The following is a 124,159-nucleotide window of genomic DNA, read 5'->3' as shown; positions in this document are numbered from 1 at the left end:
ATTTATGATGTGATAGTGATATTATTATAATGGCGATGGAAGCACGCTCAGAGTAACAATCTAGCTCTATATGATAAATATTATCCTTGATAGATTATCTCTAACTGGTCAACACTATTATAGCATTACAAGGAGGATGTGTCTAAAATCCACGTCTGTCAGTTAGCAACAGCGCGGAAAAGCCCAACCTCGCCCTGTCTCCATTTAATCCTGCCTTGAATCTACAGCAGGATCCGTGTTTACACTTTAACATAGCTCCATATCCATAAACGCAATCACACAGCGACAGATGTACTAAAAAGGGTAATTTCTCAAACTACTCACTCGGTTTATTATCGCTGAAGTGGTTCGGTTCAGCCCATCTCCTGCTCGTGTCCCCGTTCACAAACTTCACGAATGTTTTTCCTGCAGGAGCGGAAGTGTCCGTATACGTCACTGCGTCAGGTTATGTGTCGGCTTTTTTCTTTCTCTTTTCTCTCGTTTTAATTTTTTTCGTACAGGCACTTGTAAAATATTATTATTATCGTTGTTGTTGTCGTGTTCCTACCGTTGAATAATAAGCAGATAATCATACATTTGCATCGAGATAAAGTACCTTACCAAAAAGTTTTCGCCAAAAGTAGCAGAGTTGGACATTTTTTTTATAGTGAACTTGCCAATAATGAAATACTAGCCCCTGCAGTATACTAAAAAATTCAATAAATAAAACAAAACACATAATATATAATGTTTGTTGTTTACTACTGTAATTTTATGTGTAGGCTATTCCTCAAATGACATCTCAATATTTATTAACCAATCAGCAAGATAAATAAGAAGAGAAAACCATTATTTATTTATTTTGATGTTTAACTCTGGCATTAAATGTTCTCAAAACTGCCATTATATTTGGAAATTGCTAACTACAAATCTAGTTAACCTATTTGAGTGATGATATTAATCCACTGATTCTTAAACATGAATAAACAGGCAGCAAACATAGAAAAAAAAATGTATGTATTAAATGACTAGTTTTGATCATTTGTTTTTTTAAGGTAGGCTATATGTATTGAATGCAAAAGGCCATTTTGTATATGGAGACAATATTTTATCAAACATTTAACCAAGACATGTAATCTGTGCTGACACACTGTGTTTTAGATCTAATAACAGGAACATCACCATTATACACAATAAACTCAAAAATATTTTTAAAGGTCATTGACCAATTGTTCTGGGCACACAGGGAAGTGCAGCTGTAGTCATTTGGCCATATTATCTATGCAAATTTGTATTGGATTTCATCAGTCAATTGACAACAGAATCTATTTTACAGCATAGTCAGCTATGTGTTTTCCATTCATTTACATTTTTTGTTATTGCCAAATGGATTTTTTAAAATGTGTCCATGGTTGTATGAACTTCTATGTCTCCTTTAGTTATAAAACTGCTGACTTCTGTGGTCTGTGGAGGGTAAGATGGGGAAAGAAGCCCCCTTAAGAACAATGTCATAATAAACTATCTATCTATCTATCTATCTATCTATCTATCTATCTATCTATCTATCTATCTATCTATCTATCTATCTATCTATCTATCTATCTATCTATATTAGTTGAAATATTGTTAACACACATACAAATCTTTCCTGTAGTGCACTCATTGTATTTCCCATGATGAAATGCATTTTTCTGAATCAAAGCAGAAAAGTTGCATTACTTTTTAGTTTTATCTCTTCTCATTACACAGACTACTGCTCATCAACAACAGAAACTCCAATAACCTCGGGCAGAAACACCAGGTGCTGTTGTCATTCATTTAAATTTAAGTGACACTAATGGGACTAATGGCATAAAATGGATCAGTTAAATGTACAACAATTTCTGTAAAGGCAGTGATGAGCCCAATTTGGCTTTTGGTCACTGATCAATATTTAACACAATATATCATACACCTTGATGACATCATGAGTAAAATCTGTTCCTCTCTCTACTATAACAGGTCCGTCCTGCATGTTTAACTGAGGATACAATTTCAGCAGCTGCTCATGCAACTACGACTGTCAGTACTATGGCAACTGTTGCTATGACTATCACTTTAAGTTCTTCAAAAACAGGTAAAACAGTCCTTTACCAGTCTAACATAAACTGTACAATATTATATAGATGTCAGGCATAAATGTGGAAACTATTATTTTGAAGAAATCTCACATTGCCATTTTCCATACAGTGAAATCATACTGTGACCAGGGGCTTTATTTATTTGTAACTTAATAATATAAGACTCAAACATGATCTTTTGTTTCATATTCATCCAGTTTTGTTCTCTAAATTCAGGGTATTGCCCATCGTATCCAACAACAGGTGCTGTGTCAGATTAGTTAGACATCCTAAATGTATACATCATTGAGAAACATGTTTATAACAAAACATCTCTCTCTCTCTCTCTCTCTTTCTCTCTCTCTCTCTCTCTCTCTCTCTCTCTTTTCCTCTTGATGATGAATGGTTATGTGTACTACACCAACAATGTGCGGGCCTCTCAGTCTCAGTCGAGTGAAATCACTCGTCAGTCACAGTTCTGCTACACGTGGGCTGCCGAATGGAGCCAGACACCATGGTGCAGATATTCTACATGGCCAGAGAGAACATCAATGCCAACATCACAGGATCGGGCCGCTTCAATGCCAGCATAGCCTTCTACACCTCCAGCAGTATCAACCAACAAATTTATGACTCTCCATATGAAGTGAACCTGAATCAGCTTCTGTATGTTCAGGTCACGTTAAATAGGCATGACAACAGTCTGGATCTCTTCCTGGACATCTGTGTAGCATCTCCAAATCCCAGTGACTTCAAAGATCGCGCCTATGACCTGCTGTGTAATGGGTGAGACCTTTTCATTCTTAAATGCAACTTTCTTAGACATCATATCATACAGTATGTGACAGTAGAATAATCTGGAATCGTAGACAGCATTAGTATGAATTCTGTTGTTCCTAGTCTAAATATGTTCTTGTATCATTAGCATTAAAAGTTTGACTGTAGATCAAACTGTATCCAAATTGTATTTCTCTTCTTTTGTCTTTGTCCCAGAGACAACACATATTATTCCTACACCAGCGGTGAACACTACTATGCTCAGTTCAGTTTCCGAGCTTTCAAGTCTTTTCAAGTCTATGTGTACCTGTGGTGTAAGGTGATCATCTGCCCCGGTAACGATTACAACTCTTGCTGCCGGCAAGGTTGCCACTTCCGTCGGATGAGATCCCTTGACAGCACCTACCACACCAACACTGTGACGCTGGGGCCAATCAAACTCAAAGGTCAGAGGCCACTGACAGGTATCATGTCTAATAAATTTACCTGTCAGTGTTTGAACTGTTAATACTGAGATTTTCCTAATGGTTTTATGGTTTATTTGAATTTAGGTGTTTGAAGTGTTAATGATGGGATTTTGTTATTGTTTTTTTATTCATTAATTTGTTCATTACTATTAATCAATCTTAATAACCACCGAGCAAATGAATCTTATAACAAATTGTATTTTTGTAATTCAATAAAGCATTTCTAAACAGCAGTTCTTATCACTAGTGTCTGCATTTGTTTATATTTTCTTGCATTTCATTTATTGTGTTTATATGGCTTCACTGAAATGAATCAAGATAATGCAAGGTACAAAAGACAATGACAAACCTGACATTTCTCATTGAAAACTAATTCTCTATTAAAGGGCACATGTTATGCCCCTTTTTACAAGATGTAATATAAGTCTCAGATGTCCCCCCAAAATATGTATGTAAATTTTCAGCTAAAAATACCCCACAGATCATTTATTATATAATTTTGAAAATGCCAATTTTGAGTGGAAGCAGAAACACTCTGTTTTTGTGCTTGTCTCTTTAAATGCAAATGAGCTGCTGCTCCCCACCCCCTTTTCCAGAATAGGGCTGTGCCTTTACAGCTCATATCTCTCAAATACTTTGCCAAAGAACATCTGTTTGATTTTGATTATCATGTCTATTGTGCTGAAAACATGCGTTTTAAAGCTATAGTTTAAACTTCTGATATACGGTTTTCCGAAGTACGTGCACAAAAAGCAGCTGTCACACAGCATTTGAGTATTAAACTAAGTTCTCTTTCATATCTTATTGTGCTTAAACTGTCGAATACACACACGTTTATGTTAAAAACACACAGAAGTTACAAAAACACAGTCGGTTATATTTGTGCAATTACCTGGGAAGGAAATTGCATATTTATATTAGATCTGTATTAAGTGACAACAGTGTAGTATGCAGTACTTATACTGCTGTCTACACTGTTAATATGACCCAAACAATAAAATAAAAACACCCAATCACCCATTGCTCTGGACTGAATATATAAATATATGAATCTATAGTTTTAATAAAAAGACATTTCTTACTTAAATTCTGCTTTTAAATGCTCTTGCGTAAAGATAAACATGATGGATTGTGTGCGACTCACTCAGAGCAGGGTCTCTGCTAATAAGGCAGTTTTCGTCAACAGTCGTGGGCGGAGCCTGTAAAATGTGATGTCACATTTTATGGATACTGTGATTGGCTTGCTCTGAGACACTGCTTATGATTTATGGGGATTAAAAAAAGGAGCGGGTGGATTTTTATTATTATAGGGTGGTTGTGTACACACACTGCCAACACAAATTTGCATTCAAACAACACGTAAAAGTGAATTTTACATAATAGTTGTCCTTTAAATTTAATGTTGATGATTTGGGAGGAAATAAAGGTAACACTTTAGTTTAGGGACTGATTCTCACTACACCATTCTCACTAACTAGTTGCTTATAAGCATGCATATTACTAGCATTGTCTGTTATTGTTACTTATTAGTAATTTTTTAGTGCATTATTCTTTATTATCATTTTTTAGTTTGTTTATTAGTAACCCCTAAACTATTACTGCCTTACTAACACACATCAAATTAGGAGTTTATTGAGGCAAAAGTCATAGCTAATAGTTAGTTAATTGTGAGAACTGATCCCCAAATTAAAGTGTGACCAAAACAAAGTAAAAAATAAAATAAAAATATTGTCAGGGTGAAATCTTCAAGTGGGTGGATCTAGGTGAAAGGTAGACTTCTATTCTTTGCATCTATGCAATGATATTATAATTAGCCAATATGGATTTTTGAATTAACAATAACAATTATAGTTACTATTTCAAACTTATAGTTACATTTATACTAAATATAAATAATAAAAATCACATACTCTCGTAAATACTTATTTTGACTTTGCGACTGTTAAAAAAGTATGTTCTACATAGTATGTGTGTAGTATGACATCCACCATGTTGTCATTATCATGTGACCTACCAGTGTCAGTTGCATCCCTTCACTGCCATTCAGAAATCGTTTTCCCCAAACCTTGCATATTTTGGCTGCTTTTATTGGTTGTACTAGAGCCACCCTGGCCTTTATAGTGTCTCACTACTAATTACTAACTAAGATAAGGATATCCTTATGACAGATCAATATCCTGGATCCTGAAACTACATAGGCTAATTGTGGAAAAGACACAGCTGGATGTTGCAGTTATGTACAGTATGGATTTATCTGTTGACACAAAGCTTATGATAGTGGTGTCTTCACAGACAGATATTTAATTCAGCTCAATGTGGCAGTGCTTTTCTGTTCAAAGCACATTTTTGTTCCTTATAACTTTATAAATTTTGAAATTTAGCCATTATCTCCTCTACTTATTTTGAAACGCTCTCCTTATTTTGGAGGTACTTTCATGTCTCTTGTGTCACATCACAGTATTGCTCTCTTTTGTTTCCTGAATTAATTTATATTCTTGTAAAAATATTTTAAGTATGTTCTGTTTTAGTGTAGTTCTAGTCAGGACCAGATTAAGGCAAGGTCATACCGGGCACGTGAACACAGACAGACCTCGTATATCAATCATGGTCCTAGTGTTCCTTGTTCCTGTGTTTATTTTGACCTAGTTTAATTTGTTCCTATTTTCCCCCCACTCAATTATTTCTATAGTTACAGATTATGTTCACCTGCATCCCTTCATTGTTCCCTGTTTATTTAAGCCCTGGGTTTGGATCTGTTCATTTTCTAGTATTAAGTTAATCCAAGCTGTTGTGTTGCCCTTTATTGTACCTGTGCTTTCTGGAGTGTTGTGTTTATTTTGATTAAAAAATTGCAAAGATCTTCTCTTCCCTGCCTGAATGTGACAGCATTGTGTGTAGGCTAGAATATATTGTAGGTAGTATGTGTACAATATATTTAACATAATAACTCCATAATCTCAAACTTTGTGTCAACAGAATAAATAACTTTGAGTCAAGAGTAATAAAAGTTGCATAAAATTCAGCTGTGTCTTTTCCACGATTATGTTGCTCCATAGCTTTTTCCCAGCACAGGCTCAAAGGATATTCATGTGTCATAAGGAAGTCCTTCTTAGGCTGGGTTTGACTATTTAAGTGATGATTGAAAGTTTCAAGGCAAACTTGATCAGAAGAGGAAGATGGAAGCTCGGAATATTCTTCTCTGTCTGCTTCTTACTGCCTTACAGGGTAAGATTATTATTTATTGTCAATAGAAAACTGCACAACTTATGCAACAACTGCTATCTTGAACATCTTGTGTTTCACTCAAATATATCTTTTTTTTCAGTTCAAAGAGCTGACTTTGTAATCATAGACTTAAAAAAAACATTTAACACATTGCACATAAAGAAAGACATTAGTTTAATACATTAAATTAAATCTCATGTCTGTTTATCATATTACAGCAAAAACCATTTGGTCATGGTCGTGGACAACATGTAAATATTTTTCAACATTTAATACTGTGGTATATGGATTTTATGCATGTTTTCATATGATGTTGAAACTTAAATTCACGATATATTTATTTTGTTTTATATAGATGACTGGCTGGATTCCACAGAAGATCCTTCATGTATCTATCTATCTATCTATCTATCTATCTATCTATCTATCTATCTATCTATCTATCTATCTATCTATCTATCTATCTATCTATCTATCTATCTATCTATCTATCTATCTATCTATCTATCTCTCTGTCATCTTTTCTTTCTATCTGTTGGATGCAATAGGATTACAGTTCCAAATTTTATACATATAAATCAAGTCATCTTGTAAGAAACATTTAGTCAGAACACTGCACCAGAGTTCTAACAGCATACAGTATAGTTATTATGTCATTACATTCCTTTAAGATTATTATACTGGCAACACAGTAAATTATCAGTTGCTTGCTGGAGCATTGTGTTCCACTCAAATTATATATACTTTCTCAGTTCATAAAGCTAACATGAATTAAAAAATATGAAAACATGTTGGACATACAGACAGAGAGGTATCATGTATGTCACATTACAGCAATGAATGTTAATGCATGATTTGGCAGTATAATTGCATTTCTTTAAAAAATATATTGCAACAGTATTGTAACAATTATTAATACAACCCTTAGGAGCAATTGGAGCCAGAGAAGTAATTGTTAAATTCTTACTCATAATAATGGCATCTCTTTCTCTGTTCTCTAGATGCCTATTCATGCAGGTATAACTGTGGATATGACTTTGGCACTTGTTCATGTAGTCACTCTTGTCAGTACTATGGAAGCTGTTGCTATGACTACAACAGTAAGTTTCTCTAGAACCAACACTTCAAGATCAAATACTATACTCAAATCTCTCTTGTACTGAGCATATGGGTCATTACCAAAATTGAAATTGATTTCTCATCCCTATATACAGGATACTGCTCAACAACAACCGAAGGGCCAGATACAACAGGTGCATCTACATCTTTCTTATCTGTTTGTCAGATTCAGACCTTTTTATAGTTTCCTGATTGTAGAAGGAGGATTATATCTTTGTTTCTCTGTCTGCTAGCTTTACCCTCCTGCAGGTATAACTGTGGATACAACCTTGGCAGCTGCTCATGCAACTACAACTGTCACTACTATGGCAATTGTTGCCCTGATTACGACAGTGAGTTGATCAGAAACTTCAAGATAAAGATAGATGCAAATATATTTTGTATTGCACATATGACCCTCTGTGATTCCAGAAATTAAACGGAGTTCCAGAATTTTTAATGCATTTTTATCTCTTCACTTTATACAGGTTACTGCTCTACGACTGACTGGCCAACTACAATAGGTGCACCTACAATTCTTTTATTTTGTATGTCAAATTCAAACCTTTCACTGGTTTCCTGGATGTTGATGGAGGCTGATGTTCCCTTTGGTCATACATCACACACATACGGATGGACTTTGTAGTCATACATATATTAATACCTTCATTGCTAATATGTTTTTTTTTTCTTGTATTTTTCTTTTTGTGGGTGTATATGTGTGTATAAACTTGGCAGCTGCTCATGCACTTACAACTGTCATAACTATGGCAATTGTTGCCCCGATTACAACAGTGAGTTCCTCTTGATCAGACACTTCAGAATTACATCTTGTAAAAACAGATACAAATCTTTCGAGCATATGGTTCATTGCATTTCCTGTGATGAAATTAATTTTGCTCAATCAAAAACTTGGTTTTACTTTTTTTCCTACTTCCTAGTTTTATCTCCTCTCTTTACACAGGCCATTGCTCAATAGCTACAACTGAAGAGACAGCTACAACAGGTGCTGCTGCTGCCATTCAACAAAATGTATACACTAATCAGTAAAGAACTCTATAATGTGTACATCACAAATGTACTGATGACATCTCTCTCCACTAGCTCCCTCCTGCAGGTATAACTGTGGATACCACCCTGGCAGCTGCTCATGCACCTACTACTGTCATTATTATGGCAACTGTTGCCCTGACTATGACAGTAAGTACCTCTTGATCAGACAGATGTGATGAAATACATTTTGGTGAATCAATGCAGAATTGTGGTATTATTTTTTTTCTACTTCAGTTTTATCTCTTCTCTTTTCACAGACTACTGCTCATCCACAGTTGAACCTACAGTAACCTTGGAGGAAACAACAGAAGCAAAAACAACAGGTGCTGCTGCCATTTATTTGAATTTATGTGACACTGATGAGATTAATGGCATGATTAATGACATTTAAATGTACAACAATCACCAAAGCAGTTTTGAGTACTGTGTGGCTTTTCTAAATGAATATACACACCAATATATATTTAACACAATAACATATATTTCACAAGCCTATTGATGACATTATGAATAAAATCAGTTCCACTCTCTACTATAGCAGGTCCCTCCTGCATGTATAACTGTGGATACCATTTAGGCAGCTGCTCATGCAACTACGACTGTCAGTACTATGGCAACTGTTGCTCTGACTTTCACTGTAAGTTCCTCAAAAACATGTGAAACAGTCCTTTACCAGTCTAACATAAACTGAACTAGATTATGTCTGTACAGTATAATATATAATATGTAATGCAGAAATTTACTGTGTATTATGTTTTGAAGAATGTTCACACTGCCATTTTTCATACAGTGAAATCATACTGTGGCCAGGGGCTTCATTTGTTTTTTGTAAATTATTATTAATATTATCCTTCTGGTTTATACTCATCCAGTTTTATCTCTTTCTCTTTATTCAGGGTATTGCCCATCATACACAACAACAGGTGCTTCTGTCACTAGTTTTTTGTAATCCCTGAGGCTAAATTCATATAACATTTGTATCTGATGACACTTGTCTGTAACTGTAAGATTTAACACAATTCTCTTTTTTAGATCCTCACCCACAGTGTGGAGGCCACCTGTATGGTTCTGGACTGTTTTCCAGTCCAAATTACCCCAACTATTACCATGACAATGCCTACTGTGTGTGGTATCTCTCTGCTCAGCAAGGACAGAGGATCTTCCTGACATTTGCTGATGTGCAGTAAGTGAGAGATCAGTGGTGACTTGTGCAAAGCTGGTGAAATAAAATATATGCTATTCGCTAAGTTGATGAAAACATAATTAATAAATAATTAATAAAATTATTACTAAAAAGTTATTTGTACTTAATGAGTAGTCTATATATATATTATAGTTTATTTATGCAGTGCCACTAAAAACCTGCAGGTGGAACCAATTCCAGATGGCTCCTTTAATTCTGCTGTGGTTTAAAATGTTTATCTTTTCTAGATCAGGTACCATTCTGCCTGTTTCTTTCAGATTGGAGCGCTGCTGTAACTGTGACTACATCACAGTATATGACGGCTCTTCCACTGGTCATTCACAGCTGGGAAAGGTCTGCTTCAATGACACCACACACCAGGTGTTTCACTCTTCTTCACGATACTTGACTGTTGTCTTCAGGAGCGACTACTCTGGTGTCAGCCATGGTTTTAAGGCCCTTTTCACAAGCTCTCTGACTGAAGATCAAGGTAATGCCCTGTGAAAACCTTTATAAGTTCTATGCTGAATAGATGTCACATGTATTTCATCCCTCCTCTGACCATATTGGAGTTTTCTCATTACAAAATTTTAAAAACAAATGCACACAAACATTTTAAATGAACAATTTCTGTCTTGTTTTCTGAATTTAAATAAATAATTTAAATGCAAAAAATTACATGAAATGATGAAACTCTTGTATTGCAGGTCGAGTGGATTGTTCCTCTGACAACATGGTCATTGTCATTCAGAGGTCTTACCTGAACTCACTCGGACTGAGTGAAAATGACCTTTATGTGGACGACCATCATTGCAGACCCACTGTTAGCAGTACTGAAGTTATGTTCAGATTCCCTCTCGACATATGTGGGACCTCCAAAGAGGTATGATCTACACATGTGCAAGAATTGAAAATTAGTATCTGCTTATCAGCTTTTAATGCTTGAATTTTCTGTGTCTGAATTAGTTAATAACATTCTGATTCGTTAGACATCCTAAATGTATACAACATTGAGAAACATGTTAACCATACAACATCACTTACTCGTTGCCTCTCTTTTCCTCTAGATGATGAATGGTTATGTGTCCTACACCAACAATGTGCGGGCTTCTCAGTCTCAGTCAGGTGAAATCACTCGTCAGTCACAGTTCCTGTTACACGTGGGCTGCCGAATGGAGCCAGACACCTTGGTGCAGATATTCTACATGGCCAAGGAGATCGTCAATGCCAACATCACAGGAACCGGACGCTTCAATGCCAGCATAGCCTTCTACACTTCCAGCAGTTTCTACCAGAAAATTTATGACTCTCCATATGAAGTGAACTTGAATCAGCTTCTGTATGTTCAGGTCGAGCTAAATAGGCCTGACAACAGTCTGGATCTCTTCCTGGACACCTGTGTAGCGTCTCCAAATCCTAATGACTTCAAAGATCGCTCCTATGACCTGCTGCGTAACGGGTGAGACCTTTTCATTCTTAAATGTGACTCCCTTCAACATCATATCATATGTGACAGTAGAATCATTTTGGCTCGTTGACTGGATTAGTAAAAATTCTGTTGTTCCTAGTCTAAATATGTTCTTGTACTCATTAGCATTTATAGTTTGGCTGTAGATTAAACTGTATCCAAATAGTTTTTATCTTCTTTTGTCATTTGTAGATGTAGCAGAGACAACACATATTATTCCTACACCAGCGGTGAACACTACTATGCTCAGTTCAGTTTCCGAGCTTTCAAGTTCCTCCGGACTCACGCCTATGTGTACCTGCAGTGTAAGGTGATCATCTGCCCCGGTAACGATTACAACTCACGTTGCCGGCAAGGTTGCCACTTCCGTCGCAAGAGATCCCTTGACAGCACCTACCACACCAATACTGTGACGCTGGGGCCAATCAAACTCAAAGGTCAGAGGCCAATAGAAGATATTATTTCTTATGAATTTACCCGTCAGTGTTTGAATCGTTAATACTGAAATTTCCTAATGACTGTCCATTCATTTCTCTATCTGTCAGGACAAAGGCATGGTATGAAGGATTCAGAGACGTCAAAGGAATGAACTGGAATGGATGGCATGAAGTGATCATCTACTTGATCATCACCTAAATCATTACTATTAATCAATGTTCATTAACCACCCGGCAAATTATTTGAAAAACAAATTGTATTTCTGCAATTCAATAAAGCATTTCTAAACAGCAGTTCTCATCATTAGTGTCTGAAGTTGTTTATATCCTTTTGTATTCCATTCATTATGTTTATATCGCTTTTTTGAAATGAATTAACAAAATGCAAGGTACAAAATAAACTGACAAACATGATATTTCTCATTCAAAACATGTTTTGTTCCCACCCTGTTACATTTAAATGTTTTAGGAAGTTTGGATGTTACTGAATTCTATATTAAAATTAATAATTAAATAAAAATAACACTTTAATTTAGGGACCAATACACATGATCAACTTGTTAGCATGCATATTGGCAGTTAATTAGTACTTATAAACAGTGTTGTGCAAGTTACTCTGGAAATGTAATTAAATTACTGATTACTCCTTTTAAAGGTAATCAGGTTGCTGTTCTGATTAATTGATTTTAAAAGTAATTAATTATATTACTAGTTAAGTTAATTTTTTCTGTACATCAGTGAAATTTACATGAAATAGTAAGTTTTGTGTCACCTGGTCACAACATGCCAGCATAAGCGCTTCTGATAAAATATTTGCTATTAAAGCATCAGCATTCCCAAACCACTGTTATTTTAACCAAAAGCAAGCATAGGCTGCTGTGTGCATGATTTGGCATGGCAGAATGCCAGAAAAAAGCGCTCCCTTTATAATCTCTAAAAACTTGTGAAAGTGCATGTAGCATCCGATGAAACCCTTTAAAGGGTTAGTCCACCCAAAAATGAAAATTCTGTCATTAATTACTCACCCTCATGTCGTTTCAAACCCGTAAGAGCTTTGTTCATCTTCGGAACACAAATTCATATAATTTTGATGGAATCTGAGAGCTGTCTGACCCCACATAGACAGCAACGCAACTGAAATGTTCCCAAGTCCAGAAACGTAGCAAGGAGATTGGTAATATAATCCAGATATCAGTAGTTCATCCGCAATTATACAAAGTTACGAGAATACTTTTAGTGCGCAAAAGAAAAAAAGACAAATTGTTGAATAAAGTCGTTATTTCTTTTACTTATGCGCACAAAAAGTATTCTCGTAGCTTCGTATAATTGCGGATGAACTACTGATGTCACATGGATTATTTTACAGATCTCCTTGCTACGTTTTTCGACTTGGGAACATTTCAGTTGTGTTGCTTTTTATGGGAGGATCAGACAGCTCTCAGATTCCATCAAAAATATCTTAATTTCTGTTCTTGCCCTAATAAAACATATTGCGTTTTTATATGACTTTATGTTTGGTTTTTGTTGAAGAAGATTTTTTATTTTTTTGTGGGCTTGAAACGACATGAGGGTTTGTAGGGTTTCATCGGATGCTACATGCACTTTTACAACTTGAAAGTGTATGTCGCTGCTATCGCAGCACATCACGATGAGGTGGATGGCCAGTCCCTGGGAAAGCATGAACTGATCATTTGGCCCTGAGGGGTGCCAGTAGGTTAAATCCTCCAAGGTCACCCCTGATACCCTCCTGGGATCTCTCTGTTGTCCTGGTTGGACTCCAGATGGGCCCCTTTGAGCCACTTGATTCAGTCAAGCTGAAGTTCCTGTCTCTTTAAACTTCCATCAAGAGGGTCGGGACCTCCAAGCATTTTCGGTAAGTGAAGAGGGCCTTGTATTTGGGCCGGCCTACTCTCACGTTGTCCTGAGACCCCGGCCTGGATACATGCCCAAGGTTCCCACCACTCCCTTCTGAGACCAGGTGGTGAACCTGCAAGCGCTGCCCCCGAAGGAGGCAGATCCAGCCTTGGCATTGCTGTGTCATGGAAGAGCACTAAAGATATATGTGGACCACACCCAGAGCTTCAGAAGCTCTGAGCAGCTCCTTGTCTGCTTTGGAGGTCAGCAGAAAGGGAAGGCTGTCTCCAAGCAGAGGTTGGTCCACTGGATAGTGGATGCCATCACCTTGGTGTACCAATCCCAAGGCGAGCCATGCTCCATGGGAGTGAGAGCCCACTCCACTCTGAGTGTTGCCTCCCCCTGGGCGCTGGCGCACGGTGCCTCTCTAGCAGATATCTGTCAAGCTGTGGGTTGGGCGACACCTACACCTTCACAAGGTTTTACAACCTTTGTGTAGAGCCAGTTTCTTCCTGTGTGTTAGGTAACAGGTAATTGGCGGGAAGATCTGGCTCGGTGTCACGCTTGCTGCACCATTCCCCCTCACATGGGGATGCAAGTGCCTTTCTTCTCCCACTAGAGTTCCCTGGTTGGTGAACCCTGGTGTGAACCCTGGTTGAGCATCCTCCAGCACCCTCTGCAGTCAGACTTGGTGGAGCAGTCTGACACCAGGCCCAGTTCTGGTGTTAGCATGCCCGGAGTCCTGGTATGCCCCAATACTAAGCAAGGTGTCCATATGGCTTTGAAGCAATCTTTTGCTGAAGGTTAAAAATCCCTACCAAAAACTTTGTGGGGACAGAACAGCAGCATGACCTTCTCCAGCAGCGATGTACTCAACCGTTTGGCCCCCTTCAGTAACAAGGTCAGTGAATTTGTGCTGGGGCTTTGGGAAGGTTACGACCCTGGCATAGCTTTTGTGGCACGCCACGGCTTGTCAACAACTGCAGCGCCACAGGGTTGTTTTACATTTTATTATTTACATTTAGCTGCCGTATCAACACTATATAGAGAAAAAAAAGTGCGCTAAAATTCAAAAATCTAAATAATTTTTTTTCAGTTTTTTTATGCTTTACTAACTACCAGAAGATACCACACAGATTTTCATTCCAGTTACACTGATGTAGGAACAATGTAACTGTTACAATGTGCCCCGCTATTATTAAATGATACTATGACATTAGCGATATAATTTACACTATTTACTTTTAATTAGAAACCATAAGAAACAGGTGAATAAAGACTTTAGTCGCAGCAAAAAAAAAAAAAAAAAAAAAAAAAAAAAAATTGTTTATGTGATATATGTGTGTGTGCACGGTGTATATTTATTATGTATATATAAATACACACACATACAGTATATATTTTGAAAATATTTACATGTATTTATATTTATATTTATATAATTTATATTATATATAAATATATTTAATATACAAATATAACATATTTTTCTTAAATGTATACATGCATGTTTGTGTATTTATATATACCTAATAAATATATACAGCACACACACATATATTATGCAAACAAAAACTTTTATTTTGAATGCGATTAATCGTTTGACAGCACTAGTTTTAAACCATATTAGTTTAACTTTTGCTATACAGTTTTCTGAGCACACACATCTGAAGCACGCGCATAGAAAGAGGCTGTCACATGCATGTGAGCACTAAGCTAAGTTATCTTTCATGTCTTAAACTGTCAAAAACAAACAAGTTTATGATAAAAACACACTTGAGTTACAAAAACAGTCAGTAATGTCTGTGAAGGTAAACAGCTGGGAAAGAAATTGCATGTTTGTATTAGATCTGTGTGGCAGCAGCATAATATACAGTAAATACTGTAAATCAATAAATCAATAAATCCACTGCTCTCTTGTCTCCTCTGAAGCTGGGACTCTAAATAGTGTTCTGTGCTCGTCAGTGCAGCCAAAGACAGTTAGCATGCTTTGCTCAAACTTTCATCATGGCATTAGAACTGGTACACCTTAGTTGCTTGCAAAAAAACAATGGTGGCGCTATGGGTGGAAACCGAGCGGCAACCTCGCGCTCTCTCTCGTGAAGCCAATAAGGAAGTGACTAAAACTGTAATTCATCGACTGGCCGGTTGAGGCTGGCTACAAAAGGGAGTCAGTCCCATAGACTCCCCATGTAAAATGCCCAACTTTACAGCAGAAAAAAAAACATGTTTACAGCCTGGTTCAAAAAATGATTTTGGTCTATATTGCTAATTTTGCCCTTTATGACAACTGTGAGGGGGGTGAATTTTTTTAAAACTCATCCGTTTAAATTATATTAAGCCTTAAAGTTCTGCATAATTAAGGGCGTGGCCACTTGAGTGACAGGTGGATTGCCGCTGCTGACAATGACGTCGTGCTGGGTGGGCGTGGCTTCAGCAACCAGCTCCCGCCTTTTTGCCCCATTTTCGATTTTACGGGGAGAGTCGCGCCGTGACGCGCTGCCAAGATGGCGACGGCCCGCTCTGTACACTTTGAGCTTCAAAACCGCTATTGAGGAGTCTATGGGTGACGTCACGGACACTACGTCCATATTTTTTTACAGTCTATGGTGGAAACATGCAAATAAAGGGGCAGTAATATGGTAACACTTTACAATACGGGTGCACAAATATGCATTAATTCATGCTTAACTACTGCACAGATAATCACTAGTTAACAGTGTTGAGGAGTAACTAGTTACATGTAACGGCTTTACATAATTTAATTACAAAATAAATGTAACTGTAATCAGTTACAGTAACTAAGAAAAAATGTGTAATTAAATTACAGTTACTTATAAAAAATGTTAACGATTACAAAGCTGATTACATTTGAATAGTTACACACATCCATATACAGATTTAATTGATTTCTTTCCCAAACTGCACTGACTACTCTGAGACTTACGGCTCTATAATTTCCGCGATGCGGAAAACACAGTCTGGTTCGTAGAATCCAGTCATAAAAACGGAATTCCTATAGCCTAACGCGGATGGAATATGCCACATTTTGGACGAATAAATCAAAAGTAGGTCCGTACACTTAAATCAAAACGCGATATGGACTAGTGCCTGTGGAAATCAGGTGCGGACTGGCCATCGGGAGAACCGGGACAATTCCCGGTGGCCTGGCAGCCGATTTGAGCCGATATATTAATACTATTATTGTATAATTGCCTGCCGAATGTACTAAAGCAATTATTTCCAAATCCGCCATTCGTTAATTAAAATCTCTAATAAATCATGAATTGGTTAGTCGTGACTGTCAATGCTTCGGCTTGCGTGCTCTCCGCGCCTCCGCCAAACGGTTTGGATCTGAGTAATCAATGCGAGAGAGAGAATGGAGTGGGTTTCAAGTGCAGGTCAGTTTCATCTGTAAAGATGCTATTGTAGTTTTGTCTTTGTTTACTTAGTTAAGCAGCAGCATCCAATTGCTCATTAGTTATCACACAAAATACTGTATAAAGGACATCATTATAATGTTACAGTAGTAATTTAGCAGAAAAATAATCATATTTTATGATAGGTTTAGGGGGAGCTAGGCTAAACAACAACATAACCCTTACGAAAATGAACATGATTTTACTATAAATCCAAAGACAATGGTTACTATTGTTAAACCATGGTAACCACAAATTAAAATTAGTTTACAAATTAATTAATTAAAAAATAAATACAAATGGTAATTCATTTGCCAAAAAAAAAAAAAAAAAAAAAAAACATGGTTACTGTACTTTTACTATAATAAAATCAAGGTTAATTTTTTACTTGTTTTGAGAAAACCACATCATACAAAGAGACACCAATGTTTCAAAAAGACACCAATGTTTCGGGAGTTTAGTACAATAGAATAGGACACATGCTTATTATCAGATAACTGTATTTGACTTGATGTATATGCTTTTATTTATTATTATTTTTAATTAACTTTTTTTTCCCCAAACCATTGTTAGATGCAGTGTTTCCTGTAGTTGTGCAAAGATTTGGTTGCCAAAACAGTATCAGTAAACAATTTCTTATGATTTTAAATCTGCAGTGAACTTCAGATAAATCTCAAAGTAAAAGGTGGTACTAAAGTCTGATTTTGTGGTGGATGTGTTCAAATTTAATAATCTTAATTGTGATGGAGGAGTGATGAAGGATTTGGAAAGTCTGACAGTGTTGAGCACTACTGTAAGGTTAACCCTGCAAGGTGTAAATGTTTGAAAATGATTAACAGTTGAAAATAAACATTCATTAGAAATTTAGAGAAGTAATCAAAGAGTAATCAAAAGTAATCAGTTACATTACTTTAATAAAGTAATTGAAAAAGTTACACTACTATTACTTTTTAAATAGGGTAACTTGTAATCTGAAACCTATTACAATTCCAAAGTAACCTTCCCAACACTGCGAGTTAATGTATAACTCATGAAGAACTAAATCATTTATTAATCATTTCTGCATCAGTATCTAATGGACATTCTATGGTTCGTGCATTAAGTAATCAATAATTTGTTATTAGTTAAATGTGTCATAATGTATTAGTTCCCTAATAACATATTATATTAACTATGTAAATTCATATGTTAATTACCACAGTGGTCAAAGCTATGTACCTCAACTCTCAGTTGTCTGCTTTAATTAATCATTAGCTAATTATAGGTATCATTATGTTATAACTTTACATAACTTATGTTATGACTTTACTACATAGGCTAATTGTGGAAACGTCACAGCTGGATGCAGTATGTATTTTATCTCTGTTGACTCAAAGTTCATGATAGTGAGGTAACCAGTGACTGTAGGACAGATAATGTTAATGAAGGTATTTCATATATTCAGCTCAAATAGTCCTGTAGCAGTGCTTCACTTTTCAAAACACATTTTTGTTTTTTTTATAATTAGAAATATATTTAAAAATTTATCCCTTATGTCCTTTACTTATACTAAAACACTCTCCTAATTTTGTTGCTATACAGTACTTTCATGTCGCTTGTCACATCTCTCTCTTTTGTTTCATAAATGAATTTCATATTTTTGTAAAACTGTAAATGGATTTTGTAAGCTAATGGTAAAAACTGAAAGTATGTGTAAATTTGTCACATGTATGTTCCGCTTTGGTTTAGTTTTAGTCAGTATCGGATTAATGCATGGGCCTACCAGGCACAAGCACAAGGGACTAGACCCAAGAAAATGATTTTAACTGAGGGGGAACAGACCCCATAATCCAGTCATGGTTCTTCTGAGTTCATTTCTGTTTATTGTCCAGTATTGTCTTGTAATGTAAGCCGTTAGGTTGCTCTTTGTTGCTCTTGTGCTGTCTGGATTGTTGTGTTTATTTTGATGAAAAGTTTGGCACAACTTAATCTTTTCTTCCTTGCCTGAACGTGACAATGTTACATGAAGGCTAAAATATATTGTAGGTAGTATGTTAAGTCAAGTCACCTTTATTTATATAGTGCTTTATACAAGATTGATACAAGATACAGAATGTTAAACAGAAAAAATAGTGTGTCAATAATGCAAACAAAATTCAATTTTGCTATAATGCAGCTTTTAAAAAGAGGACAATAGTAATAGTAAATTTTTCAGTTAAAAACAGTTCATCATTGATTCAGTGATGTCATTGTCCAGCTCAGTTTAGTTCTCTTTCAATAGTGTATGATATCTTTAACATTATCACTCCATAATCTCAAACTTTGTGTCAACAGAAATAAATCAATACAGAATCAAGAGTAATAAAAGTTGCTTAATATTCAGCTGTGTCTTTTCCACGATTATGGTGCTCTATTGATATTTTTCAATTATAGGCTCCAGGATATTAATGTGTCATATAGAAATCCTCCTTGTGGTTTCGAGTATATAAATGATGCTTGAAAGACAAACTTGATCAGAAGAGAAAGATGGAAGCTCTGACTCTCCTTCTCTGTCTGCTTCTAACTACCTTTCAAGGTAAGATTATTATTCACTGAACATTGTAGCCTATAATGTACTGCTTGTACAATATATGAAAAACAGCTGCTAGCTTGAACATCATATTTGTTGCTCAAATGAAATATAATTTCTTATAGTTCATAGCGCTGATTCTATAATCATAGATTAAAAAAAAACATTTAATACATTGCACATACTGTACAGAAAGACAAGGATTACATCATATGAAGTTTTATGTCTTTATGTCATGTTACAGCAAATACCATTGGGTCATGGACAACAGGTAAATATCAGTTAACATCATATAGTGTAAAACATGGTTTTATGCATACTTATATATAATGTTAAAACATTGGTTTGCATGATGTATTTATTTTGTTTTTATAGATAACTGGCTGGATTTCACTGAAAGTTTTTCAGGTACTGTATATCTGTCAGTCTATCTATCTATCCGCACATCTGTTTGTCTGGGAGGAGCATTACACCAGAGTACTAAAAACATGTACTTTAGTTATTCAGTTTTCAGATTTATCAGAGAATATTATTAGCTAGCAATGGAGGAAAGAAAAAATTGTGTTATTGAACTCCTGTCCCCTAATAGCCAGTATTAACTTATTTTATAACGGGAACAAATCCTACAAAAAGAGTATTAAGCAAAACTTAGGGGTTTTTTAATATATACTTTTGACTGGACATTTCAAAATAATCTTCAAAATAAGATTATTTTATTATGCTAGAGAGATTGGAATACCTTAATTCATTAATTATCTGATGTTTTAAGTCTTTTTATTCTCATTTTCCATGTTTATGTGAAGAACCATGCGGTGGCAATATGACAGATTGGAGGGGTGTGTTATTAAGTCCCTGGTACCCTAATAACTACCCTAATAACGCACAATGCACCTGGACCATTCATAGCACAGGGAACTCAACTGTGTCATTGATCTTCACTGACGTTGAGTAGGACACTTTCATTATGCTTTTTTGTCTCTAGATCATTTACACAGTCAAAGGAAGTTATTTTGATTTACTGAATATAACAAAATACTGAAAATTGTAAAATTCAAGCAAGTAAAAAGTGCAAAAAAAAATTGTGAAGTATTTTGTAAATAATTTATGTATTTAAATATTCTTGGATGAAAAATATGATTGTTTCTTTCTTCTTTCTAGTTTGGAAACATGCTGTGATTACATCAAAGTATATGACGGTCCTTCTACCCTCCATCCCTTACTGGGAGAAATACGGGAGTACAGGAACCAGTCGTTCAAATCCAGCAACAATGATCTGACAGTGTTTTTCTACAGTGACAGCAGTGTAACACGTAGAGGATTTTATGCAACCTGGCTCTTTGTAGGTATGTGTTTAAAAGAGATATACAGAACTGTGAAATGATTTTCAAACTCTCCCACTGTGCTATGCCAAATTATCTAGTCGTTCTCTCATAATTACAGTTGTGACTGGCTTTTTATTCTGTTTTCCTAGGCGAGATTTTAGATTTCCACCCCTCACTATTTTTTTTTGGAAATGCATACATAACATAACATAACATAACATAACATAACATAACATAACATAACATAACATAACATAACATAACATAACATAACATAACATAACATAACATAAATACTTTTAAGTATTAAAATAAGTAGTAAATAAATTGTGATAATAAATAAATTGAGATGTTGAAGTGCCTTGTAGGTATTTAATGAGTGAATCTGTTAAAGTAGCTTATGGACTTTTTTCCACAGTTCTCAGCAGTGGAAGTCGTCATAGTTGGATTAACTTGAAGAGAAGTGAATGGGAGAATACCACAAATATATTTTTTTGCATTCCCATTTGCTCAAATAGCAAAAGAAAAACTTAACCTTCCCTCCCATAGATGCTGCATTAGAAACACACTCGCATTAGTGATAACTATATATATATATATTTTTTTTTTTGTAATTTGATGCAAAGGTAATATAATACAAAGAACAGTGTTCTAAATGTTCACACATCTTTTAAAAAATACAAATATGAAAAAAAGTATTTACAATGCAGATGACCGTTAAATGCTTCATCACAATCTTGCGAAAAAGGTCCATTGAAGAGACCAGACATGAGCTACTCCCACAACTATGCCTATGTGACAAGTATTTATTACAGCAACGAGAAATATGAGCAGAATGAAATGCCTAAAATAGTCTAACAGACAACAAAGGCAACAAAATAAAGGTTACATTTTGTAATTTATTTGTAGATGTTAGCCAGCTAGTTAGCTAGTTAGTCTAATTAGCATACCCATAACTTTCATTTCAATTTTGTGCATACATTGGAAAATGACATAGGCCTACTTAAACTTAATTATTACATTTAATGAATGCTAGATTATAGCCCTAGTCATGGTCTTTTTCAAAAGACATTTAGACACTTTTTTGGTGAATTAAAAGCAAGCAATAATGTAACTAAAATTAAAACAACATTACATAAGCTTAAATTTATTTTAAAGAAAATAAAATTAAATTAAATAAGCATTTAACTCAAGCAAAAACGTTCATCGGTGTCAGTGTTGCCAGTTAAGATGTTCTAAAAAGGCTATTTCATAATACTAGCTACATAAACATCAAGGGCTAATACACAGTCGTTAACTTGTGATTTTTACCACTAACGTTATATTGATATTTATTTCTGCTCCTCTTCTTTGCATCGTTTCCTGCCATGTGCCCCTTATAATTTTCTTTTTTCACATTTTTTTTTAGAAATGATACTTTGAGATCACATAAATTGCGAAACTATTTTTACGGCGTGCGCCATGCATAATTAATGCATAAATATGATGAATTATAATTAGGCTACGCGATGATGCAGCAAGTGTTAAAATTAGTCCAACAAGACATGTTGTTAAATCTTATGATTTTTCGTTGATGTCAATTTTATTTTATTCTAACATTATTTTAATCAGTTCGATGTTCGATCAGTACTAAAATTATTTTAACTGTCAGAAATTAGTTTGCTTAATATAAGGGTGTAGAGCGCATGATGGTCACAAGAGGGCGCATTTCTGACAAAAAAAAAAAAAACTTTCCTGTGGTGTCCCCCAGTCATTTTGCGCACTAACTGCCCGTGTCGCTTATGCAACGGGCCGGTCCTGCATAACTACCCTGATAACTCATATTGCACATGAACCATTCATAGCACAGGGAACATGACAGTGTCACTGACCTTCACCGATGTTGTGTAGGGCTCTATTTGAATTTTCAAATTTTGTAACTGAGACTCTCAAGTGAAACTTTAAGATTTTTTTTCTTTGTTTTTTTTCAAGAAAACATTGCTACATAATATTAATGTGGACAATATGGATTCTCTCTGCTGTCTGCTCTGTGACCTTCATACATCTACATTTGGATGTCTGTTGATTAATAATTATTCATTATATTTTTTATTTCAGATGCTGGGGACATCAACACCACCTATACAACTATCACACCAGAGACCAATTCATCTGGTAATGTAATGTGCTGCTCAGAGTCTGAAATAAGTACTTAATTAGACAGAAAATACTGATGTGAGCTGAAATATTTTATTAACTATTTAAATGAAAAGTTCTTCAAAGAAAAAACTGTTTCTAACAAATGGCTTTGAGCCTAGACGAAGTTCAAACAAGATTGACATTAAAGGCATAATCTACAGTCATATCACTCATTACACAGCTTTTCACCACATGAAGACAAGGACATAAAATGTTATTTGAGAAGAAACCATTTTAAAATATTTTGATAACTGTTTATTATCTTAAATCTATTACAGTGTACAAAACCATTGCTCTCGCAACTGACTCTGAAATTATGGATTTAAAAAATAAACATTTCATTGATCTAAACTGAACCAGAGTACTAAAAAAATATACTGTAGTTATTCTGTCTTCACATTCCTCTGACAATATTATTAACTCTGCTAATAACCAGTATTATATTATTTTAAAACATGAACAAATCCTGTACAAATAGAATTATGCAAATTCTGCATTTTGTTATTTTTAATTTGACAATTATTTTTTTTAAATAAGTTTATTTTATTATGCTAGAGAGATTGGAATATCTTAATTCACTGATTATCTGATGTTTTAAAATCATTTTATTCTCATTTTCCATGTTTATGTGAAGAACCATGCGGTGGCAATATGACAGATTGGAGGGGTGTGTTATTAAGTCCCCGGTACCCTAATAACTACCCTAATAACGCACAATGCACCTGGACCATTCATAGCACAGGGAACACAACTGTGTCATTGATCTTCACTGACGTTGAGTAGGACACTTTCATTATGCTTTTTTGTCTCCAGATCATTCTCTAGATCAAGTAAAATTCGCTAACACTTTTTGTGAAGTATTTTGTAAATAATGTATGTATTTAAATATTCTTGGATGAAATATAGGCATACATTTGCACATCTTTCTTCTTTCTAGTTTGGAAACATGCTGTGATTACATCAAAGTATATGACGGTCCTTCTACCCTCCACCCATTTCTGGGAGAAATACGGGAGTACAGGAACCAGTCGTTCAAATCCAGCAACAATGATCTGACTGTGTTTTTCAACAGTGACAGCAGTGTAACACGTAGAGGATTTTATGCAACCTGGCTCTTTGTAGGTATGTGTTTAAAAGAGATATACAGAACTGTGATATTATGAATTTCAAACTCTCCCACTGTGCTATGCCAAATTATCTAGTCGTTCTCTCATAATTACATTTTGACTGGCTTTTTATTCTGTTTTCCATCTTCTATCTCTATGTGTAGAATCATGTGGTGGCTATATGACAGACTGGATGGGTGACTTCTCCAGTCCTCGGTACCCTAATAACTACCCTGATAACTCATATTGCACATGGACCATTCATAGCACAGGGAACATGACGGTGTCACTGACCTTCACCGATGTTGTGTAGGGCACTATTTGAATTTTCTAATTTTGTAACTGAGACTCTCTAGTGAAACTATCAGATTTTTTTTTTTTTTCAAGAAAATATTGCTACATAATATTAATGTGGACAATATGGATTATCTTTGCTCTGTGCTTAATAGTTTGGAAACATGCTGTGATTACATTAAAGTGTATGATGGTCCTTCTACCCTCCACCCCTTACTGGGAGAAATACGGGAGTACAGGAACCAGTCTTTCAAATCCAGCAGCAATGATCTGACAGTGTTTTTCTACAGTGACAGCAGTGTAACACGTAGAGGATTTCACGCAAACTGGGTCTTTGTAGGTATGTGATTAAAAACATGAACAGAACTTGATCTATGATACTATGAATTTCAACCTCTCCTATGGCAATTTGCTATTCATTCTTTGTAAATTATGGTTGGGAAACAAGATATTCAGAGTTCCTTTTCTAAAAATGCTGTATTCTTCCACCAATAAGGATGGAACTAAAATACTGTACATTGTCAGTTTCCTGGACTGTTATTCAGTGATGATGTAATATCAGCTGAATCTGCAGCAGGAAATGTACAGTGACCAGTGTAGTCTGATTCCCAAGCAGATGTACTTTTAGTGAATCAGAAACATACAGTGAGACCAGTGCAATCTTATTTCAAAGAAATGATTCTTATGAGACTCATTTAAAAAAAAAATAAAAAATCAAAATCAAAATCACACAGCATGATCAATTCAGTATAAACGATTCTGACATGAATCACTTTTATGAGATGGTTATTTTTAGTGAATACTACATACACAGCATAGAGTATAATATACGTACAATTTACTGTTATTTATTACTTAAGACTTAAATTAGTGTAGTAACTAATCGGATATTCATATGACAACATGTAAAGAAACAAATTTTGTCAGTAGTATTTTATAAAAATAATTCAATGTGTATCTGTATTTTTGTTTGTTTTTGTTTGTATGGTATGTTAATTGGTTTGGATGGTGTAGTCTATTAGTTGATGGTGGGGTTGTAAATCGAGGTGTCTGTGGTCACTGGGAAAATAACTGCTGCTATTTCAATACTACTCCCATTAGAGTGAAAGCCTGTCCAGGCAATTATTATGTCTATGAATTTGTTAGGCCAAGTATCTGCGCTTTGGCATACTGTGCAGGTAATCATATTTACATGTGCCCTTCATACATCTACATTTGGATGTCTGTTGATTAATAATTATTCATTATATTTTTTATTTCAGATGTTGGGAACATCAACACCACCTATACAACTATCACACCAGAGACCAATTCATCTGGTAATGTAATGTGCTGCTCAGAGTCTGAAATAAGTAATTAATTAGACAGAAAATACTGATGTGAGCTGAAATATTTTATTAACTATTTAAATGAAAAGTTCTTCAAAGAAAAAACTGTTTCTAACAAATGGCTTTGAGCCTAGACGAAGTTCAAACAAGATTGATATTAAAGGCACTAATCTACAGTCATATCACTCATTACACAGCTTTTCACCACATGAAGACAAGGACATAAAATGTTATTTGAGAAGAAACCATTTTAAAATATTTTGATAACTGTTTATTATCTTAAATCTATTACAATGTACACAACCATTTTTCTCGCAACTGACTCTGTAATCATGGATTTAAAAAAAATAAACATTTCATCGATCTAAACTGAACCAGAGTACTAAAAACATATACTATAGTTATTCTGTCTTCACATTCCTCTGACAATATTTTTAACTCTGCTAATAGCCAGTATTAAATTATTTTAAAACATGAACAAATCCTGTACAAACAGAATTATGCAAATTCAGCTTTTTGTTATTTTTAATTTGACAATATTTTTTAAAAATAAGTTTATTTTATTATGCTAGAGAGATTGGAATATCTTAATTCACTGATTATCTGATGTTTTTATGTCTTTTTATTCCCATTTTCCATGTTTATGTGAAGAACCATGCGGTGGCAATATGACAGATTGGAGGGGTGTGTTATTAAGTCCCCGGTACCCTAATAACTACCCTAATAACGCACAATGCACCTGGACCATTCATAGCACAGGGAACGCAACTGTGTCATTGATCTTCACTGACGTTGAGTAGGACACTTTCATTATGCTTTTTTGTCTCTAGATCATTTACACAGAGAAAGGAAAGTATTTTGATTTACTGAATAAAATAAAATACTGAAATTGTTACATTGAAGCAAGTAAAATTCGCTAACACTTTTTGTGAAGTATTTTGTAAATAATGTATGTATTTAAATATTCTTGGATGAAATATAGGCATACATTTGCACATCTTTCTTCTTTCTAGTTTGGAAACATGCTGTGATTACATCAAAGTATATGACGGTCCTTCTACCCTCCACCCATTTCTGGGGAGAAATACGGGAGTACAGGAACCAGTCGTTCAAATCCAGCAACAGATGATCTGACTGTGTTTTTCTACAGTGATCACAGTGTAACACGTAGAGGATTTTATGCAACCTGGCTCTTTGTAGGTATGTGTTTAAAAGAGATATACAGAACTGTGATATTATGAATTTCAAACTCTCCCACTGTGCTATGCCAAATTATCTAGTCGTTCTCTCATAATTACATTTTGACTGGCTTTTTATTCTGTTTTCCATCTTCTATCTCTATGTGTAGAATCATGTGGTGGCTATATGACAGACTGGATGGGTGACTTCTCCAGTCCTCGGTACCCTAATAACTACCCTGATAACTCATATTGCACATGGACCATTCATAGCACAGGGAACATGACGGTGTCACTGACCTTCATCGATGTTGTGTAGGGCACTATTTGAATTTTCTAATTTTGTAACTGAGACTCTCATGTGAAACTTTCAGATTTTTTTTTATTTATTTTTTCAAGAAAGTATTGCTACATAATATTAATGTGGACAATATGGATTCTCTTTGCTCTGTGCTTAATAGTTTGGAAACATGCTGTGATTACATCAAAGTGTATGATGGTCCTTCTACCCTCCACCCCTTACTGGGAGAAATACGGGAGTACAGGAACCAGTCTTTCAAATCCAGCAGCAATGATCTGACAGTGTTTTTCTACAGTGACAGCAGTGTAACACGTAGAGGATTTCACGCAAACTGGGTCTTTGTAGGTATGTGATTAAAAACATGAACAGAACTTGATCTATGATACTATGAATTTCAACCTCTCCTATGGCAATTTGCTATTCATTCTTTGTAAATTATGGTTGGGAAACAAGATATTCAGAGTTCCTTTTCTAAAAATGCTGTATTCTTCCACCAATAAGGATGGAACTAAAATACTGTACATTGTCAGTTTCCTGCACTGTTATTCAGTGATGATGTAATATCAGCTGAATCTGCAGCAGGAAATGTACAGTGACCAGTGTAGTCTGATTCCCAAGCAGATGTACTTTTAGTGAATCAGAAACATACATTGAGACCAGTGCAATCTTATTTCAATGTAATGATTCTTATGAGACTCATTTAAATTTAAAAAAAATCAAAATCAAAATCACACAGCATGATCAATTCAGTATAAACGATTCTGACATGAATCACTTTTATGAGATGGTTATTTTTAGTGAATACAACATACACAGCATAGAGTATAATATACAATTTACTGTTATTTATTACTTAAGACTTAAATTAGTGTAGTAACTAATCGGATATTCATATGACAACATGTAAAGAAACATACATTTTGTCAGTAGTATTTTATAAAAATAATGCCAAACACATGTATTGATAAGTACAAATGTGGCACTCATGCCCCACTGTGGTTAAACGGAGGACACCCAAAAGTTGAGGATGGAGTGGTCACTCGAGGTGTCTGTGGTCACTGGGAAAATAACTGCTGCTATTTCAATACTACTCCCATTAGAGTGAAAGCCTGTCCAGGCAATTATTATGTCTATGAATTTGTTAGGCCAAGTATCTGTGCTTTGGCATTCTGTGCAGGTAATCATATTTACATGTGCCCTTCATACATCTACATTTGGGTGTCTGTTGATTAATAATTATTCATTATATTTTTTATTTCAGATGTTGGGAACATCAACACCACCTATACAACTATCACACCAGAGACCAATTCATCTGGTAATGTAATGTGCTGCTCATAGTCTGAAATAAGTACTTAATTAGACAGAAAATACTGATGTGAGCTGAAATATTTTATTAACTATTTAAATGAAAAGTTCTTCAAAGAAAAACGGTTTCTAACAAATGACTTTGAGCCTAGACGAAGTTCAAACAAGATTGACATTAAAGGCATAATCTACAGTCATATCACTCATTACACAGCTTTTCACCACATGAAGACAAGGACATAAAATGTTATTTGAGAAGAAACCATTTTAAAATATTTTGATAACTGTTTATTATCTTAAATCTATTACAATGTACACAACCATTGTTCTCGCAACTGACTCTGTAATCATGGATTTAAAAAATAAACATTTCATCGATCTAAACTGAACCAGAGTACTAAAAAAATATACTGTAGTTATTCTGTCTTCACATTCCTCTGACAATATTATTAACTCTGCTAATAGCCAGTATTAAATTATTTTAAAACATGAACAAATCCTGTACAAACAGAATTATGCAAATTCAGCATTTTGTTATTTTTAATTTGACAATTATTTTTTTAAATAAGTTTATTTTATTATGCTAGAGAGATTGGAATATCTTAATTCACTGATTATCTGATGTTTTTATGTCTTTTTATTCCCATTTTCCATGTTTATGTAGAACCATGCGGTGGCAATATGACAGATTGGAGGGGTGTGTTATTAAGTCCCCGGTACCCTAATAACTACCCTAATGACACACAATGCACCTGGACCATTCATAGCACAGGGAATGCAACTGTGTCATTGATCTTCACTGACGTTGAGTAGGACACTTTCATTATGCTTTTTTGTCTCTAGATCATTTACACGGTCAAAGGAAAGTATTTTGATTTACTGAATAAAACAAAATATTGAAATTGTTACATTCAAGCAAGTAAAATTCACTAACACTATTTGTGAAGTATTTTGTAAATAATATATGTATTTAAATATTCTTGGATGAAATATAGGCATACATGTGCACATCTTTCTTCTTTCTAGTTTGGAAACATGCTGTGATTACATCAAAGTATATGACGGTCCTTCTACCCTCCACCCATTTCTGGGAGAAATACGGGAGTACAGGAACCAGTCGTTCAAATCCAGCAACAATGATCTGACTGTGTTTTTCTACAGTGATCACAGTGTAACACGTAGAGGATTTTATGCAACCTGGCTCTTTGTAGGTATGTGTTTAAAAGAGATATACAGAACTGTGATATTATGAATTTCAAACTCTCCCACTGTGCTATGCCAAATTATCTAGTCGTTCTCTCATAATTACATTTTGACTGGCTTTTTATTCTGTTTTCCATCTTCTATCTCTATGTGTAGAATCATGTGGTGGCTATATGACAGACTGGATTGGTGACTTCTCCAGTCCTCGGTACCCTAATAACTACCCTGATAACTCATATTGCACATGGACCATTCATAGCACAGGGAACATGACGGTGTCACTGACCTTCACCGATGTTGTGTAGGGCACTATTTGAATTTTCTAATTTTGTAACTGAGACTCTCTAGTGAAACTTTCAGATTTTTTTTTTTTTTTCAAGAAAATATTGCTACATAATATTAATGGGACAATATGGATTATCTTTGCTCTGTGCTTAATAGTTTGGAAACATGCTGTGATTACATCAAAGTGTATGATGGTCCTTCTACCCTCCACCCCTTACTGGGAGAAATACGGGAGTACAGGAACCAGTCTTTTAAATCCAGCAGCAATGATCTGACAGTGTTTTTCTACAGTGACAGCAGTGTAACACGTAGAGGATTTCACGCTAACTGGGTCTTTGTAGGTATGTGATTGAAAGCATGCACAGAATTTGATCTATGATACTATGAATTTCAACCTCTCCTAGTTTGCTATGGCAACTTGCTATTCTTTCTTAATTATGGCTGGGAAGTGAGATATTCATAGTAATTTTTTTTTAAAATACTGTATTCTTCCACTGATGAGCATGAAAGTAAAATACTGTACATTGTCAGTTTCCTGCACTAATTTGTTGTACTATCACAGATGATTCTGCAGCAGGAAACGTATGTGACCAGTGTAAACTGTTGCCACATAAATCATTTTATGAGCTGGGTTGGTGAATCAAAAGCATAAAACATACAATTTAATCGGATATCAATTCACTAATTGGATACTCTTATGTAAACGTGTAAAAAGACATTAATTTTGTCAGTATGTTTTATGAAAAATAATTCAAAGTATGTTTAAAACTGTTTACACCTTTTACTATATATTCTATAAACGGTTCATCAAATATCATAAAATATCAATTGGACAAATTAACAAATATGGTTATCCAAACACATGTGCAAGCATCTTTTTATGAGCACAAGTAAGTGCTAGAATATTACGTTTTCACCACTGCTCAATAGCATCCATTGTGTAAAACTGGAAAATCGTGGCCTTTTTCTCCACTTTTCCCACATGTCTGGAAACTGTTCTTGTAATCTCATGCATTTTGGGGCATTGTGATCTCCAGTTCCTCACCCTGAATGTGGAGGACACCTGTATGGTTCTGGGCTGTTTTCCAGTCCAAACTACCCCAACTATTACCATGACAATGCCTACTGTGTGTGGTATCTCTCTGCTCTGCAAGGACAGAGGCTCTTCCTGACATTTGCTGATGTGCAGTAAGTGAGAGATCAGTGGTGATTAAATTATGGTGGAACTAGTGGTACAATGTTTGCTATCCATAAAATTACAAAATATATTTAATTGCTAAAAACATTGTATATATCTCATTTTATTCTAGTCTTTAATATATTAATATGAAACAAATTGTATACTGTTAAGAGCGATGTTGTAATTTTTGTGCAGTACCACTAATGACCTAGGAACCACTAGGAACCAGTTAGGTTTAAATATCTTAAAATGTCTACTTTTGGTTCTTTTAGATTGGAGCGCTGCTGTAACTGTGACTACATCACAATATATGACGGCTCTTCCACTGGTCATTCACAGCTGGGAAAGGTCTGCTTCAATGACACCACACACCAGGTGTTTCACTCTTCTTCACGATACTTGACTGTTGTCTTCAGGAGCGACTACTCTGGTGTCAGCCATGGCTTTAAGGCCCTTTTTACAAGCTCTCTGTCTGCAGATGAAGGTAATTCCTTGTGAAATCATTTTAAAATATAATTACTTTCAGACGGCTGTAATTATTAAAACCTTCAACACCTTTGTTTTCTAAATTTAAATAAATACTTTACATGCACAAAATTACATTGAGGGAATGAAATTCTTTGCTCTGCAGGTCATGTGAATTGTTCCTCAGACAACATGGTCATTGTCATTCAGAGGTCTTACCTGAATTCACTCGGGTTGAGTGGAAATGACCTTTATGTGGATGAACATCTATGCAGACCCAACATTAGCAGTACTGAGGTTGTGTTCAGCTTCCCACTTGACGCATGTGGAACCGTCAAAGAGGTATGACCTACACATGTGCCAGATCCAGCATGGCTCCAGTGCTGATTTCAGGAGCAGCATCTCTTCTTTTGCCAAAATTTCAAATTACCATGTTTTGACACAACATCACTCACTTTCTCTCTCTCTCTTTTCCTCTAGATGATGAATGGTTATGTGTCCTACACCAACAATGTGTGGGCCTCTCAGTCTCAGTCGGGTGAAATCACTCGTCAGTCACAGTTCCTGTTACACGTGGGCTGCCGAATGGAGCCGAACACCATGGTGCAGATATTCTACAAGACCATGGAGAACATCAATACCAACATCACAGGAACCGGACGCTTCAATGCCAGCATAGCCTTCTACACCTCTAGCAGTTTCAACCAACAAATTTATGACTCTCCATATGAAGTGAACTTGAATCAGCTTCTGTATGTTCAGGTCGAGCTAAATAGGCATGACAACAGTCTGGATCTCTTCCTGGACACCTGTGTAGCGTCTCCAAATCCCAGTGACTTCAAAGATCGCTCCTATGACCTGCTGCATAACGGGTGAGACCTTTTCATTCCTAAATGTGACTCAACAACATCATATCATATGTGACAGTAGAATCATTTGGGATGAGTAGATAGCATTAGTGTTGCTCCCTGTCTAAATATGTTCCTGTACTCATTTGAACTAATAGTGAAACAAACACAGTGTCTGAGTTTGACTGTAGTTCAAACTGTATCCAATTTGTATTTAAATTTAAATTTATTTTTTTTAAATTTTTAAGTTTATTATTTTTGCTTGTGTTTTTGTCCAAAGCCACTTACAGTGCATTCAGGCTATCAATTTGTACCTATTTTTACCTATTTCTCTTCTTTTGTCTTTCATAGATGTCCCAGAGACAACACATATTATTCCTACACCAGCGGTGAACACTACTATGCTCAGTTCAGTTTTCGAGCTTTCAAGTTCCTCCGGACTCATGCCTATGTGTACCTGCAGTGTAAGGTGATCATCTGCCCCGGTAACGATTACAACTCTCGCTGCCGGCAAGGTTGTCGCTTCCGTCGCAAGAGATCCCTTGACAGCACCTACCACACGAACACTGTGACGCTGGGACCAATCAAACTCAAAGGTCAGAGGCCATTATCAGGAATAATTTCTAAAGAATTGTATTAATATTAAGGCTTTTCTAATAAATGTTCACTCGCTGTCATTCCAGGCATTGTGTGACGGAGTCTGAAACGTCAAAGGAATGAAGTGATCATCTCAATCATAACCTTAATCATTACTATTGATCAATCTTTATTAACCACCCAGCAAATTAATCTTAATACAAATTATATTTTTGCAATTCAATAAAGCATATCTAAAAAGCTGTTCTGGTCACTAGTATCTTCAATGGTTTATATTCACTTGTATTCCATTCAGTGTTTTTTCATGGCCTCTCTGAAATGAATTCAAGATAATGCGAGGTAGAAAAAAAAAAATCTCGTTCAAAACTTGTTCCAACCCTGTTAAATTTAAACGTTTTAGAAAGTTTTGATGTTATTAATTTCTGTATTTAATTTAATTTTTGGAGGACACAGAGTCATAAATGTCGGGATTATACAACTATTCTATATCATAATGAAGAAGAAAGGCTTTTTAAAGGATACCATTCTTGAAAATTATTATGGTATAAACTTTTATTATTTCTTTCTCATTTTTAACTAAACCATTTCAATTGTTAATCAGTATTTGAAAAAAAACTGTTGTCTGCCATGTCATCAGTCATTAGGTATCACCAACATGCAGAAAATGCATAGAAAACAAACAACTCAAGTAGACCCAAGTCATTATATTTATATTGTTTTTACTTGTGTTTAATGTAGATAGAAAGTTTTACACTCATATATATTCAGGGTGTCTTTTGGTTTCTCTATGTGGGTGGATCCTTGTGAAATAGTGTGAGCTTCTATCTATTCTGTGCTTCTTTCCAATTAATGGAATCAGTGGAAAGCTGTTTTGTCAGCTAAACAACATTTTGCTTAACTACAGTGTAATCCACTGAACACACTGTGCTTCCTCACAGTCTCATTTTCATTCCTGCCAAATATTAAATACTGCACTACCCAAATGGTAGCTAATATTATCACTACTAGGCCTATTATTATTTAAAGGTGCCATAGAATGCATTGATACAATATTTTTAATTGTTCTCTGATGTCCTCACAGTGTATATGTAAAGTTTTATCTCAAAATATCCCACAGATAATTTTTTTATAGCTTGTTGAAATTGCCACTTTTAGGGTATGAGCCAAAACGCGCTGTTATTTGTGTTTGTCCCCTTTAAATGAAAATGAGCTGCTGCTCCCGCCTCCCTGTTCAGACGAGTGCAGAGCAGACTATAGCTTCAAGAGCTCATGCTCGCCAACATACAGGTGTTATGGTTTAACTGGTAGTGACCGTGTTACTGATCTTCACCTTTCTTCCAAATGCAATTTTTAACTACCACATTCCTATTCACGATCATTCTGGTAGCATATGAAGGCAGCATTAGTGAAAACAGGCAGAGACAATGGTAGCTTTAGCAACATTAGCCTTACAGAGAGCCAAGAAGCTCTTTTGGAAAACAAAATATGATGCTTGATGCTTACTTTGTCTGGAGTCTGGACCTTTGTGCACGAAGGATTGGTATCGATCCCTCTTTCAGAAGCAATCTTTACACATCTCCAGCGCTGAACTGAACCTCATTTGTGAGGCAGTCTTGTGTAAAATATTAGCATAAAAAAATAGGACTTTTCTGTTTTTTTTTGTTTTTTTTTCTGGGACATTTCCTTCGAAAGTGAAATGTAACCACAGTGTCCTCAGCGGTTTATGGAGACTCCTATGTTCGTTGGTGCATCCCAACACATGACACTTTTAAGTGAAAGTGAAAAAAGTGAAAGTGACGTGACATACAGCCAAGTATGGTAACCCATACTCGGAATTCGTGCTCTGCTTTTAACCCATCCAAAGTGCACACACACAGCAGTGAACACACACACACCGTGAACACACACCTGGAGCAGTGGGCAGCCATTTATGCTGCGGCGCCCGGGGAGCAGTTGGGGGTTCGGTGCCTTGCCTCAAGGGCACCTAAGTCGTGGTATTGAGGGTGGAGAGAGCGCTGTACATTCACTCCCCCCACCTACAATTCCTGCCGGCCCGAGACTCGAACTCACAACCCTTGGATTGCAAGTCCGACTCTCTAACCATTAGGCCACGACTTCCCACGACTAACCACCCAGCAAATTAATCTTAATACAAATTATATTTTTGCAATTCAATAAAGCATATCTAAAAAGCTGTTCTGGTCACTGGTATCTTCAATGTTTATATTCACTTGTATTCCATTCAGTGTTTTTTTCATGGCCTCTCTGAAATGAATTCAAGATAATGCGAGGTAGAAAAAAAAAAGAAATGAATTCAAGCTTGTTCCAACCCTGTTAAATTTAAACGTTTTAGAAAGTTTTGATGTTATTAATTTCTGTATTTAATTTAATTTTTGGATGACACAGAGTCATAAATGTCGGGATTATACAACTTAATACAAATTCCCCTTCCCCTTCCCCTTTTAATGGCTCTTTGGTGCTGACATTGTACCTCCAGCAGCTACAGCAAGAAAATATAAATGGCGGACCGCAGCTTCTCACTCAGGGCTGTGTATAAGCTAATACGGCAGAGAGCGTCACAAATGGGTGGGACTTTCACAGAGTATGACGTCATAGTCTGGAACTGCTGTTGTTGAGAGACTGTTTATGATTTTTTGGTTGTTTTCTCACACTGTGGCCACACAACTGTGTTCAATCACCTGTGTTCAATACTATTTATTATAAATTTTTTTAATTACTTTTATTTTATAAATTTTTATTTTTACATTTTGAATTATACTTTCCAAAGCTACATACAACAGATGGGTCTATTTAGGATGAACTGATGCACTATATAGAAAGAGTAAAACTTTCCAAAAATATGAGACAACGATGATTGAACTGATTCACTAAAATAAATTGGATTTGCTAGAGCTACAAGAGAGGCAAAAGTGAGCGTGCAGGTGCCTCTGCTTGCTCGGCAGTGAAGTAACACAAATGTGATGTTAAAAGCAGCGATTGTTGTCTTACACTGCTAATCATTGCAAGTAGTAGTTTGTTAATAAAAAAGCTGTTTTGAAAGCAACTGAACTACACTGTAAAAAAAAAAGAAAGAAAGAAAACAGTCAAATGACTGGCAACTATGGCTGACGTACAAAAAATTTAAAATTTAATTAAAATATATTAATTTAAACAAGGAAAAATATGTAAAATAACATTGTTTTTCACTAAAACTTTTAATGAAAATTTCTGTAAAATTATTGTTTTTGCACTTTATTTGAATTAAAATATTTTGCTTTAATTTTATGGTTTTTGCTTGGCAGCCATAGCTACAAGTCATTTACAAATTTTTTTTTTTTTTTACAGTGTACCCTCAAAGCTAAATGTTGGTAGAGTGTCACCGTCGCTTGTTTGCTTTGTTTTTCTTGTATGCCACATGTTGAATCTTGCAGAAACTGTCTACCCACAAATCTGAAGACTGTTGTTGTTAACGTGGAAGATGTGAACAAATTATCAGTGTGGATAAGCGACAGTGACGCATGCTGTCAAATCAAGTACAATTTGTTCTGCGCTATTGCATTTTGTTTTGTGTTTCCTCCTCAACATTTCTGTTGTGTCTGTCTTAGGAAACATTTATACAGTTCATTCACTTTGCATTAAAAAAAAATATAAAATGCTTAAACAAGAAACTTCTCTCCTGTTTTTATTTTTCCTATGTTCTACTTTTTTAACACTTGCAATTTAAATACTTTGACTTTTAATAGAGCAAAACTTTTAGTCAGTATCCATACTTTCATTGAAGAATGCTTTTTGAGTACTTTTTCAACCCAGTGAATGACTTCAGGTCTATCAGACCTCATGTGTGCGCAGTGAAAAGTTAAACTGGCTGTGGTTGTTAGGGTAAGAACGATGGAAGACCAGGGCGGGATGCAGTCAACGGTCTTTAATGAATAAAGTAAATAGTCTTCACTGAGTAATAACACAAATCACAGGCATTAATCAGAGCCAGAACAGAAACTGCCAGACGACTGGATCAAAGAAAATCTGCATTAACTTCCACGAGGACAGAGGCAGGGACCCCGAGATGCATTCAGCCAGTCAGAAATAGTGAAGGCAGCAGACAGGGTGAACAGCCAAGGGCGAGCGCTGAACAGGTACTCTGCAAACAGGCACAGCTGGATAATACACAGTCCAATGGCAGTATAACTCACAACAGAAATAATGATTCCACTTTCCACAGATAAGACAGGACAGGTCGAGAGAACAGACGTTTCTCACGAGAGGTCATTGAATAATCCGACAACAAGACAGGGCTAGGAAGAGGGAATAAGAAGCAGAGACAATCAAGAGGAAAAAGGGGACAGGTGAGAAGGGAACGAAAGGGGAACCAGCTGAAAGAGATAATGAGCGGAGAAGTGGATGTGTGTGCGTGATTGTGTGAGTGTGATTGTGTGAGTAAGTGTGCGAGTGAGTGTGTGACCACAAGAGGGAGACAGAAAAAGAGGAGAAGAAGCCAGGATCATGACAGTACCCCTCTCTCAACGAGCGCCCCCTGGCGCTCCTGAGGCCAACTGGCGAGACCGGAGGAAATCGTCGATGAGTGAAGGATCCAGGACGTCCCGGGAGGGAACCCAGCTTCTCTCTCAGCTCCTCAGGACCATACCCCTCCCAGTCGACAAGATACTGATGGCCGCGTCCCCCGACGGCGCATGTCGAGAATCCGGCGAAGAGCGGACGCGGACCGGGCGAGAAGGGGGACGGATGACTGGTTTGATGCAAGAGACATGAAACATGGGATGAACCCGGCGTAAATTAGGCGGAAGGTGAAGCTTTACTGCGACAGGATTTATGACCTTTACAATGCGGAATGGTCCAACAAAGCGGGGAGACAATTTACGTGATTCGGACCAGAGAGGTAAATTTGAAGTGGATAACCACACTCTTTGACCGCAAACGTAGCGAGGACTTCTAATTCTGCGCCTATTGGCCGTAACTGTCATGCATCTTCTAGCTCGACAGAGAGCAGATCGCACTCTCATCCAGGTGTGTTTGCAACGGCTAATAAAAGCCTGCACTGACGGAACATTAGATTCAGAGTCTTGGGACTCAAATAACGGAGGTTGATAGCCGAGACAGCAATGGAAGGGCGAAAGCCTGGTAGCAGAGGAGGGAATCGAATTATGGGCGTATTCGGCCCAGGATAATTGCTGTGACCAGGACGCGGGATTCTGATGGGTGAGACTGCGAAGCATACGGGCGACAATTTGATTTGTCCGTTCTGCTTGACCGTTCGTTTGGGGATGAAACCCGGACGAAAGGCTAACGGATGCCCCAATCAGGCGACAAAACTCCTTCCAGAATTGAGAAGAAAATTGAGGGCCTCTATCAGACACAATATCAGTTGGTAAACCATGTAGCTTAAATCTGGGCGGTCTCCTTGGCAGAGGGGAGTTTAGCGAGTGGGATAAAATGGGCCGACTTAGAAAAACGATCTACCACGGTCAGAATAACGGTGTTACCCTCTGAGAGAGGAAGTCCGGTGATAAAGTTGAGAGCTAAGTGAGACCACGGTCGTGTAGGAACCGGTAACGGACGGAGTAGACCGGCCGGAGGGGAATTGCCAGCCTTATGCTGTGTTCACACCAAACGCGAATAGAGCGTCTGGTGCGAATGATTTCAATGTTAAGTCAATGTAAAGACGCGTTTACGCGGGTTTGACGCGCGTCTGGAGGTCTCGCGGTGCGAATGAGGTGTTTAGCGCGGCGCGGTAGACGCGAATTCGCCTCATTCGCGCGAATGACGCGAATTGAGCGTCTGGTGCGAAACGCGCGTTACACGCGAATGGTGTTTTTGTGCATTTATGTGTTTGACGCGAATTCGCGTCTGCCGCCCGAGTTGAAAAATTTTAACTTTGCTGTCAATTCGCACCGCGTTAACCAATCAGGAGCCTGCTCAGGAGTCACTCATTCAACATGGAGGAACGACTGATGTTGTCAGTGAGCAGTCAACCGGAGCTATATGACAAAAAGTTCATATTTATATAGAGACAGGAATAAAAAGGACCTATATATATATATATATATATAAAACATTAAAACATATTAATAGATTGAGTAAATGCCAAAGATAAGATTTACCCCAAACGAATTATATTTTATCTTGAACCACTGAAGAGACATCAGAGCCAGCGGCACATGTCAGAAGGTCTAGCCGAGGTGAGGCTGCTCTAGGCGGATACATGATCACTGAGTTCCCGCTGATCGCATGGAGCTCATCTCCGAAATCGGCATTTTATAGTCTTTATAAATAAACCACATATTTGAGTTTAAAACAACTACATTCTCACCTGAAATACTTTTAAAACTACATTTCATGACACGATAACAGTAATATTTTGAAAATTATCTGAATAAAAATGGTGGTTGAAAATGCTGCGTCAACTCAGCTGGCAGAAGCCCCCCCAAGACGCGAATTCGCGTCTGTTGTGAAGTTAATTTCACGCGCGAATGAAGCGAATGATCTCAAAATGTTGACGCGAATTTGACGCTCTATTCGCGTTTGGTGTGAACACAGCATTAGTCTGCGCGCACGTATCGCAGGAGGCAATAAACCGTCGCACGTCTCGTTCCAAAGAAGACCACCAAAAGCGCTGACGGATAAAAGCGAGGGTGCCCCGGACGCCGGGATGGGCAGTCAATTTAGAGGTGTGTCCCCATTGAAGGACAGCTCGACGCGAGGATACAGGAACAAAAAGGACCCCCTTAGGACAGTTGCGCGGGACTATGACTCGAGAAAGAGAACGCTTAACCAGCTTCTCTATTCCCCAGACGATCGTGCCAACAACATGACCCGGGGAAATAATCTCCTCGGGCTCAGAAGATGAAGAGGAGTCAAAAAGTTGAGATAGCGCGTCAGGCTTGACGTTCTTGGTACCCGGGCGATACGAGATGGAAAAATCGAAACGGGAAAAGAATAGAGCCCATCGGGCTTGACGAGCGTTAAGTCTTTTGGCCTTGCGGATATATTCTAGGTTTCGGTGATCTGTCCAGACAATAAAAGGAACGGGAGCTCCCTCAAGCCACTGTCGCCATTCGCCTAACGCTAGACGGATGGCGAGCAGTTCGCGGTTGGCCACATCGTAATTGCGCTCAGCAGGAGAAAGACGGTGAGAGAAAAAAGCGCAGGGGTGTATCTTTCCGTCAGCGGCTGATCGCTGGGAAAGCACAGCCCCGACCCCCACTTCAGAGGCATCGACCTCGACTATAAATTGTTTAGTGAAGTCAGGAGTAAGAAGGATAGGCGCGGTAGTAAAAAGATTTTAGAACGTCAAACGCAGTCTGCGCAGATTCTGACCACCAAAACTGGGACTTGACTGAGGTCAGAGCTGTAAGAGGAGCGGCTACTTGACTGAAATCTTGTATAAAACGACGATAAAAATTTGCAAACCCGAGAAAACATTGTAGCGCGAGGCGAGAGTCGGGCACGGGCCAATCAGTGACCACCTGGACCTTGGCCGGGTCCATACCGATCCCCTCTGCCGAGATGAATGAACCTAGAAACGTAACTGAGGGGGCGTGGAAAGAACATTTCTCGGCCTTTACATAAAGTCGATTCTCCAGTAGATGCTGGAGGACACGACGAACATGTTGGACGTGCACCTGGAGTGATGGCGAAAAGATCAAAATGTCGTTGAGGTAGACGAACACAAAGACGTTGAGCATGTCCCGTAGGACGTCATTGACTAAGGCTTGAAAGACCGTGGGGGCGTTTACCAATCCGAAAGGAAGAAACCCGGTATTCAAAGTGCCCTAGGGGCATGTTAACCCGCGGTCTTCCATTCATCCCCCTCCTTTATGCGCACTAGGTGATAGGCGTTGCGTAAATCAAGCTTTTGTGAAAATCTTAGCTCCCTGCAAGACTTCGAAGGCAGATGACATCAGTGGTAATGGATAACGATTCTTGACAGTGATATCATTTAAAAACCCCGATAGTCTATGCAGGGACGCAGGGAGCCGTCTTTCTTTTAACAAAGAAAAAAACCGGCTCCCGCTGGAGACGAGGAAGGAACGATGGTACCGGCGTTGAGCGAATCAGAAAGGTATTTCTCGAGCGCCTCCCGTTCGGGAGCGGATAACGAGTATATTCTTCCCCGGGGGGGGCGTTGTACCTGCAGTCATACGGGCGATGAGGGGGGAGAGAAGTGGACCGGGAACGGCTGAAGACCTCCCGCAAATCGTGATACTCCTCCGGAACTCCAGACAAATCCCCTGGCTCTTCCTGAAAAACTGTTACGGACGAGACAGGGGGCACAGCAGAAGACAGACAATCAACATGACAAGACAATTTCCAAGATAGAATAGAGCCCTCCGCCCAGTTAATCTGGGGGTTGTGGAGAACTAACCACTGGTGGCCTAAAACCACTGGAGTAAAAGGGGAATGAAAAATAAAAAAAAGAAATAGTCTCTCTATGATTTCCTGAAACAGTGAGAGTCAATGGAGAAGTCCTTTTCTGTACCCTGGGAAGGGAACTGCCATCTAGGGTGAACAGGGGGGTGGAGTCTTGTAAATCTAAGAGGGGAATACCTTGTTCCAAAGCCCAAGTCTCGTCAACGAAGTTCCCCTCCGCCCCCGAATCAAGCAATGCAGAGCAGGAAACTGACGATCCCGGCCAGCGGCGGTGTACAGGAAAGGAAGTGCAGGACTTAGATGGAGAGACCCATGATGTAGCGCTCGCCAGCAACCCTCCGCCTACTGACGAGCGCTGGCTTTTACTGGGCACCTAGAGACAAAATGATCAGCGACAGCACAGTACATGCAAAGGCGATTCATAATCCTGCGTTGGCGTTCCTGTGTGGATATATGAAGCCCCCCTAGCTGCATCGGCTCGGGATCAGCAGCAGATGACAGTGGTGGCTGGGTCGCTGTGGAAGCGGGAAGTAACGAAGCCTCCATTCTGCGAGCCCTTCGTCGCATGTCAAAGCGTCTTTCGATGTGGAGAGCCAGCTCGACAAGGGAATCGAAACTGTCAGGAACCTCTCGGACAAAGACCTCATCCTTAATCTCAGAGTTCAGGCCCTCGAGAAAGCGGGCGATGAGTGCCGGACCATTCCATCCACTCGTTGTGGCCAGGGTTCGGAACTCAATTGAAAAATCAGTGACTGACCTCTTTCCCTGGCGCAAGGTGGATAGGAGGCGGGATGCTTCGTGACCGTGTGCAGACCGGTCAAAGATTCGGATCATCTCCTCCTTAAAAAGAGAAAACTTGAAGATGCAGTCTACCTCTGCCTCCCAGTTCGCTGCCGCCCACTCTCGAGCTCGTCCATTGAGAAGAGAAATCACATAAGCCACCTTAGATCGATCCTTGGGATAGGTGAACGGCTGGAGGGAAAAAACAACCTCGCATTGGGTGAGGAAGGCTCGGCACTGCAAAGGCTCACCAGAGTAGTACGGCGGGTTGTTCATATGTGGCTCAGAAGAGTCGCGCTGTCCAGCTGAAGCAGTGGTTTCATGACGGTAGTGATGGAACTGCTGGGTTAGATCCGAGAGCTGGGCGGTCAGGGAATCAACGGCACGTCTCGCGGTGGATAAATCCCCCTCATGTTTACCCAGCAGAGCACCCTGGCGCTCTACAGCATTGTGAAGGGGGTTACCACTTGCCTGGTCCATCTCTGGTCGGATTATTCTGTTAGGGTAAGAACGATGGAAGACCAGGGCGGGATGCAGTTAACGGTCTTTAATGAATAAAGTAAATAGTCTTCACTGAGTAATAAGAACACAAATCACAGGCATTAATCAGAGCCAGAACAGAAACTGCCAGACGACTGGATCAAAGAAAATCTGCATTAACTTCCACAAGGACAGAGGCAGGGACCCCGAGATGCATTCAGCCAGTCAGAAATAGTGAAGGCAGCAGACAGGGTGAACAGCCGAGGGCGAGCGCTGAACATGTACTCTGCAAACAAGCACAGCTGGATAAAACACAGTCCAATGGCAGTATAACTCACAACAGAAATAATGATTTCACTTTCCACAGATAAGACAGGACAGGACTGGACAGGTCGAGAGAACAAATGTTTCTCACGAGAGGTCATTGACTAATCCGACAACAAGACAGGGCTAGGAAGAGGGAATAAGAAGCAGAGACAATCAAGAGGAAAAAGGGGACAGGTGAGAAGGGAACAAAAGGGGAACCAGCTGAAAGAGATAATGAGCGGAGGAGTGGATGTGTGTGCGTGATTGTGTGTGTAAGTGTGCGAGTGAGTGTGTGACCAAAAGAGGGAGACAGAGAAAGAGGAGAAGAAGCCAAGATCATGACAGTGGTCCTCCTGACGCTGTTGTTTTTCAAGAATTTGAGAATTTGCTGCCTGTGAACAAAATATTCTTACTTTGAAAGATTTTAACAATTAAAAGAAAGCAGAGAATGACAGTTAGAGCACAATATCCTTATGATGACAGATCAATATCCTGGAGCCTGAAACTACATAATTGTGAAATGACAGCTAAATGCAGTATGTATTTTATATCTGTTGACACAAAGTTTGTGATAGTGGTGTGGTCAGAGATATGCAGTAAAGATAATGTTAATGATGTAATTGTATTTTATTTAGTGCAAATAATGCTGTGGCAGTTCTTCTTTGCTTAAAAACACTTTTTTTTATTTTTTTCCAGGTAACTTAAACTGGTGCTACTTTCACGTTTCTTGTGTCATACCCCAGATTTGCTCTCTTTTGTTTCATATATTCATTTTTAGATTTCTGTAAAACTGTAAATGTTTTTGTTATGTAATGGTGATAACTTTGCCTATGAGTAGCCTGTGTTTAATATGGATTAAATATGATCACTCCATAATCACAAACTTTGTGTAAACAGACATATAAATTAAGAAAGAGCCTAGATTAATAATCAAAGTTGCATAATATTCAGCTTTGTCTTTTCCATGATTATGGTGCTCTGTTGATATTTTTCCATCAGAGGCTCCAGGATATTGATGTGTCAAAGAAATCCTTCTTAGGATGGTTTTGACTATATAAGTGGTAGCTGAATAACTGATGAAAATTTATACATTCATAAGGAGAAAAAGATGGAAGCTCTAACTCTCCTTCTCTGTCTGCTTGTAACTGCTAAAACATCTCAGGGCAAGAATATAATTATCTGGCAAAGGAGAAAATACTATTATCTAGCTATCTATCTATCTATCTTGTTGTTTGTCAAAAGTTAAGTTGTTGTGATTATTTTTTTAAATTCTCTGTTTTCTATCTCTGTGTGAGCATCGTGTGGTGGCACTATGAGAGACTGGATGGGTGAATTTTTTAACCCCTTAGTACCCTTAACTGATTCATGGTGCACATGGACCCTTTGTAGCTCAGGGACGACAACCTTGTTAATGAGCTTCACTGATGTTTTGTAGGAAACATTTATTATTTAACATTATCTCTATCTTTTGTGTCTCTGAATCTTTAGCAAAGTAATTTATTAATGTAATTGAATTTCTTAATTTAAAAAAAAAGATTTAAACTTAATGTTTAGGCTTAAATATTGTTGAAAGGGTTAGTTTAAAGGGTTATTTAAAAATTAGAATTAATGTTTAGATTTCATGTATAACTGTGGATAGTTGTTCTTGTTCATTGTTCTTTTTGTGCTTTGGTGACGGTTACCATGACTATGAAAGTGAGTTCCTTCAGATCAGATAAACAAATATTTCCTGTAGTGAGCACAAGTTTTGTGTTTTATGTCATGAAATGGATTTTGCTGAATTGAAGAAGACTTGTGATGTTATGTTTCTTCCCCCTTCAGTTTGTTTAAACAGGCTTCTGTTTGAGAACAACACCAACAACAACAACAACAACAACTCACATGGCAGATACGGCAGGTGATGCGGTCATAATTTATAAATTTAAGTAACTCAGATGACTTAGTATTTATAAAGGCACATAACACACACACACACACACACACACACTGATTATTCCCCTCTCTACTAGCTCAGCTCTACTGATCTGATCTGATCTGATATTTAGGCACAATAATGACAATAAATTATCATCTGAATACATAGCAATTTACAAGTGCAGTACTTTCTCAAACCTTGATTTACACATTCGACAACAGATGCATATTCTTGTGAGAATAACTGGCCAAAAGCTTCCCCTCTGTAGTTGTGACTACAACTGTCAGTATTTTGGCAGCTATTGACTTGACTACATTAGTGAGTTCCTCTTGATCAGACACTTTAAAATGAATTACTATGGTAATACAAAAAGGATTTTCCTGAATCCTACTTTCATTTTATCCTGTTTACACAGACTACTGTTCAACAACAACTACTACTACTATTTCCATTTGCCAGAAACAACAGGTTATGTTGCCATGAATTTAAGTGACACTGATGGGTTTAATGGCACAAATTATGAGTAAAATCGGTTTCTCTTTCTACTATAACAGGTCCCTCCAGCATGTTTAACTGTGGATACAATTTTAGCAGCTGCTCATGCAACTACGAATGTCAGTACTACGGCAACAGTTGCCATGACTATCACTGTATGTCCCTCAAAAACAGGTAAAACAGCACTTATTCACTGCACAGTGTATTATAAATTGTATTAGGATATGTATAATGCACGTTATAATATGCATAAATATAAAGTACAAATTATGTTTTGAGGAATGTTCACACTGCTATTTTCCATAAAGCATACTGTGACCAGGGGCTTCATTTTTGTGTGACTTATTATTAGAAAAATATAACATACTCTTGGTTCATACTCATCCAGTTTTATCTCCTTCACTTTATTCAGAGTATTGTCCATCATATCCAACAACAGATAGTGCTGTCATTATTTTTTTTTGTAGTGCCTGAGGCTAAATTTTACAGAACATTTCTATCTGATTCTGATGACACTTGTTTGTAACTGTAAGATTTAACACAATTCTCTTATTTTAGATCCAGTTCCTCACCCTCAATGTGGAGGACACCTTTACGGTTCTGGACTGTTTTCCAGTCCAAACTTCCCAAACTATTACCATGACAATGCCTACTGTGTGTGGTATCTCTCTGCTCTACAAGGACAGAGGATCTTCCTGACATTTGCTGATGTGCAGTAAGTGAGAGATCAGTGGGGACTGGTGCAATACTGGTGGAATAATATTAGCTATTTAAAAATGTTGATAAAAACATCATATTTATGATTGCTAGAAAGTTATATGTACTTTAGGAGTAGAGTGATTATTGAGGATTTTTTTTTCAAGGTTTATTTATGCAGTACCACTAGAACCTGCAGGTAGAACCAATTCCAAATGGCTCCTTTAATTCTACTGTGGTTTAAAAAATTCATCTTTTCTGAATCAGGTACCATTCTGCCTGTTTCTTTCAGATTGGAGCGCTGCTGTAACTGTGACTACATCACAATATATGACGGCTCTTCCACTGGTCATTCACAGCTGGGAAAGGTCTGCTTCAATGACACCACACACCAGGTGTTTCACTCTTCTTCACGATACTTGACTGTTGTCTTCAGGAGTGACTACTCTGGTGTCAGCCATAGTTTCAAGGCCCTTTTCACAAGTTCTCTGATTACAGATCAAGGTAATGCCTTGTGAAATAAAGTTTCAATTATTTCTTGAAATAATTATGTTGAACAACTCTTTGAGCTGTGTTGATATATTCTGTGGCCAAGGTTTTTTTTTTTTCTTTCATTTTTGGCTAATAAAATTAAATGTACTGTCATAACAGGTAGCCTATAACCAACTGCCTTTGTCCACCCTGTATTTCAGAAAATACTTTAAATGCACATAAATACATTGAGGGGATGAAACTCTTGTACTGCAGGTTGTGTGGATTGTTCCTCAGACAACATGGTCATTGTCATTCAAAGGTCTTACCTGAATTCACTCGGGTCGAGTGCAAATGACCTTGATGTGGATGACCATCAGACCCTCCATTAGCAGTACTGAGGTTGTGTTCAGCTTTCCACTTGACACATGAAGAACCGCCAAAGAGGTATGACCTACACATGTGCCAGATCCAGCATGGCCTCAGTCAAGTACTAATACTGAAAATTACACTTAATAGCTTCTTGTTAGCATTTAAGGCTTGATACTGCTGTGTGAGATAAGTTATACACCCTAAATTTGTGCATCAGTTGGGGGCATGGGTGGCACCACATAACATCACCTGTTCTCTGTTTCTTCCTACTAGATGATGAATGGTTATGTATCCTACACCAACAATGTACGGGCCTCTCAGTCTCAGTCGAGTGAAATCACTCGTCAGTCACAGTTCCTGCTACATGTGGGCTGCTGAACGGAGCCAGACACCATGGTGCAGATATTCTACAAGGCCAGGGAGAACATCGATGCCAACATCAAAGGAACGGGCCGCTTCAATGCCAGCATAGCCTTCTACACCTCACAAATTTATGACTCTCCATATGAAGTGAACTTGAATCAGCTTCTGTATGTTCAGTTTAAAAGAAAAAGTGATGAGGACATTGAAGATCTTGATGAAGATGTTTATTGCAGCATAGCAGTGACAAAGTACATGTAGTACCTTGGGTTCAACGGAGTCAGAAAGAACCCCGAACATCCTAAGCTCAAACATTTTATACTGTATTACGTTCATCTTCCCGCTCAACATGTAAATGAAATTTCGTTTTAAATGTAAATTGCGGATAACAATGAACGTGATAGCCTTCCGTTCCCACATTTTTGGTAGACTTTCAGGTGGAAACAACCAAATGTTAAGGTGATAAGATTAAACAGAATCCTTAGCAGTTATTTCATGTACCCTTTTGGTCAGCAAATGGTTCTTGATGACCTGCTGCTGCTCCCACACTATAAGTGACAAATTATCACTCCGATGTACTATTTACACATTATTAAGATCGGAAAGAACTATCTCTATGATAATTAAGCTCTTTGTTGGGAAAGTAGCATAGTTTAATACACAATTTAGAGTGGAAGCTGGGTCATGGCAGACTATAATTTCTTACAAGGTTGCGCTAAACAGGTCTGACAACAGTATGCTTCTCTCCCTGGGCACCTGTGTAGCATCTCCAAATCCCAATGACTCCAAAGAGTGCTCCTATGACCTGCTGCGTAATGGGTGAGACCTTTTCATTCTTTTTTTTTTTAACAATATGTTTATTGATTTTTCAAGTTAAACACAACATACAAAATAATCTACAAAGATAATTCCCGAATACACTGCCCTATAACTTGCCCCAGACCTCCAACCCATAATGTCACAAATAAATAAAATTAAACAAGAAAACATAGAAAGTTAGATTATATCTAAGCTTTCTGTCCTGTTATGACCAAATAAGAAAGGAAGCTGCCCCAATATTTGACAAACAAATCTTGACGTTTTTTTTTTTTTGCCAACTTTGCCAAGTTTGTCAAGGCTGGTATAGAAGAATCTACATTTGTCAAATACAACATAATATTGTCTCCGTATAATGAGATTACATGTTTAGATTGGAGGGTTGTAAAACCACTAATGATGTCATGTGAACGAATTGCAATAGCTAAAGGCTCTACTGCAAGAGAAAATAAAAGGGGAGACACTGGGCAGCCTCGCCTTGTACCCCGCTCCAAAGAAAATTGAGCCAAAATCTCATTGTTGGTCAGAATGACTGCAGTTGGGTGGTTCTAAAACAATTTGACTGTATCAAGAAATTTAGGACCCAAATTCATCTTTTGAAAGACTGTAAATAAATAGGGCCACTGAACATGGTCAAAAGCCGTTTTGGCATCTAAAGAGATGGCAATAACCAGAAAATCAACCTGAAAAGCAAAGAAAATTACATTCAAAGGTCTCTGAACATTTTCGAAAAGAGATCAATTGTGAGATAAATTTTTCCAATTTTAAAGCAATAGGTTTAGCAAAAATCTTGTAGTCTGAATTCAGTAATGAGATTGGCCTATAGGAGAGTAATGAGATTGGCCTATAGGAGCCACACAAATGGGGTACTTTACCAGGCTTAAGTAAAAGAGTTATCATAGCCTGTTCAAGAGAATCAAGGTAAATGTTGAGTCTCTATAGCCTGTAAATACATATTGTTTAGTGGTTTAATTAATTTAGGTAAAAAAGACTTTAAAAAATCCAAAGAGAAACTGTCCATACCAGGCGACTTGCCAACAGCTAAGCAAGATATGGCTTCTTGTATTTCAGTCTCAGTGATGTCCTTCTCTAAACAGACCCTGCATTCCTCTGTAAGTGAAGGTATGCCAACAGTGTATTTCACCATATCTGCACCCTGGGAGGTGTATAACAGCTTATAGAACTGCATAAATTCCTGATTAATGAAATTAGAGTCTCTGATGACAGTATTATCCAAATGATTAATTGAATTAATAGACCTCACTGCATCTTCTTTCCATATTTGCCAGGCTAAAATCTACCAATTTTGACCCCATGCTTGTAATATCGTTGTTTGGCTTTGAGAAGGATACACTCTGCTTCTTTAGTGGACAGCATATCATACTCAAGCTGCAATGAATTTAGTCTCTGGAGAATATTTTCTTCTCCACATACAGAATAGTCCTGTTCCAATTTTTTTTTATGTCTTTGGAAAGTACATTCAGTTGACTTTGATATTTTTTTCTTTTTCCCAGATGAGTATGCTATGATTATTCCCATCAGATAGGCCTTCAGTGACACCTAAGTCACCCATAGAGAGGCAGATCCAGCATTAAAATTCTAGAAATGTTCTATATTGTTGTTTAAAGGGGCTATAAAGTCAAGGTTGTTAAGGAGATAGTTACTAAAATGCGATCTTCTATTACAGGGATCTCCAACCCTGCTCCTGGAGAGCTACCATCCTGCAGATTTCAGTTCCAACCCTGCTCCAACACACCTGTCTGTAATTATCAAGTAGCCCTAAACACCTTGATTAGCTGGTTCAGGGGTGTTTGATTGGGGTTGGAGCTGAAATCTGCAGGACTGTAGCTCTCCAGGAGCAGGGTTGGAGACCCCTGTTCTAATATATATAATCTAGTAGTAGGGGTATAAATTGTAAGAGCTAAAGGGTATTCACATGATTTGACTAGGTGTTCTTGTCTTTGATGTCTTTTATCTTGTCTTGTCACGCACGTAGCACACAGGGATTGACAGTTAAGACAAGACCCCAGACTCAGGAAAACACAGGGCTAACAAACCCAGGGAAAGTAATCAGGGAGAACTGAAAGAGGTGGAGTAATTATTCAAAAACCATGGAAACTAAAGAGGGAACGCCTGAAATCAAAGAACACAATCAACACGAGGGAGAAACTAGGTCACAGGAGGGAACATGGAACATGTGGGAGAGGAAAACAAACACTAAAACGGTCCATGGCCATGACAGTAACATTCTCAGAAGCAATATATTCAATATAAGCAAAGTATATTATTTAAGAATAATATAACTTCCATAATTATCTTTAACCATGCATTTGAAAACAAAAGGCACAGAATAGCATGATTGATTCAGAATGATTGTTCAGAATGGCAACTGCTCTTACTGGAAGCTATGAAGAAAAAAATATTTGTCCAGACCATTGATGTAAGAGATGGTATGTATAAAAAAATATTTGTCCAGACCATTGATGTAAGAGCTTACAATGGATCTTCCTCAGTCAGATATGTCTCTTTTACCATTGAGAAATTTTAACTAAACTATGTTACAGACTTTTCATTAAGAACCTAAAGAATCATATCAACTTGTGGAAAATGGGCATCCGCTGCACGTCAGCTTTGTGTACTGCGGTTACCGGGGAAACCACTATATTTCTGCAGTTCCAAAAATGAAACCTGCTGGCAGAGAATGAATTTGCTTTTTCGGTAAGCCCATCTGCTATTTTTGCTACATATTTTTAAATGTGAACCAGTGGATCGACAAAAAGCTAATGCATTATAAAACTCTAAACAATTAAGACACTAAGATATATTTATGTTATTTAATACAATACTTAATTGATAATAATTGTTTAAATTAATATAATAATTGATACTTTTGACTCATCTCTTTTCTTAAATATTGTTTAAAGGCTGAAATGTGAAGTGCAGATCTTAAAAAGGTCTTTAAAGGTCTTAAATTTGATTTGAAAAATCCTGCATATACCAGGTTATTTTATGGTACTATTTGGAATAACTATTTTTTGGAATAAGCACTTTTTAACTGTCCTCTTAGGTTGTTTTGAGAATGTTCTGTAGGTCACTAATAAAAAAAAAAAAAGGACCTCTGTACATTTGCTTGTTGCAAATTTACAAGAAAATGCAATTGAGATCTTTACATTAGCTTGTTGGGGTAGTATTTCTGTCCACTGACAACAAAGTTTTCCTTCTGAATTACCATAACTGCACAAGTATTATAGTTTAAAAACTTTAAAAACAACATCACATTAGTTATACTTTAATTTCCTTCAATACAAAGGAAATTGTGTAAGCCGGTGGATTAGTAATCTGGCCCTTGGTATAAAGGAGAAAAAAAAAGGTAATAAATTACAGAAAGGTAATAAAAACATCTTCAAAGTAGTCCATGTGACATCAGAGGGTCCGTTAGAATTTTTTGAAGCATCGAAAATACATTTTGGTCCAAAAATATCAAAAACCTACGACTTTATTCAGCATTGACTTCTCTACCGGGTCTGTTGTGAGCGCGTTCACAACACTGCAGTTTAGTGATATCCGGTTCGCGAACTAATCACTCGATGTAACCGGATCTTCTTGAACCAGTTCATCAAATCGAACTGAATCGTTTGAAAGGGTTCGCGTCAACAATAAGCAACAAATGACTTAAGCTGTTAACCTTTTTAACATGGCTGACACTCCCTCTGAGTTCAAATAAACCAAGATCCCGGAGTAATTCATTTACTCAAACAGTACACTGACTGAACTGCTGTGAAGAGAGAACAGAAGATGAACACCGAGCCGAGCCAGATAACGAACGAAACATTGACTCGTTCTCGAGTCAAGAACCGGTTGAACCGGTTCTTTCAGACAGTTTGATTCAATAAACCGGTTGCCGAAAACGGTTCACCAGTTCTTTTGCGCTTGACATAATGACTTCATTGGCAATGATTGCCCTTGATTCAAGCCTTCGGTTTACCCGCGCTCATAACATTAGCACAGAATCAGTTCAGAATCAATCACCAAAAGAACCAGCTCGGTTCAGACGCGCTGTGTGTCAGTCTGAATCACGCATGCGCAGTATCATCAGCTCCTCGCTTCTCGAATCGGACGCGTCCGACAGAAACGGTTCTTGACTCGAGAACGAGTCAATGTTTCGTTCGTTATCTTGCTCGCCTCGGTGTTTATCTTCAGTTCTCTCTTCACAGCAGTTCAGTCAGTGTACTGTTTGAGTAAATGAATTACTCCGGGATATTGGTTTATTTGAACTCAGAGGGAGTGTCAGCCATGTTAAAAAAGTTAACAGCTTAAGTCATTTGTGGATTAATGCTTATTGTTGACGCGAACCGTTTCAAACGATTCAGTTCGATTTGGTAAACTGGTTCAAGAAGATCCGGTTACATCGAGTGATTCGTTCGCAAACCGGATATCACTAAACTGCAGTGTTGTGAACATGCTCATAACAGACCCGGGAGAGAAGTCAATGCTGAATAAAGTCGTAGTTTTTGATATTTTTGGACCAAAATGTATTTTCGATGCTTCAAAAAATTCTAACGGACCCTCTGATGTCACATGGACTACTTTGAAGATGTTTTTATTACCTTTCTGGACGTGGACAGTATACCGTACATACATTCTCAATGGAGGAACAGAAAGCTCTCGGACTAAATCTAAAATATCTTATACTGTGTTCCGAAGATGAACGGAGGTCTCACGGGTTTGGAACGACATGAGGGTGAGTCATTAATGACATAATTTTCATTTTTGGGTGAACTATCCCTTTAAGTAGGTACAGGCATCAAAGCACTTAATATAATATCAAAACAATCTCGGACTAATTACATATATTGCCAATCCACCAACACTGGTGCTCCTCAGGGATGTGTTCTCTCCACACTGCTCTTCTCGCTGTACACCAACGACTGCACCTCTAAAGACACTTCTGTCAAGCTCCTGAAGTTTGCAGACGACTGTACAGTCTTTTGCCTCATCCAGAACGGTGACGAGTCTGCTTACAGACAAGAGGTTAAGCAGCTGGCTGTCTAGTGCAGTCTTAACAACCTGGAGCTGAACATGCTCAAAACAGTGGAGATGATTGTGGACTTCAGGAGAAACCCCCCTGCACTCCTCCCACTCACCATCATGAACAGCACTGTGGCTGCAGTGGAGTCGTTCAGATTCCTGGTAACCACTATCTCTCAGGACCTCAAGTGGGACAATCACATTGACTCCATTGTGAAAAAGGACCAACAAAGGTTGTACTTCCTTCGCCAGCTGAAGAAGTTTAACTTGCCACAGGAGCTGCTGAAACAGTTCTACTCAGCCATCATTGAGTCTGTCCTGTGTACTTCAATAACTGGTTTGGTTCAGCTACAAAATCAGACATCAGAAGACTACCGAGAACGGTTCAGACTGCTGAAAGGATTATTGGTGCTCCCCTGCCCACTCTTCAAGAACTGTATACATCCAGAGTGAGGAAAAGGGCTCAGAAAATCACTCTGGATCCCTCACATCCAAGTTACCCCATCTTTAAACTTTTGCCATCTGGCCGGCCCTTCAGAGCCGCAAATACCAGGACAGTCAGGCACAAGAACAGTTTCTTCCCCCAGGCAATCTACCTCATGAACAGTTAAATGTTCCCCACTTATGCAATAAAAATGTGCAATATCCTTATATTTATGTTACCCCTCCATCCTAGTACATCCCTGCATCTTACTCAATCCTGTTCCATTATCATTTATAGCACAATTGTTTATACACTTATTTATTTGCAAAGATTTTTTTTTTCTATTTTACTGTGTGTTGTTGTCTCTGTGTACTGGAAGCTTATGTCACAAAACAAATTCCTTGTATGTGCGAGCATACTTGGCAATAAAGCTCTTTCTGATTCTGATCCTGATGTTGTACAATTATGTATATATGAAATTATATATATATATATATATATATATATATATATAATTTCATATATACATAATTGTAAAACATCAGAAGATTAAAGGTTTCAGCATTGTTCATTCTGGCAGCAACTCAGAGTCATTCATAAATACAGTCACTATTCATAATATAACTACAGTCTCACTCCAAACTCGCTGACGATAGAAGTGTCGGATGATGGGCTTTTAAGTAAGCCTCCGCGGCATCTTTTGAACTGAAGGATCACAAGGTCTTTTTTCTCATTATTATTCAATATCGTGACTGTATCTCTGAAACGAATCAGCCTTATTACAATGGCTTGCAGTCTTTCATGTTTTGATGGGCAGCGCTGAAGTGTACGATGAGCCTGATCAATTTCAAAGGGCCGCTCCTGATCCATACCAATGATTTTAGGGAGCCATTCCTCCACAAACGACACTGCATATCTTCCCTCAACCCCTTCAGGAAAACCAACGAGGCGCTAATTGTTGCGTCTAGAGCGGTTTTCAAGATCATTGACTGTAAAGGCGTTCTGCCATGTTCTATCAGCCAAGCGTGCAAGTTATATACAAAAAAAGCTTTACTTACAGTGCCGATGATTTATTCCCGTTGATTTGTTTGTTTTGAAGTTGCTTGACATTGTTGATAAGGATGGAGTAACTCTTTACATCTGCTGATTTAACTCATAATTATATGAAAAGCAATACCAAGATATAGAAAGAACAAAACAAAATAACTGATATACCAAGGTATTCCAAACATTAAGTCATAAAATGCTACACTAAGCAAACCTTCTTCCCATAGAAAGCTGTGTCGGCTTGGTGTCCTCAGGTAGCATGCTCCTGTCTAATGCCGGCATGGCCAGTGCTGCCATCAAACGGTGTCTCTAATATCTACTTCTTGCCAGGAGAACAGGAACTGACAGGAATCTCTTGCTACAGTCTTTGCTTAAGATAATCATTTGTCTGATATCATCATATTTACCTTAAATGCTCAATACAATGTTTTTGTTATTTTTTTTTCATGTGATGCTATGTTAGAACATAGGATCAGCATATTTTAAACAGATTTTTAAATTTGTAATCCCGCAGCAACAAATGCCTCGTTTGTAATGGGTTTAATAGTTTTTGTTCATGGTGTTCAGCTCCAATAAATGGTTTGCAAAAAAGAGAGACAGGATAAATGTTTGATATCATTATTCAGTCACATTGGAATCAAAACTAGGAATCGAAAAGAATCGGAATCGATAAGCAGAATCGGAATCGGAATCAGAACCAGAACCAGAATATATAAAATTCAAACGATACCCAACCCTACATGCGCTGCATTTTTTTTATGTTCTCTGAGATCTACTTATAATGTCAGCAAGATTTTTACATCAAAAACCAGAAGTAATAGGCTATTTTCTATCCTGTTTCCACCCTTTCTTTGAAACACTCAGTTCTGATGTGTTTCTTGGAAGTAAACACCCACTGCTATGATTGGGTAACAGATTTGTATATTAAAGTAATAGATGGATGCTTCTGTGATGTACTCTGAAAACAAAATGGGTCATTTTGGTTAATAATGTATAAATACTCAGTACATATCAAACAATCTGTAACAGACAAATGAATAGTGGCACATGGTAAAAACATTGTTACTATATTAAAGTGGGTTTCAGCATAGTATTTCATATAGGCTACTGCATCATCTTTTATTTTCAGTCTCTCTGAAAAGCCTACATTGAATTGTGTCTTGTTTAAAAATGAATCTCCAATAAAATTAAGCGATCAAACAAACGTGATCTGGAATTTTGTTAAAAATACAATTCATCTCCTCTTGCCCATTGTTTACCTATGTCTACACCAGATGTGTACATCTTTTTGGGAAGGCTGGTAAGGAGTACATTATAAAAGTCCACCCTGCTGGAAGTCTTGACAATACATCTAATTCTTGCAATGTTTTTGAGATGATAATATGCCGATTTAGTTATTGCTTTGACATGACTAAGGCCTGACTCCACAATCACAGAATAACAAGTATGAACCATCTGAGGTCCATCCTAGAAAGCCTGAACCAGTTTTCCAATCTTTCTAGAAGTATCTTATGATCGACAGTGTCAGACACAGCGCACAAGTAGTAGCAGAACAAGATGCAATGGAAGCTTTTGATGTACTCAAAGGTAAAACTAACAATAAAGAGTGGAATTTATTAAATCAATTATGAAAGGATCATATTTAGGAGGTTTAGGACAAAGAGTAAAATTAGTTAAAGGCAAGTGTTGTCAGATTTGTCACTAATATCATCCAACCAAAATATATAAAGAGAATGCCAAACTCTTAAAGTCTTGTCAAACAAGGCATCAATATAAAATGCATTGGTTTCCTTCAAATATAAGAAGTATATTGGGGCTGGTTCAAGATCAAAGCCTACAGTATAATCAAGATTTTGTTGAACAGCAGTAGAATGAAAAGAAAGAAATGTCCATAGAAGATGAGCAATTCATGGACACAATATCAAAGACTGCAGAACCCAATTATGGACATTGCTATTTGAAATTGCCTTTTAATGTATCCAATGCAAAAATCCCAAATTATAAGAATATTACAACGCAATGAGCACAGCACTTGTTCAAATGTTCAAAAGAGACGCATTGTTCTTTGCTAAGTACAAGGAATTTATTAACAATATAATTGCAAAAGGGGTATGCAGAAGTTGTATGACCAACTGAAAGCAGAGAACCAAAAGCTATGGCATATCATTTATATTACAATGCTGAAGTCTGAAATATTGTTGAGATCTTGCATTTGTTGAAGTGAAATTTATGCTTGAGGCATGTTGTGCTGGGAAAGTGATTATGGGAGAAAAGGAACTGTTTAATTTGCTTGCATCTTGTAAAGGAAAGTTTGAAGCTCTGATGAGAAAGCGGAATTTAATTGTTTCCCACTTCCACGAGTGGATTATTATGTTGACCAGGTTGGTTCTGCTAAATGTGTAACCACGCTTGACCTGCTGATTCACATTTAAAACACATTTAAAACGCTTCTGTGCTGTCTTGGGCCATTTATCAGAGGCCAAATTGATGGTGAGCCTGGCAAAATGTAGTTTTGCTCAGGCTACCATAACTTACCTTGGTAAAGTGGTAGGGAATGGAGAGGTACGGCCATTAAGTGCTTAAGTTCAGGCGGTTTGTGATTTTCCTTAAACACATAAGCTCTTAAAAAAGAGCTTATGTGTTTTTTGGGACTGGTAGGTTTCTACCGTTCCTTCTGCCGTAATTTCTCTTCAGTTGTTGCACCACTTACTGATCTTTTAAAAACCAAGGCAAAATTAGTTTGGTCATCAAGTTGTGCACTGGTTTTTGAAAATGTTGAGTCTTTGTGTTCATCTTCTGTCCTTGCTGCACCTTGTTTTGTGAGGCTTTTTACGTTACAGATGGATGCAAGTCAAGTAGGTGCAGGAGCTTTCCTCCAACAGGACGATGAGGAAGGCATGGTCCGCCCTGTCAATTTCTTCTCCCACAAGTTTAATTCATATCAGCTGAATCATTCTGTGGCAGAAAAGGAAACTTTGGCTTTGATTTGGGCATAACAACATTTTGATGTTTATGTTGGTTTGGGTCAAACAGTTGTTGTCACAACATGGACCACAACCCACTGACATTTTTGAATTCTTTTCAATGCCCGAATCAAAGGCTCATCTGTTGGTCTTTGTTTTTACAGGCCTACTCCTTCGATATTCGACATGTCAGAGGATATGAAAATATTGTTGCTGATGTACTATCGCGTGCTCCTCTGGGCAGTTTAAGTGCAGTTATATATTTAGCTAATTTTGTTTTTGTATATTACAGGGATTCTTGACAGACCCGTCTTAGGGGTTGGGGTGTGATGACCCATGTATTGTGTGCGTCATCACTGGGCTGAATTGTGGTGTTGCTCCACCTTCCAGATGGTTTCATCGAGGACACCTGCTGTTGGTTTCCTGTCTTGCCTTTTAAAAACCAGTATGACAATTGGCCAGGGGCGAGCTGCATTTTGGCTTAGTTTCGTTTGGTTTCTGCTTAACCTTGTTTTACTTGATGCATCCAACATTACTACAGACCATTACACTCTCATGCATTCACTTAACTTTACGCCACTCATTCCTGACTGCTTTATGCTACACTGTTTCTTTCTGTTTAGTTCTATTTTGTTAATAAATTTTCTATGTTATTCGTACTTTCTTGTGTCCCCGTTTTTGTTACGTCCTTTTTGAGTTATGGGATGTAACAACTAGTGTCTGTGAATATTAAACTGCAAAAATACTATTTCAATATGAATCCTGCGTGCCTCTGTATGAATGAATGAATGATGCAGACAAGTGCATGAACATGAACATAATCTCTAGAACTGCTCTGAGACAGTTCATGAGCATTTTACCACATCATATCATATACAAACAGAAACTTATAGATAAGTAACCCATCAAAAGTACATAAAAGTTATTTCATGTACTGATAGTAGTACTACTACTAATAAAATTAAAACACTATTTTTAAAGCAATATTTACCAGAAAAATTATTTACCAGAATAATGTAATAATTAATAACATATTTTATAGGGCCTTAAAAATTAAATTTTTGTTAAACTTTTAATAAATTACATTTAATTATTGCATTCAATCAATTAGACCAGCTTTTTGGTTAATAAAATCCAATTTAACCATTAAAACAGTGTTCAGAAAAATTGAAAAAAAAAAAAAAAAAAAAAATGGAAATTTTTTTTTGGAAAAATTGGAAAAAATAAATAAAATGGAATTTGGGAAAATAAAACAGATTTCTATAGGGCCCTAGATATGGCACAGCAACAAAACAGCACTTATTATGGGCCTAGATGTGGCACAGCAACAAGCGCAGCACTTATTAGAAAGGTTAAAAAAGACGCATCGTTCTTTGCTGAGTGTAAGAAATTTATGTACAATGTAATTGCAAAGAGCTATGCAGAAGTTACCCACTGGAAGTAGAGAACCGAAAGCAACCAGAGAGGAAAACAAAAAAGACACTGCATGTGTTATTTGACAGTCCATCAACATTTGGTGGAACTTCTTTTAAAAAAGACCTTTTGCAAGGTCAAGGCTTGACAAATAATTTGTTAGGAGTTTTGTTTAGATTTCGTCAAGGTCTCATTGCCTTTTTTACCAATGTTGCAGGAATGTTCTTCCAGGTTCAACTGGCCAAAGAAGATGTCAATTTTCAGCAGTTTCTTTGGTGGCTTGATGGAGACATTACAAAGAACCTCAAAGAGCACAGAATGGTTGTCCATATTTTTGGAGCAGTGTCTTCACTGAGCTGTACCACCTTTGCCTGATTACACAGAGGATGTAATTAACACCATCAAGCAGAATTTCTATGTTGATGATTGTTTAAAATCTGTAAACACAGCAGACCAAGCTCAATCTCTGTATAATCGGCTCACAGTGGTGTGTGGCAAAGGCGGTTTAAATCTCAACAAATAGATCTGCAATTACATTTCCTTTGTCAATGTAATCCCCTCAGGAAAGGAGAGCCAAGGAAGTGAAGATGCTAGACCTTAGCAAAGATCAACTTCCCATGGAAAGGGCTCTGGGTGTTCAGTGGGACATGCGTTCACTTTCAGTATAGCAATTAAACAATACTCAGTAACAAGACATAGCATTTTATCCATTTTAAGTTCAATCTATGATCCTTTGAGTTTTCTGTCACTCATTAGTCTTTTTGCCAAGCTAATTCTGCAGAACCTGTCCAAGGTCAAATTTCATTGGGATGAGAAAGTTTAAGGTCTTCAGTTGAAATGAAAAATTTATATTCACAAAACATATTTCATTATACTCAATCAATCTGTCAAGTCAAAGTGAAAAATCTGAGTTGGCCAAACAAGTCCTACATCCATGTCTGTGGAAAACCTGAGGAATGGTATGGTGAATTCAAACATGCCTGCATGTTGAGAGTGAGAAGATCTGAATAAGCCAAAGACAGAGAGAAGACAGATATTCGTCGTCACAATATATTAAGTTGAAGTAAAATGACTAAGACATACAGCCAAGTATGGTAATCCATACTCGGAATTCGTGCTCTGCTTTTAACCCATCCAAAGTGCACACACACAGCAGTGAACACACACACACTGTGAACACACACCCAGAGCAGTGGGCAGCCATTTATGCTGCAGTGCCCAGGGAGCAGTTGGGGGTTCGGTGCCTTGCTCAAGGGCACCTCAGTCATGGTATTGAGGGTGGAGAGAGCGCTGTAAATTCACTCCCCCCACCTATAATTCCTGCCGGCCCGAGACTCGAACTCACAACCCTTGGATTGCAAGTCCGACTCTCTAACCATTAGGACATGACTTCCCCCCATTAGGCCATGACGTCACAAGACATTAAGGTGAATATTGGGCACTGAAATGATATTCCAAAGATTTTGCTTTAGGATCTGGTATAATGTTTAGACAACATTTTGCGGAATTGCGAGTTCATGCATTCACTGGTTTCATGATCATGTTTTCTCAGTTACTTCATAATTATCTGCTGGTAGCCTATAGTTTTCTTTTATTCAAGTCATATATGTGTAAAACACTGTTAGATCAACTCCTGAGATGTACTTTGCATGATCTGTGCACCATGAGACCGCTGAACACAGTGTCGTTAGGCTGCAGCTTGTGTTGGCCTCTTTCTTAATAAGCCTTATGATATCAAGCATATCAAGCTTGTGATTTTTTTATTCATCCATTCATTTTATTTTGCTCTGATTTACACTGTATATCTCAGTCTCATTATAAAATTAAGTAACTATTCTGTCACTTGTCAGATATGATGCACATGAATTTTGTCATTAATGTTTTTATTTGCAGGTAGATTTTGAAAGGTTTCTTCACCACATCAAGACATCCTGTTATGCAGAAGACTTCTTTAATATATTCAGTTTTTCCTTATTTCCCAGATAGCATCCAGATGTGGGCCACTTAAGGCAATGATTCTTATGGCCCAGACAACATGTATGTAAGCCTGAAGTGGCCCATATGTAAAACAGCAAACATGGTCCAAATGTATCAAATCACATGTGGGCCTCTGTAGGCAAAGATGCGATGTTGTGTATTGTGCGGCAATGTGTAATCTGAATGTGACCCTAAAGTGGCCCATGTGGTAAATAGTGATTATTGCCCAAATAGTGCCAACCATATGTGGGCCACCTTTGGCTAAAATATGGCATTATCGACAAAGGCTAATCAGGTTGTAAACCAATTGTGGTCCACATATGTTTCAGCAAATGTGGCCCAGGTATATTAAAAAGTATCTGGGCCAGTTTTGGCAAAGATATGGCATGATGAACACTGACTAATGTGGCTGTGAGCCTGAAGTGGCCCATATATGATGCCACAAATGTGGCCCAGTTATCCTCAAATGTATATGGGACAGTTTTGGCAAAGATATGGCACAGCAAGCACTGGCTGTTGTGGCTGTGAGCCTTAAGTGGCCCACATGTGATGCCACAAATGTGGCCCAATTATCCTAATCCATATCTGGGCCAATTTTGTCAAAGATATGGCACAGTGAGCACTGGCTAATGTGGCTGTGAGCCTAAAGTGGCCCTCATATGATGCCGCAAATGTGGCCCAATTATCCTAAAATGTATCTGGACAAGTTTTGGTAAAAATATAAAAATAGGCTACTGCATCATCTTTTATTTTCAGTCCCTCTGAAAAGCCTACATTGAATTGTGTCTTGTTTAAAAATAAATCTATAAATCTAAATAAAATTAAGCGATCAAACAAACGTGATCTGGAATTTTGTTCAAAATAAAGTTAATCTCCTCTTGCCCATTGTTTAACTATGTCTACACCAGATGTGTACATCTTTTTGGGAAGGCCGGTGAGGAGTCCATTATAAAATCCACCCTGCTGGAAGTCTTGACAATACCTAATTCTTGCAATGTTTTTGAGATGATAATATGCTGATTTAGTTATTGCTTTGACATGACTAAGGTCTGAGTCCACAATCACAGAATAAAAAGTATGAACCATTTGAGGACCATCCTAGGAAGCCTGAACTAGTTTTCCAGTCTTTCTAGAAGTATCTTATGATCGACAGTGTCAGACACAGCACACAAGTAGTAGCAGAACAAGGTGCAATGGAAGCTTTTGATGTACTCAAAGGTAAACCTAACAATAAAGAATGGAATTTATGAAATTAATTATGAAAGGATCATGCTTACGAGGTTTAGGACAAGGACTAAAATTTGTTAAATGCAAGTGTTGTCAGAGTAGCTGTATTGTCCAGAGTAGCAGACGCTTCATGTTTCTGAATTTATAGCTTTGATGGGTGGATGTTTATAGAAGTCGATTACTTTTTTTGTTACTTTTAACTGAACCTCCTCCTTGTCTAAAATGTGCTTTTGATCCAACATTTGGGCTTTTAGCGTTGCTTGTTCTGTTTCATCTTACAGAAAAGTAGCAGATACACTCGGTTTGCTTTTAAAAGAAACTCCACTACATGACTTACCGGAGGATCTTTTAGGATCTCTATACTGTCGTTAGGGCCAACAGCACCTTCCAAAACCTTATTTGTATTTTTTTTTCTTCACCCATCCATATTTCAATACTATTCAGAAATTTCCTAAAGATTATTTGATTTTGGCTCATCCCAATCTGTTTGTAAAGTTTCAACATGTTTAGCAACAGTTTATTTTCCACAGCTTCAATCAAAGCATTTATTTTAGTCCGCTTTCTCATCAGAGCTTCAAGCTTTCCTCTACAAGTTGCGAGCAACTTAAACAGTTCCTTTTCTCCCATAATCACTTTACCAGCAGCAACATGCCCCAAGCATAAATTTCACTTCAACAAATCATGCTTTTTGCAAGATCTCAACAATATTTCAAACTTCAGCATTGTAATATAAATAATATACCATAGCTTTTGGTTCTCTACTTCCAGTTGGTCATTCAACTTCTGCATAACCCTTTTGCAATTATATTGTTAATAAATTATGTGACGTAAGCAGGTCGATAGCGACGTCATTTGGGCGTGGTTTTCAACAACGTTAACAAATGAAGAGCAACATTCACAAAAAAAGGATGGAGGATGCTTTGATCGAAGCTGTGTTTTTGTTGTGTATCGTGGGTTTCACAATAATGGACAAGGAATGTTGACATATACATAAAGCGATTGAAAGAATGGAAAGGAGGACCAAGAATCTCCAACGACAACTGGCAGTGCTACATTTGCTACAAGTGCCTGCACTTCAGCATCCGTATATTTATCGCTGTTCTCCAAACTTGCGAAATAAGTTGACAATGTTTACAGTATGTTTACACAGTGTTTTAAATCATGGCAGGTGAGGGTGTTTTCAAACGCGTTTGGCCAATCAATGTCTATTTACGTCACAGTAGTACCAGTTGTGCTGGTTAGACCCTGCTCCGGAGTAGGAGCTAATTTGGTTCTCGAAAAAGGCAGCCCGGTACTAAAAAAACACCCAAAAGTGGGTAGTTCCACAATTAGTTCTGGTACTATGAAAAGGTTCCTGCAGTTTGAAAGGCCCTTATGTGTCATGTTCTCATTGGTTATTGTCTTGTCATGTGATTATCAGTTCTGTTTGCTCATTGGTTGCCTTAGTCATGTGCCTTGTTCCCCATTGGTTTGTTCTTGTCATGTGACCTGTTGTTTGCTATAAGTAGCAATGTCTTTGCCATTGTCTTTTGTTGTGTATTGCTGTTGTAACCTGCTGTCGGTGAGTCTAGTCTGTTCATGCCTTGTCAAGTCTGTTCAAGTCAAGTCTAGTCAAGTCTCCGTTTATTGTTTGGATTATGTTTGGATGTCTGGATCACTTGTAAATTAACTGCACTTGGGTTCTCACTACGCTCACCTTCAGTGGACTCATTACAGAATACACGACCCGTACCATGAACCCAGCAGTTTCACGCCTCCTCTGCCTTCATCAAGATGAAAGGCCTATTGAGGATTATGTTCAGAACTTTTGTGGACTCTGCAACCAAGTGGATTTTAATGATGTGGCCCTTAAGGACATCTTTCAGGTGGGTCTAAATGAACCCATTCGTTTCCAGCTACCTGAAGGGAAAATACACTGTTCTCTGGAGGAATATATTGACCATGCTCTTTTGCTGGCTGGTTCAATGTTTACTGTGGGTGTAATGGAGGAGGACCATGGCACTTCACCTAAGTCTCATCAGGTTATGACTACTACAATGGAGCAATTTTGCATTTCAACCATCATGTCAGGGATTATTCATGTCACCGATCCCGCTCATGTCACGTCAAAGTCTACAGAGCCTGCTCACACCATGCCTGCCAAGCCACAGCCTACTCACGTCATGTCTACTATGCCAAAGCCTGCTAACGTCAGGCCCGCTACTCCAGGACCTGCTCACATGCCAGTTAAGTCTAAGTTTACTCATGTACTGTCTACCAAGTTAAAGCCGGATCACTTCCTGTCTGCCCAGCCAGAATCTGCTAACCTCATGTCTGCCACCCCAGGGCCTGCTCCCATCACGTCTATCAAGCCAAAGCTTGCTCACATCATGCCTGCCAAGCTAGCGCCTGTTCATGTCATGACTGCTACACCAAGTCTTTTTCACGTCATGTCTGCCAAGCCGGAGCCTGCTCACGTCATGCTGGTCAGGCAAGAGATTCTTCATAATATGGCAGCCATTGAAGAGCTCCATTGCAAGATGGCCACCACACAATAGTCTCTTAACAAAATGGCCGCCCTTCTAGAGTCTCGTCAAGTCTCAACTAATCTTCCAGAGCCTCGTTACGACATGGCCGCCAAGTCGGTGTCTGCTTGCATCATACTTGCCAAGCCAGGGCCTTTACACAAGATGGCCGCCACGCCTGAGTCCCCGGCCAAGATGGCTGCCATGCCTGAGTCTTGCCATGTCATGGCAGTCACAGAGACTGCTCCTGTGACCTCATTGCTTCCTGTAGTGGCAGTTGCCATTTAGAGTGTGTGGGCTGCATACTGCACTTCAGAGACCTCTCCTATCCATGAGTCTGCTCCTGAGGCCTCTCCTGACTGCAAGTCCGCTGCAGAACCTCCAGAGGCGGCGGCGTCCGCTGCAGAACCTCCAGAGGCGGCGGCGTCCGCTGCAGAACCTCCAGAGGCGGCGGCGGCGTCCGCTGCAGAACCTCCAGAGGCGGCGGCGTCCGCTGCAGAACCTCCAGAGGAGGCGGCGGCGGCGTCCGCTGCAGAACCTCCAGAGGCGGCGGCGTCCGCTGCAGAACCTCCAGAGGCGGCGGCGTCCGCTGCAGAACCTCCAGAGGAGGCGGCGGCGGCGTCCGCTGCAGAACCTCCAGAGGAGGCCGTCTATGAACTCGCTGCCTGTCTGGTCACAGCCAAGGAGCCATCCATGAACTCTCTGCCTATCCTGTCACGGCCAAGGAGGCTGTCCACGAACTCACTGTCTGTCCACGGGCAAGGAGGCCATGCACAAACTCACTGTACTTTGTTTGCGTATTCTGTTTAGGATTAGGATGTGTTCTTCCCTCAACTTAGATGAGTTGATACGTACCTCTCCCGTCTCAGTGCGCATACTCAATCACTGTAGTGCACGGCGCCACTATGCTAGCATTTAGTTTAGCACCATTCATTCCTTAGGATCCAAACAGGGATGAATTTAGAAGCCACCAAACACTTCTATGTTTTCCCTATTTAAAGAGGGTTACATGAGTAGTTACACAAGTAAGTATGGTGACACAAAATAAAATGTGGCGATTAAAAAATAACTATAATATATGGCATTTCGCAGCACTTCGACCTCAACGCAGTAATATCATCACTCCTGAAAACTCACAAAACAGCAGTAAATGGAGTCTTCAAGCAGTGAGGATGATTTTGTTGTCCTCTCGCTTCTTAAAAAAAGAAAAAGAAAGTAAATACTGGGTCCATCTAATCCTGAGATATAGAGAGGACGGAGAGCTCCCCCTCAGAAGCAGCCGTATTATCCCGGGCTATTCAAAGTTTGCTTCAGGATGTCAGTGGCTCAGGTTAATGTTTGTGCTAGTGATACTAGAGCCACATATTAAAAAGAAGACCACCAATTTCTGTGAAGTAGGTGTTCAAGGATCTATATACAGTGCTTTGTGCTGCGAGACAAAGTGTATGAACTTGACAATCACCATTCTGTATTTTGGCATTTGCTTGTACGGTGGCTCTGAACTGTCAAAACACCTCTCAAAATGCTTGCTACAGATGCGTATAATGGAAAAAATCAAACCCGATCCAATTTTTTTTATGATGCATGAATATTTCAGAGGCAGTGTGTAAACGTGATTGACATAACATGAGGTCATATTTATTTTTTAACGTGCAAAAATTTTGGACGGAATTTTTGGACTGTGCAATGACCTTAAATCTGGCAAACAGGAGCGGACCGCCCAAGTGCCATCATTGTTCACAGTATGTGGGCCAGAGCAAGGTGTTGGATCTGGGCCGAATCTGGACCAGAATTAAAATCAATGTGGCCCAGATTGGGGCCAGTTCTGCTTTATTTGGTTTATTCAAGGCTGACATTGGGCCTTCCCTTGGGTTACTTGTGGCCCAAATTTAACAAACAGGAGTGGACCACCCAAGTTACATCATTCTTCACGGTACATGGGCCGGAGCAACGTGTTGTAACTACAACATGATTCAAATTACTTTTTCTTTATTAACCCTTTAGTTAAAGTAAATTATATTCCAAGTGCAGCACACATGAAGTTGGCAACATGATGTAAATGTTAAACAAATCACTTATTAAATATCTTTGCAGAAAAGATGTAAAAACTACATATTGTACAAACTTGTAAATGTTAAACAATTCAATTTTTAAATGTCTTTGGGTATAACACCAGTAGACTTTTATTAACTATAAATGTTCTTCAAAAACAACAGCAGCTTTCAGCCTGTTACCATGATGTAAACATGTAGTAGTTCTTTATTAGGTTTTTTTATTAGATTTCACAGCTTTTCCATAGTTTTTTCTGTGTAAACATGGATGTGTTTGACTGTTGCGCTCGCGTCTTTTCCAGTGTCTCATGCATGATACACCATTCTAAAAACACGGCGCTCAAGTTAAAAGAAGTTTACTCCCATCTTCTTGAATGTTTTACCTATTCCACTGCCACGTCACATCTTTTTCAACACAAATGCGCATTCTGTGTGAATGGCGCTTAGCGCTATATTTATGGTCCTTCACAGAGCGCGTCACACGCGAGCAGTTAATCACGTGCGCCGACATGCAGTTGGATCATTCTTTTCTCTTTACTGTTATCACCAGCATATTGTCAAACTGTCTAATTCTAACATTTGGTAATATTTCTATTCAAAATCGGGATTCCTCGATTTCTAAAAAATAAAATCTTAGCAAAACAATACCTTCAAATTAATCAATAAAATCTGGAAATTTGCCCAGCCCTATTCATGGCTGATACTGGGCCTTCCTTTGGCTTGCTTGTGGCCCAAATCTGGCAAACAGGAGTGGACTGCCCAAGTGCTATCATTCCACACGGTATGTGGGCCAGATGAGAGTGTCAGGTGTGGGCCTGATCTGGGCCTCAGAAATTTTTCTATCTGGGTTAACACAAGGTATGCGATACTTTTTTGTGTGTGTGTGTGTGTGTGTGTTCTGTATTTAGTTTAATACTTTGTGTTGACATGTTCATTGGAATGGGCAGATATATCCACACTCGAAACCATGATCAGCAATGCAGTGATTGGCTGGAGGCAATAATATAAATTTAATGTAGGATCTAGAAAAAATCTTATTGTGATTAAACCAGAAAAACATAAAATAAATGAACAAAAACAATTTCTAAAGTTTGGGCTCATAAACATTAGATCACTCACACCCAAAGCAGTTATTGTAAATGAAATAATCACAGATAATATCTTTGATGTACTCTGCTTGACTGAAACCTGGGTAAAACCAAATGAGTATATTGGTCTAAATGAGTCTACTCCACCAAACAACTGTTATAAACATGAGCCCCGTCAGACTGGTCGTTGGGGAGGTGTTGCAATAATATATAGTGATATTCTCAGTGTTACCCAGAAAACAGGATACAGGTTTAAATCATTCGAAATACTTCTGCTTAATGTTACACTGTCAAATATGCAAAAGAAATCTATCGTATCTCTTGCTCTGCCTGGGCCATATACAGAATTTCCTAATTTCCTTTCAGACCTGTTGGTTACCGCTAATAAATTGCTAATTTTCTGAGATTTTAACATTCACATTGGTAATGCAAATGATGCATTAGGACTTGTGTTTACTGACTTAATAAACTGTTTTGGAGTAAAGCAAAATGTCACCGGGCCCACTCATCATTTTAATCATACGCTAGATTTAATTATATCGCATGGAATCGATCTTACTGATAAAGATATCGTACCTCAAAGTGATGATGTTACTGACCATTTCCTTGTGTCGTGCATTCTGAATTTCTAAAATTGTAGAAAAAGTTGTGTCTGCTCAATTGTGCTCCTTCCTGCAAAAAATGATCTCTTTGAAGAATTTCAGTTGGGTTTCAGGCCCCATCATAGCACAGAAACTGCACTTGTTAAAATTACAAATGACTTGCTTCTCGTGTCAGACCAAGGCTGCATCTCATTGCTAGTTTTACTTGATCTTAGTGCTCTGTTCGACACTATAGATCATGACATACTCATAGATAGATTACAAAACTATACAGGTATCCAAGGGCAGGCTTTAAGATGGTTTAGATCCTACCTGTCCGATCGCTACCACACTGTTTATTTAAATGGGGAGTCATCTTATTTATCACCAGTAAAATATGGAGTGCTACAAGGATCTGTCCTAGGACCTCTGTTATTTTCAATATACATGTTGCCCCTTGGTAATATCATTAGAAAATATGGGATTAGTTTCCACCGTTATGCTGATGATACTCAACTATATATCTGAACAAGACCAGATGAAACTTCTAAATTATCTAAGCTAAAAGAGTGTGTTAAAAATGTAAAAGATTGGATGACCAATAATTTTCTCCTATTAAATTCAGATAAGACAGAGTTATTACTTATTGGACCAAAAAACATTACACAGAATCTCGTAGATTACAATTTGCAACTAGACGGATGTATTGTTACTTCCTCTACTGTCAAAAATCTGGGTGTTATAGTAACTTGTCTTTTGAAAATCATATTTCCCATGTTACAAAAACAGCATTTATCCATCTTAGAAACACTGCCAAGCTACGAAACATATTGTGTTGTGGAGCAAGCAATGGTCTCCTCAAAGTCGTAAAATGAAACTCAAAAAAGGGAGTTCCAGATGTCAAAAAAAGACTTTATTGAACACAGCAATAAAGCCGAGATGACGGCCACCGCATCTGAGTTCTCTGTCTGTCCGCGAACTCGTTTTATACCCTTATCTCTTACCAAAGTTGGTAGTTCCATTTTTTAATTGGCACTGCCTGCCAAGTTTGCCACACTTTATCACTAGTCCTCCTAGTCCATTTTTTTATGGTGGAATTCGGCCAAATCAACAATTAAGAAATCACCTCTCCCTACTGGTTGGCTGTGGTCACGTGAAACATCCACCAAGTCTGTTTACTGCTGATGTCAGCATTTGGAAATCACCCAAAGTTCACAGGATTACTTTAGTTCACAGGTGCAATTCAGAGGTTAGTTTAGTTCACAGTTACAACTCAGAAGTTAGTTTAGTTCACAGGTACAACTCAATGGAATACTACCAGGACCTCCCAGTGGGAGGTCTTTTATATGTCCAATCCTGTTCAACACTACTAGTACTGCCCAGTGGGAGGGCCTTTATACATCCAACCCTCTTTATGACATCCAGTATTTGGGAATAACTCAGCATATTGATCAGTATATTGATTTCTTTCATAGTTATGCATAATATTATAAGATAATACCATACTGAGTAAATAACATAGAATAACACAATTGTATTGAGTAATACCATAGAATAACTCAATAGTTACCTGTTTCTGATGCAGAAAAGCTAGTTCATGCATTCATGATCTCTAGACTGGACTATTGTAATGCACTGCTAGCTGGTTGTCCTGCATCCTCAATAAACAAGCTACAGGTAGTCCAAAATGCAGGGGCTAGAGTCCTTACCAGGTCAAGAAAATATGATCATATTACCCCATTTTTACAGTCTCTGCACTGGCTACCTATTAAGTTCTGTATCTGTTACAAAATATTATTACTTACTTACAAGGCCCTTAATGGTTTAGCTCCTGCGTACCTAACCAGTCTTCTACCACGCTACAATCCATCACGCTCCCTAAGGTCACAAAACGCTGTACTTTTGGTAGTACCTAGGATAGCAAAGTCCACTAAAGGAGGTAGAGCTTTTTCGCATTTGGCTCCCAAAATCTGGAATAGCCTTCTTGATAATGTTTGGGGTTCAGACACACTTCCTCTGTTTAAATCTAGATTAAAAACACACCTCTTTGGCCAAGCATTCGAATAATGCATCTCATAATTTTGGACTGCAGTTATATCTGATCAAATGCGCATTATTATTCTTTAGCTTGGGTTCAACTAATTAATTTTACTTGGCTGGAACAGCATCTATGCTAATTATGTCTCTATTTGATTCTCTGTTTTGCCATGGGATTTACATCCCGGGGTAACTAGGATTTACACAAGCTCCAGTCTGGATCCAGAACACCTGAGAAGAGATGATGCCAACCCCTTAGAGGACCTCAGATGATGCTAACCCTGAGACAACATACAGAACTACCACATTTTGCTGTAAGTTTGATTGCATAATTGCTGTTAATAGTGTTAATCGTCTGTTTGTTTACGTCTTTTATTGATTTTTCCTAACATTTCTGCCATATGTACATAAACTGACAGTCATCACTGATAAGCTAATACTAAATATTGTAGAAACTTAATTTTCTGTAAAGTTGCTTTGCAATGATTTGTATCGTAAAAAGTGCTATACAAATAAACTTGAATTGAATTGAATTTAATTGAATTGAACTGAATTGAAGCAAGACAGAAACGCAATGACATCAAATAATTACGATCAAGGAAACAGCCAAGCAAAATGACATGAAAGTTAATAAAATGTGAAACTGTTTGTTAAATTACTATTTTTATACAAGCTTTGCATTTTTTTAATGTCAAGTGTATTGTAATTAGTGATTCATTTAATTTTGAATTGGATTTGTTATACGTGACTAGCATTAGTTAAAGTTTCCTAATCCATAAGATCTATCTTAAGACATAACTGTGTTTAAATTAATTGTGCATCATAAAAGCATTTTGAGATTTCAGAATTGCTCTGCATCTTCTGCAATGCATAAAAATACTGCATTATTATGGAAGCAGATTAGTCTCAAATATAATTCACGCAAAAAACACGATTCACACATGCGTAGACAATTTCACATGCATGAAACCTAATTCACGTACACACAAAAAAAATTAACGTGCGTGAAAAAAAAAATATATTCACAAAAAGCAATTCACATGCTCAAAATAAAATTATATATTCATAAAATACATTTCACAGAGGCAAAACACAATTCGTAGATATACAACTGTGCACAAAAACTGTTTAAAATGTACGAGTGTCTGAATGTACAAATCGTCATTTACTACGAATCCACTCGGATTTGTGTGTGTGTGTTTTTGAGACTTTCCTGGCAGAGCTCTCTTCCCACGTGGGTCTGTCGTACTCTTTAGCCAATCAGATGCGAGCTTACCATTCAACCAATCATATCATAAGCCACTGAGACTGCATTCAAGGAGCACGATTCTGCGCACCTTTTGCGCAATATGGATTAATTAGAATGGAAATTAAGCCTTTACATCAGTAATCCCATAGACAGTAAAAGAAATGGACACAGCGACCCAATTGGAACTCAATTGAGACAAGTGAAGCCCATTTTTAGCGATTTTTAGCACTTCCGTTTCTGACGCGCAGACTCAAACTAAGCTTGATGACGTCAGCAACCTGTCTGACAGATGTAAATCTTCTAGTAGCTGTGCGTGCAAACTGCCATCGTTAATCTTGCAGAGACGGCGAGCATGAGCGTGGAGTTCTTTGGCGTGAGTGAGCAGGAGTAAGTATTCTGATTAATTATTTTGTATAGTATTTTAAAATGTAACGCCAGGGCTTCTATGGGCTTCTCTCTTGACGTCTCCCCGATTGCCTGCGAGCTTCTGAATGCACTCTCGGTGGCTTATGATATGATTGGTTGAATGGTAAGCTCGCATCTGATTGGCTAAAGAGTACGACAGACCCTCTGCCAGGAAAGTCTCAAAAACACACACACACAAATCCGAGTGGATTCGTAGTAAATGACGATTTGTACATTCAGACACTCGTACATTTTAAACATTCAAAGGTTAAACATGCACAGTTGTATATCTACGAATTGTGTTTTGCATTTGTGAAATGTATTTTATGAATATATAATTTTATTTTGCGCATGTGAATTGCTTTTTGTGAATATATTTTTTTTTTCACGCACGTGAATTTTTTTTGTGTGTACGTGAATTAGGTTTCATGCATGTGAAATTGTCTACGCATGTGTGAATCGTGTTTTTTGCGTGAATTATATTTGAGACCAATCTGCTTCCATACATTATAGCTCACCGTTCAAATTAATGCATGGCTTAGACAAACTGTACGTAATGTGTGTGTGACTACAATAAAATTATGAGATAATTATTCCCTATATGAATAAGTCCCTCAATGACTAAAATTGGCCACATCTATTAGATTACACGTTTTAATTATTTTTAAAATAGTTGTAAAATTGTTTTTATTATTATTATGAAAAATGTATTTTCCTGGTTTGGTATATCACTCTTGTACATAAATGGCTGGGACAGACTTTCAGTATCATCTTCATTATTCACTTAAAATGATACTAATCCTGTTTTTGTGAAATAAACCTGCTCCTGAGCATGTTTGAGCTAACAGATCTGTTGCTATGACAGCAACTCCAGGATGAGCTACGAAGAACCTAACAATCCTGGATCATGCCAAATCATCAAAAAAATCCCTGGACTTTTGTTTTGCATTTTTGTTTGTGTAGTGTCTGCAATCCACTCCTTAAAATGGGGGCTCTATCACGTGTGCTATGTGTAGATTCTTTGTGTTTGTTTTTGCACCTCATTGTTTGTTTTCTTTGTTACTTTAATAAGAAAACCTGCAACTAAATCCTTATCTGCTTTCTCCAGCACATAACAGAAAGTAGCCCTGGTTATGCAGCATTTAACAGTCTAATGTTTTCAAATAATCTCTGTCATACATAGCACATAGTGTCTCTGACCATTCATTTAGGTAACTGAACCTGGCGCTACTTTCATTTCATACCGCAGACTTACTCTCTCTTTTGTTTCATACATTCATTTAATATTTTTATAAAACTGTATCTATTTTTTGTAATGTAATATTAACAACTTTGAGCAACTTTGTGTATAATATATCTTCATTAACAGTCACTTCATAATCATAAACATTGGATACACAAAAAATATCCATAAATTAATACACATTCAAGAGTAACACCAAAAGTTGCATAATATGCAACTTTCCACGATTATGCTGCTCTATAGCTTTTTCTGTTCATGCGTCATAAGGACATCCTCCTTATGGTTTTGAATATATAAGCGATGGTTGAAAAATTTACAAACAAACTTGATCAGAAGAGAAAGATGGAAGCTCTGACTCTCCTTCTCTGTCTGCTTCTAACTGCCTTTCAAGGTAAGATTATTATTCACTGAAGATTGTATATTGTACTGATTTTACAATATTTGAAAAACTAGTAGCTTGAACATCATCTGTTTCGCTCAAGTGATACAAAATTTCTTATAGTTCATAAAGCTAACTCTGTAATCATGAATAGGAAAAAAAAACATTTAATACATTGCACATACTGTACAGAAAAACAAGCATTACATTACAAAAAATTTTATGTCAAATTTCCACATTACAGCAAATACCATTGGATCATGGACCACAGATAAATTTCATCCAACATTATATAGCATACATTGTATAGTGTATAACATGGCTATAAATGTTTATATAATGCTGAACATCAATTCACATTATATAATTATTTTATTTTTATAGATAACTGGCTGTATTTTACTAAATGTCCTTCCATCTATGTTTTTTTTTCTCCACAAGTGAGTCTTTGCACTAAGTTGTGATGATCTTTTTCTCTGTTTTCCAGATCTATGTGCAGAATCATGTGGTGGCTATAGGACAGATAGGAGGGGTGAATTATTCAGTCCCCGGTACCCTAATAACTACCCTAATAACGCACAATGCACCTGGACCATTCATAGCACAGGGAGCAAGACTGTGTCACTGACCTTCAACAATGTTGCGTAAGAAACATTCATTATCTTCAGTCATCTCTATTATTTTTTTCTCCAGATCTTTGGCAAAGGAATTTAATTATGTAATTTAATTTCTTAATTCATGAGATGAAACTTTTCCTCAAGGAAAAAGAAAGTAAAAAAAAAAGTTTGTGGAGCATCTGTTACGGAGTGAACAGAGGAAACGTGTGGATCCATATGCAACACTTATTCCCAGACATGGTCAAAACAGGCAAGGGTCAGACAACAACACAGGTATAGCACAGGCAAGACAAAAGACTAATCCAGAGACAGGCATCGGTCAAACGACAGCAAACATAATCCAGAGGATGAAGCAAATGGGTTATATACAGACAGGCTATATTCCAGGCACGGTGCAAACATAGACCAAAACAGCAAGACAAAGGGATTATCCAAGACAGGCTAAAATCCAAGGCAGGCAGAGATAACATAGAAACGAGATACACAGGCTAGAATCAAGAAAAGAATGACACAGTAAACAGGATTAAACTAGACTTTTGACTCAGAAAACTCGGAATGGCTCCGTAATGTAGCTATCACTTGGAGAGCGATAAACACTAAACAATACTCAGCGATCGGGAAGAGGAAGTCAATGGCTTATAAAGTGTGTTTGATTGGTTGCAGCTGTGTGTGTAATCAGTGCAATGGATGATGGCAAATGTAGTACGGGGTGACATGCAGTTTGTGTAGTGTAAGAGTCAATGTAACTGGAAGGCAATGTCTGGTGGACAAAAAGCAGACGGAAAAGGACAGGATTCTTGACAGGATGCATGTTTTGAAATAGTCTGTGACAAAGTATTAATTTGGTTTAAAAAACAAATGTTTGCATTTGTTTTCTCTCTCATCTCTATTTGCTACTGTAGTTTGGAAACATGCTGTGATTACATCAAAGTATATGATGGTCCTTCTAGCCACCACACCTTACTGGGAGAAATACGGGAGTACAGGAACCAGTCTTTCAAATCCAGCAACAATGATCTGACTGTGTTTTTCTTCAGTGATGGCAGTTCAACAAAAAAAGGATTTCATGCAAACTGGGTCTTTGTTGGTAAGCAAACAAAAGAGACAAATAGAATTCACTTCATTTTTCAAACAATACCAGATTGAATGCTCAATTACAGAATTGTTTCTTGCACGTGCATTCAATGCCCAGTTTAGTCTGATTGCTGAATGAATGACTCTTATGAGCTGGTTCTTTTATTAACTGAATCAAGAATATACCTAATAAATATAACAAAATGAATGTCTGGCCGTTCGTCTTTGTGTCATTATGTCACATCTGTATACATTAAGAAGAAGTCCCAGCTAGTAGGCTATATTTCATGTGAGGATGCTGTAGGTGGTGGATTGTTTGTAGCTTCTTCTTACAGCAGCTGGAATAATTAAACTTGTCCTTTTAAAACGAGTTCTAAGGAACATTTAATTGCTTCTTGAGGTTAAAAGAACAATTTCTTTCTTTCTTTTTTTAATCACACTCATTTTACAATTTATTTAAATTTCTTCCTCAGAAGTATTAAAAAATCATTAATAGAACCATTATAAGGAAGCAGAATAATTAAGATGAATTTGAACAAAGGAAAGAATTGTTTAATTTATGGCAGCAGCTATTTGCACTAAGTAAAAACAGCTTTTTTTTTCCAATAAGTGTGGATGACATTTATACTTGAAAATAGTGGCAGATACTTTTTGCACCTCTGTACAGTAATAGGCTACATTATAAAACATGTTATACATATGTTATATGTAATTATAACATATTGATGGTACATGAGTATATTTATTAAAGTTCAAATGGATGTTGGCTTACTGGGACAATAATACCCTCCCTACACCTACCCCTACCCCTACCCGATGGACGCTTTCTTATTAAACACCCATTTTAGTTTATTTATATTGAGGTGTTATTCTGTAAGGTGTGGTGACCCATACTCAGAATTAGTGCTCTGCATTTAACCCATCCGAAGTGCACACACACAGAGCAGTGCCACTCATACACACAAACTGTGAACACACACCCGGAGCAGTGGGCAGCCATTTTATGCTGCGGCGCCCGTGGTTATGTTTGGTTTTGGAGGGGAGCAGCAAGGGCACCTAAGCCCTTGAAACACCCATACCAGACATTGGTGAGTGGAGTTTGTGCAAATAGCATTTACCAACAAGCCGGGATATTTGCACATATAGTATAAATAGAATAGTATAAATAGACTCTGTTAATTTATTATGATTCCCATCCTGGCTCATAATAATCTAAGAATACATTTCTCTGATCATTAGATTCCAATTCATGCAGGAATAACTGCGGATACTCCTTTGGCAGTTGTTCATGTGACTACTCCTGTCAGTACAATAGTAACTGTTGTTCCGACTACAACTGTGAGTTCCTTTTTATCAGACACTTCGATATCAGTCACTACATACAAATCTCTCTGGTACTGAGCATAAGCTTATGCATTCTTTCAATCTATTTCCAGAAACTGAATTGACTTCCTGATGTTTTTTCATTTAGATTTATCCTTTTCCTTTATACAGATTACTGCTCAAGTACAACCATTTGGCCACAACCTACAACAGGTAAACCTATGATTCTATTATTTGTTGGTCAAATTCAAACCTTTCCCAGGTGTCCTGCATGTGGGAGGCTGATTTCCCTGTAGTAGTCACAGACTTATTAATAACCATACACATTATATTGGCTTTACAGAAATTACCACTGAATCATGGACCACAGGTAAATATAATTTAACAGTGTAAAATACTAGGCATAAATACCAGACATTGTTGGGTGGAGTTTATGTAAATAGTCTCTGCCAACAAGGCAAGCTATTTTTACATAGTGTAAATAGACAATCCGTTAATTTATTATGATTCCCATCCTCACTCATAATAATCTAAGAATACATTTTTCTGATTATTAGATTCTAATTCATGCAGGAATAACTGTGGATACTCCTTTGGCAGTTGTTCATGTGACTACTCCTGTCAGTACAATAGTAACTGTTGTTACGACTACAACTGTGAGTTCCTTTTTATCAGACACTTCGATATCAGTCACTACATACAAATCTCTCTGGTACTGAGCATAAGCTTATGCATTCTTTCAATTTATTTCCAGAAACTGAATTGACTTCCTGATGTTTTTTCATTTAGATTTATCCTTTTCCCTTTTACAGATTACTGCTCAAGTACAACCAGTTGGCCACAGCCTACAACAGGTAAACCTATGATTCTATTATTTGTTGGTCAAATTCAAACCTTTCCCAGGTATCCTGCATGTGGGAGGCTGATCTCCCTGTAGTAGTCACAGACTTATTAATAACCATACACATAATATTGGCTTTACAGAAATTACCACTGAATCATGGACCACAGGTAAATATAATTTAACAGTGGTAAATACTAGGCATAATTACCAGACATTGTTGGGTGGAGTTTATGTACATAGTCTCTGCCAACAAGGCAAGCTATTTTTACATAGTGTAAATAGACAATCCGTTAATTTATTATGATTCCCATCCTGGCTCATAATAATCTAATAATACATTTTTCTGATTATTAGATTCTAATTCATGCAGGAATAACTGTGGATACTCCTTTGGCAGTTGTTCATGTCACTACTCCTGTCAGTACAATAGTAACTGTTGTTCCGACTACAACTGTGAGTTCCTTTTTATCAGACACTTCAAGATCAGTCACTACACACAAATCTCTCTTGTACTGAGCATAAGCTTATGCATTCTTTCAATTTATTTCCAGAAACTGAATTGACTTCCTGATGTTTTTTCATTTAGATTTATCCTTTTCCTTTTTACAGATTACTGCTCAAGTACAATCAGTTGGCCACAGCCTACAACAGGTAAACCTATGATTCTATTATTTTTTGGTCAAATTCAAACCTTTCCCAGGTATCCTGCATGTGGGAGGCTGATCTCCCTGTAGTAGTCACAGACTTATTAATAACCATACACATAATATTGGCTTTACAGAAATTACCACTGAATCATGGACCACAGGTAAATATAATTTAACAGTGTAAAATACTAGGCATAATTACCAGACATTGTTGGGTGGAGTTTATGTACATAGTCTCTGCCAACAAGGCAAGCTAGTTTTACATAGTGTAAATAGACAATCCGTTAATTTATTATGATTCCCATCCTGGCTCATAATAATCTAATAATACATTTTTCTGATTATTAGATTCTAATTCATGCAGGAATAACTGTGGATACTCCTTTGGCAGTTGTTCATGTCACTACTCCTGTCAGCACAATAGTAACTGTTGTTACGACTACAACTGTGAGTTCCTTTTTATCAGACACTTCAAGATCAGTCACTACACACAAATCTCTTTGGTACTGACTGAGCATAAGCTTATGCATTGTTTCATTTTTATTTCCAGAAACTGAACTGACTTCCTGATGTTTTTTCATGTAGATTTATGCTTTTCCTTTATACAGATTACTGCTCAAGTACAACTATTTGGCCACAACCTGCAATAGGTACAGCTATGATTCTCTTATTTCTCTGTCAAATTCAAACCTTTCCTAGGTTTCCTGCATGTAGAGGGAGACTCATCTCCCTTTAGCAGTCACACACTTATTAATAACATACACATATTAATGGCTTCAAGGGTAATGTCAGTTTCTCTCACTAAAAGCTCCCTACTACAAGAGAAGCTAAATTTGTTTTTCCTGTCTGCTCAGTAAAATTAAAAAATACCATAAAAAGAGGTAGAGACAAACATCTTTTTGAATTTAAATAAATACTTTAAATGTGCAAAATTACACTGAGGGGATGAAACTCTTGTATTGCAGAACATGTGAATTGTTCCTCAGACAACATGGTCATTGTCATTCAGATGTCTTACCTGAATTCACTCGGGTTGAGGGGAAATGACCTTTATGTGGATGACCGTCTTTGCAGACCCAACATTAGCAGTACTGAGGTTGTGTTCAGATTCCCACTTGATGCATGTGGAACCGTCAAAGGGGTATGATCTTGCACATGTGCCAGTATTGAAAACTAGAAGCTGCTTATCAGCTTTTAATGCTTGAATTTTCTGTGTCAGATTAGTTAGACACCCTAACTGTATGCATTGTTGGGAGGCATGTTTACCATACAACATTACTTACTCTCTCTCTCTTTTCTTCTAGATGATGAATAGTTATGTGTCCTACACCAACAATGTGCGGGCCTCTCAGTCTCAATCAGGTACAATCACCCGTCAGTCAAATTTCCTGCTACGCGTGGGCTGCCGAATGGAGCCAGACACCATGGTGCAGATATTCTACAAGGCCAGGGAGAACATCAATGCCAACATCACAGGAACAGGCCACTTCGGGGCCAACATAGCCTTCTACACCTCCAACAGTTTCTACCAACAGATTTATGACTCTCCATATGAAGTGAACCTAAATCAGCTTTTGTATGTTCAGATCACGCTAAACAGGCCTGACAACAGTCTGCTTCTCTTTCTGGACACCTGTGTAGCGTCTCCAAATCCCAATGACTTCAAAGATCGCTCCTACGACCTGCTGCGTAACGGGTGAGACCTTTTCATTCTTAGGGGCTGTTTACACCACCACATTTTCAGCCAAAAAACTGTAAACTTTTTATGCGTTTTGACTGTTCGTTTACACAACAACGGCATTTTAGGGACTGAAAACACATGTTTTTGAAAACGGGTTTCAAAGTGCAAATTTTTGAAAATGGCACCATTGTCATTTCCATGTAAACACCCAATAAGGGAATCTTTGAAAACATGTGTTAGGTATGTAGACATGCGCAGTACGTGTCGATTTTAAAGGCAAGTGCAAACAAACACAACAATGGTAGAGTATATGGTACTGTTGTTGCTGCTCAAGAGTTTGCTAACGCTTCTTCAACAAAGTGTGGATTTACTTCACCAATATTACAACCAACAGCGGAGACTCAACATATACATCCAGGGCTCGCAAAATTGCTAGCCCGACGTCCCGGGGCTATTGTGTTTTCCAGTCGGGCTACCAAAATGTAGACTGGCTACTTTAAATGCCTGTCCTTAAAAACAGAGTGAGTTTGTATCAAACTTAAGGCCATAAAAAGTTTTTAATATGTTAAATGGTATAAGAAATGTCTTAATTATAATTTCAAGAGGTCTCACAGTTGGGGACAGAAAGACAAGAGTCGCGATACGGCTGGATTAAACTTCAAAAGGCAATGATGTCATTGAATAAATATGAGCGCTGCACCTTGTGGCAGAGAATGAATTTGCATTTCCAACAAGCCTTTCTTGTTGTTTATGGTCAGATCAATGCAAATATCAACTCACGATTTTACACAGCAAGCACATAGAGTTGTAAATGAAAAAGAAGTTAATGTGCCTTCTAAAAATCCAAACAATTAAGACGTATTTATATGTTTTAAATTGACATAATTTATATTCTTGATTTATTCCTTTTCATAAAAATGGTCTAAAGGCTGAAATGCTGTTTTATAAGATTTTTATTTTTGTGAAAATCTGTATCTGAACTGTTAATCATGTAATTTTATGGCTCAATACTGTATGTTACCATAGACATTGTCCAACCCCACTCATACGGTGTTCATTTTACTTGTGCAGCTCTTGAAATGGGTCATGAATTGCCTCAAATTTATTTTTACCAATACTGCAGATACCCTGTAAATCATGAAATAAAATTGCTTCCTTCATATTTGTTGATATTTGTGTATTGAAAATATTTTTGATTGACATTTAAACTCTTACAGAAATCTGATTTTCTATATATTAAAAAAAAGTCTTTTTTTTTTTTTATTTGTTTAGTTTTTTTTATTTTTTCTGATTTTCTTTCTCAAGAGTACCTGCGCGAAGGGCTACCAGGGATTTTTCAATTTTGCGAGCCCTGACATCATATAATCGTCACTTCCCTACAGGTACTGTTTACTAACAGGGTGACAGCGCCAACTACTGGCCTGGCATACGTAATACAACGTTTTTGGCCGTTTTCGCAGATATGTGTTAATATCGTGTATACGTGAAACTTTTTAAAACCGCAAGGAAAAATTTATTTTTGTCATGTAAACGTAGTCTCAAATGTGACTCCAACATAATATCATATGTAACAGTAGTAGACAACATTAGTAAGAATTATTTTGCTATTTATGTTTTTTGTACTCAATAGCAGTAATAGTTTGACTGTAATTTAAATTGTATCCAAATTGTATTTCTCTTTTCATCATTTGTAGATGTCGCAGAGACAACACATATTATTCCTACACCAGCGGTGAACACTACTATGCTCGGTTCAGTTTCCAGGCTTTCAAGTTCCTCCGGACTCACACCTATGTGTACCTGCAGTGTAAGGTGATCATCTGCCCCAGTAACGATTACAACTCTCGCTGCCGCCAAGGTTGTCGCCCCCGGCGCAAGAGATCCCTTGACAGCACCTACCACACCAACACTGTGACGCTGGGGCCAATCAAACTCAAAGGTCAGAGGTCTCTCTAAATCACACAGATTTAAAGCAATGATTTACTCACCTTCATGTTGTTCCAAACCTATATACTTGTACTGTTTCCGTGGAGCACAAAAGGAGAATTCTGAAGATTCTGGTAAACAACATGAGTAAAGAAATTTTGAATTTTTGGGTCAGCTATGCGTTTAAAAAAACATAGTAATAATAATAAAAAAAATGTTAACAGAAAAAACACAAATAAAAAGTATGGCAGACCATGTCAGGTTCAACCTATTTTTGAGACTTTGGCTCCCCGACTATAAGTAATAAGCTATGTTCTGTTCCGTTTTTAACCGCCATCAGAACGCTCTGTTTGAATAGGCGTGTCAGATATTAGATTCGGAAGTAAACGCTGGCTGCTGTGATTGGCTAATAGTTGTATATGACTGACTTCTTATATTCCTCTAGATACAAGCTGTCAGTTTCCCATACATTCATTTATTTGTGCGGGCCGCCACAATATCAAAACTGACTGCCACAAATAGATTTTCCTATTTTGACTTCATTGAATAAACATGAGCACTGCAAGTATAAAAATCAAAAACCGGCGCGGGTGTTTATACATCACTGTATTTCAGAAGGAACCCGACTGTCTTCAGAAAATATTTTATGTCATTTTCATTTCATCTTGCATGTAAAGCATATGCTATGGTAGGGGAGTGCCGCCACAAATAGAGTATAGGGCTGTGGGAAACAAGCTGCTATGTTTTAGGTCAAAAACGTTTAAATAACTCAATACATATCAAACGACCTGTAAGAAGAGACAAAGCAAAAGTGACCACGTAATGAAAACAGTTACTCACATTTGTGTTGAGACTTTACTGTGGATCCGATATAGTCGCCACAGCATCTTCTTTTAGATTCAATATTTTGAAAATCCCGCATCGAATTGTGCTTTGTTTGTAAACGAATCCGCGATAAAATGAAGTGAACAAAGGAGCAAGTTCTTACTGACGCAGTCTGGATCTTCATGACTTAATAATCAATATGCACTTCGGGAACTATGTGCTTCCACACACATAGCTACATCAACCTTCCTCCCGCATGTGTGTGTGTGTGTGTTGGGCGTAGTCTCACAGTTAAAAGTGAAAAGTGAATGACGCAGACAAATTCATAATACATGACAGTATTGATTGACTGATTTTATAAAATGTATTAATATCTACACTTTGCATATAATATTTTAATCTTATTAAAAGCATGTTTGTACACATTGGTATAATTTACTGTGGCATCGCTAGCTGTTCCATGTTTAAATTATTCTACGACTATGACTCTCTATCTCTACTGTGCAGGAGCATAGGACAGTGACGTGCTTTCACAGACAGCATGGGAAGATGAAGGCAACAGGGATTTGATCATCCGCTTTTTCATTTCTGATTTGTATCATTAATCACATCACATTATCTTTCCTAATGATGTATTTTTCCTGAATTCATTAAAGCAATTCATTAAAGCAATCCTTCTCCAAATTCTTTGTCGGAGCACATTGAAATACAGTATAAAGTTATTTTTATTTTGCTTTTATTTAAACAAGCAAGTCACTTCTAAATAGTCCAAATGATATATTACTATAAATCAACACCAAACATTTTGCATTACATTAGAAAATAATTGGTATAATAATTGTTTTATACCTTTTAGCTATAACCTTTTCTGTTTTGAGAATTAAATGACAAGACAAACTTAACAGTAATTTCAGTACACATCGCATAAGTCAGGTTTTATTGACATTCAACATCAAATCCACCAAAAAAAACATGTTATACAATACTTATCTGATCATTTAGTTAATTACGCAGACAGGCATATGAAATGTTTAAATAGTAGCACCAGACGCTTCCAAAAACATTACAAATAACATCTATGGCATGGCACTGGTGGTAGTGATGAGGGAGAGAAAATGAAAGAGAACAGTGTGCTCACTCTGCCCAGAACACAATCATCAACACTGCTTTACAAACCCAGTGTATAAAGCCATGTGTGATAGTGCTCATTAAAGAAAAGACCTCAGGCCACTACAGTAAATTTGGACAACAATCCTACAGGACACTATTTCTCACTGCTAAACAGTCAACTTACCTGTGCTAGAAATTTTCAACTTATACCACAATCTTGCTGATTTAAGTTAGGTTTAAATAATGCAGCTCTCTCAACCAGGAAACAAGTACTAATTTGCGATCATTTTAAATTAGAAGAAAAAAATATTAAATGTGGCAATGTCATTATATTACATTTAAATCCAAAGTGTAAGAACAGCCATAACATATACTCATTACATTTACTTTCACTGAATTTGAAATGTAAAAAATAAAAATAATAAAAAAATTTAAGTGTCAACTTTCAGAAGATAACTGTAGGCACTGATTACTGAACTCTGGCACTTATACAAGAGAGTTTAGGCAAAATCTTAAAAATGTGAAAAAATCCTCAAAAGTCAAACTGGAATAATCAGGGATGATCATTTTTGATGCGAGGACACCATTAGCATTCTAACCTTTTCAAAGACCAAAAACTCTACACTCTGAATGTGGATTACTGACTTCAGCATAACATACCCATAAGAGTTCAAATACAGTAATTACAAAGCAGGGATTTTGTCTTTGGAATGTTCCAGATACTAGAATTGTATTATGTAAAACAGGGAAAAGAAGAGGCCAGCATTACCCATGTGTCCTTATTTGTGCTGGCCTCTTGCAAAGTGACAGGCAAAATCATAGCTGTTTCTGCACCTGTGTCCGCATATGTTACACTGGAAAGGGTTCTCATAACCATGGCAGCCCATGTGGATGGTGTAAAGGATGTTATCAGGGAAATATATGTGACAATGGGGGCAGTGGTGGAGCATCTGGGGGTCCTGTACTGGGTTGGGCGTCCCTGGCTGGCTGTTGGTACCGCTCGGAGTGCTGGTTCTCTCACTGCAGGGTCCAATTCCTGGGCTACAGCCGCTGTGTGCAGCCGGTCTGGGCTCGGAGGTGATGGGAGAAGAAGCTTGACCCACGCTGACAGAAACAGCGGCAGGTGCTGTCACAGGCTGTTGGACGAGGAACGTGGGTTTTTCGTCGGGTAGAGATTCCGCTCCAGGAGATACCGGTGCACCTTGGGTTTCCGGAGGGATGCTGGCAAGCTGACCGGCCAAAGTCGAAAGCTGGTTCAGCGGGTTGTCCAATGTCATGTCTTGCTCCTCTCTGGAGCCACTTCCAATCGCTCCACCAGCTTGTGCATCCTTTCCTAGACTGTTATAGGCCTCCTGATGGAGGTGGGCGTGAGGAGGGAGGTCATGGGAGAAGTCACCCAAGTGGTGCTGCTCTGTGCTGGGCTTTTGCAATACCATAGATGGCGGGCTGAGGTTGATGAGCAACCGGCGGCCATAACCAAGTGAGTTTCCTCTCTTCTGCAGGACACTGAGCATCTTTCGGTGAGAGAGAGCAGAGCGGGCCCCTTTCATGGGGAGGAGTTTGTGTCTGCGACGCCGGTGATGAGAAAGGTTGCTTCGATCGCTGCAGCGGAAGGAGCACAGCTCACACTTGTAAGGTTTCTCGCCTGTGTGAGAGCGCATATGCGCCTCCAGGTGGCGTTCGTACGCTGAGGCAAAAGGACACAGGTGGCATCTATGGGGTTTTTCACCTGGAGAAGGAGATTGAGAATATCTCATGAACTTGTGTAACGTATGAGCAGTTCATTCATTCATTGGTTCTGAATTAATGAATCATTTATAACCTGAAGAAAAGAAGAAAGAGTATGAATAAGATTTAAGATCAGTTTTCAGTCTTACCTGTGTGGATGCGAATGTGCTCGATCAGCCGTGCAGTGCCTCTGGTGGCATAGTTGCAATAGCGGCACTTGAGTTTACCATCATATGTTCTCTCAAAGCCATCCACCAACATCCCTGAACTATCTTCTAAGGACATGTCCACTGCTGGGTGCTCCAGGCCATTCTGACCAAGTTCTGTAAAGTATGAATACATAAATAAATAAACAGAATATAACTAATATTAAGATATGGGGCAATATGGGAATTAAGCAGGTTTGCCTTCAGCACACTTGAATCAGCAGGTGCCATTCATTTATACTGTACAGTTTTTTTAAACATTAGAGGCACAAATCCATGTTGTGAAAACTAATAAATATGTTTAATAAACTATTTTATAATGAAAGAATGAAATGCTATTAATAAAAACTATTATTTAACATACAGTCCTCAAATTCTCAACTCAAAACATGCAATGTCATAATTTTGACAAATCTGATAAATCTGTTAAACTGATATTTAAAAAAAAAAAAGTGTTTTATTTTTATTGTTTTAAATCATTATTATTAACTCACTTTAATTACCCAAAACAAAATACCAACATTTAGGACCCCACAGCATATTTAGAAAACATAAATAATTAAATATATAATATTATAATAATAAATAACTGTTGAATAATTTAAATAATGAAATATTGTGGGATATTATAGATAATCAATAAACCCTTATATTTTTAATAATTTATACAATCAATAATTATAACTAACTACAACATTTGGTCTTGAATTACCCAGCGACTACTAACTGTTGCCTTAATTTAGGATTTTAGAATCTGTAACCCTATTAATCATTCTGGCACAGTTTAAATTTGATTTCATTTTAATCATATGTATATATATAAAAAAAGAAATAATTGCAAATATCATAAAAATAAATGGGTGGGGGGGGGGGGGGTTAGACATGCAGATACTTTTAAAGACTGCAGATATTTATAAAAATTGGAATTACTACTAAAGCATAAATGAAGATATGCATATTATATATTATAATTATTATTATTATTTTCCATTTTGACCAGTCAAAAACAACACAGGAAGGCTCTCTAAGTAATACCTCCTTGGAGATCATCAGTGTCTTTCACTCCGATGACAGAGCCAGATATCATGTTGACATGTTGGGTCTGCTGACTCAAGTACTCCTGAAAGTCCTTCACAAAATCCAGAGGTTCTGGCTTCTCCTCGCCCATTGAAAGATCTACACCGTCGTCCTCTGCGGTCTTAAACGGGACCAAACAGGCTGTAAATAAAATTCAACCAGAATATCATACAGATGCAACTGAATGACAAGACACGTAAATAAAAATCATTGTAGCATCAAAGAGGAACAAAATAAAACTTTACAAGCAATCATGTAAGTCTGTCGATTCGTCTACACAATAACATGCATCCACAGGCTAACAGGTGCAGTAAATAACATCTTAAGCGTATAAGTTATATTTGAACTTGTGACGGTTGTAAGACTAATCAGTTGTATTAGTCTCGCTGTTATCTAACGTTAGTTGACAAGGTAGCATGCGTTGCTAAGATAGCGAATTAACGTTGACGTTACTAAGCATTCCCAACCATTACGTTATCATTAAAACAACAATTAACAACAGTTACCTTTTCAAGGGCGCCAGAAATAATTAAAACCACACTCTGTTGTTCAGATGTTCAGACTGACGATCCGTTCTTTAACGAGATATTAGAAAAATCTGGCTGAAAAAAGCTCCATGGTGATGCTGGGCAGCTAACGTCAGCGAGTTAAAACGCCTGATTCAGTTAAAAACAGATATTAAACGAGCTTTACATTTGACCCAAAGTTGGATCGACGTATTTGAAACATACTCCGTGTGTCATTTAGGACTGTGTCATTGGCAAACAGAGAGTAAAAACCGAATTCTGTTGTATAAAAATAATGCTCTGCCACATCAAAACAAAAGAAAACGCAGAGGTGAAAGTTCAACCAGACGGTGCGCCGCTGAAATGATTCCGACTTCGTTGCGATGGTTGAACATTTAGTTCCTGTGTGTCACTCTGAGTGGATCTGCGGAGCAAACCAGACTTTTAAAATGAATGTATCAGAACACAGTACCATAATATAAGCTAATATAGAAGTACACTATGCATAATTTCCATACTTTGATGTGTGACTTCAGATGCTGCCTTTTTGCATTGTGTTATGCAACAGTATATGTCAAATCAAATTCCGTTTTTGTTTTTTTTAATATTGTTTTAATTTGCAGTTGTTTTAAAATGATCTGTACATATCCCTGTTAGTCTTTTGTAATATTCCTTTATTTTAAATAACAAAAGCCATGTTTCTAATGATACAAATTACAATCCCTCAGGAAAAGACATATTTTAGAGGGAAAACAAAAGCATGAAGTGCAAGATATATATGACTTTTTTCGTGTTTTTAATTTGAAAAAAAATTGATTGTTTGATAAAATTACACAAAGAAATCTGATATAAAAATTCAACATTTTACTTTATACTCTCACTCTCAGTCCCTTAGCAATGACTAACTAGCTCTGTAATTCCATCCTGTTGATTTTCTTGTCATTGCATAAATAATTTAGTTAAAATTAAAATATATTTCTGATAGTCTTAAATGCTCACTTGGTCATATAGTAATTGACATTCATATCCAAAAGGTACTGCATAACAGCAATGATCCAATTATTTTTTAAAACCTTTTAGTATTCTGCATCAAGTGCATTGATGATTCATCATTCTTTTACCAGATTAGCTAAATACATGGATAATTTCCATATTCAAATGTCATGAGCAATTTGATGAGTACTTGAGCCAATTGCATTACTTTAAATAGCAGGATTGGCTCATTTATGTTTCATAGCATTTAATATTTAACTAGAGGGGAAGTTAGCTGAAGATCGCATTGCCCCATTTGTGTCAGGGTTGTAGGAAAACCATTGAAGAGGGTGTGACAAATGACCAGTTAGAGCGAGAGCTTTGGATCCTTATGACACTATGATCCAAAATAATGATGAGAGGGTTCTAGTGTAACACTCAGCAATTCATTGCCTGTGATCATGGTTCAGATGACCACAGAACAACCTGCCAGGCTCCCATCGTGGTGTTAACAAACAGTCTACTCATTTTTTTTTCTTTCTTTTTTTGGAGTTACAGCAAGAAAGATCAGATTTTGCCCAAGCTATTACAGTAGGCCTATCTAACATACTGTTAATGTCTATGTATTTTCCCACACCAAGCCTAAAATTTTATTTTGTAGTTCTCCAGACTCATAAATGATACTGCATTTGTGTTGTGATCTCAAACAGACAATCCTTCTTACTAAACATATATCATTGATGTGCGTTTCTTATCCTGCACTCTGCCATTAATAGCTTAATTTCACAGATAGGACACTAGATGGCGCAGGATGTCCAGTTGTGATGAACATGTAGAGAATTAAGATGTGTCTATATGGCCAACCTTAACATTTTTGAATATCAAAATGTACTTTAACTCTTTTGCGTTGCATTATTCACAAAACAGTATAGAGCATTCAATGTCAGTATTTTGTTTGTTGCATATGAATGAACAGATAACTCTTTGTGAAGATGCATCCCATTAATTCAAAGTACCCTCTTATATTAGCATTATTGAATGAGAATTATAAATGAAGTCAAACGATTACTATCACGTGCAGTATTTACAGTCTGTGGGTTTTCCAGTGAAAAGCTTTGTAAACTGATCCAAAAGCAGGCACAACAGCCCGACCTTGTGGGGTTGAACTACGACCCCTGAAGCAGTCAATTACAACACTTCCTAATGGCCTGTCCACACTAATGTTATTTTATAGCAATTTAATTATGCTCAGGTTTCCCGTGAAGCCACTTCCCCTTAAATAATTCAAGCAGGGTGACAGTAATTTGTCAGTTGAAAAAGATTAATTGGGGTTTCAAGTGGGCTTCTTTTCATGAAGCGTTATTGTTTTCAAAGCTGGAGTGCAACAGTACATGAGAAAAATAGTTAGCCTACATAGGTAACAGATAGCATGTATCATGTGTTTGGTCAAAATCAACATAAGAGCGAGATAAACAGGATTTTTTAAATATCCAGTAATTATTATACGATATGTCAATATTGCTATCTATCTACTGTATTTATCTACCTATCTATAGAGGCTGCAATATGATCATAAATGCCTGACATCCGTCATTTTCTTTCTTTCTTTCTTTCTTTCTTTCTTTCTTTCTTTCTTTCTTTCTTTCTTTCTTTCTTTCTTTCTTTTTTCACGTATACAATTACATTATCCATATATTTGATCATAGCTTGATATGCATTCAAACTCTGCACAGACGTCATCATGACATGAAGTCATTCGGTTCATTTTGTTTGTCCGGCTTACAGCTTCCTCCCTTCTCAATCTCCATTTTAATTTAGCATCTGCAGAGTGTCTGAAGCTGCTCCGTCTACACCTGCTCGGGGGTAAGTCAGACCAAGTTCCCCCGCTGCCCTAATTCACATTTAAAAGCCTTTGAACGAGCGGGCCCCCTTCTCTCCTCCAAAGCGCTTGATTTATGTGCTGTTTGTGGTTTTATAGAACGCGAAACAATTCATTTTCTCCTGAAAAGAAATTGGGTATTAATTTGGAGAAGGCCCCTGAGCACTTTTTTAAGACTCCAATCATATGCTGGAGTCATTTAAAGGCTGCCATGGACATTAGCCCCCGAAGAAAGGCTTTTAATCCTGCCTGAAGAGCGCAGCTATAGAAACGGCTGCCCCAACGCCAAATCATTACTGCTAAAGGGTGAAGGAGGACCACGGCTGGATTTATTCTTCACGCCCCCAAGACTATTTATTTCTGGAGAGAACACCCCCCACCCCAGTGCGACACGGGGCGTGTGTAGAAGCAGAGAAAGGAAAAGAAATAGGATAAAGGAAGTACATATTAAGCTTTTCATTTTCCTGCCACTTAATTTCCTCGCGGCCGCCTGTGTAATGAATGTAATTGCTACCTTTGATGAGAACACTATTATCTGAATCACACTTTAAATGGGCAAACAAGGCCCCCTCCATCCTCTCTCTCTACCCCATCACAAAGCGGGTATGAGATCTCTAATTATGCGACAGAACAAGTGGTTTTTCTCAAAGCCGTGGCGTTGCGCTCGATTGCCAAAGAGCAGCCCTGGTTACATTTGCACAAAGGCGCAGATTAGCGGCGATACGCGCGCCACACACAAAGATGGGCGTTTTTATCATTAATTTCCTGCGTGAACCAGCGAATGTCTCCGTACAGGAAATTCTCATTTAGTCGAATGCCAGATCTCATTTTCTAAAAATCTGATCCAATCTGGCTGACTGGAATATGCGCCAAAATCAAATCAATAAGTATATAGGGCCTAATGTGAATAATAAAAATAATGTCAGCATACGAAAGCGAACAGCAGAGTAAACTTTATTTAGGAAAGCAGACTGAAAAAAAAAAAAAAAAGCGAACAGCTATATATATATATATATATATATATATATATATATATATATATATTATATATATAATATATAGCCTATATATAACACAGTAAGCTAGGCTATATATCCAGTTTCATTAGGTTTCAGCTTTAGATTGCCCTATAGGCATTTAGGCTACACACACACACAACACGCACAATATTATTGCTGTTTTGCAATTAAAATGTCTATATCTTCTTTTTTTAAGTTACAATGTCATATAGCCTATATCTATCTATCTATCTATCTATCTATCTATCTATCTATCTATCTATCTATCTATCTATCTATCTATCTATGTTAAGATGTATAGCCAATGTATTAATTTAAATAACGCAATAAAAAGTCACATTTATTTCCTGAAAGCAATCATTTTTCCTCCACCTTAGGCCTATGTGCTGCTTGGATCACGTTCTGACTTTAGTATGACACGCCGATCCTCAAACAGACAGTTCAGTTATTCATGAGGATTTATCTTTGCACATCTCTCGGCGCGCACGCGGTGAATAGCTGTTTAATAAAAGTGTCGGACTCGTCCTACAGATGACGTGACTTTACGAGGCGACACACGATAAAACTGCTGTCACCTTATGAAGTCTGAACGCGCGCGCGTCCCCGGAAACTTATTAAAGCATCGCCGGAGATATTTTCAAACGTCACAGGTGACAGCACGCTTCTATTCGGTCGAGCTCTTTAGCCTCGCCGAGATGCAAAAAAACTGTAAAGCAACGTCACAAATGACGAATTACACAATTATTCTTAAATGGCTGGCGTTTTGAGCTATATGCAAAGCCATTTGGCACCTTAAACGTGAGTTATTATTCTTCAAAGCAAGCTATACTTAAATGATAAAGTGATAATCAATTCCTTTGACTATGATGCCTCGCTTGGAGCTCTGGGGGGGGGAACAACTACTGATCACTTCTATTGGTCTGCAAATGATGGTACTTACAGCATGACAGATGGCTGGCAGGAGCGCTGTGTGACTTCAGAAAGGTTTATAATGTCTGAAACAGGCTGCCATTCGGGCCCAGTCAGGCAGCAGAGGAATGGGCCAATATTTCTGAGTGAAGTGGCATTTTAGCTGTATTTATCTGAGGATCTCTACACCAAAACCATAGGCACTAATAAAGAAGATGCTGTAATAGCTTTTTTACTGACTGGGTCCAGTCGCTCTGGATGGGGAATGAACTGTCCTTTGCTGAATTATTGTGGCCAAATGCCATTTGTACAGCCTGAAAAGTGGGGGCATTTATCCTGACTGTCAGTGCTTGGCCATTGCTCATAGTCCTGAATGATATCTCCCAACACACAGTTGCCCCAATACTCGCATTTCATGCTAGGCGCTGAGAGGGGAACTAATGGATGGCACTGTCTGAAGGCAGATAATTTAGAGCATCTTCTGTCAAATCTTTAAAACACACGGCTCTACACAAGCCAGCGGACACAGTGAAGTGCATCCAGCGGCACCACCCCTTCACCTCCCTGCCACACTGGGACACTGAACAAGGGAGATTCATTAGAAATGGCTTTTAAATTCTCAAAAAGCAGGCAGGGGTACGGGTATCAGCTGATTTAACGCTCAATTTGGATAGTGTGTAGTTTAGTTTAAGTCTCTTTTGTCACAAATGGTTACATTTGTACGTACAAGAATACATGGTGAAGATGGTTTTTCCATGAAATTTGCAAGTACCTTGGCAGATTAAGAAGATGTTTGTAGATGTTTGTATTAACTCATATTAAAGTGACAGTTTACCCAGTTCATCATTTACTCAACCTCATGCCACTCTAAACCTATATGACTTTCTTTTTAATGGTAAAAGACTGTGTGTGTGTGTGTGTGTGTGTGTGTGTGTGTGTGTGTGTGTGTGTGTGTGTGTGTGTGTAGTTGAGTATGATTCCTTATTCGATATATTGTGAAAAAGAGATTTAATTGGACAGTTCATGAAATTTTACAGCAAAATGCAGGTAAATGTAAAAAATTCTGGAAGTTAAAAATAAGCATTGGATGGTTGTCATAATGTCATAATTACACTAGAAATGTACATTAAGGTTTTGTTGCATCTTATGTTGTTTAATTAGTCTACTGCATTATTTTAGTATTGTCTGTTTGAAGTTAATATTTATATTTGGTACATTAGAAATGTACATTAAGGTTTTGTTGCATCTTATGTTGTTTAATTAGTCTATATTGTATATTGTAATGAGTACTTTACCGTCAGCCATGCTTGTAATGAATCGTCATTCTGTAATGAATTCATCATGTGGCTTTCTGTTTAAAGGTGTTGTTAGTATATTATAAAGATTAAAAAAAAATGATTTTAGTAATTTAACATATTTTCAGTTAATTATTTACTATTAACTACTGACAACCACATCTGCCATTTTCTTTACTGTAAATTTAGCAGATTTAAACTCTGTACAACTCTGGATTCCAGCTATATTCATATGGACATAATAGAGTTGTTTTCAAAATATATTATTTTGGGTAGTGCAGAAGAAAGAAAGACCTACAGGTTGTAAACATAGTTTGGTGCCATAGAAAACAATTTCTAGAAGTGGTGTAAACGAAGCCAGAATCTTAAATTTAATATAAGTAAATCTGAAATTTTAATTTATTATTGTGCGCACATGCTGTTCTTGCCTGGTTGACTGTGTATTACAAAAATTAGACAGCATCCAGGCACAAAGGGCATCTCAGGTTAATGAGAGCTAATGAAATGACAAGTCCAATTGACTACTGATTATTGCTAAAAGCTTATCATTGTCTAATAGACTCCTTATCTTTTTTCAAACTAGAGCAGAAGTTCTGCACCTCCAATCCTGTTCATTTTTTTCTTATGGGTTTCAGTTACGACTCTTTTACAAGCTGTTTTCTATAGCACCACATGACATTTTACTATGGAGAAATGACTCTCCACCTAGTATTTTCTGTAGCCCATTCTCTACTGTCATTTTTATACAAAGGTCCAGGTTGCTTTCCACGTCAAAGTGGTTAGTATGTTTTATTTATTCTCCACACAAGTTGATGCCGTAACAAGGAAGTACTCCATTACCTCTGTATTCTGTTTCTGAATGAATAGCCATTCTAGTATTATTCACTTTCCCTGAACGCTGCTCTTATCTTGCACTGTGCCCAGTAGGCCTCGTTAGTCACCATATGAGATGAGTGGCCAGGTCATAATGGGAGGGAGGAATGACCCTCGACCTCCATGACCTCTTATCGATCTCTGGGCCTAGTGCAGCTGGTCCTCTCTGTTCTAATGCATAGGGGGAGGAATTTAAACATGACACGCACTGTACCATGCCAGCGTGCAGTTGGGGAGATCATTAATAACATGCATTTTACCTGTACAACACTGACACACCAACCGGACCATTGAGCTGTAGGGAGTTTATGAACACAAACATGGAGCTCACGTAAAGAAGCAACAAAAGAGAATAGATAAAGAGCTGGAGATAAACAAGAGCCAATAAATCAATTTATCTGTCTGCCTGAGTTTTCAGTTGTTTGACATTTTTGGTGGCTGATGAAGTCTTGTGGTGTTGATTATGTTGTGAAGTGCAATATGATTAGTATCAGTTGCAAATGCCATGATTATCTTAATCCAGCCCGATCTCACGGCCTCATATTTTACGAGGTGGCTACTTCGTATGAATTTGTACGACCACACTCGTACAAATTCATTAATACGATTTTAGTAAAATCGTATTTATTTTACGAGTTGGCTTATTTTTATACGAGTGACCTACACCAAACCCCGCCCCTACCTACCCGTCATGGGGGGAGCCAAATACGAAATCGTACGAGTGAGGTCGTACAAATTCGTACGAATTAGCCACCTCGTAAAATACGTACGAATTGGTCGTGAGATAGCGTTGCTTAATCACAAGAAGCTGTTCTTGTTATTAAGGTAATCATGGCATTTGCTACCAAAAGTCAAACTGTGTATTTATTTCACCTCGTAAAATACGTACGAATTGGTCGGACATATTTTTATGCGAGTAAATATTTGACCTTTATCTTATTATATTCATTTTCACATATAAAATCTTATACTATTAAAATTTGTATTAAAAGAATTTTGAGTATAATTTTGAGTTATTTTTTTGCTAGTATTTATTTTATTCAGTGTCCCATTTATCCTTCAGAAATCATTGCAATATGATGATTTGGAAAAAATAAAAAAATAAAAAAATAAAAAATAAATCTTATCAATGCAGAAAAGTGTTGTGCATTTGGACACCGTGATATATTATAATATGTTATATATATATGTGATATATATATATATATATATTACAAGAAAAAACTATTTAAGTCTTTTTGCTTAAGAATTTTGTTTAATTCATTGTGTTACTTGCCATTTCTTTGTTATTATTTGTAAACTGAAAATTGTTTCTACGCTGATTTTTTTTCTGTGTAAAATTATGAATATATTTAATGTCACTTTTAATATATATATATAATATTAATAATTATAACAATATTAATATAAAATGTATAAATTAAAAATGCCTTTAGTGTCTGTTTTTTCACTTTCTGTTTCTCCCTTTGACTCTTATTCTTTTTGTTCTGGTGTTTTGTGAGGCTTCTTTTGTTCTGTTTTTCTTTGGCTCTATCACACTGGCTCTTTCTCTTTTCTAGATCCTATCACTCCTTACACTCTCACAGCTCTTCTTCTTCTTTGCATCTTCCTGATAGCACACACATATGCACTTTTCTTCACCTTGATCTTTGGTCCAGTGAAGACTTCAACAGCAGACCTGTGGACCTGTAAGAATGGGCTTTGTGGTTTTGTTAAAAAAAGAAAAGAAAAAAAGTTGTAGGCCACATGGGGGAAGTAAGCTGCTAATGTAAGCATGTAATAGTTTTCTATAAATAACTGAATGACAACATGGGCGCAGGGGCATCTAGGGACTGTAAAAGAATATGTAACCAATTTTAGTGCTATTAAAGCGAAATAGAGAACAAAATATATAAGAGGTCGAGGGAAAGGTTTCATTTGGAACCAGGGAATAAGGACTTTATGGCAACATAGGACATAGTCACTGCCATTGAGAACAGAAAAGAAAGAAGAGTCTTAACACTGAACGAACAGAATTAAAGCAGAGGGGAAAATGTGCAGTGCATAAAATCAATCGGTCGATAATTGGCTCACTTCTCATTTGTGTGCATGTTGGGTGGCCATATATCTTTTCCTAGGAGCACAGATTTGATTTGCACTTATGTTTTTACAAATAATCAATCCTTCATTTTGACCGCATAACAGATTGTGTCTCATATAGTACACTTTCATCTGGAGACAGTGACAGCTTGAAATTGACAAGATAAATATTATTAAACATGGCCTGGATTCACTCCTGGGTTTGTGAAAACAGTATCAAGATTTTAAACTATTCCTTTTGCTTTGTATAGATTAGTTTTGTATAGATTAGTTTTGACTCAGTCGTCTATGCTCATTGTCATCATCATCCAGCTAGTCATCATTATCACCTATCAGGGCTATCATCATCATTTTTTCTCAATCTAAATGAAGGTATTTAAAATAAGTGCCTCTGTCTGATTCGTAAACCCATGTCTGTACTCAGTAATATTTATTTGCTAATTTTAGGTATACATACTTAGCATCTAACCTATGACATGTCATATCTTTCATAAAACTGTTAATTACATTCTTCAGTGGTTGCGGTATGTGTATTTGATAGTTATAGCAAGGGGAGAGAACAGCGTTTAAATTTGTTTGCCATTGATTTGTGGTCCATCTGAGGCTAGACTGATATTTATGGGGAGAAAATGCCCCTCTGCCCTCAGGACTCTGGTACAAATCAGATGTGAGATCCAATATGGCCGTCATGAAGAACGGATCGGATGATGTGAGGCGAATAAAAAGAGTCTTATCTCAAATGGATTTGTGTGCTGACACTAACAAGGGCTTTTAATCTTTAATTCAAGATGAATTCTATTCTCCTCTGGATCTCATTCGATTTTTCTATTAAGCCGTACATGTGTAGTAGGCTTTATTTAGCCAGTTTCATTTTTAGTATAAGATCCCTGTGAATGTCAATCATGAGTACTTTTCCATAGAAGTCTGTCGCTGTCTTTTATTTCTCTCTTTCTCTCCTCTAAGACGGCCCCCTCTCATTGCTCTCTTTGAGTGGTGGCAGTAGCTGCTTAATTATGTAGGGAGGTAGGAGATCTTTATTCTCTGTGTCCATGCTGATAGCATCTCATTCACTCTCAGTGTTTGAGGTTTAGATTTTATCTTGACAGGCTGGCTGACAAATAGAAGTCATCCTACACCTGCACCGGGAATCTGTACTGGTGTTCTGGACAAACGTATTTGTCTATAATGTCACTGGGTTGCTGATGAGGTTAATATGTTGATCATGAAAATATATAAATAAACTATTTTTTTTTTTTTAAATAAAATAAAAATAAATTAATGAATAAATTTAAGATATTTAAATTGTAAATTTTATTTAACACAGCAAAATAATACGTATGTGTATACTAAATATAAATATTTTTAAAATTAATAAATTCATGATATATGTTTGTATGTGTGTATATCATATATAGCTATATTTAGTTTCCTTATTTACATTTATATATTGTCTACAATATTTCTTATTATTCTTGTTTATATTGTTATATACATATACTTTATTATATTTTTATGTGTGTGTGTGTGTGTAAATAGGCCTGTAGACCTGTAAAGAATGGGGTCTAAAGAATGTGTGTGTGTGTGTGTGTGTTTGTGTGTGTGTGTGTGTGTGTGTGTGTGTGTGTGTGTAAACACACCAGGGTAAAATAATTAGAATACTAGTATTTTCACCAGCTTCAAAATTCTTTTAAGTCAGATATTTCTATCTTTTGCTGTAGTGTGTCAGTAGGAAATATCAGTTTACATTTCCAAACATTAATTTTGCCATTAATTGTAATAATCCAGTGAGATTTTTGTTTGTACAAGGAGTCTGATAACAGCCAGTGCTCCACACAGAGATCTGTTCTCATCATCATCCAGTCTGCCTGGAATGACATGAAGAAATAGAACAAACTGAGACTCCAGAAGAACTGTGGCAACGTTTCCAAGATGCTTCAAGTAAAGGTTACCTGCAAAGCTACCTGAAAAACTATGCGCAAGTGCACCTCTGACAAAACACCATATATGTGTAAAATATAATGATATTCATAATATAATATAATATAATATAATATAATATAATATAATATAATATAATATAATATAATATAATATAATATAATATAATATAATTTAAATCTACGTTATTCCCTATGAAGATCCCTTTCCAGAGCATGACAGCTGCTATTAGCTTTAATACTCATTTTAATTAAAATGCATATTTAATAGCTAATGACAATAATACAATTAATAATGTTGAAGTATTTATATGTAAGCTTGTATCTGAGGACATGACAATGAAATTAAAGCTCCTATAAATTACCTGTTTTAATTACTGTACTCGGTTTGTTTGATTAATCCGCCCCATTACGGCGTGTCTCTCTGTTTCTTCTAGTCAGGAAAGGTCGGTTGCTATGGCCACATTTATATGTGTTCATAAGTGGCCCTGAGTGACTGCTCACCATCTCGGCTCCAAACCACGAGCAATAATCAGCTCATTAAAGAGCCTCTCCCCCTCCCCTCGTGCCCCCACGCTCATCTAAATAACAAATAACAAGCTCACTCTCCATTGCGCCTACTTCTCCTCTCCAGCCCCCCCCCCCCCCCCCTTTTAAACCACATCTCATAGAAATGTATTTATATCTCTATATCTACAATCGGGGCTGTGAGTGGGGGTGGGGAGGGAGAGGGAGAGAGTGGGTTGTTTCTGTAGTGGTTGGTGAGAGTGTGAAAGTAGCCGATTTTCTTAATACATCCCCTGGGAGCAGATAAGTCTATCAATCTGTTAGATTGGAAAGCCATTAGGTGCCCTGGTTTATGCGTCTCAAGCTGTTAAAGCAGAGCAGATTGATTGTTGAGCCTTTGATGGGATATGCTGATCTAATCTCACTGTGCTTCAGTTTGCAATAAATTACACAATTCATTTCCCCCCATTTAGGGGAAGAAAATGACACCTCCAGGCACGCCTGGCCTCTCCAGGCGAAACAGCACACAGAAGCTATTTTATGGCGCCATTTAGCCAGCAAGCTTTCAGCCAACCAGGCCAACCGTCTCTCGCTCTCTCTCTCTCTCTCTGCTCTCCTTCCCAAAAAATCGAAGCATAATCAAGGTGTATGTTTAGAAAATTTATTGTTATAATTTCCACCCATAATCTCCTCCATTTTCCTGCAGCCAGAATGACATAGATCATCATCTGGGAAAAAAAAGGGGAAAATGGATAGCAGTTTAAAATTTATCGGTCTTTGATTCTCAATTATAGGTGTTTATGACTTCATCCGTCTTCAGCCGCCTCAACCTTTTCCATTATGGCGGAATATTATTTGTACGGAATCCATTAAATTCACAAGGCAGGACTCTAATGGCAGCGCTGCAATGCTTTGCAGAGGGAAAAGTTTTTTGAAAGGTTAGCTTTAGCAAAAGCACTGCTGTTATGACACCAGAAATTGCTTTATTGATGGGCTTCCTCAGAGCCTGAGTATTTGGGCCATTTGTAACAGGCTCCATATCTCTATCTCCCCTCAGACACTGATGAGAAGCCACTGCTGCCTCAACCCGATTACAGCGCTGCAATGACACACGGTCAGAACGCTTGGCCCAAGAACGCTCACACCTGGCTTTTCTACGGAAGGCATCACCTGTGTGTGTGTGTGAACCTGGACAGGTGCTGCAAAGCCATTCCACAGATTCAGCCATGTCAGAACGAATGAATGGGGTCTTTTAGCTCTTGGTTGGCACAAGGAAGACACAGATCATTGCAGCAATGTAGGACACCGAGGGTCAGGGAAACCTGTTGAACATCTCTGTACCTGTAAGCAACATTTACGGTTCACGAGGTGTTACATCAGATACCACATTCTTGATTCTCCGCACATATCTTCACAACCGTTCATGTAATTAAATTGCCTTTTCTATTCTTTATCAGTCTTTTGGTATTTTCACCAAAAAAAAAAACTGAAGAATTGTTTTTGTCCATACAGTGAGTCAGTAGGGTTCAAAACATCTTTTACTGTTAAAAACTACTGTAAAAAATAAAAATAAAAAAATCTGTGGATAGTATCCTATGAGAGTAGACAGACAACCATGGTCCTGATGGATGTGAACTGACCTGTGACCCACTTGGCAAGAGCTTCCTCTCACCCTTAAAGTGACATTGAATTCTGCTCTTTACTCCACACCCAATGAGCATATAAAAGCAGCTCTCTGATACTTGGCTAATCACGCTGTAACTCAGAGCCTCTAACTATCTCTCAGCCAATCAATAGCTTCGCCATCCCAATTAAGGTGGGCCAGGTCAGGGCCAGGCCACAGTCAGTCCTTTACAACTTAAATGCCATGTTTAAATCCATTGTGTGTATTACAGTGAGACAAGCAGCCTGACCTTCAAGCTTTTAATGCCTCGTTTCAGTAGTGCCGGACATTAATGCACTAGGAGAGAGCATGTGGTCATTTCGTACAAGTCGGTTAAACAGATCAGGGTTTAGACTAAGTGCACTAATAATGCTGCTTAGAACTTTTAGCTTATTTACATTCAGGCATTTGGCATATATACTGTTATAGAAAGCAACTTAAGGTGCATTCTAGGCTATACAATTTATTAGTGTGGCATTATTGAAGTCTCTTATAATGATCAGTCCATTTAAATCTGTAATAAATCTATATCAATTAGGCTAATATATCTACATTTATCTACAATAAATCTGGTGATGCCAAATTTAAATACAATTACCAAAACAGACCTTTAAAAATAATTAACATCAACATGATTATTTTATATTTTTATAGTGACGTCATAGTGACCAAACCCATTAGGGTAAGATCCAACAGGCGCATACAATCCAAGAGTTAAAGGTTTAGAATACCTCCTCGCCCATTTTTCACCGTGTGGTGCTTTTCGATATTATACTCGTGTCGTTTATCACAATTTCGACCAGACGAGAGAAACTCACAAGATATCAAAACAAAAATCTATATATAATACGTGGGCAATTACAGCGCGAAGTTAGCGGCGTCGGGTCATTGTCACCGCGCGGCGCGCTTTTCTCATCTCCCGGGGTCGTTAGACGATGATGGATTTAAACCTATAAAGTATCTAAACTGGACCTTTTAACAAACCATGAGCAATACTATCATTTCTTTAATAGAACCTGCTGACCGTGTCATTCCGTTCTGCCATTCGTCATTTTCCCGGTGAAATAATCAATAACTCCACGCTCTGAAATAAATAATCTAAAAGTCAGGGAACATTATATCTTCCCACCAGGCAGAGAGACACAAAGAGCCGGGACTAAGACTAATATGAAATATCTACACATAGTCTAGGCTACATGGCACAAGCCCCCAATAAAGGCATGCAGCGAACACCGATTCTAATAGCCATAGGTTTGTGTGTAGCGACATTCACGGATACAATTTTTTGTGTGAACCATTTGTGCGCTGTTTACATTGAATGAATTTGGCCTGCCTTAGACCCTCTAAATCTCATTATTGTTTTGGTAATAAAACATCTGTATTTTTTTTCCTCCATGTATGGCAGGCTATAAAAAGCCTTGTGTTTATAACATGCCTAAGTATTTTTTTAGAGGGGGGCTGCCATCAAAAATCTCTCTTTTTAATTTTTGAGAGATTTTGTAGTAATTGTTATTTCAAATAATCAATAAAACAATCATACAAATAATGACAACTTTGCATAGAAATACATCTGTACATGAGTAACATCATTGACTAGGCCTATTTAACCTAACACCGGATGGCGCTAGGGAACGATTTATTTGATCGTAGATTTTGATGATAAACATGCAATGAAAGTACACATATAAATGATCAAAAGACTGTTTAACTCAGGGGTACCCAACTCTGCTCCTGACGATCGACTGTCCAGCAAAGTTCAGCTCCAACCCTAATCAAACACACCTGCCTTTAATTTTTAAGTGAGCCTGAAGACCTTAATTAGTTGCTTCAGGTGTGTTTGATTAGGATTGGAGCTGAACTTCACAGGACAGTCGATCGCCAGGAGCAGGGTTGGGCACCCCTGGTTTAACTTTTGCATAGTATATTTTACTTGGTCTACACATTTTGTCTGACAAAACTAAGCGTCTTAAAAACTATTATTTAGGCTGTTAAATCAAACCGACTCTCTGTCTTTGGACAATGTCTTCACAATCCTGTAATTAAATGTTAGCCTACTATTTCGACATAATAAGAATAATCCTATTTACATTAAAACTAACATTTGGTATTTAGAAAACCATGGTCTGTTTTGTTTCATGTCACCACTTTAGAAATCAAAGTTAAACTAGAAAAATCTGGATCACGTGTCAGTTTAATTTTAACAGCAATCAATAATATCATAATCAGATGTGACAGGAGTTTTGATTAAGTTGTAACTCCCATGCATTTGCACTTTAAATATGCTAGTACTATAATAGTAGTTATAATAATAACAATAATATTAAGAATAATAATACTATTTTTATCATATTCCCCGTTGTATCATGTCCAAGAGTAAATTACTCTGTCGATCTAGCTATATTGTCACAGGGCTTGAATCATTTTAGTCATTTTACAGCAACAAGATGGATTTTATTGGTTTGCTGACTTGGCTTACTGTCTATTTTTTAAGCCTGCAGTAATTCTTTATAACCTATAGAGGACGCCCTCGCCTTGTTCAATCAGTGACTTGGGCATACAATTTACCTATGGAATCAAAATGATCTTTTTCACAAGACTATACCAACAAGAAAAGGTTTTGATTAAATATAACCAAAAGTATGACCTCATGACCTCCTGGTTTAGTTTTTCTTTGCTAAGATTTTGTTTTGTTTTGTACTTTTATTTATTTATTTTTTGTTTTAATGTGAAGTGTTATTTTTATTTTAAAACAAATGAATGCAGTGAAGTCCATAATCCATTCATATTTAGAACTCTGCGCATTTCGATGGTAAAAAGTTTAAAAAAGTAACAAATGGATTGAACGTTTAAATTGGTTGCAAAGAGAACGTACTAAATATTGGAGTTTAAAACAGTAATGCTTATAAATAATGGATTGATGGATGGACGGATGGATGAATGATTTTAATGAATCAACCTAATGATTTCAACAATTTTTAAAAATACATATAAAGGCTTGCAGGGAAAGATTTTTTTTTTTAAATTACGCCTGATTTTAGAGAGAAAAAATAATCTGTAAGAGATTTACCAGTATATGGACATTGCATTCGCGATATGCTTTACATGTAAAAAGAAAAAATAGTTTTCCATATTGTTTACAGTTTTATAGTCAAAAGGGTTTAATACAATGTTTATTACAATTTTAATATAGCAACTACAAATGCATTTTAAGTATAGCTACGTGTACAAATTATTTGCTACTACAAATAATCAACATGCTTGGGTTAGACTTCTGCTATAGTTTATTTGTTTATATACTATGCAAAAAAAAAAAAAAAAAAAAAAAAAGAAAATCAAATTTTCTTGCAACATCGACACTTTTCAAATATATTTGTGCAATTCCGTATCTCTCTCCCTAACTGCAGTTGTGTACGCCTGTGTTTTAAGGGTTTTTGCCCAAATGAAAAACGTCTGTAGGCTAATCAACTTTTTAGAGATGTACTGATAAAAAGTCAACTGTAACTTTGCAATGCTCGTGGCCTAAACCACCTTTTCGCTATTGCCTTTATCGGCGCACCGCTTGAGCTAAATCCTTGTTCCTTTGTGTTAATGGTCCGTCCTCATTTGCCACCTAATTGGACTATATAAGACCAATAACATGAGAGAACTCTCAGCCCAGCAGCCAACGCGAAGAGTCTGGGAGGCCCCTCTTTTTTTCTGTCTCTCTATTTCTCATCTCTCCCTTCATCCTATTTGCTATTGTACGTGCCCAATCGCCGTATACTTTCTGCATTTAACTCGGGTGACATTTTTATTTCATCATTAGCATCTGGCGCCGGACGGACTCGGTGAGCATCATTTTCACCAAGGAACCCTCGGAAGATGATCAGCAAGATTAATATTGTTTATCTCGCTCCGCGTTATTAAAGTCAGTGCTGGCCGTAAACAACCGCGTTTAAGTTCCCACTACTGGAAGAGTTTACCAAGGACCTTCAAACTGTTAACAGATTTAAAAAAAAGAAGATTTTTTTAGCGATCTTCAAAATATATTATAAGCCCGAATTTCAAGCCAACATGCCCGAAACAACCCAGGATTCATGTGCTTCGGCGAAAGACTCTCCATTTTTCATTAAAAACCTTCTTAATTCTGACAGTAAGCCGTCAAAACCTAAGCCTATTTTGGCATCAACTAAAGCAGGACTTGATGGCAGCTTCTCGCTCTCTCAGGTTGGGGAATTAAACTTTCCTCGCTTTGAGTTGCCGACCCAGCGCTTTGCGTTACCGGCTTACCTTGAGCGTGCCTCGGCGTGGTGGTACCCGTACACACTCAGTGCATCTGCGCATCTTCACAGAACAGAAGGTAAGGTTTGAGCTCTTAGGACTGCTTTTTGTGTAGCGTGCATTGATTTGTTATGATTTATCATAAATAATAGCGTGGTTCTGCTAGCAAATGTTGGTGCATACGTATGCAATGTTAATTAGATCCAAGTGAGTTTGGAAAATGTTTCCGGACATATAAATAATATAAGCATACAGGTTTTTAAGCAATTTTAATAAGCTTTTTACTTTCTTTAAATATAAAATTGGAATGTTTTGAAATGGCCTCTCTTTTAAAGTGCAATGCTTAAGTTTGAGAATTTTAATAAGCTTTTTACTTTCTTTAAATATAAAATTGGAATGTTTTGAAATGGCCTCTCTTTTAAAGTGCAATGCTTAAGTTTGAAAACACTGAGATTTAGACAGTACGATCCACACTTGTTTGCACCTGTCATGTGGCAAAGTGACGCGACCTGTGAAACTTGATATGAATATGTTTCTGAAAGAAAACGAATGCTAATTTGAGCTCTCCTACTGTAGCAGCACAGAAAGCGAGAGACTCCTCACCGATCACAGGCACCGACCGAGATTCACCTGAGCTCGTGCTCAAATCAGACCCGGACGCCAAGGACGATGAAGACGACAACAAAAGTGGAGACGAGATCGTCCTCGAGGAGAGCGACACTGAAGAGGGTAAAAAAGAAGGCGGCTTGGACGACTGGAAGAAGAGCGATGACGGCGCGGACAAGAAACCTTGCCGGAAAAAGAAAACTCGCACAGTGTTCTCGCGGAGTCAGGTGTTCCAGCTGGAGTCCACCTTCGACATGAAACGCTACCTCAGCAGCTCAGAGCGCGCGGGCCTTGCTGCCTCCCTTCACCTCACAGAGACCCAAGTCAAAATCTGGTTTCAGAACCGGAGAAACAAATGGAAACGTCAGCTGGCCGCAGAGCTAGAGGCCGCCAACCTAAGCCACGCAGCGGCGCAAAGGATTGTGAGAGTACCCATCCTGTATCACGAGAACTCGGCCTCTGAGAGCTCCAACACAGCGGGCAACGTGCCCGTAAGCCAGCCGCTGCTCACTTTCCCTCATCCGGTTTACTACTCGCATCCCATCGTCACCTCCGTGCCCCTCCTCAGACCGGTTTGAGAGGACGAGGGATGACTTTTTCTATGTAACTATGTAACTAAAACGATTTTACAAAGACTCGACAAGAGGGAAAGAGAACAGGGGGAAATAAAAAAAAAGAGACGAATTATTTTTGTTTAGAAAATAGTTAAAAAAAAAAGAAAGAAAAGAAAAAAATGTACAAAGACGCACTGTCATGCATTTGAGCCCTACATTTTTTTAACTCATAAAAATACCCATAAAACTACAGATGAATAAGGCGAATGTTTAGAGGCCTACATTTCTAATGTTGATGTTGGTTGGAGGTTAATTATAATGACATCGTTAATTTACTGTCATTATTATTATTATTATTATTATTATTATTATTATTATTATTATTATACTGCTACGGTTTATCTATTAATATTACAGATAAACTTGCTACCACGTCAAAGGAAAGGTTTTATACACATGGTTCAATTTCTTTACAGCCCTGGGGGAAAAAATCACACAGCCCTAAACACGGATGTGCAATACTACTGTGTATGATCTATATATTAAGGCAAAAATATTATTTTTGAAACTCTTTATTTTAGACACATTTTCTTAACCAAACAGTTCTTAGGCTGAGAAGATAACCGCTGAAAAACGATTTTGGTCCCGCGTTCAATGGACAATCATAGGCTATACTGACAGAAATTGCAGTTAAACTGAAGACACACAAACACGAAGAATAAAAAACTTTTACTTTTATCTATATTATTTACAGATGTATATGTACATGTACAGATATAACGAACCAAAATGAGGAAAGGTGTCATTTGTACAGTAATAGCTGTTTTTTTTTTTACATTGTATTGCTAAATTCTGTTGTGAAATAAACGAAGACTATTAAAGTCTACATGTCTTGAGTGACTAACCTGACTTTGTGGCACGACTGTTGTGTTGAGGCGAATAACGAGAAGGCTTCTGTGATGTCTCAATTTATAATGCTCATGCATAAATTTGGAGATGTTGCATGACTAATGCACTCGCGTGAATAGTGATAAAATATTATTTTCAGGAAATAATATAGGCTATATACAAATTAAGAAATCAACATGGGAGACAAAACTGACATAAGATCGCACACTTTTAGTTATAATTACAGGAGGCTCGATGTGTGTATATAACAATTTTAAAATTATATGGAAGTAATTCTGTACATTCCAAAATATGCTTAAAGGGATGTTAACAAATTAATATATAAATAATTTATTAATTAAATCATTAAGTGGACTAATTAGTCTATTTATGAATAAACCATGTATTTTTTTCAGTGCGCTTTTTTTTTCAGTGCGAAAGTAAAATGATGTTAAAAAAACATTATTTTTTTAGTTACAGCATTATGAAATAAAAAACGATGAGCTAATTTAATCGTACAGCAAAACCGAAATTATTTCACTTACGCCTCAGCAATCTGAAATACCCATTACCATCTCAATTACAAGCAGGTGCACCTTTAAATCTGGCGGACTCTACAAGCGATGTTTTGCAAAATCGCGTTGTCAATAAGACCGTATAATTATCGGTGAGAGCTTGCGGAATTGCATTAAGAGTTTTACCGCTCATTGTGAGAGTATGTGTGTGTATGTGTCTGTGTGTGTGTGTGTGTGTGTGTGTGTGTGTGTGTGTGTGTGTGTGTGAGAGAGAGAGAGAGAGAGAGAGAGAGAGAGGGAGAGAGAGGCGGATGAGTAAAAACTGCTCATTTGTTATACGTTGCATTTTAAGTGTATAAAAGCGTGGTCAAAAACGCAAGTAATGAGTTTACTGCTGGTGCTGTGAAATGCGTGCAAAAATTGAAACACGACCCATTAACTGTAGCTACAAACCTTAAGCCAATGGGGGAAAAAATATTATTTAGTTGAGTGGAAGAGGTTAGACAACAACTAAATTATATAACAACAACATTAAAAATAATAAAAAAAGATTATTATTATTATTAATAATAATAATAATAATACAAATAACCACAATAACAAAAATAACAACAAATAATTAACAAATCTTCTTTAAAACGATTCGTCTAAAATGCTCAGATAGCCTACCTTAAATAATTAAAGCCTTAAAATTCGAGGCTTATTATTATTTTTAGAAATATTTAAATGAATTAAATTAAGTTTAGTAGTTTGTCACAACAATTAGCCTACATAACTTTTACAGACAACATGTTCGCTATTTCCGTCGTACGTTTGAATATAAGCCTATTACTAAAACTAAACCTATAAAATGGTATAAACATGGACCTGTATCGAGAGAACATTAATATGGGTCAGTCAGGCTCATCGACAAGCATTGGTCTTCCTATTACACTCTTCCTCTGTAAAGTCGAAATCAACTCTGCGTTGGGTCTGAGCACTTAGCCAAGAGCACATTCAAATACCGCCGCCTAATAATCATAACTCCTATATTGACGTATAATATAATGCAAGCTCAGCACGAGCCCATTACGGTGAATTAATAGATCGCAGAGGCATTATCGCCTGTAGAGTATTGATCGGGGAACGTCTGTAATATTGTTTCAAATCAAGGGCATTGTTAACAGTTCTTTTTTTTCCTGATGGCTTACTGATGACCTTGATCCACTGTCATAAAGTGAATATATATATATATATATCACTCGATAATTTCCATTTGACCATATCTTTATGCAAAGAATGTAGGTGGGGTAAACAGATAAAATGCTCTTTGCGCATTAACATAGAAGACAGAGAATAGCCTATATAAGAACAAGAGTTTGAACAAAGATTGCATATAACCGGTATTTAAACAATCCCCTCCCATAATTCGTTCACAAGTCATCTCTTTCTGGCTATGTGATTATTCCTATTTGCGCAGTAGTGTTTTCTTTGTGGATATGACGGGGTTGTCAGCTAATCAAGGCCTGGCCTATTCAAAACTGACGGGACGGTGTTTTAACAATTTTGATAAAACACAATACGTTTAGTTAGCCGACCTCACATTTTCGAGCGGAAAGGACAGCAACTCACTGCGTCACAGGATGAGGCTGACAAAATTGCCTATCATCTGCCCTATTGAATTATCTTTCGCTGTGTAGAGGAACATGTTTTTCAGCGCTCTGCAAAGCACATTTACCCACAATAGACGACGAGAACGTGAACTCAATCCCGTGTATAACGCTTGAGAGGGAGCGGGCCTATCTTTGCTCATTACTTTCTCGAAATGTTTTGGTGTTATTCAGGGAAAAGGATCTCTCTTTTTTTGCCCCACCTTTCCCATTTGCCTTTGTGATTGAAAGCGAGCATCAGATTTTCATCAAAGTTCTATTAAGTGAAACATAGGTTGCGGGGCAGCCTCTGATTGAAACAGTTTAAATTTTAATTGTGTTTTTAATTTGACATATAGTTGCGGAGAGGAATGACACCACAACGCCGAGGGGCGGTCGATTCGCTTAATTTCTCCCTCAGGGATTGATGAGTATATCAGAGCAGTAGATTGGAAACCCATTAAGACTCAATGGTTAGGTTGTTAATTGGATCTTGATGAATAGAAGCCCTTGGTTGAACTATACTGATCCAATCTTCTTGACTTTCTGTTTTCCAATAAATTACCCAATTCATTTCCCAGCCGTAGATTACATAAATTGTACACCTCCAGGGCTTGAGCTTCCCGCCTGCTTGCTCGCTCGCTTTCTCTCTCTCTCTCTCTCTCTCTCTGCAAAACCATTTGAGAAAAAATAAAAGACCAGCCTCAGAATCTTGAATGAAAATCGAAACATAATCAGCGTTTATACTTAGAAAATTTATTGATATCATTTTCCCTGGTAATTTCCTTATCTTAAAGTTAGACATGCCATATATCATAATACACACGTGTAAAGGGCCCTTTGTTTAATATTTATCGAAGCTTGATTTTCAGATCAAAGGCGTCCATGACTTCATCTGTCTTTCTAGTGGAAAGCATTTTTGCCAGAGCTCGATGTGTATGTTCGGTCATTACTGTCTGCCGCATGCACTGACAGCACGTGCAAAAACGCCTGTTCTGCCGGATTTGAAAGATGTTTAGCTTTGTGAACGCGTGACAGATTGTCCCACAATCGCTGGGTGTTCATCGCGGTTCACCGGTCTGGGTATTTGTGAAACACAAAGATAAAATTGCTCAAAATCAATAATAGAAACAACTTTTTGGATTAAACGCGCCTTAACAGCAGACATGCACTAGCCTAATGCTCTTTTATAACCTATTTAAACAGCTTTCAAAGAAAACTGTGATAATATCACTCCCTCCTCCCCAAACACGTAGAATATATAATACTGTGAGGGGGCTACATTTCTGGTGTATTGTTTTTGTTTAATATGTCTAAACGGCCTTTAAGCCATCCAGCCTCGGCTGACAAGCTCAGCGTAAAAAAAACGGCTCTTTAACGATCATTGCGGATTTCACGCCTTATGTGAATGCGCCATAAATCGTAGGGCCGCTGTGAACTAGACCCTCATATTTTACGCACTAAATGGCTATATGTGGGCATATGGTCGCTCACAATAGGTCTCTTTAACAACCGTTCCAAACAGTTGCAGATTGTGACACTTCAACCACATCGTTTCCATCATCGTGTATAGGCTATATAGTGCACGTGTCGTAGCTACTTCCAGGGTCTTACTAGACCAAACTAACACCCACTGATATGTTTTCGTTCTAGCCGTAGGTACACTGCAAACAGACGCTCTTCAAAATTAAAATTCCTCAGTGGTTGATTTAATAAACACTCTGCTTATAGCTATGAATCTTTTAAGATCAAAAGTTCATGTTGGTAGGTTATTCATGGTCTATTCGATGTTTGCTAAATCTATATTTTCATCACAAAAAGAATACATAGCCTATATAATTATAATAATTAAAAAAAAAGAGAAAAAAGAAAATCGTAGCTGTTTTGAACTGACATGGCCCAGTTAGTCTATGGTTGGGAGACTCATGTGTGCAGGGCATTATTTCCGACCTTTGAAATTTGTAGTCGGGATCGCTCAACCCTGGCTCCCTCTGCTCCATTAGGTGTCCGCGCGCTGTCACCACGACAAAGCCAGAACATTTGTTAAGTGTCGCCAGCCTTTAGAAAACGCTAACGAGAGCTAATGTGGCAGAGCCACAGCTGCCCTCGAGACACGAGTCAGGGGTGGGGCGAGCGCACACCCCCAATCAATTAGTCAATCAATTAAACAGGGTCCTGCCCGCTCTAGCCGGCCCGCAGAGGCAGTAGATTAGCCCACCATAATGATCAAATTAATTCTTAAACGGAGATAATGGACGTGGAATGAGTTTATTATTTTCAAGAAAAATGAGATAGGATCCATTATTAGTTCCTAGACTGTGTGTTGGATTATTTGACCAATTTGCCATTTATAGCACAAGACTAGTGGAATTTAAAACGACTATTTAATAAGATATATGATTTTGAACTAAACCTTGGATTCAGATGACTTGTGATTATGAGGTTGGTTATTGTTGTGGGCATGAACTTGAGAACTCCAGGCATATGCTTGAGATGCCTAAAACCCTACAACTAGTCATGAACAAAGACACCTCTATGGATCAGCAACATAGTCGTCTGTGCAGTGGGTTTGTGTGAGCATCACAGTCCACAGTAAAACCTGTTTAAAAAGTGCTTCTGGATCACTTAAGCTCTTAACTGCATGGTGAAATATTGTGACAATATTTTGAAGCGGACAAACAAGCTTTATAATAAAGTTATTGTTACATTTGTTTTAATTATAGCTCAGAGGCCTATTCACACGAGCCTTCAATACAAGTCAAAATCTTAAGATCAATAAATGAATAAAAAATAAGCTTGTTATCATGTAAACAGAAACATATTGTTTCGATATAAGGGAGCAGGAAATTACTGAAATTAGAAGCAATAATAATCACAATTTATCAAAGTGGAAAACCAGAGGCCCGTACATGACAATGAATAATTATCCATCCAGTACTTCACAGAAAGCTATTAAAATGTTGGTTGTAATTTCTCGTTACAGTGATATTCTGCAGGCAAACGTCCGTCAAGTAGTCAAGTTGTGAGGGAAAAGGACAAAATAATGTTGACCAGCCTACAGCTATACCGTGACAAGTGCATTGTAAAGCATTTGGGGTAAATTCACAGCGGAAAAAAACAGCAGTTGATTATTTTGTTGTGCGAAATACACTTATGCTCGTTATGAGATGGCATTTTGATCACTATATTTTACATTTCTTAACTCTGTCCTTAAATTATAATATTTTAATATACCTACCTATTTAGACTCTTAGTATTACTATAAATTTGTTACTGCAAAATGTACTTAAAGCAGAGGTGGTACAATGGAAGGCCGCAAGATGACTTTTTATCAAAAATCGGCCTCTCCAGCGTCTGTAATCAAAAAAATTAAATAAATAAATAAAACTAAAAATAACAATAAAAAAAGGCATGCAATAAAACAACAAAGCATTATAACTAAATAAGCTTAAACTATTAAATTAAATAACATAACATGGGAAATAAAACACCTAAATGTGCATAACTCATAACAAGAATAAAAATAATATAATTAAAATCTATACAAATGTGATAGCGTAGTTCGCGCAGGGAATTCTGAGAATGCCCATCTCCCCCTATAAAGTCACCATAAAATGGTCATACTTTTTAAATTTAGAAAAGACAGTGAATTTATTGTCTGTCTAAATATCCTAATATAAATTTGTAAATTAAAAAGGTAATTTATGCTTTTTTACATTTATTGTTTATAATATTTTACAACAAAATTGCATAGGCTATAATCTTTAAACATACTATTGTTTATCATAAGGTAATTTACAGTTACAACACGGGTTTGCACTGATGCATTTTGACATTCTTTTTCAGTTAAAATGACTAACCTTTTTTAACATTAGGCACTAATGTTTTGCACCAAGTTAATCTTCATCGAGTGCTCTGCACTTCTCGTGAGCCATTGACGAACTCAACCTTTATAAAATTTGAAATTTCCGGGCGCGCTTTGAGCGCGTGATTGGCCAGCGCCAGTCTTACCTACATGCAAATGAGGGCACGTTCCACCCGCCTTGAGACCAGAGCGCGTGGAAGTGGAGAGGAATGCATTCGAACACTTTTGAGCCCACGAAAAACAAGTTTTTTTGAACGTCCCCGCAGCTTTAAAGAACCATTTTCAAATTTGAAGAAAACACTCTCTATATGTAGCGGAACTTATTACTGCGTTGGCATTGTATCATTTTTAGAACATTTTTGAACTGTTATGAGGCGAGAATGAATAATTCGGAGGACAGCGGAAGCAAGTGCTCGCCTGCCCCCATTTCAAGCTTCACGATCCAGTCCATTCTGGGCACCTCCAACGAGGGAGTCCGGTCAGCTGGAAAGGACAGTCTAAAAGCGCAGCCGAGGAAGCGGACGTTGTCCGTGTCATCGGAGGACGACTGCAGCGCCGGAGAGGACTCAGGCGACTGCTACTGCTCTGAGCCCGGTGTACCAGAGTCCTGCAACCCGCACCAGCCTCTGAACTTCTCCTGCATCGGTAAGTGACGCTACCACCAGTATATCTTTTTATTATGAGCATTTTTATTATGAGACAATCGTTACTACCCAGCTCACTATAGACATTTCTGATGTCTTGATGTGTAGTCAAAAATTCATTTTTATAAAACGTCTCACTTCAGAAAGTATATAAAGCACGAACTGTTTTTGTCACCATGGTGACTGGCTTATAATGTTGTCACAGTTGCAACCACTGGATAAAACTCCAGTAGTGTTTTTATCCGACGTGTTTTAGCCGCGCCTCGGTGAACAGGGGAAAGGTCAAATAATTAACCGAATTTAATCGAGTCTGCTAATTGATTATGCCGGGCTTTCAGAGGCAATGCTACATTTCGTCAATTGAGCGTTAAATGTAACACGATTTAATTAATATCGTGCACCAGTCCTAGTCATATTGTATTGTTTATTTAACAGGCCACTTGTAACCTTTCAACAGTCGATCAAACAGTCGGAGTTCAAATTTAATGAACTCTTGTGTAAAGTATCGAGTAATGGCGATGTTTAGCCTAATAGAAAAAACCCACCGAGTGAATTTGATGATGGACGAATATTTAAGGCACTTTTTGTGCCACACTAAAACTAAACGTGTTTGCAAGCATTTATTGAATTCACACATTAGTTATGCATTTTGTTTACACAGAAGCACAAAAGCTTTATATAATTATTATTAATAGATCGGAAGGACTGTGTTTTTACAGCACAATTTGATAAGACTAAATTTTTGTGTTGCAGGTGCCACAAAGGGACTTCTACCTGTGCAGGATGGGATCGACCGCCGGCCGCATTTGACACCATCCATACTACCGGATTACAAAGAGGAGCAGGAGCGAGCGTGTAGCCAAATGTCTCCCGTTTCTGAAGAGAGACAACGTGAAGGCCCGGACAAACAGAGCAGCTCCGCCAAGAAAAAGACGCGCACGGTTTTCTCTCGGAGTCAGGTTTATCAGCTCGAGTCCACGTTCGATATGAAACGCTATTTGAGCAGCTCCGAGAGAGCCTGTCTCGCCTCCAGCCTCCAGTTAACGGAGACACAAGTGAAAACGTGGTTTCAGAACCGGCGGAACAAATGGAAACGGCAGCTCTCTGCGGAACTGGAAGCTGCGAACATGGCGCACGCATCAGCCCAGACTTTGGTTGGGATGCCCCTCGTTTTTAGAGAAAATTCGTTGCTCCGGGTGCCAGTTCCGAGGTCCATCGCTTTTCCTACCCCACTGTATTACCCTGGAAGTAATTTACCAGCTTTACCATTATACAATCTTTACAATAAGATTGAATATTAACTTTTGCGCACAACGAAAATTCCTTGCTAAGGGACGACACACTATTACACACTTAAACGTACAAATGTTTGACAAAATTCATGTCTATTTATACCTCTTTATTTGGTGAAAAAAATATATTTCTTATTATGCAGCAATTAAACGAGTCTATGTGTAAAACACAAAAGCAACACGGTTCTGTACATGTCCTATAAAATACACCATGTGTATAATGATTATTTTGTACTTTTATTTACATTTCTGTCCACAGATTAACCAGTTTCGACGAGTGAAAAAACTGAAATAAAAGTGTAACCAGTCGATTCTTGTCTCTAAAATGAAAACAACTGAGATTTGAAAAAAAAAAACACTTTTCCAATAATTATAATAATAATAATTGTATTTTTTATTTAAATTATTGTATTGTATTTATTATTTATTGTAAAGAGAGGTCTATAAAATACAGAACGATTGACGGTAGTACCATCTTTAAAAACTGCAATGGCACATTTTGATGCCTTTTCTTCTAAACAACATTTTCCTAATATTTTGATTATTTTATGGGCAGTCTGCGAATGACCACAACAGCAGAAGGCCTCCATGAAACCAGTGAATGAAATGAATCTTTAGTATGGTTAAGTATATATATATATATATATATATATATATATATATATATATATATATATATATATATATATATATATATATATATATATATATATAGTGTGCTTATCAGCTTAAGACAAACATTTGTGTTACATTGACACTGGGTCATGTAAATTGTCCCCAGTTGATGTTTTCGCAATTAGGGGTAATTACATGTTGCTTGTCACACGAAAACGCATTCAAACATTCTCGGAGACAAGCGGAACGTCAAAAGCGCAGCGGGGCCTCAGAGAAGCCGCAGTCAAGAATGACAGTGCTCGCGGTGCAATCTGATAAGACGCACCCGCTGTCAAATTACAAAGGGTGTAGTGGTGTCATGTTGCACTGATTCCATGTTCTCTACACCGGCCACGGAGAAAGTTCATTATCAACAGACACAAGTAGCCTACTTTTTTCCGACATGATGACAGCAGTTTGAATGTCACCTCGAAATTTTTACCGATTGCAGATTAATCCACGCAATTTTTAATGGAATTTGTAGGAAAATTTGATGTTGCGCAAAAATAAATATTTAAATACTGAGCAGTAAATTTTAAGTAAAATTGTAGTTACATTTTAATTTAAACATAAATAAATACCTTCCTTCGTTTTTTATAGGCTATTTGGCGGATATGTTCTTAGAGAAAAAAAGGTCTCTTTTTAAATGTCATTATAGTTTTCTTTGAAATATTCGTACTTCGGTATTTGTACAGCCAGTTTCGTTGGTTATATATTGGATATTATATTTTTATTTTTGAATATCTTATCTTATTTTGAATATCTTATATTATATTTTTATTTTTGAATATCTTATCTTTGTATACCCTAAAATTGCAAATGGATAAAAAAAAAAAAAAAAAAAAAAATAAAAAAAAAATCACTGAAACATCAGTGACTTCCCTAAAGGCAGGATGAAGAGAAGCTCAGCTTACTAGTAATACTGTTGTTGCTGTCTGTTTGATTGACAGTTCGGACCAGAGGTCAGACTGCGCAAGAAATACATAAACTTACGTGACTTCCGTGTAAATTTTATCCTGTGGGTTTTCAGTGTTTTCTCACAGAGTAAAAGCGCATACACTTCCATTCACCGCCTCACACACCCATCTGTAGGTGAAATGGCAGGTGTGAATTACAAATTTTAATAGCACAGCAATAAAAATGATTTGAAGTGGTTTGAAGAGGTGGAAGACAGTGTGGAGCAGATTTGTTGAGATGATGTGTTGTGCCTCAGGATTCATCAAACTTGCCTGGCACAGCGAAAACCAGGAGTAATTCAGTTTGGGATGTAATTTATGAGCAAGGTAATGGACACTATATATAAAGTGGGGAGAGAGAAAGAGACTGAGAGAGCAATAGAAATACAGAGACAGCGAGAGAGAGAGAAATGTTTTTCCATTCTTCTAATATCAGAACTGACATTGGTCTATTAATTTAAAAGCAGTGCTAAAAAAAAAAAAAAAAAACTTGGTCCTGTACATTCATGTCCCTGCAATATTTTTTAATAATACTGATGTCTGTGTCCATATATTAGTTAATGATCTGTTTTCATTCTATGCATGGGTCTGTATTTTGTTGAAACAGCAGCTGAACGTCTAACTGCTCAATAACGAAGGACTGCTGCAGGTTTGGATGGACATTTGCCATGATTGTCGCTCACTACAAACAGCATCTAACAGAAGCTGCTTTTCTCTAAATGAATTTAAGAAAAACATAACAAGGTTTCTGATTGGCCTCTGAATCACTTATGACCTCTATGAGCGGCTGTACCTCCAGACTAATGGCTGAAATGAGGAGCTTGAGTCTGAACTGATTCTGGTTTATATCAAATCTTAATGGAGAAGCCGAAGGGAAATTATGTTTGGATCCCCCAGACAATAACTATATATGAAAGCCACTTAGTAATTTCCAGATGCACACTGAGATAATGTTCAGTTGTATGACAGACTTTAACATTTCATTGATGCAGTGTTTTAGTGTATCATTCACAATAAATTGCAAACACACACACACACACACACACACACACACACACACACACACACACAAATTTTTATATATTTATTTTTATATAAAATGTGTGATGCATATATATATATATATATATATATATAGAATAAATATAAATATATAAAAATATAGATAGCAATTTTCCCAAGTGATGATGAAAACTACTCAGCTTTCCTAATGCTTCAATCCAGCAAGGCTGATCACTTCTTTCATTGGGAAATAGAAAGAAAGTCCATTACATTGAGCAAAATCAATAATCATGGTATAAAAGTATCTTTGTCGGCTGAACTTTTCTCTCAGAGATGAAAGGTGATCACATTTATCCATTAGTTCACATTGATTGTGCAGATGCAAGAAAGCACTTGATTAGCCATATTTCTGGGTACACTACAACTGCCCATGTTTTCTTTACACCTAAATTTATCACAGCAAAAGATGCAAGATTAGAAAAATCATATATTTTTAAAAAATTAATTTTTTGGAACACCGATATTCAAATACTGTTGTGTTGTTCTAAAGCATCAAAGACCCATTCAAACCACTAAACAAATAAATAAAAGCAGCAAAAATGGTTTTTTTTTTTCTCCACATGAAATATCGCCAAGATGATGCAGTGACTGCAACAGTTGTGTGAGCTCTTTCTTCTCTCTCCTCCATCTCATCTGTACTATATTACTCTTTGTCTCTTTCTTTCAGACCCTGTTTTTTCATACTGGAAGAGGAGGGGTGAGGGGGTGGGTCATTATTCTATTTAAGAGGTACAATTTTAGTAATGGCTTTTGCTGCAGTCCACAGAGGCACAGCCAGCCTCCCTCAATATCCTGAACATTATTTGCTCGTTTAGTTAAATGATGTTTCTAATTGGTTCATAATTAGTTGTAATGAGGCGGGCCCGAACGTCTCTGATGCAGATACGTCTTAATTCAACATGGCATCTCGCTTCTTCAGGAATAGTTCTCGGAGGGTTGGAAGCAAGAGGAAGACTGGAAGGGGGAGGTTTCTTGCCATTGTGTGTTCCCGTAAATTGGAAAATGAAGTTTGAAGAGCAGTGAGGTTGAAGACCGGGCCATCATGAGCGCTGCTGCTGTCTTTCTTAAATGATCTGGCCAATTGTCAAGAACCAAGTAGGGCTGTTACTTTGACATAGAACAGACAGAATAGAGTATTTAGAATGGCGTGTTGGAGATTTGTTTCATAAATGTTTACTTAAACATTAATTTTTTATGGTAGATGCAAATTGTGTGTGTGTATGTGTGTGTGGGTCAGTGCTCGTAAGTGAATGCTGTGAAAGAGGGAAACTGAAGGTCATTGCGGCTGGCTGGTGTTAACATAAGACCCTTTTGTGGTTTGGATAAATGAACATGTCCATTCACTGGAGCCCACTCACCCCTTTTAAGCAGAACAGCCTAGTAATACACACACACACACAAACACTATCACAATTTTATACACACACAATCAGTGGTGCCCAGTCACTTCGCTTAAACAGCTCTAACAACTGCATGTAGAGCCAGTCCGTCTGCCATCCCTCTGCTCTCTGTTGATTTTTCTCGCTCTCTTGTTTTCTTTCTCTCACCCACAAGCCCAGATAAGCTCACTCATTCAGGTTGGATAGTAAAAGTTGATCATGCATTCACTTACTCACTTAAGAGTAATTTTATTTAAACCAACTGAGAGAAAAGTAAATATTTGTTTTTTGAGCAATGACTAATTGAGCCTTTCCCCAGAAGTGAACCTGCTTGTGATACCTGGGTAAGGTATTTGAATAGGTGTGTGTTTTTTTTAATCTTTATATTCTACTTTTTATTTTTATGCCAAAATCAACATTTTACCAAGCTATCTAAATAAATACTTAAGACTAATAATATTACTCCATAATTGTTTTTTCCTTCTTTTTATTATTGTATTTCTTTTATAATTAGGGTTAATATATAATATAAATAATCTATTAATATATAATAAAATATTTACAATATACAATTACAACGTTACATTTAACATACAATATACAATTCTATTTCTATGGTTAAATATAAAATATAAATATGAAATGAAACAAATGTATGAAATATAAAAAAAATACTATAATATGATAATCTATCTATCTATGAAGATACATTTAATCCCACATGCTAAAAAACTTGTAAAATATGGCACAATGTACTTTATTAATATGAAGGAATTTTTACTTATTGTATTTTTTTGGTGTTGTTTTAATTTTATTTTTTATTTTGGTGTTTTTTTTGTTTTTGATTTTGTTTTTGGTAGAAAATTATCAGTACAATTTTTTTTTTTTTTTTTACAGAAAGTATTTCAGTATTATGGATTTCAGTATTATTTATTTATTTATTTAATTTTTTTAATATACATTGCTTAAGATTCTTCCCAGTAAATATGAATATGTATCTATGTATCTATCTATTTGTCCCCCAAGTAAACCCACACACTCATTGATTCTCACCTGTAAGGTAATCAGTGTAGGTGGAAGGAAAAACCTGATTAGAGAGATTTATAGACACTAGGAGGCAGGGGTCACTCAGGTGTGAGGCGAGTCAGGTAAATGTGAAATGCACCTGTGCTTTATAAAGACAGCTTGAGTGACGAAGTGACAAACATGATTGCAATCTATCTATATTAGTCTTTGTGTGTATTTATGTATGTATTTATGTATTTACATGCTTAATATTCTTTTTTTTTTTTTTTAGGTAGCCAGGCTACTTTGTCAAAAAATAACTTTACAGGTATTTACTAAGTATTGCATTAGGCAGTGTTTAACTTTAACAAAAAAAGATGAGGTTTATGTTGCAAATGCCCCAGAGAGCACTTGACTGAGGGTGTTTTTAGTAAACAAGCAACTCGGTTTTTGAGAGATCTCTGCATAAAGCACCACATCTGGGTAACAATTTAGAGGTGTGTGTGTGTGAGAAAGAGTGTGTGTATGTACTAGGGAGGCCCACTAGAGATCTTTTTTCTCACAGGGAACATATTTGTAACCATTAGTTGGGTCTCCTGTTTCATGTTTCATGTCGTCTCTGAGCTAACAGCATCATCTGAGTGTATATGTGTATGTGTGTGTCCTGAAGCTCCATGTTAGTGGAAGGAGACTCTGGTGCCTCTTCGTCCCGCAGATGATGCATCATTCTGGGTGTAAAGAGTAACCCGAGCCCTTCCTCTAGCATGGCTGTGGTTCTCCGTGGCCCCACAGAGCCCTGGGGAGGCTTTTAAGAAGATTTGGTGCTAGAGAAAACAGCTCTTCAAAAGAAGTGTCGTTACATTACTGAGTAATTAGCACTGCACTAGGGGCAAAGAAGCTCTCTGGCTTGCCAAAAGAAGCTACTGCTACAGAAGACATACACAAGTTGTGTGTGTGCGTGTGCTTTTGTTTCGCATCAGTTCAAAGCACCTTTAGATAAGCATGTGTGCGTTTTGTCTTTGACGAAGAAAAAAATTCAGTCGACAGGCTTGTTATACTACCGTCTTTCCACGTCTCCGTAATCATTTAACACATTTACTGTGGCTTGTTCGGTTTCACCGAGTGAGAGAGTCACTAAGTGCCTTTTAAAAGCATAACAAACATTACAGGTTAACAAATGTGACATTTCAGATATATGCTATAAAGGGAAAACCACCCAACATTTCAGTACATTTAATTTGACAGAATGGGAAAATGGCAATTTGAGGCATTAGCGCTTGACTTTGAAAGCACCCGTTTGAAGTAAAAGACATGCTGATTGCTTTAATTGATAATCTGTAGTTGGTTAAGTGCAGTTTTTGGTGTGTGTGGTCTTAATGAATAAATGTGTATTTTTTTTTATCTCACACAAATTTGCCTGTTCTCTCTCTTTCTCTCTCTCGCTCATGGTTTAATTCAGTCTAACTAACCGCCTGGTAAAGAGAAATACAGAAATGCTACACGGATTGAATCACACTACCATAGATTATCCATCCAATCCTTTTTTCCCCTCAAAGTAGGATTGTTTAGGCAAAAAGGAGCTTGTATTTCTTACTTCAAAGAGTGTTTGAGGGTCTTGAGGGTTCTTTGAGAGGTAAAAAAAAAGACACACACAGTACAACAGTTACACACACACGTAGGTCCACGCTAAACCAAGTGGCCGAAGTCACCACTTACCCTTAGTCCTCGTTAAGGAGACTGTCATCATATTAGAATCATATTAGCAGAGCATGGCTTAACCTGAAAGGTCAAAGGTCACAGATCAAAGGTACAGACCTGTGGGAAGCACAGAAGGAGAGGATGATCCTCACCTCTGTAACGGAATCCTCTCATTACAATAAAGCTCCACTCTGCCTGCCGGGGAGAGAGAGAGAGAAGCCACGGTCATGTGATAGGAACCAAGCCAGAGGGAACGGAGCAGATTTAAGGCCAGCCAACCAATAAAAAGGAAACAATGACATCATGATGACACAGGCAACTTTATTCTCATGGAATTTCAAAGCAACAGGTAAAGGTGATAGAAAAATGGCTTCTTAGATCCTAGTTAAGACAAGTGGCCCTCTTTTAGTTTTCAGACCATTTTAAACAGCAAAATCTGGGAGAAACTGCCAATCCAAACAATTAGTTACAGTTTTAGGTAGTGCACAAATGACCTTATATTTATACAATATATTCTGAAAAATCCATAATTTTGCCAGACTGCTATTTTGTTGTTATTTTATTGAAAATAACTAGAAAAGGGGTTTTAAACTGACCCTGAGGACCTTAGAGTGTGTCAGGGTGTTCACAAAAGTTTTTGGTAGAAACAAAAAATATAAATAATTGTAAATGACTAATTACAATATAATTAATTAATAATAATAATAATAATAGTAATAATAACAATAATAATATATTAAGTGTGTGTGTGTATATATACATATATAAAGTTGTTGCAACATAATAAATAATATTAATCATTTGCAGATAATATTTAATTATTATTTTATTATTACTATTATTATTATTTATTTATTTATTTATTTATTTTTGCTTTAGTACAATGACAATGTAAATGCTACATATTTAATTTTTAAACACAATGTCTTCATAATATTTTGCTTTGTATTATTCTCACACAGTATAAATATCTTAAGATATCAGGATTTATATTTCAGGAAGGGGGCCTGAAAACCCATTGACTAAAGAAACTAAATACATTACCTAAACTGAACACTTATAAACAGGTAGGTATGTTATTGGGAGATACATTTTATCATCTAATCAGCTTGGAGACTGTTTGAAATCCTTCACAGACCACCAGATTTTCAGAACCACAAAAAAGGACATACAGCTCTGGACCAGCCTGTGGGCTTCTGGCCTCTCATTGGCTGAGGTCACAGGCTGTGATCAGGGTTGTGACCTCTGACTCATGGCTTGGAGGAACAGAGACAGACACAGAGGTGGAGTTGCCATCTCAGAGTGAATAAAGATCTTTGACCTTCACCTGAGATTAGTATCAGTATCAGAACTAGTGTTTATTTCACTTCCACCCTCTAACTAAACTCCTTTTTCTTTTTGTCTGTGTCATTGTACTCCAATAATGACATGCAATGGGTGGTTGAATCCTGGCAGAATGAGACACATGGTGCTGAAGGACATATGTAACAGGCCTCACCTGCATGTATTGCCTGCAATTTGTTAAAAAAGAGTCTCTTTTTGAATGAAGTGATACACTGGTGCCCTTTCACTCTTTTACTTTCAATATTTCATCCACATTAAAATATGGATATATAGTGGCCCAAAAAATATGTTGATACTTCAGTAGCAATTAAAAAAGAATGTTAAATAATTCTCATTTCTCATTTATCCTTTATTCACCTTCATATTGTTCCAAACCTGTATGAGTTACTAACCTATATTGCTATCTATTACTGTATGATTAAAAAAAAAGAAAACACACAAAAAGAAGTTTGTTAGGTTTTAAAATAACTAAACAACAGATATATTTGCACACTTTCTGGTTATTAAATGTTGGTGGAATATATCCATAATGTGAACTACACCTGTGGTTTCTCTGACACCTATGAACTTGAGGGGAAATCAATTGAATAACAAAAATTTAATTAAATACCATTTGCATCCAAATTAGCAAACTGCAAAATTAAATGTGAAGCAACATATGTTTGCTGATGCAAAATAGTTTGATATTTAGTATTTAATGCAATGAAATTCATAAAGTTTATTTGTGACTTTGTTGTCCAAAACTTTTTATGTAAATAAAATTTATGAATACAATATTTGTCACACACTGTGTTATAACACACACTGCGATATAACATGGGTTAACCTTGTTTTTGCTAAATTCACCTGTAGCCATTAGTCCGGCAAAATAAGATCAATCTCCATGAGGCTTGAAGACACAGAGAGAAAGGAGGAGATCCACACCAAAGAAAGAGATCTGAAAGAAAAAGAGAACAGATCTAAAGGCTTTATGGAAGATTAGAGCCAGCAGTGTGCTGAGTGATTGGTCAATTCTTTACGTTGTCATCACCTGTCACAGATTGCTATGGGCAGAATCTACAGTTTGCCTGTGACACCTCTCACATATCAAATCATATTCCTGTGAGACAGAGTAACTGTCAAACCCGGTCCCTTCTATGATTCACCCTGAAAGAATGCAAACCGTTACACTGTGCCTTCAAACTCCCGAAGAATGAATGGATAGAAGGGTCTTAACAGAA

General features: G+C 37.4%; 6 protein-coding genes across 15 annotated transcripts in view; 4 read left to right on the top strand and 2 right to left on the bottom strand.

The window, feature by feature from the left end:
* The window catches only part of plekha1a (pleckstrin homology domain containing, family A (phosphoinositide binding specific) member 1a), a 22,243-nt gene extending 21,767 nt beyond the window's left edge, over positions 1-476 (bottom strand). For all 3 annotated transcript variants that reach the window (XM_042742181.1, XM_042742179.1, XM_042742180.1), the window contains exon 1: positions 325-476. The gene's annotated coding sequence lies outside the window, so the exon portion shown is untranslated. The remainder of the gene's footprint in view (positions 1-324) is intronic.
* A 7,893-nt stretch (positions 477-8,369) lies between these two features.
* Positions 8,370-12,080, top strand: LOC109101769 (deleted in malignant brain tumors 1 protein-like). The gene is made up of 12 exons (XM_042742176.1): positions 8,370-8,439; positions 8,610-8,651; positions 8,750-8,845; positions 8,956-9,021; positions 9,237-9,335; positions 9,595-9,621; positions 9,731-9,881; positions 10,160-10,371; positions 10,589-10,764; positions 10,949-11,340; positions 11,542-11,786; positions 11,895-12,080. Exons 5-12 carry the CDS (start codon positions 9,251-9,253, stop codon positions 11,936-11,938), a joined length of 1,332 nt encoding a protein of 443 aa, XP_042598110.1. The 5' UTR covers positions 8,370-8,439; positions 8,610-8,651; positions 8,750-8,845; positions 8,956-9,021; positions 9,237-9,250; the 3' UTR covers positions 11,939-12,080.
* A 7,429-nt stretch (positions 12,081-19,509) lies between these two features.
* On the top strand, positions 19,510-83,501 carry LOC109107882 (deleted in malignant brain tumors 1 protein). 7 transcript variants are annotated; one of them, XM_042742169.1, is made up of 33 exons: positions 19,513-19,613; positions 19,852-19,878; positions 19,983-20,015; positions 20,411-20,555; positions 20,766-20,950; positions 23,027-23,083; positions 23,742-23,886; positions 24,045-24,229; positions 24,378-24,522; positions 24,663-24,847; positions 25,770-25,826; positions 26,487-26,631; positions 27,475-27,659; positions 28,576-28,632; positions 29,287-29,431; positions 29,649-29,833; positions 29,982-30,126; positions 75,412-75,596; positions 76,823-76,921; positions 77,078-77,119; positions 77,250-77,276; positions 77,464-77,562; positions 77,719-77,760; positions 77,891-77,917; positions 78,105-78,203; positions 78,360-78,401; positions 78,532-78,558; positions 78,746-78,844; positions 79,006-79,047; positions 79,363-79,538; positions 79,702-80,093; positions 81,773-82,017; positions 83,337-83,501. In XM_042742169.1, the coding sequence occupies exons 1-33, from the start codon at positions 19,565-19,567 to the stop codon at positions 83,342-83,344; spliced, it is 3,726 nt and encodes a 1,241-aa protein (XP_042598103.1). In that variant the 5' UTR covers positions 19,513-19,564; the 3' UTR covers positions 83,345-83,501. The 7 variants fall into 7 exon arrangements, with proteins under 7 accessions (XP_042598105.1, XP_042598107.1, XP_042598108.1 ...); XM_042742171.1 differs by lacking the exons at positions 24,045-24,229; positions 24,378-24,522 and having other exon boundaries at positions 19,510-19,613; XM_042742173.1 differs by lacking the exons at positions 23,027-23,083; positions 23,742-23,886; positions 24,045-24,229 and having other exon boundaries at positions 19,510-19,613.
* A 249-nt stretch (positions 83,502-83,750) lies between these two features.
* Positions 83,751-111,076, bottom strand: LOC109107888 (zinc finger protein Pegasus-like). 2 transcript variants are annotated; one of them, XM_042742177.1, is made up of 4 exons: positions 110,991-111,076; positions 86,909-87,091; positions 85,817-85,990; positions 83,751-85,668 (listed from the first exon to the last, which is right to left on the bottom strand). In XM_042742177.1, exons 2-4 carry the CDS (start codon positions 87,039-87,041, stop codon positions 84,719-84,721), a joined length of 1,257 nt encoding a protein of 418 aa, XP_042598111.1. In that variant the 5' UTR covers positions 87,042-87,091; positions 110,991-111,076; the 3' UTR covers positions 83,751-84,718. The 2 variants fall into 2 exon arrangements, with proteins under 2 accessions (XP_042598111.1, XP_018976600.1); XM_019121055.2 differs by lacking the exon at positions 110,991-111,076 and adding an exon at positions 87,457-87,877.
* On the top strand, positions 104,325-107,111 carry hmx3a (H6 family homeobox 3a). The gene is made up of 2 exons (XM_042742178.1): positions 104,325-104,928; positions 105,426-107,111. The coding sequence occupies exons 1-2, from the start codon at positions 104,643-104,645 to the stop codon at positions 106,031-106,033; spliced, it is 894 nt and encodes a 297-aa protein (XP_042598112.1). The 5' UTR covers positions 104,325-104,642; the 3' UTR covers positions 106,034-107,111.
* Positions 111,077-113,001: 1,925 nt separating the features above from the next.
* On the top strand, positions 113,002-115,150 carry hmx2 (H6 family homeobox 2). The gene is made up of 2 exons (XM_019121719.2): positions 113,002-113,550; positions 114,303-115,150. Exons 1-2 carry the CDS (start codon positions 113,286-113,288, stop codon positions 114,848-114,850), a joined length of 813 nt encoding a protein of 270 aa, XP_018977264.1. The 5' UTR covers positions 113,002-113,285; the 3' UTR covers positions 114,851-115,150.
* Positions 115,151-124,159: the final 9,009 nt, after the last annotated feature.

This window comes from Cyprinus carpio, chromosome B17, assembly GCF_018340385.1.
Source record: "Cyprinus carpio isolate SPL01 chromosome B17, ASM1834038v1, whole genome shotgun sequence".
Taxonomy (NCBI): domain Eukaryota; kingdom Metazoa; phylum Chordata; class Actinopteri; order Cypriniformes; family Cyprinidae; genus Cyprinus; species Cyprinus carpio.
Note: the sequence above shows the minus strand (reverse complement) of the source record. Positions and strands in the feature narration are given on the sequence as shown.

Coding starts and splice junctions, on each gene's coding strand:
- hmx2 (XM_019121719.2), top strand. CDS start 113,286: ATGAATAATTCGGAGGACAGCGGAAGCAAGTGCTCGCCTGCCCCCATT. Junction 113,551..114,302: donor TCTGAACTTCTCCTGCATCG/GTAAGTGACGCT, acceptor TTTGTGTTGCAG/GTGCCACAAAGGGACTTCTA.
- LOC109107888 (XM_042742177.1), bottom strand. CDS start 87,041: ATGGGCGAGGAGAAGCCAGAACCTCTGGATTTTGTGAAGGACTTTCAG. Junction 85,991..86,908: donor CACTGATGATCTCCAAGGAG/GTATTACTTAGA, acceptor CATACTTTACAG/AACTTGGTCAGAATGGCCTG. Junction 85,669..85,816: donor GCACATTCGCATCCACACAG/GTAAGACTGAAA, acceptor CTCCTTCTCCAG/GTGAAAAACCCCATAGATGC.
- LOC109101769 (XM_042742176.1), top strand. CDS start 9,251: ATGTATAACTGTGGATACCATTTAGGCAGCTGCTCATGCAACTACGAC. Junction 10,765..10,948: donor TATGTGGGACCTCCAAAGAG/GTATGATCTACA, acceptor CTTTTCCTCTAG/ATGATGAATGGTTATGTGTC. Junction 11,787..11,894: donor GGGGCCAATCAAACTCAAAG/GTCAGAGGCCAA, acceptor TCTATCTGTCAG/GACAAAGGCATGGTATGAAG.
- LOC109107882 (XM_042742169.1), top strand. CDS start 19,565: ATGGAAGCTCTGACTCTCCTTCTCTGTCTGCTTCTAACTACCTTTCAA. Junction 27,660..28,575: donor CGCAAACTGGGTCTTTGTAG/GTATGTGATTAA, acceptor TTTTTATTTCAG/ATGTTGGGAACATCAACACC. Junction 77,563..77,718: donor CTGTTGTTACGACTACAACT/GTGAGTTCCTTT, acceptor TCCCTTTTACAG/ATTACTGCTCAAGTACAACC.
- hmx3a (XM_042742178.1), top strand. CDS start 104,643: ATGCCCGAAACAACCCAGGATTCATGTGCTTCGGCGAAAGACTCTCCA. Junction 104,929..105,425: donor GCATCTTCACAGAACAGAAG/GTAAGGTTTGAG, acceptor CTCCTACTGTAG/CAGCACAGAAAGCGAGAGAC.